The 144,179-nt window shown below is 44.8% G+C and overlaps 1 protein-coding gene across 1 annotated transcript; it reads left to right on the forward strand.

Annotated features, from left to right (window-relative positions):
- Positions 1-1,882: 1,882 nt before the first annotated feature.
- On the forward strand, positions 1,883-91,656 carry LOC119402322 (zinc finger protein 211-like). Its single transcript, XM_049418330.1, has 6 exons — positions 1,883-2,009; positions 9,698-9,808; positions 62,867-63,253; positions 84,922-85,140; positions 90,695-90,773; positions 91,626-91,656. The coding sequence occupies exons 3-6, from the start codon at positions 62,974-62,976 to the stop codon at positions 91,654-91,656; spliced, it is 609 nt and encodes a 202-aa protein (XP_049274287.1). The 5' UTR covers positions 1,883-2,009; positions 9,698-9,808; positions 62,867-62,973.
- The last annotated feature ends 52,523 nt before the right edge of the window (positions 91,657-144,179 follow it).

Here is a 144,179-nt window from a genome sequence, read left to right on the forward strand (position 1 = left end):
AAAAGGAGCCCTCTTCCTGTGTGTCCCTTCCTCAAACTCCGAAGAAGGAGCGTATGGTTTCTGAAACGTCGGGACAAGGCTCACTCAAACTTTAAAGATAAGAAGGCGTCGGCGGCATCCGATTCATCCGGCAAGCTTTGACGCACGTGTTTTCTATTTCCTCGGGGCTGTTGGTGAATGGTACCGTCCGTGAGTGGCTGCAACAGAGTGGTCGCGCATTTTTTTCTGAACCTCGTTGACAGCGGACGAACGAGACGTGTTAGTGCGGTGAGAAGATAGCGGCTCGTTCATCAAAGCCACCGCGAACCCACCGAGGCTTGGAGCAACTAGTATGTGCGTCGCAGTGTCGCACGCACACAGTGACCCCAAGCATATGCCATGCGGAGTCCATACGCTGCGAAGATGGGAGGAGCGAGAAGCCGTGGCAGAATGAGTAAATGTTTTTAATGACGTCTAGACGGCAAGAAAAAAAAAAAAAACCTTGGGAAAGTGTGGAAGGTCTGTTGGGTGGGGACGTTTCCTTTTCTTTTTTTCAGTAAACGATCGCCCTCTCTTTTTACCACTTCTTTTTTTGCATGTACATCGGACGGAAACTACGAAGTTTGATGTGCACACAAGCGCACGTTCAGTTTGCTTGCTAGAACTTGTTGCTGTGTTTGCTGCGTGAATCTGCGTCGACAATGACCTACCTCGCCGAAACCCTGTTGCTGAAGCGCCAGTCGAACACGACCCAAGAAAGATTTCGTGTTCATATTCAAGCGACGCAGCAACAGCACCGGAATGCCCGATTACGGCCATAGAGAAACCGGCGAGTCGGCAGATATTGTCGTCTCATACGTCCATTGACCAGTCAATTTTTACTAAGGACGGTTCAGTCGCCGAGTGACCTGAGAATGTACGCTGGAAAGGTCAGTAAGTGTATCCGTCAGCTGAGAACTGTACTGTACGTGTGCTGCATTGAACTGTACATACTGCTTATAATCCATACTATGTAATTGTGTTTTAAAATTTATAGTTTGGCGAGACTCAAAGGAAGCATAGAAAATTATAAGCTGCAGAGTTTTTGAAGAGCTAAAGTTGCCATGCAAGCGGACTTGTTCATACGGCATTTTCTTGTTCATCATCATCATCATCGGCCTGTCTACGCCCACTGCAGGGCAAAGGCCTCTCCCATGTTTCGCCAATCAACCCGGTCCTGTGCTTTCTGCTGCCACGTATTTGCCAGTAGTGCAAATACACGGGACACAAGAAACGCACACGAAAACACACACACGACGCTAGGTGTCTTCGCGTGCCTTTCTTGCGTCCCGTTTCTATGTTCTACCATAGTAATAAAATTTTTAACATCATTGCGGGACAGGGGCGTAGCCAGAAATTTTTTTAGGGGGTGGGGGGAGCACCTTTTTGATCTGAAGTGGGGGTCGGGCAGGCAGATGTGATCGAGTGTCATGTTGTGCTGTCTATGCCATGGCAAAAAAAAAAAAAGCGTTAAAGTGGAGAACATACGTTACGATATTAGATTCACGATTAGACATGTCGCGACGAGTGAATCAAAGCTTCTCCGAAAGGATGCTTTGGAATGAATGAAATTCGCAGGTTCGAACATGGCGCCAATCGTGCCAAAGCAAGCGAGGCGGCTGCCACAGCGATGCAGCGGCATTGGACAACTTCACCTCTAAACAATTTTATGAAAAATTCTAACGTAAAAATAATCAGTACACTTGGGTATGATTATTGAATACAAAGAAAATTATTTTTTGTGCATAATATTATTGTTACACAAATTGCTTTTAGCGATGAGTCTGTTTAGTAACGCCCTCAACACCGTATCGGTTGTATTACGCAACGCAACAACCACGCGCGCGCTCTTCAAGGGATCGCGCACGCTGCTTTGACTGCTCCTGCTTTTCCCTGCTTGGCGGTTTCGTGCGCGTGTATCGTGGGCCAACTTTTCTCGTGCGTTCTGACAGCTTTTGCTGCAACGCAGGATGGAGTCCACCTCAGCTTTCGTAAGTGTTTGTGTCGTTGTTTCGAGGTTGCAAACATTGCTTTCGATTGAAGGCTTTGTTGTGCAGTTAATGCGCAGCAACGCTGTGCCAAGGTTTCCTTTGCGTCGCGTAATTTCTGTGCATAGACGGCGAAGCAATTTGTTTTATGCGTATATACATGTGCCCATGGGCTGAGGCTTCGTTGCAAATTTTTTAATGGATGCGAGACGATCTTGGGCTGTTTGTATGCACACCGTCAGTTGAAGGGGCCGACAAGCAATTGTTGTGGTACCTGTTTTCTTTAGTGCAACGGAACGCTTTCCCGTCAGAGTGTCTAATCCAGGAATGGTGACGCGGAAAAATGCTGTGCGACATTTATAATCAAAATGATGCACACAACACGCGCTGTAAACAGTAGGAGGTGAGCGCGACACCGATTCGTGTTTGTGCGCTGCGGTTTGCTGCGCATGCGCGCACACCGCGCGCATGCGTCGCGGCTGGACATGTCCCACTACTTTCTTTGAAGCAGCACATGCTTCCCACGTCAAATCATTTGACCTTTTATGTAGCACAGATCAGAACAGGGATGAATTAATGTACATACTCCAATTTTGAGCACTAATTGTGGTGCGCATAAAAGCATGAGACAACAAATGAAACGACTTCATAGTGCAACTTCAAGACTCTTCCGCTAGGTTTCGTGACTTACCCTTCTTTTGTGACTTTTAAACACAATTTCAAAAGTATAACCCTCCTTGAATCACGAAAAGGATGCCTGAATCTGTCACTATAATTCAGTCTCTCATATCCACCAGGATTTAATCACGCATTTTGGTCACTTGTCGATACCTTTAATGCGCAGCAAAGCTGCTGCGCCAAGGTTTCCTTTTTGTTGCGAAGTTTCGGCGTATAACTGGCAAAACAATTTGTTTCGTGTATATATGTATGTGCCCATTTAGGACTGCGGGTTTCATTGCAAATTTCTAAATGTATGTCGGATGATCTCATGCTGCGTGAATACACGCCACCAGTTAACGCTGAGATGTGAGTGATGACAGTTTGCCAATTGTTCCCAAATTTTGAACTTGGAGCCACGGTTCAATCCGTAATCGAGCCCGGGTCTTTTGTGTGGGCTCTACTAGAGAGCCACGTCAGTGCTTGAAACTAGTTAGGAAAAAAAAATATCCTGCAGATCTCACATACTGTGGGAATCGACATAATGTGAAGCAGTCAGAGGGGTGCTGCTTACAATCCACTGTTTGGCTTTTAGACAAGTCGAGGCATTCATGTTGTGTCATGTGGTTCACTATTGTTTGTTTGTCATGCCTGCATGTGTGTGTATTCTGGTACATACCAAGCCGATGAAACATGTGTGCTGGTAAATACCATGTATGTCCTGTCATTTATTTGTCATACTATGCCATGCCAATTTTGGTATATATCAAGTTAATGAAAGGGCCTTGAGAGCACTAAGATTAAATCGTGACTTGCATGACATGATTTTCATGTTACGACCTGCTGTTTATGTTCCTTATACACTCATGTGATGGCAAGCCAATATTGGTGCATGTCAAGTTCATGAAGCGGCAGAGAGAGCACTGAACCGAGTCGTGTAAATCATGAGGTACATGACATGCATGTCAGTGTCTTCATGTTACGACCTGTGATATATGTTCGTCATACACCCATGTCATGCCATACCAACTTCGCATATATATTAGGTTAATTAAACAGCTGTGAGAGCACTGGGACTGTGTCATAGATATCATGATGTACATGACGTGCATGTCATGATTAACTTACTGCAACCTGTCCTTTATGTTCTTTATGCACTCCTGTCATGCCATACCAATTTCGGTATATATCATGTTAATGGAACGGTCATCAAAGCACCAAAGCCGTGTCATGTAAAGCATGATGTATCATAATAGGTCAGCAAACTCGCTCGTAAGTCTACTTACTCAGACTCAGATTGGGCCGTGAGTCAGGGTGATTAATACTTTGGTCAGTTTGAGTCCCAGTGAGTCCGGTTGAGGAAGAGTTTTGTGAGTCTGAGTCCACTTAAGGAGAACATTGGTGAGTCTTAGACCGAGTGAGCCCTAAGCACAAAATATATTTCTTGAGTGAGTCGGAGTGAGCTCCACCTTTTATTGCAGACCTGGTCGTATCTACTCATCTTCAGCAGTGCTATCAGCTTTATATTGGCTTACGTTTATACTCGCATCTACCTACGCATATCTCAATGCATTAGCGTTCATGCGCCACCTCAATATTCATTGATCAGAGGCGTGAGTTGGGGGGGGGGGGGCAGTGCCGTGGCCTCCCCCCGCAAACTCTTTCTCGGGAAGTTAAGACTTTCAAAAGGCTCCAACCAAAAAATGGGTTTAATTCCTGACGTTTCGGAATCAACTCGATTCCTTCCTCAGGGGGAGTGACACAGGCGGTGTCGAGGTGCAACTCTTAACTTCTCTTTTGAACCAGCTGGGGAGAAGGAGGGAAGGCGCGTCTTCTTTAGTGGTGAGAGGGTTGAGGGGGTCGTGGCTGCCGCGGTTGCTGCGGTTGTGTGGGATTGATGGGCGGGGGCCGGCCGGGGACGTATGCGCTCACTCGCGACTTTGTTTGCATTGGTTTTCTTGCTGTGGTTAGACCGTGAATGTATACTGACGGCAGGTTCCCCTTGCATCGGTTCAAGTTGCCTTCGGTGTTCTGGATGAACCACGATTCCAGTAATAGCCGCTTTTGTTGGTTAGTTTCTGTTGCTAGAATTTCGGTTTTTTCAAAGTCAATCTTATGGTCGGCATCTTCTGAGTGTTCTGCAAGGGGGTTCCGTTGTCTTGAGAACGTCCTGACGTCGTTTTTGTGCTGTTTAATTCTTTTGGTCAAGTTTTTTGTTTCGCCAATATATGCGGCCTGGCAGTCGGAACACTTGATTTTGTAGACGACGCCTTGTGCTCTCTCTCTTGGTGGAAGTCCCTGGGTTTCGGTAGAAGAAGACAGGCAAATCTTTCAAAATGTTCAGCTTTAAATTTCACGGGAAGTGCTTGATAAAAATATCTCATGTGAGTCACGTATTTCGTAAAAATGTATTTACTGGATTGAAACCACTGAGAACTTGCATTTGAAGGTACGAGATCAAAAGGCATATTGTAGAGCAATATTGGTGTTAAAGAGCATTGACACCATGATCAAAAAAGTCAATTTTACATTAAAGAACTCATGAGCTGACTCACTCAGACTCATGTCAAGCCGCGAGTTTGAATTGGAGTGAGTCCGGTGGAGGAAAATTTTGGTGAGTCTGAGTCCGAGTGAGCCTTCAGAGCAATATCTATTTCTTGAGTGAGTCTGAGTGAGCTCCAGTTTTTTTGCCGACCTTTGTGATGTATTAGACATGCATGTCATGATTTTCATCTTACGGCCTCTCATCTATGCTCGTGATACACTCATGTAGTCCATACCAATTCTGGTATGTATCAAGTAAATAAGATGGCTACGAGAGCACCAAGACCGTCTCATGTAAATCGTGATGTACCTGTCATGCATGCCATGATTGTTATGTTACGAAATGTCATTTATTTTCGTCATACACTCTTGTCATGCTGTACCACTTCAGGTTATATTTAGTTATTGAGAGAGGACCAAGACCATCTCATGTAAATTGACGTGAATGTCGTGATTGTCATGCTACGACCTGTCATTTATGTTTGTCATACACTCATGTCATGCCATACCAATTTCTGTATATATCAGGTTAACGAAAAGGTCTGGAGAATACGAAGTTGTAGGCGGCTAGGTAGATAAACGAACGTATGGACAGACAGATAAGCTCAAAGGAGCTGAAGTTTGCTATGGAATGCTTTACATTTAAAAATCCCTCTACCAGTGTCATGAACTGCAAGGAATCGCATTAACAAGTGCAATATTGAGTGTAAGAATATTAGAATTGCACCAGGCATCACACCATGTGAATGGCGTAATGAGTGAGTGGCTTCAATTTCCCCACCTATCACAAAGGGCTCAGCTATATGCCATCATCACCAGCAGCAGCCACAGCATCAATCAAGTATGCAGCTATGTAGGTGTGCGTATTGCCTTAAAGGCCAACTCTGGCGATTTTTTGGCCATGTCAAAGTAATGGTGCTTTTATGTTCCTGAGACGCTCCTGTTACGGGCCAGATAGCAGAAATACTCGGCAAATTGGAGAATAATTTTAAATAAGCAAAAAAGCGCAACACCGAAACCGAAACCCAACCGAGTGTACTGTCTACGTATGACGTAGACGTTACGAACGAACCGGAAGTCGTGCAAGGCATGCCGGTGACGCCGGCGCGGAGTATGAAAACTGTGACAGCCGGGACTACGAGCGAAGCGCCGGCCAAACCAACGCTGTCTGTCGCCTTGTGCACAGCAGACGCTCGCTGTAGCGGCCGAAGCGCCGAAGTTAGCGGTGCCCTCGGCTGCGTCACTTCCGCCGCCTTACCAATACTGATGTCACAGACGCAATGTTGCCAATAATTGTGGGAAGCCAGGAGGGCGTTTGCAGACAATCTTTAAAATTCATTTGCAAACAATCTGCGCATGTCTCAAGCCTGTAATTTGGCATAAATGATGGAAACGTGCAAAGGAACGTACCCAGCGAATTTCATTGAGATCCATCGACCTCGAAAAAGCACCGGAGTTGGCCTTTAAAGCATAGTACAAAAAATCACAGCATATCCACGTGGTGAATGATGATGAGTGGGGCAAAGCGAACTCGCGCTGCAGCACGGCGATAGCATTGGCGTGAGCGTGGTCCTTCTTGATGGAAGATATTGTGACTAGATTGTTTGAGAACCACAATCTGTTGCACACACCGCAAGTATGGCTGAAACTGTTATCAAGGAAGTCCCACTGGAAGCGCGCGTCGGCGCCTTCGGGCACAGCCCGCCTGATGCGTTTTGCAGCCACTTCACGTGCTCGCACAGCCTCGGTCTCTGCCTGCCGGTATGCGCGCTCTCTCGCCGCTTCGCGGTCCTTCACATTTTGAAGATCCGATTCGTGCTGCAGCCGTGCAGCTTCGGCCTCGCAGGCTTGAACGGCGGGGTCTTCGCGCGGCAGCCGTGCAGCTTGTCGAGCAACTTCGGCCTCGTGGGCTCGAACAGCGGAATCTGCTTCGCGGCGTCGACGTGCAGCTTCGGCCTCGCGGGCTCTCACCTCAGGATTGTCTGCGAGCGCATGCTGCCGCCGCCTTTCGTGCCCTCCGTTCCACAGCCTTGTCTTCCATCTGGCGACTCCGAGCTAAAGAGAAAGCGTGCCAAGAGGGAGCCTCATGGCGCGTTACTTCTGAAACGTCATCTTCTTCTTCTACTGCATACCAGAACGCGTGCAGTGAAGAAGAAAGAATGCCACACAGGTGAACACGCACGAGAGTGTCACTCGTCAACGTCGTCTTCTTCTACTGCATACCAGAACGCGCGCTTCTCACGAGCTAGAGGTGGCTACTACAACGCTACAAACAGGGGATGGACAGACCCACGGCATAAGGAGCTTCGCCCCTAAAACGGCAGGAAGGGGAAGATGGAAGCTTGCAATGAAAAAAATCCCTAAACAGGGGGTGGGTGCTCGAGCCGACGTTTCAATAAGTGGACTTGCCTTCTTCAAGGGCGGAACTGAAGCATAGTGATTTCTTGGCTATTTTGCAAAATGATGATTTATCGTGTAGTGGGCACCTTGCAGCTATACTTGCAGTAGGTGCCCTAAGAGAGTTTACAATGCGCTGTATGAAGGCCATTCCACCTGCCGTAGTGGTCTAGTGGTTATGGTGCCCGAATGCTGACCCGAAGGTCGTGGGATTGTATTCCGGTCGTGGTGGCTGCATTTAGATGAAGGCAAATTGTTAGTGGCCCGTGTGCTTAGATCTAGGTGCACGTTAAAGGACCCCAGGTAGTCGAAATTTCTGGAGCCCTCCACTATGGCGTACCTCATAATCATGTCGGGGTTTTGGGACGTAATACCTCAACAAATATTGTTATGAATGGTACTTCTCCAGCTTAGGTTGTGACTGTGCTACATGCTCTATGGAGGCCTGGCATTCTTTTTGTGCTTTGGGTATGCCAATGTTCATAGAGGGACAGTAAAATTAGTCATCTGAGTCAACATACATGTATTCTTTGTGCATGCAAAGCATGCATTCTGTGAATACATCCATTACACAATTTACAGAAATATTTACAACAAAAGCATCAATATTTAAAATTTTTTATCGAACTTCTACGAACCTTGCACGAGTTCTTGTACTTTCAGTATGGCTTTTATTCTTTTGTTTGTTTTATTTTTTTCTTCTGCTTAATTATCACAGTTGAAGCAGGTGTGTAGCCAGGGGCTGTGTGTCAGTGTCAAAACACAGTCTGAAATTTTCTGAGTGCTGCATATCCCCCTCTCCATCATCAAACGGCCTTTTTATCTTGTTCAAGCAGTGGCCGTTTTTCTTTAATTCAAGAATGTTTTCGTATATTTGCATTCTCTTTCGTGCAATCGTCTATTTTTTCTTTTTGTGAGAAAATAAACATTCTTTATAAATTGAGCCCTCTCAGGTCCTTTGTGGGCTCGTGGTTTTTATGTGGATATTTTAGTGAATGAAACAGCTAACCCTTCTGCTTTATGAAAGAGACAGACAAGTGCTGAGTACACCAATTGCAATAACCCCACTAATGGAAAGATTTTCTATTGTATTGGCTAAAGTGAGCCCTGTTTTTCTCACTAGAAGTTTATGTTTTCATTTCTTCACTTAAAGTTGCAAAAAATGACTTTTGTCGCCCTACGCGGCAAACACACGAAGGTGCATAAGAGGCTGTTCATATGACTCTATTGGTGTACTTAGCAGTATTGAAATACAGTACACTTTTTTTTGGTTTTAATCTTTTCTGACTTAAAATGTGCAAATGCACCTTCATTTGTAGTGAGTAGCAAAGTGCGCCGCCTCCTCTTGAGTTATGGTCCGATGCTCATGAGCGGCAGCATCAGAGCTGTTAGCTGGGGAACTAGTGGCACCTGTTGATGAGTTGGAGAAGTAGGAGGAGCGCCTGGCTCGCGAAGCTGTGAAGGAGCTTCACGTGACAATGAGCATTCGGAAAGCTAATTCTACTGGGTTTTTATATTAAAAAGTGGTTGAAAGCGTCAAATGAAGGTGGTTAACAACAGTTTCACACACTCCTGTGAAAGCAGAACGTTGAGTGCAATCATGTTTTCAGGGAGATCTATCAGCATCGCTATCACTTCTCAGCACTTCTCAGCATCGCTGTAGGAGGGACTCATAACTTTTTCAGGGGTTTCTCAGATTGATAAATTCTGCTTACAAAATATCCACATGCTTTTGGAATCGAGTGTTGCAGGTGTAACCACTACCGTGGGGGAGCTTTTCATTGCGCTGCAAAAAGCTGGGTCCAGAAAAATTGGTTGTCAGTCCATTTAAAGCAGAAAAATGACTCGGGTATTGCTTTTACCAGTGGTTTATAACAACCCCCCAAAAATATCCATAAATGGGGGCTGCATGTTGTACACGCCGCCGCCCTATAGATGAGAAAATAAGCTAAGCACATTGTTCGCTAGATGATCATAAATAAGAGGTTAGTCAAAACATGAGACCATAAGTGGGCTAGCAAAATTATTTGTTCTTGCTTATCGTTCATAAAAGTGGTGCTTACATTGTCTGATTGACTCTATTTATATTTCAGAAGACATCACAACCAACTCAGCATTCACAAATGCAACTTCTCATGCAATCAAAAGCCAAGGCAGTGTGGCTGAAGAACTGCACCTTGAGAGCACAGTCTGCAGCTAAAGAAGTAAGTGGCGCACATAGCATTATTGAAGACGTCATCATGCAACCTGTAAAGCGCACTATTTCTGTATTTGCAACTTCAGGAACCCAGGCCTCGTTTTGACAAAAATTTACTGGCTACATGTAGAAAACAGTTGCAGTTCACAAGAAAATGTTGTCTCGAAGTTTTATACCATAACATGCCCTGTTTTCTAAAGGAGCTTCCACAGGAAGGCAGCTGCACTTAACCACTGAAATCAAAGCAAATAGTCTTGGATGAAAGTGTGTGACCACCTTTACTCGTGAAATAAGGCAAGCACGTAATTAGTGTACCTTAACCCGTATATGCCCAGTGTCCTACATGCAGGACGCTCCTCTGATGTGGTCTAAAATCGCTAATTCTTTGGCTGAAGACTAGTGCCACCTACAGCGAATCGAGCAGGTCTCTGCCTAAGCATGTGCTAGCCTAGACATTGGAACTGCTTCATTCGGGTGAATGCATACATTGTATGACAGACACCATGTAGTGGAACAAAATTGAAGTAATGACCCTTTGTTTGTCATCAAATCATTGTGATACTTTTTCATCCAGGTCATACGAGGTGAGAGATAAACCGGGAACAGTTGTGTTGTTCAAATGTCAGGTGGTCATAAGTTGCAATGTGGTAAGCGCAGCCATCCTATATTATCATGTGGTTGTGACTGTGAACAAGGCGGCAGCAAGACTGGGAAATACGAAACTTTTTATTTCGGTAAACTTGTGCCCGAAAAATAAGAACTCAAAATAGCAGCAATACACGTTTGCACTGATAGCGGTGAGAATAGTCGTCGGCCGTCAAGTAATCTGATCTGTAGTAAGGCGTGTTGGCATTTATACATGCGGCATCGAACATGGGAGCCTTATCGCTGGTGGCCGCGTGAGTTCCAGAATAAACTCAACTGTTTATGTTTGTGCGCTCAAGCTTATTGGAAAATTTCAAAATAACCTGGAGGGTTCCCTTACATTTGGGCGTTGTTTGCGCAAGGCAGGGGTTATACGTGTTACAGACGGGTTACATGAAAGTAGCAAAAGAAGTGCGCGAGGCATTGCCCCCCTCTGAATATGCGGCGTCCCGATGCTAGTAACAGAACATACATGGAAGGGAAAAAAAAAGTGCATACACAAAGAAAGTACAGTGATAACGCAAAAAGTAGAGTCCTTAGGTTCACTAATGCGTATAAAATAGCTTAAGGCACACGACATGGACGACTTCAGAGTGTTGTAGAGTTCATAATGCTGTCCAGGATAACCTCATATTCTAGAAAGCCGAGATGTCGAAGCACCTTGTTTGGCCCGAATATCGCTGAAGAAGTTTTTCACTAAGTCTATTTCGGTGTATCATTGTCCAGAGCCAAACACAGTCGCCGGGCTGATATTCCACGTGGCAATGTTGAAGGTTGTAGCGATGGTTGTCGATTTTTTGCTGGCTCTTGATGCACAGACGGGCAAGTTCTCTGGCCTATTCATTGCGCTGAAGGTAGACGATGACATTGAGGTTTCCTTCGACGGTGACTTTGGGTAGCATGGCGTTGAGCGTCATTGCCAGGCTCCTTCCGTTGACCAACTTTGTAGGGGTTCTTATATGAAACATGAACACAACAAGCCGCTCGTGCGAACCTGTCTTTTGTTTGGATCGCTCTGCGCGCTATCGGAGTGTCAGTCACTCTCGCTAGTACTACGTAGCAGCCCTAACAGTCAGAGCTGTGACCCCCTATCCTGCATTTCGCGTTGAGTCGTGACCGCAGCGGGTTTCAGGCCAGTGGTGACAGAGACAAGTCTTTCACCTGAAGGTGTTTATTCACCTCAGATACATATCTGCCAATTGCAACAAATAGAGTAGCACATCAAGTTAACACCTCAGCGGCGGAGTGTTCCGCACTACTGGGGGAAACAACCGTTGACATATAGCAAGCACACAGCGAGGTAATGACAACTGTTCATCTCACCTCGCGTGGCTTTTGCACTCTGGTCCGGGGCGGTAATTTGCACTCCATGGCCGGAGCACTGCAGGGGTTGATGGCAGCTGCGGTGCTCACGGCTTGGGTCCGATGTGGTCTGTCACACCTCCCAAGACTGATGACCCCGAGGCCCCTGAGAAAGCGACGCGCGTTCCCCGGGTTGAGAGGAGGAATCTTCCCGCAAAAGGGGAAAGAGGGAATGGGGCGTCTTGGCTGCAGAATGAGTGCAGTGCGCGAAGGGCAGCGGGGGTGGCAAAATGCCCCCATCCAACGTAACCCCTCTCACTGCTGCGTGCGTAAACATATCACGAGCCGAGGCGCCACGTTGAAGACACTGGGTTGCGTATGCAACCCCCACATCCCCCCCTCCTTAATTTAACCCTGTAGCCACAAAAGAGGATTGGCATTGTCAGGGACTTTCTGAGAGGGGGGGGGGGGGGGGGGGCTAGCGACTCCACCAGGAACACGGCGACGTCTGTGTTGATGGGGGAGCCACACGGAGACGCAGATGACAGCGCCGTCATCGCTGAGTGATGGCACTGGGGAGACATGACAGTTAATGGGGGCGTGACAGGAAACCACGCAGCTCGGACCGTGTGCGCTTTTGCTTGCCTCTGGCGTTGATCGCTTGCTCGGACTTCGCGGGCTCATGCTGTTGAAAGGGGGCACCTGGCTTTGAGCTTGATTCTGTTGGCCATCCCAATGTTAGAGGTTGGCTTGTGGTAGAATGGTCCTTCCTTTTTTTTTTTTGAAGTTGTCTCCATGTCGCGATATAAGGGTTATTGCAGCAAACAGATCCGCGCGTGCAAAACTGTCCCGTCTTTGGGATCACACCACACACTAGAGGAGTGTAGTTACTCGCTACTAGCGCTATGCAGCAGCCCTAACAGTCAGAGCTGGACCCCTAACTCATGGTTCACGTTGAGTCGCGACCATGGCGGGTTTCAGGCCAGTGGGAACAGAGATGAGTTCTTTGCCTTTTTTTATTAGTTTATTGTGCCAAAGCGCCACCAACGCAACAAAATGTAAGGTAGGAACGAAGCGGCGGAGAAGTTCCGCATGAAAACGTTAAAACAACACCAAAATGGGAAGCACACGAGGTGGAGGGCGATAAGGCTCGTACTAACCTCTCGTGGCTTTGCAGTCCGGCCCTGAGGCGGTAAATCACCCACAAAAGGCCGGGCAGTGCACAGGGGCTGATGGCGGCTGGGTGGCTCCCAACTCGATTGAGCTGTGGTCACTGCTCCCAGAGTCGAAAGACGAAGAGGTCCCCCAGAAAGCGATGCGCGATCTTTGGGGTCTGGAGAGGAGTCTCTCCAGAAAAGTGCAAGGAGGGAGAACGGGGCATCTCGACTTCGGCCAGGGAGCAGGGTGCGAAGGGCTGCGGGAGCGGCACAGTGCCCTCTTCCACGCAACCCCTCTCGCCGCTGCGCATACAAATGTAGCACGAAGCCGAGGTTCTGCCGCGTTGAAGACAGTGGGTTGTGTGTGCAACCCCACAACTTGTTTGGCTTCATCTGTGTCGTTTCTTGCACAGTCATGTTGTATGCGTAGGTCACGTACAGAAGGGTGACATCCCACGTCTTGTTTACGACGTTGACGTACATGGCCAGCATGTTGGCGATGGTTTTATTGAGATGCTCGGTGAGGCCATTAGTCTGTGGATGGTAGGCTGTGGTCCGGTGGTGGCTTGTCTGGCTTTATCTCAAGATCGCCTGACTTAGGTCAGCAGTAAAGGCCGTACCTCTGTCACTGATGAGGACCTCCGGGGTGCTATGACACAGAACAATGTCCTCAATGAAGAATTTGACTACCTCAGCAGCACTGCCTTTGGGCAGGGCCCCTGTCTCGGCGTTACGGGTGAGGTAGCCCATAGCTACGACCATCTATTTATTTCCAGAAATCGATGGCGGGAATGGCTCCAGTAAGTCCATTCCGTTTTGCTCGAATTGTCGGCTAGGTGGTTTGATGGGCTGCAGAAGTTCGGGTGGCCTAGTCGGCAGTGTCTTCCATCGCTGACAATCTCGGCCAGTCCTTATATAATGGGTGACGTCGGCAGTAAGGCGCGGCCAGGAGTAGTTTTCTTGTATCCTCGCGAGCATGTGGAAAATTCTAAGGTCTAGGGCCGTGGAGTTCTCGTGTAAAGCTTGCAGAATCTCTAGATTCATTGCTCACGACAAAGTACTCACAGATTGAAATAGGACAATTCAGGGCTAAGTAACGCACACACCTTCGTTTCCACCGACCACCTAGCATAACTGATAACCCTTTCTAGTCAGTCGGTCTTCTGCACAAGGACGGTGCCGAGCCCTACGCTGCTTGCGTTGGTGTGGATTTCCATGTCGGCGTATTCGTTGAAATGCGCAAGTATCGGAGGCGTCTGCAAGCATCGTTTCGGTTCTTGAAATGCTTCGACCTGCGCCATTTCCCATTTGAATTCCACATTGGTCTTCGTGGTCTTCCTGAGGTAAGTTAGTGGCTCGGCAATGTGTGAGAATTCCTTGACGAAAAGTCTGTAATAGAAGCACAAGCCAAGAAATCGACCTACGGCCTTTTTGTCGATGGGTGGTGGGAAGGCAGTGATGGCAGCTGTTTTCCACAGGTCTGGGCGAACTCCAGGCTTCGTAATGACGTGGCCCAAGAACAACAGCTCCTCGGACGCGAAGCGGCACTTTCCTGGCTTCAGGGTGAGCCTGGAGGTCTTGTAGCCTGGAGGTCTTGTATTGCTTGTAGTACAGCTGCAAGACGCCGAAGGTGTCCCTTCGAAGTTTGAGGCAAACACAATGACTTCATCCAAGTACACGAGGCAAGTCTGTCACTTCAAGCCTGCCAGTACTGTATCCATAATGCGTTGGAAAGTCGCAGGTGCCGAGCAAAGACCAAAGGCGAGACACCCACAGACTCTTGGAAGGTTGGATGGTGTCGTCGCGTAGCATTTCTTCGACTTGTTTCTTTACGGCCTCGCATTCTTGCGTTGAAACTTGGTACAGGCTCTGACGGATTGGTCCTGCGCTTCCTTCCGTTATGATGCGGTGCTTGGCAAGTCGCGTTTGTTGAAGCCTCGATGACGACAAAATGGAGTCCTTGTACTGCTGCAGAAGCCATCGAAGCTGTTGCTGTTGGCGAGCGAGAAGACTTGGGTTGACGTCAGAGGTTGGTTGAGGCAGTGGGGTCGTCATAGCTTCGTCAGAATCTGAAAAGGTAAACGCATCTCTGATGGTCACGATTTCTTCTATGTATGCCATCATCGTGCCTGTGCTGAGGTGTCTGTGTTCTTGGCTGAAGTCCGTTATCATCATGCTTCCCTTTGCTTCATGCAACTGAGTAATACCTCGTGCGACACAAATGTCACTGTGCAGCAGCAAGCTGATTGCTCTTGATGCCACCTTCAATATCTTCAGAGTTTGTGGTGCCAACAGGAATTGTGACACTGGAGCGAGGTGGAATGGTGACTTGATCTTCGGCTGGATGGATGATTTAAGGCTGGATGACATGGGTTCGTACCCGGTAGTGTCCAGTGATAGAGTAATCGACTTTGTTCTTAAGTCACTGATGGCATCGTGGTGGTTTAAGAAGTCCATGCCAAGTATGACATCCCTGGAGCAATGTTCTATGATTACAAAGCTCGCAGGATAAGTCCGATAGTTCATGGTGCTATGAGCGCTACCAATGAGGACGCGTCACTGTGACGCTGCTGCATGCGCTTGCTTTAAAGTGGGCCAGTGCTGTGAGGCGGTGCCGGTGTTGCCTTGAGCCACAAAGGAACAAATCTGACAGACGTGTGATAAAGGAGAGGGATGGTACATCTCCGTGGGAACAACAGCGTCGCGCACTCAGATGCACACGTGACGCAAGCAGTCATATTCCTTAGGTGGCATCGCACCACAACTCCCTGATCTAAGGCGGACCAGCGGTTCCCATTGAGGCGCGAACATTTGCACTGGCATTAAAAAAAAAATACACAAGGTACTGTCCCCAGTAACCTCCTAAGAAGGGTCCGAGTGAGACCTAAAATGTCGGGTCATTTCGTTTTGTAAAATAAAAAAGTTTTAAATGCAAAGCATTTCTCAGTGAGCCAAAGTCACTTTGAGCGTTTCTGTCTGTCTGTCTGTCTGTCTGTCTGTCTGTCTGTCTGTCTGTCTGTCTGTCTGTCTGTCCATCCATCCGTCCGTCCGTCCGTCCGTCCGTCCGTCCGTCCATCCATTTGCCTGCCCCTCGCTCTCTCTCTATCGATCTATATATCTAGCCGCCTATGTCTGGGTGCTCTCATGGTTGCCTCCTTTACTTGATATAGACCAAAATAAGCATAGGAGGGCATGAGGGTATGATGAACACAATTGTCTGGTCATGACATAAATCACCTGAAAATCCTGTCCTGTACGTCATGAAACCCTTTCTTCCAGTCAGGTGTGGCACATACCCGTATACCATGGGCTGCGGCATGTGGTTATGAGCTGCATGTAGAATGGAATGGAAAAACATTGGGGGACCCTTAAGGGGAGACGTGGGTCTTAAAAAATGGTTTTTTAGAAGTTGGGTGAATGACATGAAATTTAATACACTTATTCAGCTTTTTCTGCAGATTCAAAATCTCTAAGTAGATTTTGAATAGCTGCATTAGAACAAAAGATATGCAATTTCTAACACATATTTAACCATATTTCTTACGGGGATTTTTGGTAACTTTGCTTTGTCAAACACAAAAACAATGTATGTGGCAAGATTGCCAGGAAGCTGGTCTAGCCGGTATTAATAACAAGACCCTAGATTTATTTTTCAATTTACACAAAGACATCGATCCACCTCGTAACTCTTGGCTCAAAGCGAAATTTTTGTTGACCGCGTCACGTAAAATCGATTCACGCAATGCGTGGGGTTAGGCTTTGCTTTGTTAAAACATGCGCCACACAGGAGACAGTAGGCTAACGCTATCACGGGAAGCTGTAATTATATGCCAGTGAGTTCAATTCAAGATGGCCGAAAGTAGTTCCGAGATGGTAGCAAATACCATTTGCTGCCACTACACCTTGTGTGAAGCTGCGGTTATGAATCTGGACGAGTAATGGAGTTGCTCACTGGTGGCCGAACTTGTAGTAAAATCCTTTACTGATAAATCAAAACTGCGTGCAATCTTTTCTCGCACTTTTATAAGCAGGCATGTCGAAGGGTACCAATATGTAGGCAACCAAGAAATTACTCGTTTTTTTATTGGCGAGTAAGTTTGTGCGAAAGCGTTCACTGACTGACTGTGTCGGGATTGCTTTGTATTCTCAGTATCATTTTTGTGTTCTCAAAACCATTCACTACAAGGTTCAAGACAATTAGAGCGCAGGTCTTAGGCGTCCGTTCCTGCGTTGAGCGGCATCGCCGTTGGCTTCGGTGGTGTAACCGATAGCGCGAACGAGGACGAAAGAGAGCGAACGCAGAGTCTGTCGATATTGCCACGCCCACTTCTTGTCTTGTTTTGATGTATTTGGGTTTGACCGGCAGGGACGGTTATCAACGCTCGACGCTGTCCGCGAAGCATTGTTCGAGAAGCTTCACGTCTATAGTAGATCGTTCTGTTAAGATTGCGCCCCGCACGCGAATGTTCCAGCTTTGTCTAGAGATAACGCCGCCACCAGCGATATTGCTGGAAAGTTCGATACCGCCTGTATAAAAGCCGACGCGATTGACCGCTTGTCAGTTGATCGACGGACGACGCCCTGTTCGCCGCTATCATTGTACAGCGTGTATTGCTGTAGCTCTAGTTCTCATTTTCCGGCCACAAGTTCGGCCAAATAAACAGTTTCATCCTGCAAACGCCGACTGCTGTCTTCGTCGACGTCACGACCACGTGACGTCGACGAAGACAGCGAATATCACGAGATACTGGCCTCTAACCTCGCTTTCTTCCTCTGTCGCGCGCGCTGGCCCCTCGGTCGGAACTCGTGCGCATGCAGGGCTGGCACGTGCACTGCGGCTGGCTTCGCTTGTCATAACGGGGCTGTGGGCGTTTCACTTGGTTCGCGACAGCTGCAATGCACAGAGTATATAGTGTGCGTAGCACTCGAGCGCTGGCAGTTTCTGTGGCAATATGTACCGAATGTTACATTGGTACAACTGCGGATAGTCAAAACTTCAAACACAGCTGGCGTTGCCCGAACACGAGGCTGCGCTCAGCGAATTAGGTAGTATCGTAATCGCCGGTGAATTTTTTAATTTGTCATAGCTTAAGTCGTTGCTTCAGTTGTTCATCAGCACATAATCTGCACGTAAAAATCCGTTTGAGGGGCATTTTTTCATTGAATGTTTGACTTGTCACGGGCCCATGTGCCGAACTTTATTTTAAATGGCTGAAACGAAAAAGAAGTGGGCATAAACAGCCTCCTGTGAAATAGCTGCCAGACAGGACAACCCGGGGACCTAAGCCAAGCTCTTAAAAAATACCCTGGGCCGGCGCCAGGGGGGGCTCTGCCCCCCATGAGGCAGTCCGGGGTGGGCCCAAGCCCCCCAGCCCCCCCGTACTCTCCGCCTATGCGACCAACCCACATCGAACTTTGAAGCCACTGTCAGCTAACGTGTGCATTCCAGCTTGCGGAATTGCTTTTCAGTCATGGAGGCCCAAGGACTGGTTGGAGTGGGCATCACACGTTTGTAATCCGAAGTGGGGATATTGCGCTTCATACCCAGTTTTTGCTAAGAATGCTGCTTTTGCACAGTGACGAGCTGTGAAACGCGTAATAAACATGAACGAGTCTGGTGCCACATGCGAAGCATTGCACTGGTGATTGCATCCCTGAAGTTGAACTTCTTCATCTTAAAGGGCCCCTAAACCACTCAGAGTTCAAGAATGTGGTTTCTTTCTTGCCTTCGCTACCCTTCCTACAGGAGCTACCCTCTGAAGCCTTGGTCGCCAACAATGCAATTGGGGGAAGATTGTGGATGGCGACCAAGCCTTTCTGAAGGCCCGGCCATTACGGTTGTTTGCAAATGCTGTTTTCACTCAGTTGCGGCACTTGCGCTTGGTGCGCATCAAGGATTGTGCACAATAACTGGGCTGTGGCCAAATATGACTGAATTAACGAGAGTTTGATGCCATTAAACAATACATGTGCTTGCCAGGACCAGAGAATACGCCCAAATTATCCAAATTTCTGAATTCACGGGACTCAAATAACAAGCTTTTACTGTATTATTGACAGTTTTTGTAAGGTGATGTATTTGTGTTTTCTATGTTCACTTGTTTCTTTGAGCTCTGTGTTGATTAAATTCATTTGCTTCATATGTGCTTAGCGAAAATGAATTATTTGCACGTTGGTTCGGTAAAGAACCCCACGTGGTTGAAATTTCCGGAGCCCTCCAAAGCTGCGTCTCTCGTATTCATATCTTGGTTTTGGGATGTAAATCCCCGACAATCATATATATTAATATTATTTCACTTGGATGCTTTGTGTTTTTGAGCATTAAGTATTATTAACACAACTCATAAAAGAACCAATTTTACTGCAAGAAATGGCTTTCATTCTGCTAGGTGTCCTTTTTGTCATTTTGCCTTTTATAGTGTCCTTTTCAGGTGCAGCTTTTGGTTCATTCTGCATCAATGCTGACACAGTAATTGTGGATTGGAGACAGTGTGTGTTGGAGACAGTTACGAAGGGCAAGGGCATGCACAGCAAACGAACGAGGGCGGGAAAGGAAGAAGAAAAAAGGCAGCGCTGCGCGGGCTCGCCGAGTGGGGAAGGATGGTGGTTGTCAAGGCGACGGAGAAGCCTTTGCGCCGGCAAGGCTCCGGCCGCTTGCTGGCCGCACGCTCCGCATGGAACGTGCGATCGCATCCTCATCAAGTGCGCTTTAAGTTTCCCATCGGGAAAAGCATCGTCGTTATCACGCTTGCTACAGATATCGCGTTTGCTACCTCGTCCGCAAATTCAAAAGTTTTACGGCTTCATGACGCGAGCTTTCGCCTTTTCTGCCAGTGCGTGGATTTAAACGAGCTTGGCGGGCTTTTGTCGTCGTTGATCTCCCGACCGGAAACGCAAACTTCGTATCACGCGCGCTGTTCTTGGGTTAGTGCTTGAATGCGATCTTCTTGACACCCAATCTTCATGTGTGTTGTCTTGGACACACTTCCCACAACAACATGCTGAACCGCAGGCTAGGCCTAATCAGCGTTGGTTGCTTTTCGGTAGCAGTCGCAGGTGATAAAAATTGCGGTTTGGTGCGGAATCAACGAAACTCTGCGATGGCTGCACTTGAAGGGAAGGGAATCATTTCGTTAATGAAAACGAGGGCATTGGTTGGCAGTTGGCACATGCAACTCTCGAATGGTGGTTTCCGATTTGATTGCAATGTCTTGGACATCAGGTGTGCGCCCGTGAAATTGAACGATCGGTACCGTTCAACACGCGAAACTTCGGTCGCGATTCGACATAGTTTCTGTGTAATTCGCATACCTCGAGGTGGCCTGAAACGTAATCGGCGAATTTCCACCATGGCGCTTAGTTTTGTTTGCTTTTTTCCCCCATGTTCATTTCGTTTGCAATGTGGGTCTTTGGCGGTTAGTTTTTAAACATTCGGAAATTTAAGTGCTTGTAAGTGCCCCAAATCGCATGTGTCGATTATCGGACACGCGGGGCTACATGCTCAACACGTTTTTCGCAAGTGCAGCCTTTAAAGAACGTTTTTTGGTTATAGTGCGGTACCGCTTATAGCAGATATTCGCGACTCCGGCGACTTACTTTATAAGCGGGCTATGCTCTACATTAATACCATGGGCCCTCTTTCCGAATGTGTCCTGAGGACTTATTCAGAGAAGGAAATGTTTATTAATAGCATTCGTGTCTGTTATTTGATGTATTTAGCATTTCATTGTTATGGCAACCATAGCTGCATCTTCATAGGGGTTAAAACAAAGCTGCTTATGTAAGGTCATGTGCGAAGGTTTAGCGACCAACTGGTTTTACAAATATTTTTTTCTCTGCAGCCTGAGCACGTTGGTTCAAGTTGAGTGGTGCAGCCTAGGTGCGCATGTTTTGCCAGTGCAATGCATCAAAGCAGCCATATTGCTCGGACCTGTGCTAGGAGAAATCTTTAATTTTTGATGATGCGGTGGTCCCGAAACTTTTGCATTCGACTGTACTTAAATTTTGGAAAAACATGACCAAGTGCTTAAAGGGACACTAAAGGCAAGTATTAAGTCGACGTTGATTGTTGCAGTAGCGTTGCAGAAACCTCGTAGTGCTTGTTTCGTGCCAAGGAAATGCTTATTTTGAAAGAAAATCACATTTTAGTGGTCCGCACAGTGTTAGCGCACTTCATATCACCCGCCTGAACGGACCTTCTGACGTAGCAGTTGGCGTGCCCAACGTTGCCCGCCTTTACTGCCTGGCTGCCGAAGCTACGGTTTCTTGCGCAACAGTGGCCATCAACCGTGCCAAGACGCAGCCATGGGCCACTCCGAAACTGTGTAGTTCACTGTAACGGGGCTTATTTTGTTCAGCAGCAGCAGAAGTAGAGTATCGACAAGGCGAAAATAGCAAGAACCAAGCACACGCAGCAGTACGCGATACCGCAACTACCACTGACACATGCAGCTCGGCGAAAACGGAACTTTTGAACCACTTGCGCCGTTCCCCATGGTAGCGCCAGGAGGTCTTTTTTTCCATGAATCAAACAGAAACGAACAAGCAGCATTTTATTACGTCTCGTGATGCACAGAAGGTTCTTTTTTTATTGCAACTAGTTTGATTAGTAGTGGTTAATTGTACTCGGGACTCTTTGACGTCATTGTGATCATTTCCAAAATGTCCCACTTGTGACGCACATAGTGTCCTACATTTACCTTAATTTCTCGATTACTAGAGCACTGCTGTTGATACTGTTGACGTTTTAGGCGTTCTCACACATTGACCTTTCACTCTGACATAAATTCTTATTTCCCTTTAGTGTCCCTTTAAGAATTTACTTTGAGGTCTCCACTGTGGCACCTTTTATAATCGTGGGTGTGTCATAACCCATAATATAATATTACAATGTCGTAGTTTTTTTTTTGTCTATGAAAAGCAGCGCTTGGGTGACCAGTCTTGTTTTCTTTGTGCAGAACTGGGCTCTTCCAGCCATCCAGCCACTAAGGACGTTGTGAAGCCGCGTCAGGGACGTCGCCACCGCTGTAACTTCTGTGGCTATGAGACTGGCAACTTCTCCAGTCTGACAGCGTACATTAGGGTTCATACAGGCGAGCAGCCATTTCAGTGCCATTTGTGTCCACAGAGGTTCTCGCAAAGATCCGCTCTGGTAGTCCACCTGCGCCTTCACAGTGGTGAACGGCCACACGAATGCCCATCGCGCTTTCAAACGTTTGCTCGGAAAAGCAACCTCAACAGACACATGCACCGGCGTGAACGCAAGTGAACATTTCGATACAAGTACTGCTAACCATGTTCTTTCAATTACTGTTAATACAGCCAAAGGATTCCAACGGACACTTAGGCCAAGGAAAGCATAGGGGACATTAAAAACGTGTGACATATCCATAGTTAAAAAGAGCAAAAGTTAACACGGATGATATGCCCACAGCACTACTCCTGTGTGCATCTTGTCCATACTTAGTTGCACTGTTTTTAACTATGAGCCATTAATTGTTGTCTTTTAGCGGTAGTGTAGTGATTATGATGCAGATTGAAATGAATTTAGCTTAATGAAAAATCACCCCTTCCGTCGATGAGATATGAACCCACAACCTTTGAATTAGAGACCCCACCAATGGATAGGGTGCTTTTTCGTCCACTTTAATTCATTTTTATTTGTCAGAATTACTACACTGCAGTTAAAAGACAACAATTAATGTCCTTTATGCTTTCCTTGGCCTAATTGCCTGTTCTATTCATTTTGTGGGGTCTAACGAAGAAACAAAGCCTAAAAGAATTCCGCTTATTTTGTTCTTTTATAATGGCACATTAGACTTGTTCTTCCAGCATACTCTGACTCAACTAATTTCTGGGAGAAAACTTCAAAGGAATAGCTTTACCGGTGACAGCGTTATTAATCATTGCCAACACAGTGTTTTTGAGCAGGCAGTAAAACGAAGTGGCTGTGTTTGATCACAGTTTTTAGTACTCCCTTGCAGTGTTCTTATCTAAACAGTTGAATACACCGTATGTTACATGCTCAAGGAAACGGTTGTTTGTGCAGGTGTGTGGGCACAGCTGTGTACTCTGAACTCGCAGTATCTTGTACATGCCACTCACTGCAACTAGTCAGACACTGGCCACGTCTTAAGTGGAAATCTGTATGTGCGCAATATGTGCCTTAGCATTCTGGTTTTGATTGTTCTGTGTGTTTATGAGCTATTCTGGTGTTCTCCGAAAATATTGCTACCTATTTTGGACGTTGCTTTGCATTAACTCTTTCGTTACCATGCCTATTCAAATCGATCACGGTGATCGATGCTTTGAATCGTCGATTTTGGCATGTCGAAATTGTTTATCGTGCACCTAGCACCTCCTACTAGTTAGTCTAGCCACTGAACTTTCAGAATCAGTTTGAATTTGCCCGTTTTGGCAACACAGTGATTTTTGACTGACCATTGCGCGAAGCAATGTGCGTGTGTTATTGGGAAAATGCTCATGGCTGACGAACTTGGGTTATGCTTCAGTAACATCAAAGTTCTGTAATCAAAATAATTTTTGCAAGTCAAATATCAAATTATGGTGTCATCTTCACAACCTGACAGTGTTGAGCGGTAATAATGGCCTGAAATTTATGCCAGCTATTCACTAGATGGCTGTTGTTTGGAGTCGAGGAAGATTTATTTTACCAAAAATTATTTCCAAGGGTCCGCCTCAGGTATGACATGTGGACGTGGCCTTTTCGGCCAGTTTCCAGCAGCTTCCGTTTTGCTTCTATTGTTGTATCAAACACAAGGCCGCTTCCCGTGTCGCTAGTCGCTCCTATGGCGGCGGCGCTGCGCGCGCCGCTCGAAACTATCTTGCCACCACATCTGAATTTAGTGATGACGAGCTTGAGTCCAAAGATGACAGCACCTCAGCTTCAAGCTCTGATGACAATGATATTTTGTGTCAGCCTGGGACATCCGCTGCCGTTCAGGGGTTGGTTTCGTTTACGACCTCAAGGGGTCTCCTCTGCCATGCGTGCGTAGCTGCTGACCTTTGTGCACAATCTTAGAGCTACTCTGGTTATGTGCGAGGTCTAGGGGTGTGCGAATACTCGAATATACGAATACGAATCGAATTCCAACTTGTCGAATAGTTCGATTCGCGAATCGAATATGAAGTATTCGGTTACTCGAATATTCGATATATTCTGCGAGTCTGTTTGGTTGGCGGGTGAAACACATACAATACTTTGAGACTGCACAGTCTATCCAAAATTACACAAAGTTTGAATGTCACGAACCTGAGAGCACGCAGATTAAATTGTGGTCGTGACACAGCCGAGCCGCGAAACTCAACTAAGACAGCCCTTTGTTTGCGCCGCTCGCACAGGCTGCACTATGTCTCACTTCCTACACATGCAACAGTTGCAGATACACTTGGGAGGAATAGCATACTGCAATTCGCGAGCACAAAACGAAAGCGTGCCACTGCGAACCGCAAAACCACGCACCACGGCCACCACAGAGAACATTACTGGCGTGCAGCACTGGTTGCGTCGCGTCGCTGCGCGGCCGATGATGATTATGATGTAGTAGTGGCCTGCCCCTTTGCAAAGGGGGAACACGCTCAGTGTCGTGGCCTCAAAAAAGAAAAAGGAAAAAAAAAACGGAATCAATAAAACCCGCACGCGACAAAGGCAGGAGATAGGTCCCGGCGTACAGTTGTCCACCACTCAGCTGGCTGGGCGGCACTCGCGCCACCTCTCGGCGGCAGAGCCACCCAATTTCTCTTCTACTTTTGCAAACGGGATAGAGGTGGCGCTTGTTTAACTTCTCCGTTGACTCGTCGAAGCTTTTCTCGTGAACATATTCATAGTCAGTGGTGGTTAGTTAATGCGTCTGTAACCACGCTTGCGTGCGCTTTTTAACTTTTTTATTTTTAAATTTAATTTCATTGTTTAGTCCTCTACGCCAGGGCATCGGTTGATGCCCGCCTGTTACAAACATAGAGTTAATATACTGACTCTAGAGGAAAAGCTGGGCCGCGAGACCTATAACCACAAGAACGCTGACATCTTGGAACGTTGTCATTCTTGCCATCACATATCAATCCTAAAGAAGCATCTGCACAATTAAAAACTTGCGGATATTGTTTTGTGTTTATTTTGAATACTTCCACGAAAGAATACGACGGCTATTTATGCAATTTACTGCGCGCGGAAAGGAGCGTTTGCAGACTGGTTAACTAGATGGCACCACCATATCAACACTCGCGAATACGCGAGTGTGTGGTTGCGGCCGATTGCGCCGGTTTGCGCGTCGTGTTAAAGCCCCTGAAACTTAGTTCACGACGTGTATCTCGTAGTTGTCATAGTGTGCCGTTGTGTGCGTTTTCTGTCGCCGCATACCACTCGACTTCATGTGACAGCCCTTTTTTTTTTTTCGAGCTGGAAACTTCAGTGCATCAGTGCAAACCAGGACGGACGGCAAAGAAGAGATGAGACAAGCCCTGAAAGTTATGTACGAACTAGTCGCAACCGATTTTTTTTTAGACTTTTTAACGGCGATAAAGCTTCATGGGCCGTGTAACTTTAGTTTCGATTGAAGCTTTCGGGAGATGTCTCACTCACATTCGCCGCTGCATGCTGCAATCGACATTTTTCTGCTTTACGGCTCTCTGCGCTGAGGTACGGCAGCAATGAGCTGAAAAAGAACGTGGATACAGGTGTCTCGCCATTGCAAGTCGAATCAGCGTGCGACCACGGCCTACGGACTTTGCTTTGAGCTGCGAATCTGTCGAGTGACCTTTGTGCCAGCGAACGGAGAAACTTTGGTAGGGAATGCCTAGTAAAAACCATGCACAAACAGGTTTAAATTTTAACTGTTATCAACCGGACCAGCTGCACAGACAACCGTACACTAACACACGGCTTCACGCATCAAAACACAGCTGATGTTCTCTGCGCGTAGCTGGCTTAGGTTGGTAGATTAAAACTGATTACTATCGTCAAATATAGCGAGCGTCTCAGGGTCTGGCAACGCCGGCAGCGATCGTTTTGTTCCATCATGGCGGAACCCATGTGGTTATAGGTTTCAATGCATGGGCCCTATGGGGAGCTTTTCCTCTAGGTTACAAAGGGTGGGGCCACAAATCCAATCCAATCCAACCGCTGGCTCCGCGCCGTTTGGCCGTTTGCGTCATTTCTCCGGGCATTCCGAAACCACGAAGTCCCTCGCAATCGGAAACCACGCCGAGGTGTCCTGCTACCGAAATGTATCCGCGCGAGCTGCCGGAAGACGTCGTCCAACGGTCCTGCTGGTCAGGTGCGACATGAGTGAACGAACGAAAAGTGCCATTTGGAAACATTTCGTAAAGAACTCGGCCCAAGAGGCAACGTGCAAAAGCTGTGACATGAAACTTCGCACACCATCGAGTACGACGACGCCACTTGCAAATCATCTCAAGAACAAGCATTTTTCTTTGCACAGTGTGTTCATGAGAGACAGCGGTAAGCGAGGACGACCAGACGAAGCACAGCCGCTCATCAAAAATGCGTTGAAGTCGGGCAAGGACCTGTCGCAGCGCGAGAGAACGGCGATAACCACGAGGATTGCCCGAATGCTGGCGCTCGACCTCCAGCCTTACAGCTGTGTCGAAAATCGGGGTTTCAAAGAGCTGATGAACCACATGGAGCCTTTGTACAAGATACCCAGCCGCACTACATTTTCAAGGACAATCATCCCGGAGTTGTACGAAGACACATTCGTGGCTGTGAAGGAGAGAATGCACGCGGACTTCCAGGAAGGCGTAGAGTCGATCTCGTTGACAAGTGACATGTGGACGTCGAGGTCTAACCAGAGTTATATCAGCCTCACCTGCCACTATTAACGTCCAACTTCGAGATGAGAAGCTTTGCGTTGGAGAACCGGAGCGTGACCGAGAGCCACACTGCTTGCAACATCCTGGAGCACCTGCAAGCAATGATGGATAACTGGGAGCTGCCACTGCAGAAAGTGCCAGTCTATGTGGTGACGGACAATGCACGAAATTTTCGCGCGGCCCTTAGGGGTATTTCTTGCGTCCCAATGCAGTGTATGGGCCATACACTGCAACTAGCTATAAAAGATGCCAAGGAAGAAACAGCAGGAGTGCCTGCCATTCTCAAGAAGTGTCGCGCAATTGTTGGCCATTACAAACACAGCGCCCAAGCTGCGGCAAGACTGAAGGACTGCCAGCGACGAATGGAGCTCTCAGTTCTGGAACATTCAAGACGTGGAAACAAGGTGGAATAGTGAGCATGACATGCTCTCGCGTCTTGTGCAGCTGAAGGAAGCCATCTGTTTGGAGCTGGTCACCTCTGAGACAACTGTGCCCAACCTGGCAACACAGGAGTGGAAAGCTGTGGCTGGACTAGTCAAAGGTCTTGAACCAATCGCATCGGCGACCAAAGATCTTAGTGGCCACAAATATGCAACTTTGTCATAAGTGGTACCGTTTTTGTATGGAACACAGATGGTTCTGAAAGACTGTATTGCAGCCGATGATGACACCTCAGAGTTTGCTAGAAATTTGCTGAAAAGCATGAGGACAAGGTTTCCAGGGCAGGACGAGCAAAAGGAGTATGTGCTGGCAACCGCCTGTGACCCAAGGTTTAAGAACCTCTTCTGCACTGAAACATTCCAGGAAACAAGGCTCTTGGAGCTTGCAAGAACTGAGTTACAGCTTCCTCCAGAAGAAGAATCAAGTGACTGTGTCGAAGCGTCGACATCTACAGCACACAAGGAGCGTGTCAGCAGCATCTGGAACAGCATTGAGAAGTTGGCGGCGTCATCAGAAAGAAGACACTGCACTGAAACAGCCAACATCAAGGAGTTTAAGCGGTACCTTCGAGAGCCCACTTGCAGCAAGGACCAAGACCCTCTAGCATGGTGGAAAGAAACAGGCAAGCAGCACTTCCCAGGATTGTGCAAGATGGCCATGAAATACATGGGCATTCCCGCAACAAGTGTACCAAGTGAAAAGTTGTTTTCAACGGCAGGTAACATTGTCACGGCCCGGAGGGAGAAGTTGACCTCAGATCACGTACAACAGCTGCTTTTTTTTGCATGAGAATTTGTAAACATTTGTGCTTCTTTTAAATAAACTTGATATTCGATATTCGATTCGATATTCGGCTTTTTTTTCTTAATTCGATTCGGTATTCGATTCGAGACTTACTATTCGGTATTCGCACACCCCTAGCGAGGTCCACACGTCACTGAGGCGCGGTGAGCTGGCGCCGGCTGGAAAGCCTCTTCTCATGACATGAAGGCCGCCGGAGCATATCTCGGCCCCGCACTACAGAGCGGTGCGAGACGTTTTAGGACTGCGCGTGATTTCGTTCTTAGTTTTTTTTTTTTCAATACTATCTGCAAAAATACGAATAAATGTGATTGGATGCATATTTTGGAACACCAACATATGCAGAGAGGTGGCTCATGGAAAGAGGTGACGACAGACGAAGTGGTGAAGTTCATTGCACATATGATTTATATAGGTGTTGTTCACATCACGGGCATCCATCAGGCTATTCTCGCAAAAAAAAAAATGCAAAAAGTGCACGAGTCCACGTGTGTCTCACGAAAACCAGGAAATGCTTCACTGCATTGCACGAGCAGCGAAGCAGTACCTCTGTTCAGATTCTTTTGTATATTTTAATAGAAACATTGTGTAAAGCATTAATTATTTTTTATACTATTCCTGGGTCATTTATCTTCAAAATGTATGTTGTGAATTTTCTTTGTTCTTAGTTTTTTTGCATATATAGTGTTTTTTTATTGCTCTGTTATTGGCTGGCAACAAAAAGTTATGCACTGTCAAATTTTTATACATTCCACAATACTTTTGGTGCTTTATAAGTTATATCTTTTGGAAAGACCATTTCATTATGCATAATTTGGTATGCTGCAATGCATGCTGGAGTGCTTTTCAAACTGGCAAAAACTTTCTTCCCGAGACATATGAAAAATAGCCATTTTCTCGCGGTAATGAAAGAGTTAAGAGATGCCAGTGTGTGCATAAGAAAAGCTAATTATGTGTTGTTTTTCATAGGAGTGCTGTGCTGTATTGAAGTAAAGTGCTGTGTGGCTGAAGGTATGCAGTGTTTTCAAATTTTTAAGAACATAAGCAGTGCGCAAACATAAATGCAGGTATCTCTTGCATTATACAATATTGGCATCTTTTCTTTCTGCCTTAGCTATTGGTGTTAAAATAATTTTGAATTTGAATAAATCCATAGTACAAATTTGTCTCATGAGTCGTCTCTTCATGAGAGCATGTTGGAAACTTTCATGATACCTGTTCATTTAGAATTTTCCTGACAGGGTCTCTGCAACAATCTTTGTGCATGGTCAAAAAATGCTGCTGATAGGTAGTAGAGCCTCCTTGCGAACACGCGTGCCAAACTATATAGCGCAGCTCGCAGTAGGAAACTTACAGCTTTTTAAAATCTTACAATTGTTATTACAAATCAAAACTTACAGAAACTTATAGGTGTTTAAATATTTATTTTTTGCAGCAGTGACAGCGGTGTACACGCGTCGTTTACAAGCATCTACTGCATTTTCCAGGTCTTGACACCAGTGGATATCGAGAACTTCTAAACACTGCTAAACAGCTGCGTGCAGAAAGCACTATTTTATCGACGCCTACAAGCAAGCACGACAACTGACCGCAAGCGACAACTGGCTTACGAGGCATAAAATAGCTACGGCCACTTGTCCTTATATATCTGGCACCGCACCACGGATCAGTATTTTGGCAGCAGTGAAAGTGGTGTATGCACATCTTTTACAAGGATAAACTGCATTTTCCAGAGCTTGACACCGATGGATATCGAGAACTTCTGAACAGTGCTTAACAGCTGCGTTCGGAAACCACCGTCTTATGGACGCCTGCGAACGAGCGCGGTGACTAGCTGCAAGCAACGACCGGCGTATGAGGCTTCAACCAGCCATCACCACTGGTCCTTATGTATCCTGCACAGTCCCATGTGCCGGCATTTTGGCAGCAGTGACAGCGGTGTACACACGTCATTTAGAAGTATCTACAGTAAAAGCTCGTTAATTCAACCCTAGTTAATTCGGAAAATTGGATCATTCGGACACTTTTTCTGGTCCCAGCGAGCATATTTGTTTCAAGGGGTACTGACACGAAAATTTTCATTTGTGGACTTTTTGCATCAAATGAAAGGCCAAGCCCTCGAAGCCTAGAAAATGTAGTGCTAAGCGCGAGTGCTTCCTGAAAAAGTAATTACAGTATGTCTTTAAAAGCAAGTTTCGGTGTCGACAGTGCTTAACAGCTGCCATACAAATTTCCTGTATGCAGAGACGGTGCTTAACAGCTGAACAGTGCTTAACAGCTGTGTTCGGAAACCACCGTCTTATGGACGCCTGCGAACGAGCGCGGTGACTAGCTGCAAGCAACAACCGGCGTATGAGGCTTCAACCAGCCATCACCACTGGTCCTTATGTATCCTGCACCGTCCCATGTGCCGGCATTTTGGCAGCAGTGACAGCGGCAGCAGTCACCGCGCTCGTTCGCACCCTGACGTCGCAACACGGTATGAGCTTCTCGTCATGTGCTCGCACAATATATAGTCGCGTTTCCACGGCCGCTCTGCACCGTGGTTCTGTTGGTGACGCACAGGTGGCCATTTTGAATGTTTTGGTCATGCACAAGTGGCCATCTTGGAAGTTTTGGTAGCTGACGTCATCACAACTAGCCAGACTGCTGCGTGAAGTTGCCATAATTAGTATCGTAGCCTGACGTCAAACTAGTGTCAATGTCGGTAGGTGTGCCATGGAAAAATTTACTTTAATATCAGAATAAAATATCTTACCAGCATTTCCTGAGCTTCACACTTGCTCAGACCCGTCTCTGCGTACAGGAAATCTGTATGGCAGAGTAAACACTCCTTCAAAAAAAGGTGTCAGTACTCTTTAATGGCATCAAACTCGTTAATTTGGTCAATTTTGCCGCAACCCGGTTAATCCGGGTGATCCTCGTAGCACACCTAATACGGAGCACCGCAAATGTGCGACGCCAAGGAGTGAAAACGGCGTTCGTGAACAACCGAAAAGGCCGCGGGCCTTCAGAAAGTCGTGGTCGCCAAAAGCGAGGTTGCCGTAATCACGTTGTTGGCGACCAAGGCTTCAGCGGCTACGGCAAACTAGTTTCGTTTTCGATTGTACTCAGTGCACGCGAACTGTGTGGGCATTACTATGATTGTATCGATAGCGACTGGGGTCAAAACTTCAAAACTGTGACAAGCAGTAGTTGCATTCTCGCCACATGCCTTCAGAACTGCGTAGTCACTCTCCATGATTGCACATTAGCAAGCCATGTTTAATCAGCCGCACATGTGGTGCTCGGCAGTTTCGTTTCGACTCTAGACGTAGGCCACGCGCATGCCTTCAGAACTGCGTGGATGCTGTGATCTTGTCTTCAGCGACCACGGTTTCGTGCACAGCGGATGCGGCTCTCAGCTTCTTCGTTTAGACTTCGGGCAATGCGCATGCAGTGCTACAAAACTCAAACATGGTGGAAGTTGTTGAAGATCAAGAGCTACAGCTGCGGTCCGCAAGCAGGCATAAAACTCGCTTTCTACATTGTGTTGGACGACCAATGAGTTGCCAGCCATTTTTCCGACTAAAAGATTATCACGTACGCGTGGTGGTGGTGGTGGCGGTACTTAGTAAGGGATGTGTTCAGAGCACATTTCTGCTTAAGACACAGGGGTTTTGAGCCGTGGTCACATTGTGAACGAAGTCGCGAATGACGAAAATGGTGCATTTCACAGGGCTGTTATGCAAAATAAGTATTGGATTTACATATTCATCCAGGAAATTAAAATGCATTGATGTAATAGAAAATTGTTTATTGTTTTCTTGATACTTTCGATAATTCGGTTAATTTGGCCATTTTTTCTGGTCCCGTGAAATCTGAATTAACGAGCTTTTACTGTACTGCATTTTCCAGGTTGGTGCAGAGGTTTTTGTGTTGATCCAGCATAGTTCGTACAATATTTTAGCTGCTGTCACTGCTGCCCCGTGCTTTGTTTTCCTGTGTGTTTGCTGTGAGTTTGCTGTACTTATCATGTCAAAAGAGATTGCCAAGCTGTTACGAGGTTTTAAAGAAGAAATGAGAGCCAAGTGGAAAATAAGAAAAGGTGCGTTTGGACGAGGCATATGCGCAAAATGCGTGCGGAATTTGAAGAAATAAAATCCAGCCTAAGTTACATTAGCAACAGTCTCGATGATGCGAATCGTTGACTTTCTTCTGAACGAGAACAAAGAAATGAAGAAAAATAACGCTCTCAAACTCGCTATCCTCATTCGAAAAAGTTCTTGCCACCTGTCAAAGGAACATGCTAAAATCAGAGCAAAACTCGTGCAATTGAAACATTGAAATCAAGGGACTCGTTAAAGCAGATGATAACTTTGAACAGCTGCTGATGAAAATTGGACAAGCTATCGGAGAACCCATATCGGCCTGTGACATTAATGTGTGCCATCAGGTGCAGAGTAAAGATAAAGATAAGCCGAAGATTATTGTCCAGTTTCAACGCCGCGAGAAGCGTGACATTGTTCGCAATGTTACTTGAAGAAAGAAGGTAACGAACACTATTGGTTCGCAAAACGACACTCCCCATCTACGTCAATAAGCACTTGTGTCCGGAAATGAAAAGAATACGAGGGAAATGGCAATTTAACGAAAGTGCAAACATGGCTGGAAGTTCGTTTGCACAAGATATGCGCGCGCCTTTGCCCGTCGTGTCGAGACGTCACCTATCATGGCAATGTGTCGAGAAAGTGATGTGGAAAAAAATAGCAGCGCTTGTGAAGTTCTTGAATGTATTAGATGATAGCTCTTTTGTAGCATGATGTCGGCTAGTTATATCACTCCTGAAGACATTAACCACATTGTTAAATTGAGAAAGAATGGCAGTGGGCTGTTCAAAGTGACGCATTTAAACGCACAATCGCTTCAACCAAAAGAGGATATCACTTCACTGTTGAAACCGTGTGGCATAAACTTTGACCTTTTTATGTTCACAGAAACTTGGTATATAGCGATGAGCCGCAACATTTCATGCCACCAGGGTTCACTCACTTCTTTTGAAACCGCATGGAGAGTAGAGGGGGTGGTGTTGCCATTCTAACATTTGAGCCGCGTGAAGTAATACAGTGAAATCTCGGTATAACGAACTTCAGGGGACCGCGGAAAAATGTTCGTTATTCTGAAAGGTCGTTATAGTGAAAGCCCAAAAATTTACCATAACAATAGAATTTCAGTAACGCAAACGTCCTACCTTTGCAACGGTACGTCCTTGAACTCGTTTCTCACAACAATGCACACGTGAACGTCAGACAAGGCACGTTTATTTGAAACAGTCCGTGATCATTTTTTGATGGGTGCAGCACAAACTCTGCGTCACGAACGATTCTAGACCGTCCGCATCTTTATCCGCCGCTTCGGTCGCTGTTCCGCTTTTTTCTATGAATATGCGGAGTTTCCTCAAGCAGTCCAACGCATCTGTGGCCGACACGGACTCGTCGCGATCTTCGGGTGCTACCGTGACATCGTCGTCCATGTCATCGCTGCAATCCTTTAAGGCCCAACTGCATGCACGCGAGTTTTGAGCGACGGCCGACAGGATTTGCTGTCGCGGAGGGCCATCCATCGCCGTCGCTTGTCGCAGGGGTGCAATCGCGAAACGATGCTATTTCCGATTCCACACGGCTGGCTGATCGCGCTGATAACGCGAGCGGACCGTCGTTCTGACCACTGGCCAAGCGCGAAAAGCACGAAAGGCATCCCAGGTTTCTGGAAAGCCAGAAAACATCGCTTGTCGCCCGGAAGTGAGCATGACGATATCCAACAACATGGCAGCATCTCTGACCCTTGCTTCGGTTGCAATTTGCTCGTGATGCTTCCAATCGGCGCGTACTTCAAGGAATGCAAGTTATAGACTACCTTCTTTACAGCCCCATCTCACGCGGAGAGCGAGGCAGCGGCCGTATTTTGTCGTTATTTATGATCGACGGTTCGTTTTGATGTTTCGGTGGTAGCTTGCTGCATTGGTGGTAGCTTGCTGCAATGTCAACATCGTCGTCGTGCGAGGTAGCCCTTCTCCCTGCGAAGCAACGATGTGAGGCGCTGCGGCTTTTCTTAAACGTTCTATGACAGCAAGAGGAAACGTTGTCGAGATGCGCCTCGTGGACTAACCCCAACATAACGCAGTTTGCAAAGTGCGACGTAGCGTAGGCGTACGCTTCCGGGCGCCCCATGGGATCACAGCAGATACTACTGCCGCGGTTAAACATAAGATTGCGAAAAAAAGGAAGTCCCGAAACGCTTTTATGGCATCTTTATCTCAAACAAGACACTAATAAATTTGGCATGTTGTCATTCATCTACTCTGTAATTCTTTTTCGTAATTTGCCTGCGTGCGCGCAATAGTTTTCAATCGAGCAGCGCGACGGAGCCCGTTTGTCGCAGCCGCCTTCGCTCGTAAGCCGCGTGCTATGCATGCAGTTGGGGCTTTACAAAACCTGATGCGTTGTCGCCCTCCGCAACCATTCCGCAACGAAGGGGAAAAAAAAAAAGTTCTCCGCCCGCGTCTTTCTCCTCCCGTGCCATCTCAGGTTTTAGCGGGAGGGCATCCGCTCTTCGCGCTGCGTCGTCTGCTACCTTACAGCTCCGACTGCCATGACCGATACACTGAAATCGAAGAATCCTCGCATTTCGGGATATAAGTTCGTAGTACTGAAGTGTTGTTAAGATTACACGGGAATTAAATAACGGTCGTTATTCTGAAATGTTCGTTATTCTGAAGTTCGTAGTAGTGAAATATTTTTACATTGAAACTATGAGCAGTCGGCACGGGATTTCTTAAAAGTTCGTTAATTTGAAATGTTCGTTAATGTGGTGTTCGTTGTAACGAGATTTGACTGTAGAAGAATATAGTCTTGTCACAAAAAACTACGAAGCCTTATGCATAAAAAAGGGCGCAAATGTATTTGCTGTTCTGTATCGCCCTCCTAGCGGTTCTATGGCTGATTTCCTAACATTTCTTGATCGTCTTTTGTCACGTGCAAGTGCTTTGAATTATATGCTTACTGTTGGTGGTGATTTTAATGTAGATGTCTTGAAGAACTTAGTGACAAGTAATGAACCTTTATCCATGCTTTAGTACAACACATTTAAAAAATGTCATTAATATGCCAACAAGGGTTACTCAATCTACAATCTCATTGCTGGACATGTTTGTTACCAATTCTACAACAGAAGACACAATTTCAGGGGTGATCAGTTCTGACATAAGCAATCACTTGCCTATATATTTATTTTATCAGAAATGCATACCAATCTGGTGTACGTGAAACCGGAAAAATTCACGTACCGCTCAATAACACCAAAAGTTCGGAGTACAGTAGAACCTCGTTAATTTAAAGCCACTGGGACTGTGAAAAATCTTGTAATTAAGCGGGTTTTCGAATTAATCAAACATAAAAAAGGCGGGATGCAAGGAACTTTGAATTACGGGAGGAAGTAATCAGAGGTGGCCATTTGCTGTGCCTGCTAGTTTGTGGCTCCAAGGGTTATGTTTTCGTGCAATACCCGGTCCCAATTTTTGCCGCTAAACCGGGGAAACGGCGGGCCTCGCTGCTGCCAGCGCAAGAAAAAAAAAAGGGGGGAAAAAGAAAAAAACGGTCTTGTGGTCGAAATGTGCACCTGCGGAAAAGAAGACGTGCTTCACTGCAACATAGTGGTGACACGCGGGCAGCTTGTCACCTGCTTTTCGCAGCATCAGCGCGTCATGATACGACCATTCGCCCATTCTTTCTGGTAAAATAAAGAATTTAATAATGACCAGTGTGATGGAATTGGTGATGTGTTCTGGGTGGAAATGATGATCATTGAAATTTTCGAACAGAGTTCTCGAAGTAGGCACTGCAGGCAAGTACTCCGCCAGCAGTGCAAGTGCGCAAATTGCCGGAGCAACCGCCAGTTGGACGTTCGCATACATCCCGAATTCCGTCAAACCGTCGTTTATTATTTTCTCTATCTTTGCAGAAAGAATGGGCAAATCATGATGTGATGGCGTTGCGAGAAGCATGCGTCATGCTGCCAGCGTGTCACCGCTGTGTTGCAGTGAAGCACGTCTCCTTTTCCGCAGGCCTACATTTCAGCTGACCACGAGATCGCTTTTTTTTTTTTTGCGCTGGCAGCAGCAAGGCTGGAATCCTCACTTGTCACTCCTTAGCATCGCTACATTGCATTGCCTTGTGGCTCCTAAGGACCATCATTTCTGCGGATTTGCGGCTAAATTGGGAATTGGCACATGGCACCCAAAGTTTTCGAATTAACCGGGCTGGTACTGACCGCTGCTTGAAATCATCCACTCAAATTTACATTGCAAAATACGGGGCCGCAGAAATCCTTTGAATTACGTGGGATTTCCAAATAACCGAGTTCAAATTATGAGGTTTTACTGTACTTTAGGCGGCGCATCATGCCATAGGTGGAGAGTACTGGGGGGGCTCTGGCCCCCCTGGACGGTTTCACTGGGGGGCAGAGACCCCCCCCCCCCCCCGGCACTGGCCTGAGAAATTTGTCAAGGCCTTGGCGTAGGTCCCGGTCCATTGACATCGAATTGTTGACCATCCTGTCTGGTAGCTATTTCACAGGGGGCTGTTCATGACCACTTCTTTTTCATTTCGTGCTTTTAAAATTCGGATCATGCACCGGTAATCAGTGAAACTGAATATTCAGTTGAAAATGCCCCTTAAACAGATTTGTACGTGCAGAATATGTTGAGTCTTGAATCGCTTAGTGACTGGTTTTCAGAAAACAAAAATGCTACTGAGAATACAAAGCAATCCCGACGCACTCAGTTGGGGAATGTTTTCGCACAGGCTTGCTCTCCAATAAAAAAAAACGTAATTTTCTGGTTGTCTACAAATAGGTACACTTCAACATGCCTGCCCATAAAAGATGCCGAGAAAAGATGGTATGCATTTTTTATTTTTCAGCAAAGGGTTTTACTACCAGTTCGGTGAGCTAAAAGCAACTCAAATACTCGCCCAGAAAACAACCTTCGATGGAAAAATTCATAACCTAGCTTCGCACAAGGCCTAGTGGTAGCAAATGGCATTTTCTACCATCTGATAATTATTTTTGGCCTTCTTAAATTGTATATTCACAGGCATAATTAAAGCTTCCTGTGCCAGCATTAGCCCATTCTCTCCTGCCTGGTGCATGTTTTAACAAACTAAGTAAAGCATGTCAATAAAAAAATTCGGCAGATCCCACGCGTCGTCAGAATCGATTTCATGCGATGCAGTGAGCGAGTAGCAGCCTATATGACCTTTTTCGCTTTGAGCCAGGCATTGCGAAGTGGATCGATTTTTTTGTGTAAATTGAAAAATTAGATAAATCTAGAGTCTCCCACTAGATAGCTTAATAATTATATAGCGGTGTCGGTGCCTAAAAGACTCAAGCTGTATTAAATTCTTTAATTTGAAAGTCGGGCTCTGCCCCGCCGCGGTGGTCCAGTGGTTAAAAATGTTTGATGCCTGTGTGCTTAGATTTAGGTGCACGTTAAAGAACCCCGTGCCGTCGAAATTTTTGGAGCCCTCCACTACGGCGTCTCATAATCATATCGTGGTTTTGGGACGTTACACCCCACATAGTAATATTATTAATATTATTGTAAAGGCGTTTATTGACGGCGGGATCGATGGCGACGATGCGCAGCGACGACAGTAACGACAGAGCGCAGACTCGCAGACTCTCATGAGCAAGCGCACGAGGGGCGTGCTCTCCGAGAAGAGGCGAAGAGGGCGACCCACTAGAAGGCGCTCAATAGGATGGCCCATTACAGCGTTCTAATGCTTCTGTACAATTACCCCGGGTACGCAAAGGGAGCCGCCCGGCGACCTAACAGCTGGTCACTATGAGCGGGTCATGGTAGTGCTTGAGGCGCTCCACGTTCACAATGTCGCGCCCTCAACGGCGCATGTCCGAAGATGGCTCAATGGGTTCAATCAAGTAGTTGACCGGGGACGTGCGTTCGACGACACGGTAGGGGCCTTCGTATTTGGGCAGTAGTTTCGAAGAGAGGCCAGTTGCAGCGGTCGGGACCGAGAGCCACACGAGCGCTCCAGGGAGGAACGTGCACTCAGAAGTGGTGGTGCCACCGCGAATGTTCTTCTGCCGCTCTTGTTCGTGCGTTGTAAAGCGACATTCTTCAGCAAGCCTGGCTGTGTCCGAAATAGGCGCACATTCAGATCGATCCGGCCTGTAGGGAAGGATGGTGTCGATGGTGTGCGACGGGTGCCTGCCGTACAATAAGAAAAATGGCGAGAAACCAGTAGTGCTCTGAGAGGCGGTATTGTAGGCGTACGTGACGAAGGGCAGAATGGCATCCCAATTTGTGTGGTCGGCTGCGACGTACATTGAGAGCATGTCGCCGAGCGTGCGGTTAAAGCGTTCGGTGAGGCCATTCGTCTGCGGGTGGTAAGCAGTAGTTTTGTGGTGAACGACGTTGCACTCCTTGAGAATGGCTTCGACGACTTCCGACAAGAAGACACGGCCTCGATCACTGAGCAGCTCCTGGGGCGGACCGTGACGCAGCATGAATCGGTGGAGCAGGAAGGAGGCCACATCGCGCGCTGTAGCCGCTGGGAGGGCGGCGGTTTCGGCGTATCGCGTTAGATGGTCAACAGCGACGATGGCCCAGCGGTTACCAGCCGAAGTCAGAGGAAGTGGTCCATACAAATCGATGCCCACGCGCCCAAACGGACGGTTAGGGCAAGGTAATGGTTGTAGACCTGCTGGCGACACGTGCGTTGCGGGTTTTCGGCGTTGGCAATCGAGGCAGGAGCGAACAAACTTCTGCACGTAGCGGTACATCCCTCGCCAGAAGTATCGTTGTCGAATGCGGTGGTAAGTTTTGGTTACCCCAGAGTGCGCGCATTGCGGGTCAGAGTGGAAGGCCTCGCATATTTCAGAACGCAGACTGCGGGGTATCACTAGTAGCCACTGGCGGCCGTCGGCGTTGTAATTGCGTCTGTGCAGTAGGTCGTCACGAATGGCGAAATGGTGGGCTTGACGACGCAACGCGCGAGTGGATGGTGTTGCCGACGGATCCGCCAGCAAGTCGATCAGCGAGGTGATCCATTTATCCTTGCGCTGTTCGGTAGCGATGGTGTGAACGTCGATTGAAGCAACAGCTATGTGAGATACTGAGCAGGGCGCATTGTCGTCAGGCAAGGGAGAGCGCGAGAGGGCGTCGGCGTCAGCATGCTGGCGTCCGTTGCGGTACAGCACGCGGATGTCGTAGTCTTGCAGGCGAAGAGCCCAGCGGGCGAGACGCCCTGAGGGATCCTTCAATGACGACAGCCAGCATAGTGCATGATGGTCGGTGACGACATCAAATGGGCGACCATACAAATAAGGTCGAAACTTTGTAAGGGCCCAGATGATCGCCAGGCACTCTTTTTCCATGACTGTGTAATTGGTCTCGGCTCTGGTAAGCGTACGGCTTGCGTATGCCACGACATATTCGGGGAACCCTGGTTTGCGCTGCGCAAGGACAGCACCGAGGCCTACACCGCTGGCGTCCGTGTGTACCTCTGTTGGGGCCGTAGGATCGTAGTGGCGTAGTATGGGAGGCGACGTCAACAAACGACGGAGCTTTGCGAAAGCGTCGTCGCACTCTGACGACCACGAATGGAGGGGCCCATTACTTCCGAGGAGCTTCGTCAGTGGCGATATGATAGTCGCGAAATTTCGAATGAAGCGCCGAAAGTAGGAACACAGTCCTACGAAACTGCGCAGTTCTTTGACGGACGTAGGTTTGGGGAACTCGGTCACGGCCTGAAGCTTGGCTGGATCGGGAAGAATTCCGTCCTTCGACACGACGTAGCCGAGGATTGTCAGCTGTCGTGCTGCGAATCGGCACTTCTTTAGGTTGAGTTGGAGACCGGCGTCGCTCAAACGCGTCAAAACATGCCGTAGGCGTTGAAGATGCGTGGAGAAGTCCGGAGCAAACACGACGACGTCGTCAAGGTAGCACAAGCACGTGTGCCATTTCAGGTTGCGCAGAACGGTATCCATCATGCGCTCAAAGGTGGCGGGCGCATTACACAGCCCAAACGGCATGACGTTGAATTCGTACAGGCCGTCGGGCGTGACAAAGGCGGTCTTCGGTCGAGCGTCATCAGCCATAGGTACTTGCCAGTAGCCTGAGCGCAAATCGAGAGATGAAAAGAATTCGGCGCCTTGCAGGCTGTCAATCGCGTCGTCTATTCGTGGCAGTGGATACACGTCCTTACGAGTGATCTTGTTGAGTCGTCTGTAGTCCACACAGAACCGCACAGAACCATCCTTCTTCGCAACAAGAACGACAGGAGACGCCCAGGGGCTGTTAGAGGGTCGAATGACATCGCGTCGAAGCATGTCGTCGACTTGCTCGGTGATTACACGGCGTTCTGCGGGAGATACGCGATATGGACGTTGCCGCAGTGGCAGGTGGTCGCCAGTGTCGATGCCATGCGTAACGGCCGACGTGCGGCCGAGAGAAGTTTGAGCGACATCGAAAGACGGGCGAAATTCTTCCAACAGGTCCAGAAGCTGAGAACGCTGGACCTGCGTAAGGCTGTCAGCTATGGAGGAACCAAATACGTCAGCGGGTGATGAACCAGACGTCGAAACAGCACTGAGCGTACTGGAACTTCGGCCGTGCGAGTCATCGGGCTCGTCTATAACTTGTGCGTCTTCGAGGGGTTCCACGCTGCCGAGACATTCCCCTCGCACCAAGGTAACACTGTACGAAGAGGGGTTGATTACAAAAATAGAGGTGCTGCCCTGAGTGATTTGAACGGTCGCGAAAGGCACCAGCAAGCCTTTCCTCGTGCAAACACGGTCATATGGCGACAGGAGTGCAACGGTGTCGGATAGACTGGCGCAGTAGACTGACACCGCCGTTGACGAGTTTGCAGGCACTTTGACGTCGTCTTTGACGAGTACCTTGCTCGCAGCCGATGGACTGTCTGCCGGCGTCAAATTAGAGAGTGGTGATAGCTCTATTTCGGCGGGTGCGCAATGAATTACGGCGTCGTGGCGGGAAAGAAAATCCCATCCGAGGATGACGTCGTGAGAGCATGCAGGAATTATGATGAATTCGACGGCGTACAGAGCGTCCTGAATGATGACACGAGCTGTGCATACCGCCGTCGGGTGAATACATTGGGCGCTGGCTGTACGGAGGGAAAGACCGGAAAGTGGCGTCGTCACTTTTCGTAGCAGGCGGCTTAGTTTAGCGTCCATAACGGATACGGCGGCTCCAGTGTCGATAAGGGCAGATGCGCGAACCCCGTCCACAAAAACGTCTATCACGTTCGATGGGCTTCGCTGAGGGCTTTCGCAGTTCGATAGCGTCGCAGCCCTTGCCTCGTGGACTGCGACGGCTAGTTTTCCTGGTCGCGTGCGACCGGACGTGGGCGCATTGGCGACAGGGAGCGACGTCGGGGAGACGGAGAGCGCCGAGTAGATGGAGCTTGGCGTGACGTCGGTGACAGAGGCGTAGGTGGGGCGTAAAATGTGCGGTTCGACTGGCTGGTGGCGGGCGACACGACTTGAGGCGGCTGGACGCGATTGCAATAACGCGCCACGTGGCCGGCGTAACCGCATGCGAAGCATGTGGGGCGGTTGTCAGGTGTGCGCCATCGGTTTGCTGGAGCAAGGCCCGCCCATGGCGCAGGACGTGATTGACGGGGCAGCGACTGATATGACTGCATCGTGGGCTGCGGTCGTGGCCTCTGCATTATGTCGGCGTAGGTGGCCGGCACAGCCGCTTCGAAGGACTGATGCCTAGCGGCGGCTTCGGCGTAACTGTGTGGGGCTGCCGTCGGTATTACTGGGGACGTCCTTGCGACAACTTGGGCGTAACTCAGTGGTGCAGGAGCCGGATGGTGCTGGTGGTACTCAGGCATCACCTCCGCGATTTCCTGCTCAATCGCTCGACGGAGGGGAGGGAGAAGGGTGGTTGACGGCTGGTGAACGTACTGAGGTTGAGCAAAGTCCAGCAGTGAGAACTGGCGCGCGATTTCCTCGCACACGAATGACTTCACCTCTGCGAGCAAGGCGGAGTGGTCGGATATGGTCGACAAGTCAGCGAGCTCGGCGTCGCGGGATGGAGAGCGACGGGTCATCGACCGCTGCCGGCGCAGCTCCTCGTAGCTCTGGCAGAGCGTGATGACCTCGGCCACTGTGCTGGGGTTTTTGGCGAGCAGCATCGTGAAGGCATCGTCGTCGATGCCTTTCATAATGTGCCTCATCTTGTCAGATTCCGACATAGTGGCCTCGGCTTTCTTACACAAATCGAGGACGTCTTCAATGTAGCTGGTAAAGGTTTCGCCGGCTTGCTGAGCTCGTTCTCGCAAACGCTGTTCGGCCTGCAGCTTACGAACGGCAGGGCGGCCAAACACGTCGACAATGGCGGTCTTGAAAGCGGACCACGTCGGGAAATCGGATGCATGGTTGTTGTACCACATGCCTGCCACACCCGCGAGGTAGAAAACCAAGTTGCTCAGCTTGCCGGCTTCGTCCCATTTATTGGGGACACTCAGCCGTTCGTAAATCGTGAGCCAGTCCTCCACGTCGGTGCCATTCGCGCCGGTGAAGACAGGAGGGTCGCGGATACGGGGGACACCGGGACAAGCGGTCGGAGCTGGAGGCGGCGTTTGCTGAGCGGCGTCTTGCGGCATGGTAGTTGGCACGGTACGGGATCGAAGCTCCAGGGGCATCAGATGGAGACCGAAGTTGTGGGGACGGTACAGCACTCTCCACCACTTTGTAAAGGCGTTTATTGACGGCGGGATCGATGGCGACGATGCGCAGCGACGACAGTAACGACAGAGCGCAGACTCGCAGACTCTCACGAGCAAGCGCACGAGGGGCGTGCTCTCCGAGAAGAGGCGAAGAGGGCGACCCACTAGAAGGCGCTCAAGAGGGCGGCCCATTACAGCGTTCTAATGCTTCTGTACATTATTATTATTATTATTATTATTATTATTATTATTATTGTTATTGTTATTATTGAAGTCGGGCTCTCTCTCTCTCTCTATATATATATATATATATATATATATATATATATATTTATGACTGACAGTCGGTGGCGACGCGTTGACCATGAGAATGGGTGGGCGATGCGTTCTCACACTGCTAGGACACCTGCATCCATCCCAGAAACGGACTCCCCGGGACGGGAAGCGACCAACAATTCGAAGAATCTTGAACGAAATTCGTTGAGCAGGGGAGATACAGTGACCTAGCAGAGGGACGTCAAAGTTGGTGACGTTTTCATAATGGGCCACCTGGACTTGGTTTGGTGTGCTGCCATGACGACCTGTCCTGTATGTTTTGACAGGAGTCAATAAGTGGCCGCAGACTTTGCGATGTTACTTTTTGATACTGGCTGTGCCATTATTAAATTTCCAGCACCAGTGTTGCCGGCACCTTCAGTAGTGTTGTTTGGTGCAGTGTAAAATGGGATCATTTTCTTGCTTGGCTCATAATTTTGCTTTCTCTGGGACTTGTACATGTGCGTATGTCTTTTAACTTCTTAATTATGCATATTTGTTCTAGGTGCTATGCAAGCTTGTTGCGCACAGTTTACGAGTTCTTCATTTCAGCAATCAAGCGTTTCACAATTTTTTTGCAAGATAATTTGTTTAAGCATGCTGAGTGCACTAAACAAAATACTATGTTTTGTGAACGTGCATTGGTAATTCTTGATATTTTAATATTTACCATGTGTCAACTCAGTTGCATTCTTTCTGTTTATTATCTGATGGAAGCTTAGGGGTGGCTTTTTTTGGGGAGCTCATTTATGATTGCCATTTAAAGCAATCACTATGAGAAATTTTTTTCATTAATTTTATTTATGCTAGATTTACTGTGATGAGTCTGCTTTTCAAATTCCACATTAAACCATTTATTGTTTTGGCAGTACTGCCATCTTGGCATTCATTTGAAACTTAGCAGACTTTTCTTCTGATTGCTTATACTTGCCGAAGTTATCTGCCCTCTTAAAGAATCAGAAATATTACTATAATGGTAAATCAAGCAAAAGTTTTACCAGGAAACTAGCTTATGGTGGTTTCAAGTGCATAAGCAAGCAGATATGCTACACTGCAAATGAACGATTATAGAACATGTGTGAATTCGGGATTTTACTTGGGGAAAATGATCATTCAATTCTGAAGGATGCGTCTGTGAAGAACTCCGGAGTAAATTTCACTGACTGGTGTTGTTAGAATGCATGAAAATTTTAAAAAATATTTTCAGTAACCGGTGTTCCTATGATGCCAGAAAATTTAAAGAAATACTTTGGCTCGAGAAACAGCAATAACTTTTGGTTTCAGAAGATGCATCCTTATTGGAAAAGGTTAATGAACATGCCTTACCATAATCATGATACCAAATCAACTTGCCCACCAGTTCGTTTTTATTCCTTAGTCATTATAGTATTATAAGCCCATTAAATTGCTGTGAAATTGCGTATGAAATATAAAAAGCATAGATGACTAATGCTACTGGAGCGCCTGATAATCGGTTCTAGCTCTGTGTTAAAAATTTGTGGTTGTGATATACACCATGTACAGTCGGCATCAAAACTTTAGAGACCACTAGGCCTCGGAAAACTTTATATTTCTCAGCAATTTGTGACTATTCAGTTGAACTGCACAGTACATGCTGCTAGCGCGTTTTTGTACAGGTTGGAAATCTGCGTTGAAGGCTGCCTTTCAAAGTAGCAGGGTTATTCAGCTTTTTCTTATGTGTCATGGTCCCTAAACTTTTGACGCTGACTGTACATTCGAATCTGCTTGGAGCAAATCACTCTGTAAGTGGTGCAATGTCTGGCCGTATATGATACGTGCAGTAATTTCATTGTTCTCTGTTTTAGTGTTTATAACTAACTCAGAAAATGTTCAACCACATGAAAGCAAAATTTTTAGAAACAGCTTGCTTGAACATTACTGGAGAATTTCAAAACTGCATTGCATATAGCAATGTTTTTGGGGCTGTTAAGTGCTTGTGTTTTAGATTGTTGTTTGTAATACATTGTTATTTTTATTTCTTTAGGTGTCTGTCACGAAATGTGCAAGGAATCTGAGGGCACTGTTGGATGGACAATATTGTATTGCAAGTGCCATATGGACCTTATCTTGAATCTGTGATGTCTGTTTTTGTTAATGGCCATGTTTTGTAAATTTTCTGCATTTTGGTTACTTGTCTTTATTGATAGTTTGCGTTTTGTATGGAATTCCATTTGGCTGATGTGTTTTAGTAAGGTCATTTATTTTGTTTCTATTTCCATGCTTTAGTAGCTTTGCTCTTTTCTTTGAGCTAGATTATGACAATTCATTTGCTTTAGGTTTGCTTCGAGAAGATGAAGTAAATCTAGATGGACTTTGCTTTGTTACGAGCATTAAGTTTTAATAACTCAACTGCTTGAAAGGAGCAACCTTGGTGTAAATGAGATTTTGATTTTGCTTGGCATTTCTTTGTGATTTTCGTACATTCCTTGCTTTTCGTTTTATTCGGTTTCTTTATCGGGTGCATCCCCTGGTTCGTTCAGCCTCAGTGTAACTGTGGACTACAGGCTGTTTTTATTCTCCATTATATTGTACAATGTTGCCTGCATTTGGGTGTACCCTTATTTTTAATCTAACATGTTTCTTTAATAGATGAAAAAACTAACAACCAGCTTACGGATGCTTACACAAGAAGAGAAGACGACAGACACTCACTGGTGTCTGTCCACATGGTGTCTGTCGTCTTCTCTTCTTGAGTACGTAAGCTGGTTTTTCGTTTCTTCAAGTATGTACCAACAGGCCCAGCAACAGATTCTCCTGCTTTAATAGATGTTCAATGTATTAAGATGTTCGTGTGAGAAAGCAGGGAAAGAAATGAGATGAAAAATATTTACTGCAACTATAATTGCTGTATTCCAGATATATGTTAACTAGAGTATAATTACTGTAATGTGGAATCTTGACATGATACTGCATGGTCTTCATTTGGTCACCGAGGTCAAAGTTGAACAGTTCCATGCTTTTACTGGAGACAGTATTGGCTGTAAAACTTGGCTTAAGAAGCAGCTCATGCTAAGAATATGCATAATGTTCCTACAATTATTGATTTGTTTTCTCTTGCACGAAACCTTTTTTCGTGAAAATGTGTTTGCATTTCATAAACTTACTATTAACCTTTAACCCTTTAGCAGTCAAGTAGAAATGCGGTAGTAAAATGTAATCGGTTAACATCATGTGCTTTCTTTCTGAAAGTGCCCTTAAAATGTATTCAGTGGTGGCTTATTGTTCGCAGTAGTGTTCGTCTTGGTTTCTTTTGGTATTTCAGCATTTTTTTAGCAACAATAGCTGCATTTTTATCGTGTGTTCTTATACTTCTTGTGTGATAAAAAAAACACAGGGGGCCAGAGTTAATTTGCAGGCCTCCATTAGTGTATGCCTCGTAATCGTAGAATGATTTTTGTAATAACCCTCAGTTTAATTTCATCATTATCCATTTTCTTTTTCTCTGTGAAGAGCAACACTCCAGTGACCCGTCTTGTCTTTACGCAGCGTCAGGGTCTGTTACGTCATCAAAGTGGGCGTAGCCACGACAGGGGGCTACGCCTACCCCTCTTGGCTGCCGAGAAGGGTTGGAAGGCCGAGCGAGAAACTAAAACCATCCAAAGTAGTTTGTTCTATAACCTGTAACCTCCTTATTACTGCACTTATTCGTAAAATTCTTGCGGCACCATGTTGAGTGCACAATTGCGCATTTATAGCTTCCTAACACATTTTGGACCACAGGGTTGTCTGCTGACCCTTTGAGTGTCTTCTAACCTAATGAGTTTTTATGTTCTACAAATCCTTGTAAGTTTTCATCTGTGTAGATTTCACTATGTTCCAACCCTTAGCAATCTTATACTGGTGCACTGGGCAAATCTTCAGGCTTGGCGTGCTGTGCTCCATTTCTGAAAATTGTCCTAACCGCGTACACCCGTGTCGTACAGGCACATCTTGAAGGGCCATCTCGTCGATGGCCTTCGAAATGCCACAACTCTATTGACACAGTGGAGTTGTGGTGCTGCTACGTGGCAATTTTGAAGGGCTGTTGAGTGGTTCAGGCGTTTCTCGCAAAAATTGTGTGCTGCTAAAGGTCTCTATATTTCTTTTCATGCCACGAAAAGTTGTCATATAAATTTTTTGTTTTTTCAGTTTTAATGAAGAATTTTAATAAATAGTTTATATGTGAGTATGCACATGTTTAGTTTTTATGTTGAGCAGCGAAACTGTGGCAACATTGGGGCGTCACAGTGCGGTTGCCACTTACTCGAAAACGCAGACACGTCACTGTTGTCGAAAGTATGTGCAGTTTGCACGTTTCAAGCGGGAAAAATACTTTAGTAAACAATTCATATAACTTGCGCATACTATTATGAGATACACTGGTTTCATTATCTTTTCTTTGTAACCATGAGTCGACCAAGCACACTATGAACGATAGGGCACGTTTGTGCCGTTTACGCTTCCATCGCTCAATGGTTATTGTGGTTTCGATAGAGTTGCAAAGTGCTTCGTCGACTTGACCATTAACTCGGCAGCTTTTGAAAGCACCTGTGTGGTAGCTCGCACTTGACCATTGAATCGATGGACTATCGGTTAGAGAAGGCCTTCCAAATGCCCGCGTGACACGGGCATTATTCAGTGAAGAAAAAGTTTCGTCTTACGTCTTAGCGCTAGTGCCTGTTCATTAATTTCTTTGACATTTCAATATTATGGCCACCACAGCTGCATTTTGATAAGGGTGACAGCGAAAATCCTTGTATACTTAGGTTTTGTTTTGTGATAAAAAAATAACTCAAATGGTCGAAGATAATTTTCAACGCTCCACTATAGTGTGCCTCCTAATCTTGATCATGTAATTTTTGTTTACAGAAAGGGATACGAAATTTATCTGTGTTATTTTCTTTGTGCAGCACTGGGATGGTCCAGCCATCCAGCAACTGAGGACAGTGAGAAGTCACAGCATGGACACCGCCACCGCTGTAACTCCTGTGACTATGAGACTGGGTTCTTGTCCAATATGAAAAAGCACATCAGGGTTCATACAGGCGAGCGGCCATTTCAGTGTCACCTCTGTCCTCAGAGCTTTTCACAAAAACCCCATTTGGTAGTTCACCTGCGCGGCCACACACATGAACGGCCACACAAGTGCCACCTGTGTTCCCAGGGCTTCGCTCAAAGGTCCACATTGAGAGATCACCTGAACACACACTTGGGCAACCAGCCGCATAAGTGCCCCTTATGTCTTCAGACGTTTGCGTGGAAAAACAGCTTAAACAGGCACTTGCGCACACATAAACGCAAGTGAACATTTCAGTGGGACTTCTGCTAATTCCCGTTTTTAGAGGCACATTCGCCTAAATTCCCTGAAAAATAACTGCTGAAGTGGTGCCAGTTATGTCACTGTTGTAGAGGCATGTCCTCTCAAGTGCACTTTGCAGATTTTAAATGAAGTCGGTTAAGGTGCGAAGCTCGCGAATCATAGCTCTTGGCTGGAAGTGGGGCTTGTGCAATTTTTCCACTAGAGCGCACGAGGGTGCTGGGTTTCCAAGCGGCTCAGTGAGAAAGGTCTGCAAAATAAAATGGAAAGAATAACGATAAGTACAACAATGCGATGTATACAGAAGCATGTGGCGTATTTTCGTGGTATCCAAAAGTAAAAATGTACGGGACGTAATCAAAGAGTACACGAAAGTGCTCGCTCCTGATGGCATGGCCACTGCAAACTCGACGGCGCTAAGAAATCACTAGCTTTGAACAATTGCGTTAGACTATACTTCCAAGTGTGATAGTCTAGCTTTTTAGCAGGTTGTGCAAGCGCCATATTGCTTGTCTGTGTCTGGGTTGGTTGCTGGATCATTGCACGGTGTGTGGTCTGTTTGTACGGTGGTTCGGCATGCTTCGATGCGCCGACTTGCTATGCCAGCGATAGCAAAAACAGATACAACAGCAGAAAGAAGCTTTCTAACACGAAAGTGTTTTATGCCGGGGTCCACCTAGACTTCAGTGATGTATTTCCGTCACGGAAATGACATTGAAAAAATTTTCACGATCAGATGGCAAAGAAAAAAAGCTCCGACAATGGGCATCGAACCCACGACCGCTCGGTCCGCAACAACAGATGCCGGGCATGCTATCCACTGCGCCATGGTCACAAACTCTAGAGTCTTTACAAACGCGTCTTTTATATCTACCACTCACCCGGTCGGCGGGGTGGTGTTACCCTCTGGGAGCGGTAAAGTAAAGTAATTCATCATTACTATGGCCTCCACGATTAGCACCTGCAACGCTTTACACGTCCGTCCCATTCGGCGCGTTTTCAATAGAAGTTCAATTTTGTCAATGCATTAACACACCGCGAGGTGGCAATCTTAGACCAAGCGTCGTAAAAGCGTCGGCCTCGCTCATAGCATCACGCAAATCCAAACCAAAAATAGCTCTGCGACGCGCGCCTGCCTCACCTGGCTGTAACACCGCGTTCCCCGCTGACGTGCTCGCCCCGAGAAAAATCGCGGCCGGGCTGCCGGGGCGGCACGACGCGCTTTGCGTTTCCCTCTAGTCCAGCCGTGGTGTTCAATCACATTTTAACATGCCGCAGGATGGCGACCAAGTTCTGCGTCCAATATGCCATGCTCTTCTGGCTATCGCACCTAGTTCTCTGATTACGCCTTCACCGTTAACTACTACAGCTACCACAGGGGTTTGTTAAATCATTTAACATGGGCGTTAGTCATCGGGAGAGAGATGTACCACCAATCATAAAAGTGGCTGCATCCACGTTAAACGGTGCTATAATAATAATAATAATATCTGGGGTTTAATGTCCCAAAACCACGATGTGATTATGAGAGACCCCGTAGTTGAGGGCTCCGGAAATTTCGACCACCTGGGGTTCTTTAACGTGCACCTAAAGCTAAGTACACGGTAAACGGTGCTTTAGCTGCCAGACATCAATATACATTGTGCAAACTCTCTTATATTAATTCAGGTACTTCTGTAAACATTCAATTACTTCTGTAGGGGCGCGCTTTGCTTTCGTGTTATTCCGATTCCTATAACGGAGGGATCAACCATCTTTTTTTTCACTACTGCGAGAAAAATCTGTAGTTTCCTGGTGGACACCCTAGAGGCACTGCTGCAGGTGCTAGGCGAGGAAGCAGAGGCGAATGGGACGCAGTTGGCGCTACTTTATACTTTTCGGGGACTTCACATCTGACTGGTCTTTTACAGCACTCTGACAGTGCTAAGTTTGGTATGAAAACTTAAAGCATAACTCTATTAGTGACAGCGCAGCTTCATCATTGCCTCTAGAGCATTGTGATACATAGCATAAAATACATCAACTACAGTTAATTACTTTTTGCTGGGCTCCTTTACAGTACAGTAGAACCCCGCTGTTACGTTCCTCACTGCTGCGTTTTCCCGGCTGTTACGTCGTTTTCCGCCGGTCCCGGCATAGCTCCCATAGGATACAATGTATTGGGAACCCCGCTGTTACGTCGTAACTGTCGGACCGTTCCCGTATGATACGTCGCGAAGTGCGCTCGGAGCCGACCGAGTGACTACCAAAGAGAGCCGCCATGGTGCATTGTCACGCAGCTTGGCCTCGTTTGACCGTAATATTAGCGGCTTGAGAGGCGCAAGCAACAGAATCTTTCAATTGATGCAAACAAAAGCATGGCCTTCGAGATTCATATTGCAAAGATGGCATCTATGACGTAACTGCTCGCAAAAGCAAGGCCTTCGAGATTGGCATTTACTATTGACAAAAGCATAGCCTTTGAGATTTGTATTGCACAAACATGGCGTGTATGACGTAATTGCTTGCGAAAGCAAGGCCTTCGAGATTGGCATTCACTTCTGCCATCGCGTTGGCGTAGACTCATCATCATCGTTATTTGCCGGAGAGCGGGAGGAGTTCGAGCTGGTTGGAGCTCGCATGGTCGTGCGTGCGGTTCGCGGTCGGACTCGCCGCGCCGGTCGTGATTACGTGTGCTTAGTTCTTTCATGCCTACAGCTGTTGGTGTTAAAAAAAATCACATACGTTGATTACATTTCTGTGGATGAGGCCGTCCTAAGCTCCGCGTTTCTATCCATCGACTTGATCGCGGCTGAGCGCGCCAATTTTCGTGCTGCTCGTAAGAATTGAACTAAAATTCTGTACCACTAAATATTTTGCCGTTTTTCCTGTTTTTCGGCTCTTACGTTTCCCGTCTCTTACGTTTATTTCCTACGGTCCTTTCAAAAACGTATCAGCGGGGTTCTACTGTATACTTATGTAACCGGTTGAAGATGCCGTATGTTGCATTTTGAAGAAAGAAGTGTCCATTGTAATGAGCGGACACACCTCTGCGTTGCCAATTCCATACTTTCCAAGTCTCCCGTATTTTCGGGAGACTCCTGGATTTTGAACGTTTCTCCCGGTTGTACGGGTCATAGGAAAATCTCCCGGAAATCCAGTTTTGCCCCGCGCGTCCAGTGCTTTGTCTGGCCACATGAGCAAAGTTGTCTGGCCACGTAGTAGAAAGGATTCTTCTTTTCTTTTAACGATGGTAGAAAGGTTCACCTCAGTTTCATTGCGCATGAAGTAGCTGTGCACTTTTGCGCCTCAGTGCTGCCAACGCAAACATGTCGTAGTGCTGCAGCCGCGTCTTGCCAACACAAGCTCGCGATGCAGGTGGCTGTTGTTTTATGTCGTGACGCGAGGTGGGACGTTTTGCGTACAGATGCGCTACACTCAATTTAAAAATTGATCCTAAATGTGTTATAGGTTATATCAGCCGTTAATATTGCGTAGATGATGCGTTTGTGTACACACAAATCGATCCCACAAGTTATCTCGCCTTCAAAATATTGTGTCACTACTGCTTTAAGTGGAGAGCCCAGCACTTAAAAGGGTAGCCGTTGCCGATGTCTGTCGAGATAGCACGTGCGCCAGCGCTCGCGACCGTCCCCGTCTCAACGGCGCCCCTTATGGTCCCTTGCCCGGCGAAATAACTGGTAAGCAAGCGACGACAGGCCTCGCACGCGGAGCGATGTTATCACATGTGCCCTTCGCGCGACGAATCTCTGATTCAACCGCGTTCGACCCTAGCGCTAGCGCGCTTTTACTCGCACGAGAAGCAGACGATGCGTAAGCGATGTTATCGGTTGGGACTCTGTACAGATCAGCGGCGACCGCGAAATCCCGCTGACAGTGTCCATATAATTGCTATCGCAGTACCCCCTCTCCCGCGGTCGGCATTAAGAGATGTTAGTGGGAGCATAAGAAAAGCTTATTATGTGTTTTTCTAATGTGTTAGCTTAGTAAACTAGAGGAAGGTCCTTTATGGGTGAAGTGGAAGGGATATTTTAAGACCTTGCCTTATGGGACCTAAGCAGCACTGAAATTTTTGAAAGACAACCAGTGTCACTCTGCTAAGCTAGAAGGCGTGGGTTCAATTGCCGGCCGCGGCAGCCACATTTCGAGAGAGGCTAAATAGAAGAACATGAGTGCACTTAAATTTAGCTGCGTGTTAAAAAAAAAACCAGGTGGTGAAATTTAATGCGGAGTCCCCTACTAAATGTGCCTCACAATCATATTGCAGATATCTAAATATTATTATTAAGAACATAAACAATGTGGATCCGCAAATGCAAGCATCTGTTTCATTATGTCACTGGGATTTTTTTCTTCTCGCTGGACTGTTTCTTTCAATATAATTTTCTAGCTCAGCAGATGCCTCCTGTCCTTTATATCATTTTGTCATTTACTTAAGGTTTTTCTCAAGCAACACATCAAAGCACTTACATAGCACTTGTTCACCAAAGATTTCTCTTATGTCTTCTTATGGAACAAAAGTATTCTTCTATTCAAACTTGCGCTGCACTATTCTATTGAGGATCAAACCGAATTAAAAGCTAAATACATTTGGAGTTCTCATTATCAGAAACTGCACCATGTTTGTGTGAATGCTTTTTCCATGTTTTGTAAGGTTGCATATCGTGGTTTTGGGACATTAAACCCTAACAATTATTATACTATTGTGTTTGCTAACGCATCTCCCATCATTTCACACGGCCTATTTTTTAATAGTAGGCTTGTGTTACCTTGAGAAGTTAAAGGGACACTAAAGAGAAACAATGAATTGGTTTAGATTGATAAAGTGTGCTCATAGAACTCTTCTGCAGTTTATTTCACCACCATAGGTTTATTATTAGCGGAGAAAACCAAGTTCAAAGTTTCATTTTTAAATTTCGCGCCGAACTTTGTAATTCGTGACGTAAAAGATTTTAAAGAGCATTTAACGTATTTTGGCGCCACTGGCGCGACGAAATTTCTACAAACTCGTTATGTCGAGTCCCCGGCCCCCTCAGAGGACAGCGTACTTCGATTTAACCGATTAGGGACTACGTAGGCCCAAGCACGCGCCCTCAACAATACGTGACGTCGCGGCAAATGGTGCGGAAATTCCAAGGTGACGTCGCCACCTGTATTTTTCTTTTTGCGCGTTTTCTCGCTTATTATGCGTCTTCTCGCAGCAAGCGTGGTGTTTTTGGTATCGTGGAAGACTACTTTACTAACGCGTGAAAAATCGTTTTGCTCTTTAGTGTCCCTTTAAAGTGCCATTTTTTGCACTCTATATGAGGTTCTAGACTCATTCGTTCCAGCTCATTCATTGACAAATATTCTGAAACACCTTTGTGGCGTTGACTGATCTATAGCTTTGGATTACACCTGTTCACTTATATGTCCTTGCGAGCTCTCCATGTTTGTGTGCTTATTTTCGGAGGAACGTATGGTGACACTGTGGTTGTATGTAAACATTTGCATAAAATTGTTTGCAGTAACAGAATGTTTCAAGGTGCAACCGTTGTGAAAAAAATGATGGCATTAGAAAAATGAGTGTTTGCGAGTTCTGAACATTTGTAGTGACCAAAAAGCTGTGGTTTTTGGCACATACTGTTTGTTCCTGTTTTGTATGTTTGGCGACGCAAATGCTGTGAAATTCCAACGGCACTTTTCATATTTACCTGCCAGCATTCATGTAGTGCATTTTTCAATTGACACAACTTGCAAGATGTGTATAGGTCATTGAAATCTTTGAATACCCTTGAATTGTAAATTTTTAGACTGGTCTCTTACTGTTTGTTTTCTGCTGTGCTTCAGTTACATTTTGTGCTCCGGTATTGCTGGCATCGTCAGGCGTGCTGTTTAGTGCACGTCAATGGGGCCTTTTAAAGCTTTTCAAGCCAATAGTTTCTATTTATGGATTGTGTTAACTGGAGGATGGACACCTAAATGCATTAAAAATTGCACCGATAGGGGCATGTAGTCCAGAGTTATTGAGCATTGAAAGATCAGTATGAAAGAGAAGAAATGAATGCCCTTAACTCGAAGATTGTGCACTCGTACGTACTCACTTCTGTTGCCCACTATGTAAAATGGCACCCTTAAAGGGACTGTCTACCGTCCTTCATCGCTTTTCCGTTTTGTACCACAATAGAGAGCGTACCGTCTGAAGTGTCCAACCTTGCACCGGTTTCTCTGAAAAGTGAGTAGAAATTTTTAAAACGGAATTTTTCGATCTGCGTTCGGTTTTCTTCCATTGGCGTGAAACATGGCCACAACACTGGTTGGTGGACCCAATGACCATTGTAGTGCTGGTAAAAATTAAAACCGAAAGCACACGTGATTTCTGTAGGATTATTTTATTTTCGCAGAACACTTTTGTAATAAATGTAACAGTCGTTTTCAGTGCGCTAGCGGTTAAATGAAGCCTTATTATATCATTACAGAACACTTGTTTTGCTGTAATCGTCTGTGCGTTTATTTTAGCACTACTGCCGCAATCCAAGCCAAGTCGATTCATCGAAAAGAGACAATAAATGCACGCCTTCACAGCACAGCACGAGCAGTGCGGAGAGCCACATGGCATAGCGCATAAATTGAAGCAGACGAAATCGAACATGGCGCCGCAAGCAGTGCTTTTTTGGATGCGTGAGAAAAAAAAAAGCAAAAAATTACTTTCCGACGGAACCGAAGGCTGCCTCAAGGGCGTAAAATACAATTTCAAGTTATACGTTTGTTTTTAAGCAAAATGTGTCTACCTGCGAGGTATTCTTGTCCTACCAGTAGATTGACCACATCACTGTTGGGTGGCGCTAGCGGTCATTCTTTCACGATTTTCATATCAAATTAAAAATATAATTCATTTTTTATGGGGTAAAAGCATGGTCGTTGCCGGCGATGTGACTAATGATCTTCTCATTTTCACCACAACCGGAAAATTTTTTCCAAGCGGTAGACAGTGCCTTTAATCGCAGAGGCTGAAACACCTGCATAGTGGAACATGGTTGCTTGTTCCGCCCATTGTGCCAATACCGTTGCCGTAGTAACAAGCACTGTGGCTCTGCAACTCAAGGAAAAGGGTGAGAGGAAAGCAATTAGCTATGGTGAGAAACATTCACCTCCCTAATTTAATTCACGAATGTAGAGTACGTATAAAATGAGGTTGTTCAGGAGGGTAGACGTGAAAGGAGAAGCTTTCGCACTGAGAGAAACCTCGTGTGCAGATTAGTTTATGCACCGAAGCTACAAGTTAAGAAAGCGCCCCTTCTCTGTCTTGTAGTTGCAGAGCTTCATCTTCTTTTTTTTTTTTTTTTGTGACCGCATGTGTATGCATCAATATAAAAAATAGAAACAAAACAAATGTCGAGCAAGGTTTTGTGGCAGCAAAGTCATTATTCGCAATTTTCATTCTTGACCAATTATGGATGTCCATGTGGTGATGTTGGATGTACCAAAAGTGCTTCTTTCGAGCAATGTAACACGCTTAGGTGGTCGGCAGCTGTATGATTTTTTGAGTGTGTAAAATATTAAATATTTTCGCAGTGATGTTTTTACCTATAGTTAAGATTGGGTGATGGAGGTGATCCCGATGATTTGGAAGATTGCGGCAACAGATTGAAAGATTGGACAGGCCCGATTGCTCCGTTCCTGGCAAACTTTCGTTTATTTACGCACACTGACACTTGCTTACAAACAAAGGCCGGCGCGGCTACTAAACAGACCTCGCACCGACAACAACTGGGCTGGATCCGCACTAGACGTTTCCTTCCAAACCCTTAAAAGTTTTCGCTCTACGTAAATCAACCCTAGCTTCTCACTGTGCTTTCTGATCCCTGGATCGGAGTCTGCGCCAAGCACGACCTCTGTCCACTCTTCCACATCTCTCCCTCGAGCACCAAGCCCCTCTCCTCTCCTATTTTCTCATTTAAATATCTCCTGTCTCGTCTGAGACCACCTTGCGGGACCAACCCCTTTCTGTGCTCCACCAATGAAGCAAGGACCTTTCACCCTCGGAGAGACTTGTCTCCGCCTCCACATTCTCACATTTGCTGCCGTTATCATGCAGGAAATCAGCGAAAGAAGCAGTCAGTTATTCTGTCAAGGTACGACTGAAATATACCGCAGTAGGACCAACATGCCTATTCTAAAGAGCCGGTCGCCTGTCTCAAGTTTTGTCTGAGACAAGGTGCCGCCGCCTGTTTACAATTACTGTAGAATTATAACACACTTCTACATCATCCTGTTGGGAGGGGCATCGCGGCAGGGGTAAGTTGTTTGTCAGTCTGCCTCTCTGTGAGACCGCTTGGCGATTCACCAGCGAAATGAGTGGTGAACAAAAGTTCGTGGGGTTCGGCAACAAAGGCACGTGCTGGGCAAAATGGCTTAATGGCCCATCTGAACCCCGGCTTTTCATAACGCCATAGCCTTTCCGTCGGGCACCATCTGCCAATCAGCCATGGTTCACCAGTGCCGGAGAATCTGCTCCCGAACATGACTCCTACGCTAAAGGCATTTCCCTATGTCATCTGCATTACTTGCAAATAAATCTCGGGCTTGAAAAGTGTTAGAGGGCCCCTTGAGAATGTACTGCTTTCTTGTGAGATCTGATATTTTGCTATGTCCCTGTTCTGTAATGTTTGTACTTCTTTTAGCTTTTAATTATGTTACCTTCCAGTACATTTTAATATAAGTGCTTGTTAGCTGCAATCAGTTGTTTAACAATGTTACCAAATAACTTGTGTAAGTGTTTTTAGTTCCCTAAATAAAATTCCATTTTGTGATCATGCATTGCTGATTCTTGATATTTAAATATGTGCAGTGATAGTGTGCCCAAACCCATTTGCATTTTATTGCATTGAATGCTCCAAGGGAAGCTGAGTGATGGCTTTAGTGCGCTCTTTTATCGTTGCCATTGAATGCTATTGTTATGAGAAACTTTAGTCAGATTGCTGAAAATAATGTGCCCTTGCGACTCCTACATTTGTCTATGGTTTGGCAGTAATGCCGATAGGGTGCGTATTGCTAAATGCAGCGGCCTTTTCACTTGATGGTGTACAGGCCATTCTGCTTTAAAGGAGTCAAAAGTATGTGTTGAATGATAACTATGGAGAAAGCTTTATCAAGGAACTTGCTTACCTATATCAAATAACACAAACGAGTTTTTCTGCTGCATGGCAAATGAACAACGAGATGTACATCGTGTTTAATTATGGGTGCTTACTTCTAAAAATGTTAATTTTATTGTGACGAAACTACTGTGGACAACTTGGGATTTATTTTCGCAACCTGAGGTTCTTGTATTGCACACAAATCTATATTCTAGATGACCATTTTTACGCCTCGTGCTTGGGTTGAACAGTTGAAATGCAGCTGTTGTGTGCATGAGAAAACATGTCACCTTAAAGGGACACCTAAGAGAAAAAAACATTTTTCGCGTATTAGTAAATTACAATTTCACAGTACTGAAAACAAAACTGTTACCACGAGAAGATGCTTGGTAGGCAAGAAAACACGCAAAAAGAAAATGTGGTTGGGGACGCCACCTTGAAATTCTTGCACCAAACGCCATGTTATCCCAGATTTTGACGGCGTCTACTATGTCATAGGTAGCTCCTAATCGGTGAAAATAAAGTAAATCGTTCTCTGAGGGGGCCAGAGACTTACCATACCAAGTTTCAGTAAATTTTCTTTGGCCAATGCTGCCAAAATACAAAAATTACACTTTGAAATTCGTGAGGAAACTTGCGGAGCTTTCGGCGCGAAATTTAAAAGTAAGACTCTGACCTTGATTTTCTCCTCTTATATAGACGTATGATGGTGAAATTAACGACATTAGAGTTCTCACAGTAAATTTATCAATCTATAAACCAATTAATTGTTTCACTTTAGTGTCCTTTTAGGCTAAGTCGCAAAGCTTCATAAGATCGCAATCACTATGGTAACCAGCAGGTGAAATGTGCTGCTAGGCTGAAAGATGCGGGTTCAATACCCAGCCATGACTGTCACATTTCGGTGGGGGTGACATGCAACAACATGCAAACACTTTGCTTTTCGTCCACGATAAAGTATTCAAGGTGGTCAAGATTAGCCTGGAAACATCATCAACCATTGTTATTTTTCTTATAGGCAATGCACTACTGCAAAGATTAAGGTGTTCAAAGGGAAAACACAAACACTCGCTCCAGGCATTTTAACTATTATGCTCACACAAGATGGATATCAGTTTGTGCTATTGTCTATTCTCACACATTCGAGTTTCAAATGTCTTTTGCTTGACACTATGCATCGAGTGAACAGTGGTGTCCTTTCCTGGTAATTGTATAATGGCGATAGTTACATACTATGGCAGATCTTCACTTCAAGTTGACTAAAGGCACTGACTGTAGCCACGTGCCTTGCAAGAAAACGTATATTATTTAGCTCCTGTCAGATCATGGTATCATCTCTTTCGCTTTACATTTTTATCACTGTATTTGATGAAGTCATTAACAACATGTCTGGTGATAAAAGGGGATTAGTGTGTTCTACTGAGCAAGTTCAATGTAAATGTACGTAAACAATGCGATTGACACACATGACCATTGATTTCATAAAGGTTTTCCTAAAGGTTGATTTTTCCTGTGTGTTCTAGGTTTTTCTGGCATGTTGTACCATGTAAATTATAAACTGCTTCCAGGAAATGATGCTATAAATTTAAATAATTATTTGGTAGAATGTTTGCTTGAAGCAGTAATTTTATTTTACTCAGTTTTGATCATTAATTGGCTGATAGCACAATGAACCACAATCAGAACACAATATAGATGCAAGACTACAGCTTGCTCAAACTTAAGTTGCGTATCAAAAGTGCATTGCATGTAGGAATGCTCTTATGGCTGATAACTGCTTCTCTTTTAGCTCATTGCTAATAATAATTTGTTGTTTTTCTCTCTTTAGGTTCAAGTTGCGAAACATTTACGGAATCTGATGCCACTGTTGGATGGCAAAGATTCTACTTGAGCTCGTGCTGCTTTCCTTAATTTCATTGTGTCATTCTCTCCGCATTCGTGCGACTGGTTCTTTCAGTGGTGTCTGCATTTTGTGGGAGGGTTGATTTGATTGAGTGGTTTTTTTATTACGCTCTTGTGTTTGTTGTTTTTCTTGGTTCTAGTAGACTCGCATGTTTGTGTAAGCAGTTTTCATGTTTATTCATTTGCTAAGGGCTTGCTCACCGTGGTTGAAATACTAACACTTGCATATGCTTTAATTACAAACATTATGTATTATTAATGCAACTAAATAAAGAAGATCTACTTAGTAGGATTCATAGATACTGGGAAGCATTTACTTTTTAAATTTTGTGTTTTATTCTTTGCGTCATGCCATGTTTTTTAGTGCCTCTATCAGACGGATCCTTTGTTTCATTCGACCTCATTGCTTACTCTGCATAAGGGGATTAAAGGCATTTTTTATTGTACTTCCTTTGTACACAGTAATGTACAGGAGTGGTCAAAAGTTCCCTGGCCGCAGAACCCTGCCGAGGAGCGGCAGCTCGCTGCTGTCGCGGCACTGTTATCGCAATCACGCCTTGGTGCACGCTGGCGTCGAGCGTGTGCTTTGGGGGGGGGGGGGGGGGTGCATCCCTCTCCCTTTCTTGCTCTCCTTGATAAGAAAGCGAGGTATAAACTTCGTGCGTCATGTTCCCTCACTGTTCGCTCTTTGAAGTTTACTATAGTGTGCAGCGTGTAGCGAGGCGGCAGCGTTCAGGAAAGTGACGCATCATGCTTGCGGCCGGATATGCTAGACACTGTATATATTACCATTGTTTTCGGCTTCCTGGAGAGCAATCTCGTGCGCTTAACTGTCCATTGGCACTGCGAGAGCTCTTTCAGGCGTCTGCGCAGGCCAGTTGGCTGCATACGAACATGGTCAGAGCACGGAAATGCATTCAGAAGAACTTGTGTTGGGGCTAGATGGAACATCTTAGTTGAATAAGCTGCTCTGCACAGTAGTAAAATTCGAAGAGCGAACATTACGCACCATGTTTATACCTCCGTTTTGTATGAAAGAGAGCAAGAAAAAGAGGGATGCACACCCCCCCTCGACGCACACGCTCGACGCCAGCGTGTGCCAAGGCGTGATTGCGATAACAGCGCCCCGATAGCAGCGAGCTGCTGCTCCTCGGTCGGATGTTGTCGCCTGGGAACTTTTCACCACCCCTGTACATATGGGAGTTCTGGTATATTCAGTTGAGCATGCTTATGTAAAGAAATGTTGAGCATATTAATGGGACATTGAAGGGAAATAATAAATTAGTTTTGACTGATTAGGTATACTGTAAGAACTGTAGTCTCGTTAACTTCACTACCATAACTTCATTAGTAGATGAGCAATAAATGTGAAAAATTTCACGTCTGAGTTTCCTGTGGAAATATCCTGTTTTAACGTCACAGATTTTCTTTGTGCGTGTTTTGTCGCTTATTAAGTGTCTTCTCATGGCAAGCATGATTTTGGTTTCATGAAAGAGTAATTTATTAATATGAGAAAAATCGTTTTTCAGTGTCCCTTTGAGATAGTGTATTGAGAAACCAGGCAAAGACATGACATGGAATATATTTATTGTAATTATGTGTAATTGTCTGTTATAAGCCACAGTGTTTTAAAAATCTGCACTCCAGATGTGAAACAGGCTCGTCTTCGTTTGGTTACTGAGGTCACAATTTAAATGTGCTATGATATTATTACTTAAGGTATGGGGTTACAATCTAGGCTCTAGAAGCCAGCGACTTTATGGCTTTTAAACTAATAAGATTTTATATTTTGCAATGCTTTCTAAGTTTTAAGAAGTGTAGATTTCGCTACATTATAAACCTTAGCAATCACATACTTGTGCGCTAGACAAATCCTAAAGCTTGATGTGGTGTCTCTATTTCTGAAAATTGCCTTCAAAACTTCATCCGTGAAGAAAAGGTTTCTTATTAGCATTATAGTATCTGTTTCTTGATTTCTCTGGCATTTCAGTATCATGGACACCACATCTGCGTTGGGATGAGGATGAAAGCAAAAATCCTTGTATACATAGATTTTGGTGTGTGATAACACAAATAGTCAAAGATAATTTTGAGGCTCCCATTACAGCATGCGTCGTAAACAAGGCATTCTTCGTTCTGGTAATAATCAGTAATGTAATTTTATCATTGTTATATTTCTTCCTTAAAAAAATGTTAAAGCTCTTTCAATGCCTGTGCAATATGAGTAAACAGCAGAGCTGGCAAGCAAGCACCACCATCTGATGAATCCAGATTGAATTCTTGTATCTGTACTCATCTTGTTCTTTCTTTCATCTTTATTTCTCTCTCTATCTTTTCCTGCATCTTCCTCTTTCTCCTTTTCCTCTTTCTTTCCTTATCTCTTTCTATATGCCCTCTCTCCTTCTTTCCCTCTTCCTAACCCTCACTTCTCTATTCCATCTCTTGCTATGCTATACTGTACAGCCGTCAGCACGGTTAACTCAAACGCTCGACCGTGTGGCCTCGACTGGCTTTGAGTGATGCCAGTGCCGCCAAACGAGGGACACTGTATCTTTGCAGCAGCTAACGATAGTTGGAGCACGAGTCTATTTTCCTGGTAAATTTTGGCTTCTCTTCTGTGTGATCGGTGGGTCGAATACCTTCATTTTTAAGGTCCGTTCTCTCTTTGTTTTGCTTGTGGCTGCGTTCTCACGGGCACCCATGAATTTCGTTGCCGTATGCTTATCTCAGCAGAGAACCATTGCGTGCGACAGGACACGCACCTTTCGAATTAGAAATAACAACTGGCACTCGAAAAAAATTATATATTGGAAAAGCAGAACATATCATGAACCTGCCTTTGCTCTGCTTTTTCCTATATATCATTTCTTTCAAGCGCCAGCTGTGATTTCAATCTCTAAAGGTGCGCGAGCTGTTGCATGTAATGGTTCATTGCCGAGATAAGCATATGGCAACGAATTTCATGGGCACGTGTGAGAATGCAGCAACAAGCTGAACGTTGTGAAAACGGACCTACCAAGTGAAGGTATTCGAGCCGTTGGTCAGGCAGAAGAGAAACCAAAATTTACCAGGGATATCGGCCCACATTCCATGTACCGTTAGCTGCTGCAAACATACCGTGTCCAACGCTCAGCGGCTCTGGTGTCAATTGAAGCTGGCCGAGGCCATGCGGCGGAGAGTTCAAGTTAGCCATGCTGACGGCTGCGCATGGTTATGCTATGGTGTACCCTCTCACCTCCTCCTTTCCCTCCTCCTCAACTTAACATTAGTCCTCACTTTTGCGTCTCTTTCCTATCACCTTGCTAAACTATAATATCCATGGCTATGCTATGCTAGAAGCTGCTTTACATGTACCCGCTATCTGTGGAGCTGGTCATGCAAACTGGCATAACGAAAAATTTGAAGCAGCTCCGCTGTTAAAAGTGATGCAAAAGTGATGTTATTTTCTTTGTGCAGCACTGGGGTGGTCCAGCCATCCAGCAAATAAGGATGGTGAGAAGTCACAGCATCGACACCGCCACCGCTGTAACTCCTGTGACTATGAGACTTTGTTCTTGTCCAATATGAAAAAGCACATCAGGGTTCATACAGGCGAGCGGCCATTTCAGTGTCACCTGTGTCCTCAGAGCTTTTCACAGAGATCCAATTTGATACGTCACCTGCGTGCCCACAGATGTGAGCGGCCACACAAGTGCCACCTGTGTTCCCAGAGCTTCTCTCGAAGGTCCACATTGAAAGATCACCTGAACACGCACATAGGCGACCAGCTGCATAAGTGCCCCTTATGTCCTAAGACGTTTGTGTTGCAAAACACTTTCTATAAGCACTTTCGCAAGCACAATTGCAAGTGAACATTTAAATGTGTGTTGCACTAACTCTTCTTTTTGTATAAAGGCACAACTGACTGGGTGTTTTATAGCACTCTGACAGTGCTCAGTTTTGTATGAAAACTTAAGGCATGACTGTATTAGTGACACTGCGGGACCGAATTCTGGCTGCGGCAGCTGCATGACATGGGGGGCTAAATAGAGCATTGTCAGCGTACTTAAATTCAGATCAGATTTAAAACATTTTCCGTGGCGAAATCTAATGCACAGTCGCCATTAGGTGGCCTCGTAATCACATCATTATTTGTGCATGTAAAACCCCAGCAGTTAAGTAAATATTGTTATGAAGAACATAAATAGTGTGGAACTGCAAATGCAGGCACATATTTCAATATGTCATTGGGATTGGTTTGTTCTTACTTGACTATTCTGTTTGAAATCATTTTCTCGTGCAGTAGGTGTTTCTTGTCCTTTTATTCCTTTTAACACGAAAGTGTTTTATGCCGGGGTCCACCACGGCTCCACTGACGTATTTCCGTCACGGATATGACATTGGAAAATATAAAGACTAACAGTTGGCAAAGAAAAAACTAGAAGAAAACGTTCAGTCGCCGGGAGTTGAACTTACGACCCCTCGCTCCGCAGCGCGCAGAGCAAAACGATTCGGCCACAGATGGCACATTCTTTGCCATGTTTGCGGCGAGCTATTTATATACACCATTTGCCGGTGTTGGTACTCAGAGATCGGTGGTACATAAGCGTGTTTTCGTTATCACTAGCGAGATGGCACAAAGGGCTTGAAGAGCGCACTTTAAACGTCGTCGCACCACTCGGATGAACGTGCGCCTCTACAGGGTGTAGTCACTCATGCGCGCACTTAACTCGTGATGGCGGTGGTGTGTCCTTCATGTGCTCTCACCACAAGTTTGCGTTGAGAGCACGGAGGTCACTTTACTCACTGCAGCAGCCTCTTTTGAGAAAGGAGCGCGCTGCTCACACAGAAATAAGTTACAACTGTGACGGTTAGTTCGTGCTCATCCTGTGTAGAAACAGGAAGACAAAGGAGAAGACGAAGAAGAATTAGAAGAAAAAGAAGACATATCATCATCATGTTATTCACGTTCTAATCGTCAAAATAAACGGTTCTAACCGTTGTGGCTCTTCGGTCTGTTCGTTCACAACATGGTGCCGTGACCACCCTCCCATCGTGGACAAGCCCGGGACGACAGAGCCCCAGTTGAAGAATACGAGGCGGCAGACGTGCCACCGGGAGCGGCAGCCGTGGAGCCGAGAGCTACCGCCAAAGGAAGAGGCCATCTTTCCAGCGTGAATGTAAGCCTGCATCTTGTTCACCATGAATCGAAACATCGTTTCGCAGAAGAGGAAAACTTTGAGGATGCAGATAACGAATCTCATCACAGAGGCGGAAAGGAAGATGAATGACGGAGAAGGCGTAGACTCTCTAAGCATAAGCCTTAGCCAAATCAAGGGCATAACGGAGAGTTTGAAAGCGGCAAATACGCAAATGGAGTCATTTATAACAGAGGAAACAGCAGCAGATGAATTCGAGAGAGTAGTGGAATATGATATGAAGATAATTACAGCAGTTTCAAGATTAGAGTCCAGCATCAAGAAGTTAAGCGTCATCGTGCATGATGGACAACCGTCCATGGAAGTAACAAGAACTGAACCGACATTGTCAGAAAATCAGATTACTGATTGTTACGTGAAACTGCCAAAACTAGACATGTTCAGGTTTGACGGCAACAAGCTGACATGGCAAAGATTTTGGACGCAGTTTGAAAGCGCGATTCATCTTCGACAGAATTTACCAGAGAGTCAAAAGTTCCATTACCTGATCTCTGTCCTTGACGGAAAGGCAGCTGCTCTTATTGAAGGACTACAATACTCCGATAAGAATTACCAGACAGCTGTTAAGCTTTTAAAAGAGGAATTTGGCAATGAAGAGCAGTTGAAAGAAACTCACATGAATGCATTGATCAAGTTAGAACCAGTCAAGAATCCGAAAGATGTCAAAGGTTTACGCGAACTTTGCCAGACAGTGAAAGTGCACACGAACGCACTGGAAGCGCTTGGAGTTGCAGTGCATTCGTACGCTCCGATGCTTATGCCGATCTTAAAGCGTTGCACACCGCAAGAATTGTTCATTGAATACCAAATTTACGAGAAGAGAAGGCAAGGTACGCAAGAGAGAATAGGAACTTCGGAAGGAGAAAGCAACAACGGTACCAGTGCAGATACACTGAAAGGGTTGATAACATTTTTGCAAGAACAAGTGAGGTGCAGAGAGTCGCTAGAAAGTTTTGAAGACGGTGAAGACAGACATCGCAGAAAATGGACTAACAGATCAAGCTTAATGAGCAAGACTTCAGCATTTCAGAGCTCCGTCACAAAACGATGTTGCTTCTGTAATCTAACCAATCACAGCACCGAAGACTGTCGGAGGTCAATAAAATACGACGACAAAAAGGAAAAGCTTCGAGAAGAAAACAGGTGCTTTAGGTGCACGAGACCGAATCACAACGCAAGAGTTTGTAAAGCCACGGTAGTTTGTAAACGTTGCAAAGCAAGACACGCAACTTCCATGTGCAGGACAAAGGGCAGTGAAGGCAGCAAGCCTAATGACAAAAGTGAGGAACGAAACGACGATATGGCTGTCAAAAAATCGTGCAACCTGCTAGCGTCTTCTAAACTGCAAGAAGAACGCCAGCGTGTTCTATTGCAGACAGCCATAGCATGGACAGAGGGTGAAAGTAAAGGAGCGTACGCAAGAATTTTATTCGACAGCGGAAGCCAAAGATCATTCATACAAACCAGTTTGTCACGAAGAATTGGTTGCAAGGTACTCCGAAGAGAAAGGCTGACAGTGGGATCATTTGGAGGAAAAGAAAATGAAAGTGTTATGAACGTTGTTGAAGTTGCACTGAAAGAAAATCCAGATGGGGAACCACTAGTAATGGAGGCTATTGAAGTAGACATGATATCAAGAACGCGACTACCTCGCCCAAACGACAATTCAAAGTCCTATATGAAGAAGATGGGAATGAAAATCGCTGATGACAACGATGAAAAAAGTGCAACGCAGGAAACAAGCTTACTCCTAGGATCTGATTTCTACTGGGAGGCGATCACAGGACGTGTGAAAAGGCTAAATCAACACACGATGCTAGTAGAAAGCATTCTGGGATGGATTGTACATGGACCATGTGGTGTAGAATCATACCTACGAGAGACAAAATCAGTCATGGTTCTTCACGCTACAGAAAGAACAGACGAGATAACAGATGCCATCCAAAAATTTTGGGAGCTCGAAAACACTGGAATAACGGAAACAAAGAACAGGATGCATAGAGTTGAGCACCTTTTTACATCATTTGAAAAAACGATTGAGAGGGATGGAGAGAGATACAAAGTAAGACTACCATGGAAAGAAACAGTAAACATGGAAGATAACAAGCAAGTAGCAATCAGAAGATTGATGCAAGTATCTCGAAGACTTCAGAAAGACTCGGCGCTAAAAGAAAAGTACAACAGTGCTATGAAAGAATACTTTACATCGGGAGTGGCAGAGCTAGCGACGTCGGATGAATCCGAGCACGCTACATACTACATGCCGCATCAAGCAGTCATTAGAGAAGATCGACTGACAACGAAAGTAAGGATAGTGTTTGACGCTTCGTCGTCAACGACACCAGGAATGTCGTTGAATGAAAACCTAGAAGCTGGAGAAAACTTGAATCCAGACATACTTGCACTGATAATGAACTTTCGCAAACATTCAGTTGCAATGACGGCAGACGTGGAAAAGGCATTCTTGCAGATCAGTATTCACGAAGAAGATAGAGACGCACTTCGTTTTTTGTGGTGGAAGAACGAACAATGCGACTTAACTAAAGAGAACATCGTTGCATGGAGGATGACTAGGGTGACATTTGGTACAACGCCAAGCAGTTTCTTACTAGCAGCCACAATACAGCATCACCTGAATAAAGAACAGCAAAACTTTCCCGAAACGGTGGAGAAACTTAGAAATTCAATTTACGTCGATGACGTCATGCTTGGAGCAGCGCACGAGAATCAAGCGAAAGGTTTATACCAGGACGCAAAGGAAATTTTTCGCCGAGCCGGAATGAACCTAAGGAAATGGACATCGAACAGTGAAGAGATGATGAAAACTTTTTCCGAGAATCAGGATGCCGTTCCTACATCATCAAGTGAAACCAACGTTCTAGGAATGACATGGAACACGGATGACGATACTTTGGGCTATCCTGTGAAAAAATGGATGACAGCAGAAGTGAGTGAAAGACTGACCAAGCGAGCAGTGCTTCAAGAAAGTGCAAAGGTATTCGATCCGTTGGGATTTCTAACACCGGTCACAGTAAAAGCAAAAATAGCTATACAAAGGCTCTGGAAGACTGGAATTTCTTGGGACGATCCTTTAACAGATCAAGAGGAGAAGATATGGAGAAAATGGTTGGAGGAAATAAAATCAATCGAAAATATAAAAGTACCACGGCAGTACGTCGCAAAGAAGAAACATCATTTGAACACTGAATTGCACATTTTTTCCGATGCAAGCCCTGCGGCGTATGGAAGTGCAGCCTACATGGTAATTTCCTACGAGAACGGAGACAAAGATACAGTACTGATTCTTGCCAAAAGTAAAGTGTCTCCAATGAAGGAAATCAGTCTAGCAAAATTAGAACTTCTTGGAGCAACACTATCTGCCAGAATGTGGAATTACATCAAAAGTAATCTGAAACAAGAAATTAACCTGGTGAAGTTTTGGACAGATGCTACAATCGTGTTAAACTGGATAAGGAAAGAAAGAAGGCGTGAAGCATTCGTTGAACACCGACTAAAAGAAATAAGAAATTTATCAGCGGAAAGTCAATGGGGATACGTGAGCAGTGATGAAAATCCGGCGGATTTTCTAACCAGAGGCGTCACTGTTGAACAACTTTCGTCAGCAGAAATTTGGTGGAAGGGACCGGAGTGGTTACAGAGCCAAGGCTCTCCAAGTTACAAAGAGCCAGGAGGTAATGAAGAAGCAAGGGAAGTTGAAATAATGGTTGAATATACGACGGAACAAGTCGCAAAACGAGGTATCGAAATTGAAAAGTTTGGCAATTACTCAAAGATGCTGAGAGTAACAGCTTGGATGTTTCGCTTTTACAGCAATGTTCAACGAGACAAAGTATACGGTCCTCTAAATGCTGAAGAGATCGAGGCCGCGGAGACCCGTATTATTTGGCAAGAACAAAATGTGGAACTTGCCAAAGAACTGAAGAAAATCGGCGCACATGAGACAATAAGGGGATGTGAGGTGTTCACAGACGAACAAGGCATACTGAGACTCAAAGGACGACTTCAAGAGACAAGTATGACATTTAACGAAAAGCATCCGATAGTACTACCTGGAAAAAATCATTTAACAAAGCTACTGATTAGACATGTGCATGGAGAGACGTTTCACGGCGGAGTGCGAGACACACTAGCCCGTTTAAGAACCAAGTTTTGGGTAATAAGAGGACGACAGGAAGTAAAAGATGTCATCAGAACATGCATTATATGCAGAAGGTATAATTCCAGACCACTGCGACAAGAGATACCTCCTCTGCCTGCCGAACGAGTAACGAGGACTGCACCTTTTGAAATAGTTGGAATAGACTTCACAGGTCCTCTGCAAGCAACTAAAACAAAGGGAGAGATAATGAAGGTTTACATAATAATCTTTACATGCGCAGTTACAAGAGCTGTGCACTTGGAAACGGCTAAAGACAATTCAGCTGAAAGTTTTATGCAAGCTTTTCGACGCTTCATTGCAAGAAGAGGGATGTGCTCAGTCATCTACAGCGACAATGCGAAGGTTTTCAAGAAAGCTAACAAAGAATTGAACCTAGTCACGACGCTACAAAGTGAGACAACGAGGAGTTTCATTGCCAATCACCTTATCAAGTGGAAATTCATTCCAGAAAATGCACCATGGTGGGGTGGCTTTTATGAACGGCTAATACGCAGCTTCAAGTCGTCTCTACGAAAAGTGATTGGTCGGCGTTTACTACATATCGATGAGATGCATACCCTAGTCTGTGAAGTTGAAGGCATCATGAACAACCGACCACTTACGTACGTTTACGAGGAACCTGACGAGCCCACTCCTTTGACACCATCAGATCTGATTGGCGGAAAGCGAAAAATTGGAGCAGACATAAATGAAGGATGGGACCACGACCTTCAACAAGTGTGGAGACTTCGCGAAGAAGTTACTAAATTATGGTGGCAACGATGGAACTCTGAGTATATGAAAGAAATAAGGAGTGCACTAATGAAACCCGCAATGAGAAATAATCATGAGAAACTTAAAAAAGGTGACATTGTTTTACTAGAAGAAAGAAATCCAAAAGCCTTTTGGAAAATATGTTTGGTAAAGGACATTTTCCCAGGCCGAGACCAACTCTCAAGAGTCTGCGTTTTGAGGACTCCTGACAATAAGGTTCTCCGAAGACCAACAAGGTTGGTTTATCCATTAGAAGGATGCTTATAAGTGCGGACATTTGAGGCCCCGGGAAGATGTAGAAACAGGAAGACAAAGGAGAAGACGAAGAAGAATTAGAAGAAAAAGAAGACATATCATCATCATGTTATTCACGTTCTAATCGTCAAAATAAACGGTTCTAACCGTTGTGGCTCTTCGGTCTGTTCGTTCACAACATCCTGTATAAGTTCGTTCCGTATGTCCTTTCTGCTCGAGCAGCGCGTTGCAAGTTTCGAGCTGCTTGCTGTTCTTCGTGTGACATTACAATTTGTTGCTGTGGCATTCATTCCTTCGCGCTTGGGGCGAAAGAATGCACAACAAACGCTGATCTACGTCTGTGAAGACATGTTTCAATTTCCTGTTATACCAATTCCTATGACAGAGGGATCAGCCATGTTTTTATATTATTTTGTCGTTGACAAAAGATTTTTCTCAAGGGACACATCAAAGCACTTACATAGCACTTGTTCAACAAACATTTTTCTCGTCTCCTTATTGAACAAAAGTATTGTTATCTTCAAAATTTCACTTCACCATTCTATTGAGGATCAAACCGAATACTAAAAGGTAAATAAATTTGGAGTTCTTATTATCAGAACCACATTGCGCCATGTTTGTGTGAGTGCTTTTTGCATGTTTCATATGTTTGTTAAGCCATACTCACACCAGTTTCACGGCCTAGCATGTGTTAGTAGACTTGTGTTGTCTTGAGAACTTTGTGTCATCTTTTTGCACTTAGTACAAGGTTGTAGACTGATCCCAGCTCCTGTGTACTTCCTGCAGCTCTAGCTCATTCATTGACAAATATTCTGAAACACCTTTGTGGTGTTGACTGATCTATAGCTTGAGATTATATATTAGTTCTCTTACATGTCCTTGCAAGCTGTCTATGTTGGTGTTCATATTTTCAGGGGAACATATGGCAACACTGTGGTTGTATGTAAACATTTGCATAAAATTGTTTGCATGTTACAGAATGTTTCAACGTGCAGCCTTTGTAGAAAGAAATTATGGCATCAGAAGAATGAGTGTTTCCGAGTTCTGAAAATTGTAGTTACTGGAAAGCTGTGAGTTTTGGGACAGTACTGTTTGTTCTTTTCTTGTATGTTGAACATTACAAATGCTGCAATATTCCAACGGCACTTTTTGTATTCACTTGCCACTATTCAGGTAGTGCATTTTTCTGTTGCACACTACTTGCAGGATGCGTACAGGCCACCGAAAGCCTTGAATACTCCGTGAATGTAAAATTTTTTTAACAGTGTGATCTTACTGTTTCTTTCCGCCTAAGCCTCTGTTACGCTTTGTGCAATGGTATTGGCGGCACCTTCGGTACTGTTGTTTGGTTCACTTTAAGAGAGCTCTGTGTTTTGTTTATGAATTGTGTCGACTCGACTAAAAGGCAAGAGAAGTAAATACATAAAAAACAGCGATAGGGACACATAGTCTAAAGTTATTGAACGTTGAAATATCAATATTCAAGAAAAGATATGACTGCCCTCAATTCAGTGATAGTGCGCTCACGTGTCCTCAATTCTCACACCCACTACGTAATACGGCATTCTTGATGGCAGAGCTTGAAACGCCTGCATAGCGGAGGATGGTTGCTCGTTCCATCCAGTGTGCCAGTCATGCCGTTGCCGTAGTAACAAGCGCTGTGCCTATGCGCGAGGGAAAGGGTGAGAAGAAAGCAATTAGCCAAGGAGAGAAACATTCACCTCATTAATTAAGCTCGAGAATGTAGAGCACGTGTAAAATGAGGTTGTTCATGAGCATAGACAAGTCAGAAGAGAGCAGGGATACAAGCCTCTTGTTGCCATTTCTCTATCTGCCGAAGCCACTGGCTGAAAAGCAGGCAGCACCCCTACCATGTTTTGTAGTTGCAGAGCTTGTTTTTTGCACGACTATCTTTATGCGTTGAGGAAAGAAGTGGATCTTAAAAAAATGTTTTTTAATGGTTTGGTGAACTGAATGAAATTTAATATGCTCAGTTAGCTGTTTTCTGCTGACTCCAAATCTTTAATAGACTTTTGATAGCAGCATTAGAAGATAAGAATGTAATTTTTGAAAGTGAGTTTAGCATATCTCTCGTAAGAGGCTTTTCGACAACTTCGCTTTCTCAAACACAAAAACAAAGTATGCCCCAATATTGGCAGAGAGCCTAGCTGGCAGTGCTATTGATTTTCTTATTATGTTGTTCTCCAAATTATAATTCTTCATAATATGTAGTAGGCAGCAATGATTAAATTGTTTGCTCATGCTTGCATCTGTTTATTTTGCATTCGAAGTTTGTTCAAAACAAACATACTATGATGACCAGTTAGACCAACTATCTGGCGATCTTGTCGAAAAATGCCGCAGTTTCGCCGCAACGGCGAAGCAATAAATGCGATAGCAACAAATTGGAATGTAACGCGAACAACGGAAAGCAGCTCGAAATTTCCAGCGCGTCGCTCAAGCGCAAAGACGCACGAAAAGAACACACAAAGGACAAGCACGAACTATAGAATGTTACAGCTCGACATTTAAAAGTGCGCTGCTCAAACGTAAAGAAGGATGCATGAAGCGAATGCACAGGTATAGATGGCTTACACGTGACGTCCGGGACGCAGCTTCTGAAAGGAACTAGGACTCCACGATGGCTTTGATGACAAACAAGTTGCGTCTATGTGAATACAACGCAGCAGGAACGTCTCTGTGAATACTGAAGTAACGTGCACGTGATGTTTTGATAACATTAATGTTATCGGAAACATTGCGTCCTCACATGCTGGTGCTTTAACATGCCGCTTTCGGTGACATCCATGCAAGCCATCTATACACAGGACAAGCACGAACTAACAACTGTCACAGTTGTTACTTCTTTGTTTGAACAGCGCGCTCCTTTCGCAGACGCGGCCGCTGCAGTGAGCAAAGTGACCTTCGTACGATCTGTAACTACAGCGCGGACGTCGCGGTGAAAGCATAAGACACACACACCACCCCCCTCATCAGATAAGCGAGCACGCAGGCGACCACGCCCTGTAGGGCAAAGTGCGCCTGGGGAGGCAGCAAGAGCATGCGCATCGCAGCGAGAGGGGCGACGACCTTTAAAGCGCACCCCTCGCGCCATTCACGCCATCTCGTTGGTGACCCAGAAAACACATTAATTAATGGTGTATATAAATAACTCGCCGTTAGCATGGTGAAAGACATACGTCTCATGGCTTAGCCGTCTGACGCCGTGCGCTGTTGAACGAGAGGTTGCCCATTCGATTCTATTTCTGAGTTACTTTTCTTTGTGGCATATATATATATATATATATATATACATATATATATATATATATATATATATATATATATATATATACGTGTATATATATATAGACACACACACACACACACATATACGGGACATGACTGTGACGGACAATGGCGACGGCAAAAACCAGCCAGAAGTGTCCATATAATTGCTATCGCAATAACACTTTGTTTTTGTGTTGGCCAAAGTGAAGTTGTCGAATAGCCCTGTAAGAAATGTGCTACCATAAAATGCCGAGCAAGCGCCCCCACCTGAGCAAGCACCCCCTTCCCTTTTTCGGGAGATCTGAAATAAGCGCCAATGACTGAGCAAGCGCCCCCCTTCCTCCCCCTCCTCCCCTGCGGCCACTTTTTCTTCAGGACGAGCATCGCTTGTGTAAAAAGAACCACGAGAATGAGTACACTGAATGCGTATGTAATGTTTATGAAATTTCTTTGTCATGTGGCCGGTCGTATATTGGTCAAACCGGTCGCTGCTTCACTGGTTTGACACTGAGGAGGGGGAATAAAAACAGTAAATAACGCATTTTATTAGAAACATGGATGGCCATTCCTTATTTTTAGCGGCTCTCCCGTCGCCATTTTGAATTTTGGTCCGGGACCGAGCAAGCGCCCCCCTCCAAATCTGGTCAGATTATCCTTCACCGTAACGGGGGCGCTTGCTCGGCATTTTATGGTAAATAGTACAAAGTATAGAAAGTACAGATTTTTTGTTCTAATGCAGCTATTGAAAATCTACCTAGATATTTGGAATCTGCAGACAAAAAACTAAATAACTGTGTTAAATTTCGTTCAGTTCACCCCAGCGGCGTAAATCATGGGGGTCCTGACCCCCTTTTGTGGTCGGGCTGGGGGGCACACCCCTTGCAAGTAAGTGTTCCCCCTCGAGATGTAGCTTTTGAACGTCACATTTTAATTACTTGACTGTTCAATACAGCACCACAGGCTATTCCTAAAAGGTATACACGTACGACTGTGAATAGAGCTGAAGTTAAACAAAAGCTGTACTTTAATGTTTTAGCATTTGCACTTATTGCTTAACCCGAGTGACATATTTGCTAGAAATACGCCAGAGCCCATTTATGAGTTAAACTTTGAAACTTCACTTCACCAAGGTACGCTTCTACTAGTGGCTACTCATTGCTGTTAGATTAAGCGGCCCTGCGCCAAGGCCCATGCTCGCTTAATTTAATTTATTTCAAGGCGTGACTTTAATTTTTACATAAGTAATACTAAAGGCTATCTTTCTAAAAAAACAAAATGGCCGCCATGGCAGGATGTATGTCCCCCCTTGTGATTTTTCTGGATTTACGCCACTGGTTCACCCAACTAATAAATATTTTTTTGAAGACCCACTTGTCCCCATAATATAAAATGTAGAGCAAACAGAAGGTATGTCGAGGAAGGTTTTGCAGCAGTAAAGTGATTATCGGCAACTTTCATTCTTAACCACTTACGGATGAGTACATTGTGATGTTGCATCCGCCAGAAATGCTTTTTGTGAGCACTGCTACGCACTTAGGTGGTCGACAGTGGTGTGATTTTTTGAGTAAATATTATACTCAATATTTTGATCTTGATGTTTTTACCTGTGCTAAAGGCATTTCCCGCATTCATTTTGCATTGCCCATAAAAAAAAAATGTCAGGCTTGAATAGCATGAAAGGGCCCCTTTGAAATGGGCTGTTTTCTTGTAAGATCTGATGTTCTTCGTGCATCTGGCCTGTAATGCATGTATTTCTTGTAGCTTTTTGATTATGTAAGGTCCTAGTATTCTTGCAGTATTTTTTAATGTAAGTGCTTGTTTACTGCGATAAATTGTTCAACCATGTTGTTAAAAACTAAGGTGTATGCGTGTTTTTAGTTGCTTGATTAAAATACTGTTTTGTGACCATGCATTGGTAATTCTTGATATTTCAAATGTGCAGTGGTAGCGTGTGAACCCATTTGCATTTTATTGCATTGAATGCTCCAAGGGAAGCTGAGTGATGGCTTTTGCATGCTCATTCAGTGTTCCCATTGAATGCTATTGTTATGAGAAACCTCAGTCAGATAGCTGAGAATGATGTGCTTTTCTGATTGCCACAGTTGTCTGACTATGGTTTTGGGAGCTTTGCTGACGTGGTGTGTATGCTAAATGTAGCTGGCTTTTCACTTAGATGGTGGCTTCTGCTTTAAAAGAGTAAAAAATATTTTTACAATGATAATTCTGGAGAAAGCTTTATCAAGAAACTTGTTTATATCAGATAATACTACACTCAGCGACAACTTTTCTTGGTAGTAGTGTGCAAGCCACAGACACGAAATGCATGCCTGCTACTGCGTCAAAAAATAGTACTTGGGTTTACTGATAATTTTCTCATTTGCCTTGCTGAAATAAATACTGCTTTATTTATTATGAGATTCAAACAGTTGCAGGAAGTCGTAGGTAAAATGCAGCTGTTGTTCACGTTGCAAAAATGCCTTCGTTTTCTTTCCATTTCCTAGACAGCACCACCATTTCAGCATGCCCGTTTTCCAAAGTACACATAGTGTCCGTAACGTGAGGGGGTCAGTGTTCAGATGCAAATGCGTTGTTAGTTCTCCAAGAAAATTAAACTCGTAATATAACACTACAATGTACACTGAACAATGGAAAGGTCTCTCCCACTCACACTTTTTATGTATGCGGTTTTCTAAACGCATTAACGATCTGAGCGAACAAAACCGAAATCAGCCGCGAGGTGCCGTACTACTTGTGGACCAACACGAATGTGCGGAAGCGCCATGTCCATAGCCTTTGCTCCACGGCCAAGATAAGTTGTCGCCGAGTATAACGCGCTTTTTTTCTGCATGGAAAATGAACGATCAGATGTAGATTGAGTTTATTTATAGGTGCTTACTTGTAAAAATGTTAATTTTGTCCTGATGAAGCCACTGTGGGCAACTCAGGATTCATTTTTGCAACCCGAGGCCCTTGCAATGCACACAAATCTAAATTCTAGATGTGCATTATTACTCCTCATGCCCCTGTTTAAATGCAACTGTTGTGGCCATGAGGGGACATGTAGCCTGAAAGGGGCAGTAAAGAGAAAAAGAGGAAAATGATTTTTCGCGCATTAGTAAATTACAATTTCACAATACCGAAAACACCACCCTTACTATGAGATGATGCTTGGTAAACTGACAGTGATGGAAGTGCTGCTCCAATTGCTCCAAACTGCTCCAAAAGAGAAATGCTGCTCCAGACTGTCCAAACTGTAATTTTTGTTAGAAACTGCTCCGGACCTGCTCTGAAATGGCACTGATAAACTGAAAACAATGAACTTTAAGCACATGATCATCCAGCGAGCCTAAACGTAACAAAAAACAAGCTGTCTTCTTTCATTCTATATTTTGCCGGACATTTTTCTTAGCAATGAAGAGAAGGCTGCAGAGCCAAACTATGCGTGTGCTACTGCTGAAGAAAAACAAGGCCCACAAGTGCGTCGTTGTTTAATGCGTGAGAATTAAACAAAACAACGTTGCTGTATTTTATATCTATGGGACACTGTTTGAAAAGAGGCGCAGCACGCACCAAGGAGATATAAAATTTATATTCGTTTTACTATATGCAGTGTCTTTTCACGTTTTTGCACGTGTGAAAACGTCGCAGCTTTTACGTGCTCCTCACAGTCAAAGTGGTGCCTTCCGTCTTCAGGTGAGCGCTCGTCACCCTCCAGCTTTCCCGATGACTCGCCGAAGGAACTTGTGACGAATGTCACTAACAAATGGCTGTCTAAGCAGACGAAGCAAGTGGTAGGCAATGTTATTCGAACATGGCGGCTCGAATAATCCAACAGCCGTCACAAGAGATACGGAAGGTTCACAAACTGAAACTAAATTCGAAATGCACTCCAAGCCGGACCACTTCGCGGATCAGTGATGTGCAGTAGCTCTGCCCCCGTAGCCTTTTCTTCATTGCCAAGAAAAGTTGTCCGCGAGTACAGTATGTAATAAAGTATGCTAGTATGGAGTTTCTATTCTAGCTTCGTGCTAGCATATTGACAATGCCACAAGTATTGGCATTGTTGATATGTCTCTGATTTAGCTGTATGTAGCTGTACATGACAGGCAGATTATTTTGGTAAAATGTGTGTGAGATTAGTTCAATATCTTACTGATTACTAACTGCTGGTGGGAGGACTGTGATGTGTGACTGATCACATTTATCACTTTGTCATTTCCGACCTCATTTTTGCCACAAGAAATGGCAAGGCTGTTTTTTCAACCTCTCCAAACTTGCTTTCTTGTCTTTTCTTTCTTTTTTTTGAAATTTCAAATGCAGGCTATTTTGGTGAAATATGAAAATAACAGATTTCTTTGCTCTGTTACCGATTATAAACTGCTCCATGTGATTCTAGTTTCCTTTATAATTTGGGGCTCAGCTTCATCAGGTTTTATATCATTTTTGTTTCAAGTACCCGATATTTTAAATATATAGCTCATCTTACTTAGTGTTCGGTGACCACCCATCTGCTTAATTATTTGTTTGTTGCAATTTGCAGTGAAAATTTTATGTGCAATATCTTTAATAATAAGTAATAATACTTATGAGATGCTTAAATAATGCTTTAAACTCCAGGAGTCGTTTGGAGTATTTTGCCATCTGCTCCGAAAATGTCAATAACTGCTCCAAACTAGCATTTTTTATGCTCCAGGGTGTGCTCCCAAACGTAAAATGTCGCTTCCATCACTGAAACAAGGAAATGCACAAAAAGAAAACGTGAATGATGATGCTACCTTAAATTCTCGCACCAAACGCCATGAGATCATAGATTTTGACAGTGTCTACTAGGTCATACATAGTTCCTAACTGGTGAAAATGAAGTAAATCGTTCTTTGAGGAGGCCACAGACTTACCATACCAAGTTTCAGGAAATTTCGTTTAGCCAATGCTGTCAAAATACGAAAAATACACTGAAATTTGGGACGAAACTTGCGGAGATTAAAACGAGAAATTTAACAGTGAAACACTGACCTTAGAATTTCTCCTCTCAGTAATACAAGTATGATGGTAAAATTAACGACCATTAGAGTTATCAGAATAAGTTTATCCATCTATAATCAATTCATTGTTTCACTTTGTGTCCCTTTAAGCTCAGCTGCAAAGCTTCATAAGCATCGCAGTTGCCATGGTAACCAGCAGGTGAAATGTGCTGCTAATCTAAAAGATACGGGATCAAGACCCAGCCACGACTGTCACATTTTGGTGGGGGTGACAGGCAACATAATGTGGGCACTTTGCTTTTCGTGCACGGTAAAGTATTCAAGGGGGTCAAGGTTAATCTGGAATCGCCTACTTAGGCATGCCTCACAACCATTTCACGATGTTGGCATGTAAAACACCAACAACCATTGTTATTTTTCTTATAGGCACTGCACTACTTCAAAGATTAAGATTTTCGACAGGCAAAACACGAACACTCGTTCTAAGCATGTTTACTATTATGCTGTCACGCGATGGATATCAGTTTGTGCTAGTGTCAATTCTCACACATTCAAGCTGGAGATGTCTTTTGCTTGACATTATGCATCGAGTGAACAGTCGTGTCCTTTCTTGGTAAATATGTAATGGCAGTAGTGACGTACTATGGCAGATCTTCACTTGAAGTCTCTAGAGTTCACTAAACGTAGTGAGTGTAGCCACGTACCTTGCTAGGCAGAATATATTATTTAGCTCCTGTCAGAATCTGGCATCATCCTTTTCACATTACATTTATATCGCGGCATTTGATGAAGTCATTAACAAGATGTGTGGTGATAAAAGGGGATTAGAGTGTTCCAGTTTGATGTATGGAATTGTACGTGAACACTGTGATCGACACATGCGAACGTTTATTTCATGAAGGTTTTCATAGAGGTTGATTTTTCCTGTGTGTTCTAGGTTTTTCTGGCATGTACCATGTACATCAGAATCTGCATCCAGAAAACCATGCTATAAATTTAAATAATTATTTGGTAGAATGCAAAAAAGTGTAATTTTAATAAGACGAAAGTATTTAATGCCGGGGTCCACCACGGCTCCACTAACATATTTCCGTCACGGATATGACGTTGTAAAATATAAATACTAACAGATGGAAAAGAAAAACTAGAAGAAAATTTCCATCACCAGGAGTCGGACTTACGACCCGTCGCTCCACAGCGCGCGGAGCAAGACGACTGGGCTACAGACGGCACGTTCTTCACCATACTAACGGCTAGCTATTTATATACACCATTTGCCGGTGGCGGTACTCGCAGATCGGTGGTACATCAACTTGTTTCGTTATCACTAGCGAGATGGCATGCAGGGTTCGAAGGGCACACATTAAGGGCCTCTCACCAGGTGACATAACGAGACTAAAGTTGTTGCGCGTCCAATAAAGAGCTATATGCCACAAGAATTTTTCTAATCAGTCCATTAGAAGGTGTTAAAAGCAATGTTCTGAGGCGGCGCGGAACCATGATACGAGGAGGCGAGCTTGAAACCTTTGCCGCTTGCCTCGTGTAGCCTTCGCTTGCCTCGTGTAGCCCTGCCCTGTTCGGCACGCGAGCGGGAGGATCACATGACGCATATACGCATGAACTCGTTATGCACACACAATGTCACGAGAGCATGACGTGCCTGAACCAGCCCGTGCCACCGAGACGCGATTGGTGTTGTGGCAGCATTCATTGCGCGTCATTTCTTCAAGTTACGCCGAATGCGCCCTCGCCGATCACTTGGCTTTCAACCTATTACTGAGCATGAAAGCAGCGACATTTGTATGGACGCGAGACTAGCGGTGTGACACATGAACATCTGGTTAGACGCGGGAGGATAAACGAGTGTAAACTAATTTTCTGATAATACTAATAACTAATAAAAAAATTAGTTTCGTTGTATGGGGCGGTGTCTGCACGACGCGCAAAGCGCGAGAACACGAACGCATGCGAAATGGAAGTACACTCAAACCTCATTATAACAAAGTCACATCTGCCACGAAAATAACTTCGTTATATCCAAAAATTCGTTATAAACGTTTATTGGTAACGCTGTATCTATGACAAGACTATTCTTCATTTACTTCGTTATAACCGATAATTCGTTATATCCGTGTTCGTTACATCGAGGTTTGAGTGTAGATTAGTCTCGCATCTCGCTGCGATGTACAGTAAAAATTTAAAAAAGAAAACGCACTCATTCCGTTTGTTTTAATATTGCTCTCAAGTTTTATTAATCTATTCAAGCAACAAATTGCACAAACTACACGTCGTGTCAAATAATTATCGCAGTGTCACGTGCTTTTGTTCGGGACGTCAGAGCACAGTCGTCTATGTGGAGGACCGACATCACAGCACTGCCGTGTACATAGAGACATTCCGTCGTGTACGTCATCCCCTCAATCTCTGGGCTCATGCCCACGAAAAGGGCAAGCAGCGTTCAGCTTGAAATTTGATCCATTTCCGCGGCCTGTAGCATGGCAAATTTTGGCAGACGTGATCTTGAACGCCCAGTGTATGCATTGCGCTCGTCAGCTCGAAATTGTCAAACCTTGTGAGGGGTCCTTTGAAGGTCATCACTCCACACGGTGCGATGAGCGTGCGCCTCTACAGGACGTGGTCGCTCGTGCACGCGCGCTTATCTCGTGATGGCAGTGGTTTGTACATCTTGTGCTCTCTCCGCAAGTTTGCATTGAAGTTGCAGAGAGCACGAAGGTCACTTCGCTCACTGCAGCGGCCTGCTTTTGAGAAAGGAGCGCGCTGCTCACTAACAAATAAGTTACAACTGTGACAATTAGTTCGCACTCATCCTGTGCATACTTGTGCGTTTGTTTCGTGCGTCCTCCTTTGTGTTTGAGCAGTGCGCTTTAACTATCGAGCTGTGACAGTTGTTAGTTTGCGCACATCCTGTGTATGTTCGTTCCTTGCGTCCTTTCTACTTGAGCAATGTGTTGCAAGTTTTGAGCTGCTTCAGTTCTTCACGTGACATTACAATTTGTTGCTATAGCATTCATTCCTTTGCTCTTGGGGTGAATCAATGCACAACAAACGCTCAATTACGTCTGTGAAGACACCTTTCACTTTCGTATTATAGCGATTCCTATGACAGAGGGATCAGCCTTGCTTTTTTACTCAGTTTTGATCAATTATTGCCCGATAGCACAATGAACAACAATTAAAACACAATATAGATGCAATACAGCTTGCTGAAACTTAAACTGCGTATCGAAAGTGCATTGCATGTGGGAATGCTCTTGTTTCTGATAACTGTTTTTCTTTTAGCTCATTGATAATAATTATTTCTTGTTTTTCTCTCTTTATGTTCAAGTTGCGAAACACCAGCGGAATCTGATGTCACTGTTGGATGGGAAAGATTCTACTTGAGCTCGTGCTGCATTCCTTATTTTCACTCGTGTGATTCTCTCCGCATTCTGGCGACTGGTTCTTTCAGTAATGTCTGCATTTTGTGTGAAGTTTGATTTTATTGATTGTTTTTTTATTACGCTGTCGTGTTTGTTATTTTCCTTGGTTCTAGTAGACTCGCATGGATCTGTACGCTGTTTTGATGAGTATTCATTTGCTATGGGCTTGCTTACCGTGGTTGAAATACTAACACTTGCATATGCTTTAATTACAAGCATTAAGTATTATTATTGTGACTGAATAAAAAAGATCTACTTAATAGGGTTCTTTGATACTGTGAAGCATTTACTTTTTAAATTGTCTTTCATTCATTGCTTCATGCCGTGCTTTTTAATGTCTTTATCAGATGAATCTTTTGTTTCATTCAGCCTCATCGCTTTCTCTGCACAAGGGGATTAAGGGCATTTTTTATTCTACATTCCTTTGTGCATAGTAACATAGATGTGGGACTTCTGGTATATTTAGTCGAGCATGTTTACGTAAAGAAATGTCGCACATAATAAAGGGACCCTGAAGGGAAACAATAAATTAGTTTTGACTGATTAAGTGTGCTCTAAAAACTCTAGTGTCGTTAATTGCACTACCATAAGTTATGAATAGATGATTAAGTCGATTTCAAAACTTTCACGCTTACATTTGCCACTGAAATTTGTGTGACATCGCGGATTTCAAAGTGACACTTGGTACATTAAGTCTTTGGCTCCCTCTGAACACAATGTACTTCATATTTACTAATAAAGAACTACATACACCCTAGTAGACCCTGTCAAAATCTGTAACATCACGGCAACTGGTGCGGGAACTTCAATGTCGCGTTACCACCTACGCTTTCTTTTTGGGTGTTTTCTTGCTTACTAAGTGTCTTCTCAGAAAGCGTGGTTGTTTTGGTATCATGGAAGAGTAATTTACTAATACGTCAAAAATCTAATTTCTCTTTAGTGTCCCTTTAAGAGAGCGTAGTGAAAAACCAGGCAAACACTTGACATGGAATATATTTATTGTAATTATGTGTAATTGTCTAATATAACACAGTGTTGTATGAATCTGTACTCCAGATGTGAAACTGGCTCGACTTCATTTGGTTGCTGAAGTCATGGCTAAAATATGCTATAATATTACATAAAGGGGCCCTGCAGTGCCTTTTCAGCATGGTCGGGAAACGCTGCCGATTAGTAGCAGACTCTTAAGAAACATTGTGATGCAGTAAGCGACCTCGAATTTGTAATTAATTCTCAAAGTCAGCTAAAAATTGCTTACTCTTCTCTCAACAAATCATGCCATAAACCCAAATGATCGCGCCCTAAACCCAAAGTCCTCGTCCATTGGCTGACTTGAGCATCGTGAGCTGCATAGTTACCTCTACCGCCTCGAGATGGCGTGGTGTGCCAGCGCGCTGGCCCGAGATCACACTGAAAGTAAGGTGCCGTTCGAAAAAAAAAAGGAAGTGCTCAAGGTCATGACGCGCGCTAACGGAACAGACTTGCCCTCTTATCCCCCGTGCATAGCTTTCAGCGCACTCGCTGGTACGAAAGGAAAGCGCCTAAAGCGTGCGTCAGAAACCGTCAAGCACTCCGCTAGTGCTTGATGGATTCTGAAAATTTTTGCTGCGGTCACTTTGTGAGGCAATAAACTCCTAGAATGAAGCCAGTCGATGATTACTTGGAAAAGCGTTGCAGGACCCCATTGATGGTAAAGCCACCCTTAATGGCTTCCGACCTAATAAGATTTTGTATTCTGCAAAACCTTGCAAGTTTTAATCTGTGCAGATTTTACTACGTTCTGACCCCTTAGCAATCGCATATACTTGTGCGCTGGACAAATCTTAAAGCTTGATGTGCTGTGCTGTATTTCCGAAAATTGCCCTCAAAACTTGTTCAGTGAAACAACATTAATAAGTATCTTAGTTTCTTGATTCCTCTGGCATTTCAATATTATGGACACCGTAGCTGCTCTTTAATAGTGGTGAAAGCAAAAATCCTTGTATGCATAGATTTTGGTGTGTGAGAAAAGAACACAAATAGTCGAAGATAATTTTTAGGCTCCCATTACAGCATGCATCCTAAACAAAGCATTCTTCTTGCTTGTTATAATTGAGTAATGTAATTTTATCATTGTTATATTTCTTCCGTAAAAAATGTTAAAGCTGGTTCTATGCCTGTGCAATATGAGTAAATAGCAGAGCTGGCAAGCAAGTGCCACCATCTGATGAATCCAGATTGAATTCTTTTATCTGTACTCATCTTGTTCTTTCTTTCATGCTTATTTCTCTCTTAATCTTTTTCTACATCTTCCGTTTTATCCTTTTTCTCTTTCATCTTTCTCTCTTTCCTTTTCTCTTTCTATATTGCCCTCTCTCCTTCTTTCCCTCTTCCTACCCCTCACTTCTCTTTCCCACCCCTTGCTATATACTGTTCAGCCGTCAGCACGGCTAACTCAAAACACTCGACCGCGTGGCCTCGACTGGCTTTGACTGATGCCAGCGCCACCAAGCGTGGGACACGGTAACTTTGCAGCAGCTAACGATAGATGGAGCACAAGTCGATTTGCCTGGTAAATTTCGGTTTCTCTTCTGCCTGACCGGTGGGTCGAATACCTTCACTTGGCAGATCCATTTTTCTTTCGCTTGTGGCTGCATTCTCACGGGCGCCCATGAATTTCGTTGCCGTATGCTTATCTCTGCAGTGAACAATTGCGTGCAACAGGACACGCACTTTTCGAGTTTGAAATAACAACTGGCACTCGAAAAAAATTATATATTAGAAAAGGAGAGCAAATGTCATGAACCTGCGCTTGCTCTGCTTTTCCTATATATAATTTCTCTCAAGTGCCAGTTGTGTGATTTTAAACTCTAAAGGTGCATGAGCTGTCACATGCAATGGTTCGTTGCCGAGATAAGCATATGGCAACAAATCTCTTGTGCATGTGTGAGAATGCAGCAACAAGCTAAACGTGGTGAAAACGGACCGGCCAAATGAAGGTATTTGTCCCGCTGGTCAGGCAGAAGAGAACCCAAAGAGAACCAGAGAAATCGACCCGCACTCCATGTACCGTTAACTGCTGCAAACATATCGTGTCCAATGCTTGGTGGCGCTGGTGTCAGTTGAAGCCGGTCGAGGCCATGCGGCAGGGTGTTCAAGTTAGCCGTGCTGACGGCTGCACATGGTTATGCTATGGTGTACCCTCTCACCTCCTCCTTTCCCTCCTCCTCAACTTAACATTAGTCCTCACTTTTGCTTCTCTTTCCTATCACCTTGCTAAACTATATTATCCATGGCTATGCTATGCTAGAAGCTGCTTGGCACGTACCCGCTATCTGTGGAGCTTGTCACGCAAACTGGCGTAACGAAAATTTTAAACAGCTCCGCTGTTAAAAGTGATGCAAAATTTACCTGTGTTATTTTCTTTCTGCAGCACTGGGGTGGTCGAGCCATCCAGCGACTAAGGATGGTGAGGAGTCACAGCATGGACACCGCCACCGCTGTAACTCCTGTGACTATGAGACTGGGTACCTGTCCCATATGAAAGCACACGTCAGAATTCATACAGGCGAGCGGCCATTTCAGTGTCACCTGTGTCCTCAGAGCTTCTCACGTAAAGACAATTTGATAGTTCACCTACGTGCCCACAGATGTGAGCGCCCATATAAGTGCCACCTCTGTTCCCAGAGCTTCTCTCGGAAGTCTCTTTTGAGAGATCATCTGCACATGCACATAGGCGATCAACCACATAAGTGCCCCTTATGTCGTCAGACGTTTGTGTGGAAAAGCAGCTTCAATAGGCACCTGCGCATGCACAAACGCAAGTGAGCATTTCAGTGCGAATTGGCTAACTCTTCTTTTTTTATAAAGGCACATCCGACTAGGTGTTTTACAGCACTCTGAAAGTGCTAATTTTTGTTTTAAAACCTTACGCATAACTCTATTGGTGACACTGCAGGACCAAATACAGTGAAACCTCGTTAATACGTACCTGCCGGGAACGCGGCATAACTACGCACTAAACGGTAGTACGCATTAAACACTCAAGTACAAATTTGCATTTCCTAGCGTACGCCATCACCGCCAGCAAATAAATAGAGTGCCACAGCAAATATTGCCTAAAGTACCCACCTCAAAGCCTTTTCCTTCTTTTTGCGAAAGTGGAGAAAAGATCCTGGCACACTCGCACGACCGCCCGATAGCGCGTAGTGGCGACGCCGAAGAGCATTTCGAAACTATTGCAGGGTCCGGGATACGCGGTCAACGCAGTGACCGACGTAGCGACAGAACGGACAGTGCCTGCTTTCTGCGGTATATGTGCGTGCGTCTAACTGCGATCTGCTACTAAACGAAAACTGACACAGTTCCAGTGAAACGCGGTACGGCCGCGTGGAGCCGATCGCCTCCCGGCTAGTTGCGTGCAGCGCGTCGCCTACCCGGCTCACGCCGTCACTACCGGGCCGCTTGCTGTGCGACACGCGCGCATTTATCGTGGGAATGTTGTTCGTACCCACTTCGCGCACAGATGCGGCGAGTAGCTTGTTCGGTTAACGCAGCGATGACGAGGTTCATGCAAGCGATGCGCACTCCGCGATGCTCTAGCGGTCCTGGCAGCGGACGGAGGCGCGTTGGGTGGTCGCCTAATAAAAGCGTGCAGTATGGTTACAACCGCGCTACGCTTGCTGTATTGTACACGTGCGTTTAGTGTGATAGCGTCAATGCAGCGAGGTTTCTCGGCGCCCGCGACCCGCAACGCTAACTACGCAACAGCGATCTCCTTTCGCTTCTACAAAGCGGTGCGCGCCTGATGACGGCTTAGTAGCGTTTGCTGTCGGGCTAGTTGGTACATGGCTGAAGTTCTTCGTCCCTGCCCGAGCATTTGTGCCATTAATTCAACTTCAGCCTTGAAGACGGCCGCGCACAACGAACCGGCAGCGATCGGCGGCTCAGCGCGTTCAGGTTGTCGCCTAATAAAAGCGTGCAGTAGGCTTAAAAAGTAGCGCTGCCCGAGCAGATAGCTGAAGATACTTATTGCGATAAGGTTGCCGCGGCGATAGGTCGGTGGCCGCCACCTCGCCTTCGTTCTTTCCCGATGCTTACCCGCAAATACGTCGCCGCAATCGCGTGGAAGTCGGAATCGGGGATCGACTGATCTGCGCACTTATAAAAAAGGCGGCACATTCTGGCGTCGGGAAGTTGAGCGGCGCAGTAAAATTTTATGGCACAAAAAGTTATCGCGGTACGCAGGGTACGCACTAACCGGTAGGCATAGGGCGAACCACTACGGCTTAAGCGGTCAGCGAATGCATTGGGCTCTATGGGACTCGGTCGGGGATTCGTCGCAACTACGTTTTAACCGTTAGTACGTTTAAAGCGGGTACGTATTAACGAGGTTTGACTGTACTGGCTTTGGCAGCCGCATTACAGGGGGGGGGGCTAAATGGAGCATTGTCAATGTACTTAGATTTAGATCAGATTTAAAAAACCCTATGTGGCGAAATCTAATGTACAGTCCCCCATTGAGGCGGCCTCGCAATCAGATCATTGTTTGAGCATGTAACCCAGCAGTTAAATATTGTTATGGAGAACATAAATAGTCTGGAACAACAAATGCAGGCACCTATTTCATTGTGGTATTGTGATTGTTTTCTTGTTACTGGACTCTTCTCTCTGAAATAATTTTCCGGCGCAGTAGGTGTTTTCTGTCCTTTTATTCCTTTTATACTATTTTGTCGTTTACAAAAGATTTTTGTCGAGGGGAACATCAAGGCACTTGCATAGCTTCTGACCATTCTACTGAGGATCAAACCAAATTAAAAGCTAAATAAATTCGGACTTCTCAATATCAGAACCACATTGTACCATATTTGTGTGATTGCTTTTTCCATGTTTCATATCTTTGCCTACCCATACTCACACCAGTTCACACGGCCAATTTCTTTATAGTAGGCTTGTGTTGTCTTGAGAATTTCAAGTGTAATTTTTTTGCACTTAGTACGAGGTTGTAGACTGATCCCAGGCTCCCGTGAACTTCCTCCAGCTCTAGCTCATTCATTGACAAATAGTATTCTGAAACACCTTTGTAGCATTGACCGATCTATAGCTTGAGATTATAGTAGTCTCCTTAGGGGGTGTCCTTGCAAGCTGTCCATGTTTGTGTTCTTATATTCATGGGAACGCACGGTGACACTGTGGTTGTATTTAAATGTTTCGGTAAAAGTGTTTGCAGTTACAGAACATTTTGATGTGCAGCCTTTCTCGAATGAGGTGATGCCATCAGAAGTATGTGTGTTTTGGAGTTCCGAAGAAATTGTAGTTTCTGGAAAGCTGTGACCTTTGGGGGAGTGCTGTTTGTTTTTGTCGTGTATGTTGAACAATCCAAATGCTGTAAAATTCCAACGGCACTCTTTGTATTCATCTGCCAGCATTCACATAGTGTACTTTTCACTTGGCACAACTTGCAAGGCGCGTACAGCTCCTTGAGACCCTTGAACACCCGTGAATGGAAAATTTTTCTACTATGTGATCTTGCTGTTTGTTTCTCCCTAAGCCTCTGTTACATTTTGTGCACCGGTATTGCTGGGACCATCAGTAGTGGTGTTTGGTGCACATTAAGGGAGCCCTCTAACACTTTCCCAACCCCTGTGTTTTATTTTCAGATTGCATCGGCTGAAAGACAGGGATGTTAGTGCATAAAGAACCTCAATGTTAAGGGTGCTTAGCCCAGGGTGATTGAGCGTTGAAAATTCAGAATAGAAGAATTTACTGCCCTGAATTCAATGATAGTGTGCTCACATGTCCTCAATTTTCTCACCCGCTACGTAATACGGCATTCTTGATGGCAGAGCTTGAAACAACTGCATAGTGGGGCATAGTTGCTCGTTCCATCCAGTGTGCCAATCATGCGCTTGGCATAGTAACAAAGCACTGTGGCTATGCACCATGAGGAAAATGGGTAGAGGAAAGCAATTAGCCCAGTTGCAAAACATTCACGTGTTTAATTAAACGCACGATTGTACAGTACACATAAGGCAAATCTGTTCATGAAGGTACACAGGTGAGAAAAGAAGCTTTCGCATAGAGACAAACCTCGTGTGTGGATTGATTTATGTGCCGAAGCCACAGGTTAAAAAGCAGGCAGTGCCCCTTCCATATCTTGTGGCTGCAGAGATTCTTTCTTTTTTTGCTACCATATCTGTATGTGTCAATATGAAGATAGAGCAAACAAAACAAATGTTGGCAAGGTTTGGCGACAGTGGAGTGATTATCTGCAACTTTCTTTCTTGACCAATTACGGATGAGCGCACGGTGACGTTGTGTCCCCCAGAAACGCTTCTTGCAAGTACTGCCACACGCTTAGGCGATCGGCAGTGCTGTAATTTTTTTAATGATTAAAACACTAAATATTTTGGTGTTGATGTGTTTACCTATGCTAAAGGCATCTGCCCCTGTCAGTCTGCATTACTTGCAAATAAGTGTCGGGCTTGAAATGTAAGCCCCTTTAAAATGTGATGTAGTTGCTGTGCTGCGTCTATTTTCTTTAATGTTTGTATTTTTTTAGCTTTTTACCTCTGTTACCTTCCAGTATTTTTTAATATACGTGCTCGTTTGGTGCGATCAATTGTTTCACCACGATGTTTCAAAATAAGTTGTGTAAGTGTTACTGGTGCCCTAAATAAAATAATGTTTTGTGATCGTGCATTGGTAATCCTTGATAGTTCATTACGTGCAGTGATAGTGTGTGAACCCATTAACATTTTATTGCATTAAATGCTCCAAGGTAACATGAGTGATGGCTTTCGTACACTCGTTAATTGTTGCGATTGCATGCGATTTTATGGGCAACTTTAGTCAGATTGCTGAGAATGTGCTTTTCTGATCCCTACATTTGTCTAACTATGGTTCTCACAGAACTGCAGTTGTGGTGTGTATTGCTAAATGTAGCTAGCTTTTCACTCGATCAATTGTAATACTTGTGGACGTACAATTCTGCTTAAAAAAGTGATAAAATATTGGTGCAATTGCAAATTTGGAGAAAGCTTTATGAAGAAACTTGCTTAAGCCTGAAGCACACGTACACATTACAACGCGTCAGCACGTGTCGTGTAGACTCGGCGCTGCACCCTCTCCCTATGGTGGGAGAGGGTGCATGGCTACGCGGAGCTGCGTGCCCTCTCTCTTCCTAGGGAGAGGGCACGGCACAGTCTACACAACATGCACTGACGCGTTGTAACGTGTACATGTGCTTAGGGCTTTAGATCAAATTCAAAGCCCACCAGACTGATTGGTCGAACTTGTTGAGTGAAACTCTGTAAATCTAAACAAAAATGACCCTTTGCAACACGCTTTACGGTCAACTGTCAATAAATGCGTGAAATTTATATAATTTGATGGCAAGGTTCTGTAGACCAAATGTAAGGCAAGTGGAAGTGTTAGAATATATTAGAGTGTATTTTACAGAAATTCATTGTAATTACAACGTAAATAATTACCTAATGACTTTGCAGTCAGTCATGCTATATTTATTCAAAAAGTGATTTCAACAGCCCACTCAAATTACATGCAATAGTTAACTGCTGGCAGCAAACATTCCTCAAAAGGTGGAAAATTATTTGGAAATTCCTGCTGAATCACGTCATGTCCACCGTCTCGTTAAACTCTCTACTACCTTCACCATAGCGATTGTGTCTAGCAAAACGTTTCAACCAGAAGTGAGTAAAGAAACTTTAGGCAACAAGAATGCTTAATTCACCATTAGATCAGTGTTTGCGGTCTTTTCCTTGTCAATAGTACGCAGAAATGGAAAAAGTCGCATCTCCAAATGAGGATGCCACGTTGCAAAGGCTTTATTATAGGCAGTGTGCGAAGATGTTGACAGGCAAAGTGCGAGCATGCATTCCAAGCATGGTTACTGTGGATATCAAAACTGTGCTAGTGCCTATTCTCATACATTCCTACTCGAAATTTTTTTGCTGACATAATGCATAGGCTGAACAGTGGTGTCCTTTCTCAGTAATGCATACTTCCACTGTTTCATATGACCTTTTTTGCTCGGGAAACGGCAATAAATTCAGTTGTAAACACATCTGACCTTATTGGAACAGTTGCAAAAGCATTGATTACTCATTATGGAGCTGGATGCCCAGGAGATTCCTGCTAAATTGCATGCTGTATGACTAAATGCTTTCATTTCCTTGTTTGTGCAGTTAAGAAGGCAGACTTGAATCTCTTGTGCCATTTATCGGCAAGTACCGAAACCTCGGAAGTTTTGCTGTGCTCTGTGAGGTGGGAGTGCACATCCCATTGCATAGCGAAGCCAGGAGCGAGTGATAAAAGTTCAAGCCTTTGTAGCCTCTGTGCCCCTTTCGATATCTTGGATATCGAAATGGAATGTTCAAGCGTATTTGTAGGATCACAATTCAAGAAATAATCTGCATCTGCACTCAATAATCACTGTGTTCTAATTCTAATTAGGTTCACGGTGGATTACCAGGCAGACGCCTCACACACAACTGAGTGTATTGTTCACAGGGACTGTTGTATTTGTGTGCGTGCATGCATGTGCTATGGTCATTGAAGTACTATAGTGGACCTTCAGTCGAATTCTCCAGAGCTCGCTAAACGCAGTGACTGTAGTGATGTTTTGCAAGTCAACATATATTATTTAGCTCCTTTCAGAAGGTGTCATCATCTTCTTCATTTTACATTTTTATCAGTGCATTTGATTAAGTCATTAACAACATGTGTGGTGAAAAAAAAGCTTAGTGTATTCCACTGAGTCCGTTCAACATATGTGAATGTGCGTGAGCATTGCGATTTCCACATGCCACCATTGATTCTTCAGGGTTTGTTGAAGCTTTGTGGCATGTTGTACAATGTACAATGGAATCAGCTTCCTGAAAATCACTATGAATGTGCAATGTTCTAGCCAGAATGAAACGGGAATTTCATATTACTTAATCGTAATGATTAAACGGCTGATAGAACAATTAATCACAATTATAACAGGATATAGATGCTAAGTCAAACTTAAATTGCATGTCAAAACTGCACTGAATGTAGCAATTCTCCTCGGGTGGATAACTGCTTCCCTTTTTGTTCATTGTTAGTAATGCATTGTTGCTCTTCTCTTTTTAGGTGCAAGTTGCCAAACATCAACGGAATCTGATGTCACTGTTGAATGGGAAAGATTATACTAGGAACTCCCGCTGCATTCCTTATTTCTGTTGTGTCATTCTCTCTGCATTCTTGTGACTGTTCCTTTGAGCCTCTGCATTTTGTATGAAGTTTGATTTGACTGATCTTTTATTAAGCTGACATGTTTGTTCTTTTCCTAGGTTCTAGTAGATTCACATGGATTCTGAAGCAATTTCGATTGATATTCATTTGCTATAGGCATGTTTAGCGTGGTTCTAATACTAACACATGCACATGCCTTGATTATAAGCATTACGTATTGTTAGTGCAGCTATGAAACTAAAGTTTACTAAATAAGGTTCTTTTATACTGGTAGGCATTTGCTTTTTTAATTTTGTCTTTTATTCTTGGCTTCAATTGGTGTTTTCTGGTGTCTATCAGGCAGATCCTGGTTCATTTAGCCTGATTGTTTAGAATGCAATTGAGAATTGAAGACGGTTTTTATTGTACTTTCTTTTGTACACACCATGAGCAAAAGAAAAGCTTTGGGTGTTCTGGTATTTTTAGTCAAGCATGTTTGTGTAAAGAAATGTCACATATATTAAGATCTTGCAGTGAGGAACCAGGGAAAGACAGGACATGAAATAATTTTATTGTAATAATTATATGTAATTCTCTATCATAACACGCAATGTATTGAGAATGCGTGCTCCACTTATGAAACTGGCTCAACTTCATTTGGTTACTGAGGTCAGAGTGTGCCATGACATTGATTGACCAACTTGGCTACAGGAGCCGCTCATGACACAGCCACCCTTAATGTCTTTTAACGTAATCAATCTTTATATTCTACGAAACCTTGTAACATTTAATACGCGTAGATTTCACTGCGTTCTAACCCTTAGCCATCACATACTTTTGCACTGGACAAATCTTCAAACTTGAGGAGCACAGCACTAAGGCCCCTAAATCACCTCTGATAATTTTTTAACATTTCAAGTAAATGTGCCCGTCGAGTTCAGGATGCTGTCACAATCAACAATGCCAACTGTGGCAGCGCTACGGGCCGCAGGCACGCCACAAAAATAAAAAAAAATAAACGATCCCTTGTCCTCTCTGGGCCATTCAGTATCGCCAGCGTTGGCCGTGACATCACTCGCGTCTGGTCATCTCAGTAACAAAAAAACCTGTTTGTTTGCTCGCAGGAGGCCCGTAGCCAGGGCGGGTGCCCTAGGCTTCTGGGCCCCGAAATTTTGATGGAGGGGGGTGTTTAACGAAAATTAATAATAAAAATATGTTTTTTCTCGAATCGTGTAGGCCTTCAGCAAGTGTCCCCCCCTCTCCCCCCCCCCCCCCCCACACACACACACAAAATTTCTGGCTACAGGCCTGGCTCGCAGGTACGCGCACTCGCCACTCTTCCTGCTCGCTCGGTGAGGAGGAGCACTCGGCCAGCAGGAGAGACAAGCCGAGGAACGGAGCGTAGTGAAGGAAAGAGTGAAGCGAGCGATGGCCTTTTTTTGATCATCAAACGCGTGTAACTCTGCTATTATGGCACCGTTTCAAAAATTCTCACGGCAAATGTTTGTTGAAGTCTCGTTCACAACTGCAACACTACAACTAAATTTCGACCTCTGGGTGGTAGGGGCCCTTTTATCAGTGAAGAAAAGGTATCTTATTAGCACTAGTATCTGGTAATTAATTTCTCTTGTATTTTAATAATATGGCCATTACAGCTGCATATTGACAAGCGTGAAAAGAGAAATCCTTGTATAATTAGGTTATGGTGTGTGATAAAGACAGAAAACTCAAGCAATCGAAGATAATTTTGAAGCTTCCACTATGGCATGCCTCCTAATCGGACTACTGTTCTTGCGTGTAGTAATGCATGATGTAATTTGATTATTCTTATCTTTCTTCCATAAAAAGTGATGCAAAATTTAGCCGTGTTATTTCTTTTGTGCAGCACTGGGGTGGTCCAGCAAAGCAGCAACCAAGGACGGTGAGAAGTCGCATCATGGACGCCGCCACCGCTGTAACTTCTGTGACTACGAAACTGAGAAATCGTCCAATATGAAAGGGCACATGAGGGTTCACACAGGCGAGCAGCCATTTCAGTGTCACCTGTGTCCTCAGAGCTTCTCACGCAAAGACAATTTGGTAGTTCACCTGCGTGCCCACAGACGTGAGCGCCCATTTAAGTGCCACATCTGTTCCCAGAGCTTCTCTCGAAAGTCTGTATTGAGAGATCACCTGCACATGCACACAGGCGAACAACCGCATAAGTGCCCCTTATGTTCTCAGACGTTTGGTTGGAAGAGCAACTTAAACAGGCACTTGCGCACGCACAAACACAAGTGAACTTTTCAGTGGGACTTCTGTTAACTCTTCCTTTTTTTAGAAACATTCAACTGGGTCTGTTACAGCACTCTGACAGTGCCAAGTTTTGTGGGAAAGCTTAAGGCATAACTCTGTTAGTGACAGTGCGACTTCATCATTGCCACTTGAGCTTTGTTATACAGAGTTTAAAATTTACCAACTACATTTGACTGCAGTCCACCTCGGTGGTGCAGTGGTTGCGGTGCTCAGCTGCTGACCCAAAAGTCACGGGTTCGATAGTGGCCATGGTGGTCGCCTTTCAATGGAGGTGAAATGCTAAAAGCCTGCGTGCTGTGCGATGTGAGTGCACATTAAAAAACACCAGATGGTCGAAATTTTCAGAGCCCTCCATTACGGTGTGCCTCCTAATCATATGTGTGTTTAGGCACTTAAATCCCCGGATAACATGATTACATTTGATTACGTTTTTCTGTACTTCTTTACAGCGTTTTTATGTAATCAGTTTAATATGCCATATGTCAGACTCTGAAGAATGATGTGTGTTCATTGCAATGCGCGAACACACCTCTGCGTTGCCAACTCCAAATCTGTTGTGCTGGCCACTTACGCGAGGCAACATGAAGACGCCGTACCTTTACACTACCAAGCAGGTCATCGGCCATGTTTGAATTGAAGGTCTGCTTGCACGCGCAGTGTGTTGTGTTGCATTCTGGTTCTAAATATTGTCATGATGTGTAAACTGCAAGAGGAAACCGAGAGAAGGGGGTAAAGGGGGAGAGCACGACGGTGCTGCTCCTGCAATCACTATGGTCTTTCGTGCCTCCTTGCTCAATAAATACGCCCTCAAATCTCTTCTGTGCGCATCACAATATATTCATTTATGTGTAGGTTATGTGAGTGTTCTCTATTAATGCTTCTCCTTGTTTAAACATTGCTTTGCATGAAGAGCTGTCAGTGGGAGCGTAAGAAATGCTTACCATGTGTTGTTTTTCTAATGTGTTAGTTTGCTGAACGATCAGAAAGTTCTCCATGGCTGAAGTAGAAGGGATATTTTTGAACTTTGCCTTGTGTGATTTAAGCAGCATTGACATGCTTGAAGGACAACCAGTGTTGGTCAGGAAAGCTAGAGGGCACAGGTTTGATTGCCGACCACAGCAACCACATTTCGAGATGTGCTAAATGCAAGAACTTGAGTGTACTTAGATTTAGATGCATGTTAAGAAAAAGCCAGGTGGTAAAATTTAATGCGGAGTCCCTACTAAGGTGTGCCTCATAATCATATCATTGTTTCAGCACGTAAAACCCGCACAGTTCATTAAATATTATTACTATTAAGAACATAAACATTGTGGGACCACCAATGCAAGCACCTGTTTCAATATGTCATTGAGATTTTTGTCTTTTTGCTGGACTCTTCTCTTAGAATTATTTTCTAGTGCAGTACATGCCTCCTGCCATTTTATATAATTTTGTCATTTACGTACAGTTTTCCTCAAGCAACACATCGAAGCACTTACACAGCCAAACCACACAACCACACAACAAAGCACTTACACAACCAAAGGTTTCTCCTATGTCTCCTTAAGGAACAAGAGCAATTAAAGGGACAGACAACTGGTCACAGCGTGTGATTAGATGCTGGTAAAAATGAAAAGACAGTGAAATATAGTGACAGATTCCAGCATCCTTTTCGCGCTGTCAGTAGGATTTATATTTTTAAGGGGGGACATGGTGTGTGGAGATATTTTCTGTATCTTATGTCCAAACCTGATGAAATTAAATAGACTTGTTTGGTTTTTCATGCTGATTTCAAATATACAATAATTTTTCTTGTAAGCAAACTGGTTTACGAGATACACAAAGCTGGCTCTCTGTTGTTTCCGGAGACAATAGGAGAAAAGCCGTTCAGCAGAAAGTGAATATTATCAGATAGCTAGATACTACTATATGCAATAAGTGCAACGCTGCAAACAGTTTTCAGATCGGATCATAACTAGTCATTCTGCAGATGATCGAAATTAAATGTATGTACCATGACTACCGTAAAGAAAAAACAAAATAAATTTTAAAAAATCTATGAGCAGAAAATTAGAATTGTGCTCTCAGCACTTTGTGATACACAGCTTGGGCTTTAATTACAGCTCTAGCTGTTCTAAATCATGATGCATCACTCCGATAAGCTAAATAAATGACCCAAAAACATTTAACGTTCAGCTCGTACTCGTTGCACAGATCTAAACTGCAGGTGAAATACTGATCTTATAAGACTTCTCTTAGGCTTTACATGCAAAATAATAGCTGTAGATGTCAATAATATAATTTAAAAAACACTTTTTTCTTTGATGATTTTTTTTGACTCCACAAGCCATGTCCCCCCTTAAATCGTATTTAAAAGTAATAAAAACCGGTATGTCATGTAGCCTAGCGGAGGAGCCTTGAAGGTGTATTATGGAGTCGATCACTTTTTGTTGTACGTAGTCCTGTAGTCTCATGCGCGCCATAATAAATCCTGAAAATTGGAGTATACGTGTTACTATCTATCCCTGCTCTATTTTGTGCTGCTTACGAGGTAAAAGGAGTTGCACGGTCAGGTGCGGCGCTGCCTTCACGGTAACCAGTGGACATGTCGAGGTGCGGCACATGCGAATGGAGTGCACGCACGTGTAGCAAACTGCCGCGCTCGAAAACTAAGCGCTCTCACGCTCACTGTTTGCAGCATGGGTTGTCACTTGTGTTTACGACTTCCTATTCGCCGCAGATTTAAAAATCCCGATTGCATATGTTTCACGGCGTTTGTCACGTTACCGTTCCATGATTAGACATTCTCACCGGTAAGCTTTTCGTTGCGCTGAAGGAAATGGGCACCATAAAAATTGGTTGTCGGTCCCTTTAATGCTCTGTCTAAAGTTGGACTACCCTCTTCTAATAAGGATCGAATGCAGTTGAAAGCTAAATTAAATTGTTCTCATTGTCAGAACAATACTGCACCTTAATTGTATAAATGCTTTTTCCATGCTTAAGTTTCTTGGTAACACTCACACCAGTTTATTTGGTCTATTTTTTGAGAGTAAGCTTGTGTTGTCTAAAGAAGTCAAGTCTCATTTCTTGCACTTAGTATGAGGTTCTAGACTGATCCCAGGCTCCTGTGAACTTCCTGCGGCTCTAGCTCATTCATTGACAAATATTCTGAAACACCTTTGTGGTGTTGACTGATCCATGCTTGAGATTACACCGCTTCACTTACATTTCCTTGCATGCTGTTCATGTTTATGTTCTTATTTTCAAGGGAGCATATGGCAACACTGTGGCTGTATGTAAACATTACAGTAATATTGTTTGCAACTACAAAATGTTTCGATGTGTGGCCTTTGTCGAAAGAAATGATTCCGTCAGTAGAATGAGTGTCTCGGAGCTATGAGAAATTGTCTGTTTTGGGGCGCACTGTTTTTTCTTGTCTTGTATGTTGAGCAATTTATATGCTGCAAAATTCAAACGACAATTCTTGTATTCTTCTGTTATTATTCACGCAGTGCATTTTTCAGGTGTGTAAAGGTAATTGGGACCCTCGAATACCTTTGAATTGATTGTTTTCTGGCCTTCGTGATCTTACCGTTTGTATTTCATTGTTCCTCTGTTACATATCGTCGACCGGTATTGGTAGCACCATCAGTAGTCTTGTTTGGTGCACGTTAATGGAAGTCCTGTAACACTTTTCAAACTGATAGTTTCTTATTCATGAAATGTGTTGACCGAATGGTGAACCTTATCTCTGTGTATTAACATAAAAAGTAAAGGAAACAAAACAAGTGTCGGCCATGGTTTTGCGGCAGTAAAGTGCTTATCTGCAACCTTTGTTCTTGACGAATTACGGATGAGCACATGGTGACGTTACATCCGCCAGAAATGCTTCTTGTGAGCACTGCTACGCAGTTAGGCGGTTCGCAGTGTTGTGATATTGTGAGTGATTAAAAGATGTTTTTATGTTGATGTTTTTATCTATGCTATAGGCATCTCCTCCTGTCAGTCTGAATTAACTGCAAATAAATGTTGGGCTTGAAAATGGTTAAAGGGCCCCTTAAAATGTGCTGTTTTCTTGTGAGATCTGATGTTTTTTGCGCCATCTGGATTCTGTAATTCATGTATTTCTTATAGCTTTTTAATTACCTTACGTCCTAGTATTCTTACAATGTTCTTTAATATAAGGATCAATTGTTTTAACGATATTATTACAAAAAAAGTTGTGCAAGTGTTTTTAGTGCCCTAAATAAAATTCCATTTTGTGTTTGTGCATTGGTAACTCGTGATATTCCAATAACTGCAGTGATAATGTGTGAATTGATTTCCATTGCGTTTAATGCTCCAAGGGAAGCTGAGTGATGGCTTTAGTCCACTGCTTTTGTTGTTGTCATTCAATGCAGTTGTTATGACAAACTTCATTATTCGTATTGCTGAGAATAATGTGCTTTTCTGATCCCTACATTTGTCCACTATGGTTTGGAGAGTACTGCAGTTGTGGTGTGTATAGCGTATGGTTGTGAGCTTTTTACTTGATCAACTGTAGTACTTGTGGAGAGACAATTCTGCTTTAAAAGAGTGAAAAGATTTGTACTGTGATAAGTCTGGAGAAAGCTTTATCCAGAAACTAGCTTGCATCATAACACAAGTGAGCTGCTCTGCTGCATGGGAAATGAATGGCGAGTTGTGGGCCAACACTAATCATAGGTGCTCATTTCTAAAGATCTTATTGCTGTGACGAAGCCACTCTGGGCATCTGCGGATTCATTTTCATGACCTGATGTCCGTGTAATGAGCACAAGTCTAAATACATGAGCATCTTTACGCCTCGTGCCCCTGTCGAAATGCAGCTGCTGTGGTCATGAGCAAACAGCGAGCCTAAGCTCAGCATCAAAGCTTCCTAAGCATTGCACCCGCTTTGGCAACCAGCAGTTAAAACGACGCTCTGCTAAGTCGAAGGTGCGAGTTCAATGCCCAGCCACAACTGACACACTTCAGTGAGGGTGAAATGCTGTAAAATCTAGTCACCTAGCTTTTGGTGCACGATAAAGTATCCAAGGTGGTCAAAATGTCGAGTCTATCACTGGGGCATGCCTCCTAATCTTATCGCAGTGCGAGCAGCTGAAGCCTCAGCAACTGTTGTTATTTTCATTATAAGCACTGCACTACTGCAGAGGCCAAGACATTGACAGGCAAAGTGTGAGCATTCATTCCGTGTGTGTTTACTAATATGACGTGTGATCCATATCAGAGTGTGCTGGTGTATTATCACACAATGCAGCTTGAAATGTCTTTTGCTGGCATAATTCATCGACTGAACAGTGGTGTCCTTTCTCAGTGATACATACTTTCCACTGTTTTATATGACTGTCATCTTTTTGCTCCAGAAACGACGATAATTTCTATTTTCAAGACGTCTCTTGTGATTGGAACAGTGGAACAAGCACTGATGAGGCGTTGCCAAAATAGAAGCCTGAAGATTGCTTTAAATTGCATGCAGTAGTGCTAAATGCTTTCATTTTCTCGTTAGTGCAGTTAACAAGGTGGCCGTGAATTTCTTGTGGCATTTATCGACAAGTTCCAGAAACCTCTGCGCTTGGCCGTCTTCTAGGAAGTGGGAGTGCACATAAAGTCATCAACGGCCTGTGTGGTGATAAAAGCGTGTTTCACTCAGTCAGGGCCAGCAATAATTTTTCCAATTTGTTCAAGGTTTGTGGCATGTTGTACCGTATACATAGAATCTGCATCCAGGAAATCACTCTATTATTGGTGCAATGTCTGGGCGAATATGCTTGAAATAGGAAATTAGTTTATCTCACTTTTGTATCATTAATTGGCTCACAGAACAATGAACCACAATTGAAACAGAATGTAGCTGGCTCAAACTTCAAATGTTTATCAAAACTGTATTGCAGGTGGCAGTGTTCTTGGGGCTGATAACTGCTTCTCTGTTCATTGTTAATAATTATTTTTTTATTTTTCATTCTTTAGGTGCAAGTTGCAAAATGTCAACGGAATCTAATGTCACTGTTGGATGGTAAAGTTTATACTTAAGCACGCGCTGCATTCCTTATTTTGATTGCGTCATTTCCTCCACAGCTTTGTGGCGGCTTTTTTCAGGAGTCTCCGCATTTTGAATGAAGTTTGATTTGATTGACATTTCTTTTATAGGCCCATGTGTTTGTTCTCTTCCTAGGTTCTAGTAGATTCACATGCATGTTCGAGCTAGTTTCATGTATATTCGTTTGCCGTAGGCACGCTTAGTGTGATTGAAACACTAACACTTGCGTAGGCTTTGATTAAAATGATTAAGTATTTTTAATTCTGCTAATTGAAAAAGAAATTCATAGAATAAGGTTCTTTGATACTTGTACCTGGTTACTTTTTAATTTTGTCCTTTATTTATTGCATCAGTTTGTGTTTTCAGCGTCCTCATCTGGCAGATACTTTGGTTCGTTCAGCCTCGTTGCTTACACTGATGTTATGATATTATCATTTTTTTTCTCCTTCTTTTCTGTCGTCCTCCTCCTAGGGTCTTTCTGTCCTCACTCCCCTCCCCTATACAGAGTAGCATGTAGGCATCTTTAGGTACGCCGGCAGAATTCTCTGTTTTTCATTAAAGAGCTTTCTCTCTCTCTCTCTCTCTTTCTCTCTGATGTTATGATGTGTGTGACGTTGTGCCTAACCCAGTGTAGAGTAGCATAAAAGTCCTTCTAGACTGGTTAACATTCCTGCCGTTCCTTTCTCTCCTGTTCCTTGTCCATGTCCTTGGGGATCAAAGGCAGTTTTTATTGTACTTTCCTTTGTACACAGTAACATATATTTTTGTTGTGTTCGAGTATGTTCATTTGAGCATTTTTGTGTAAAGAAATGTCATATATTAAGATTTTGCAGTGAGAAACCAGGCTAAGATATATCATGGAATAGGTTTAGTGTAAATATATCCAATTGTCTCTCACAACACATGTTTGTGAGAATCTGCACTCCAAATATGAGACTGGCTCAACTTCGATTGGTTTCTGAGGTCTGAGTTAAAATATGCTAGGATACTTAAGGTATGAACTGAGAAATACAGCTTCAAAAGAAATCCTCGTGGTATAGCCACATTTAATGTCTTCTCACTTGAAGAGTTTTTATAATTATAAATCCTTCTAAGCCATAATATGTGTACATTTGACTACATTCTAACCCTAGCAATCACATAATTGTGTTCTGGGCTGTGGCCTTCGCGAATGGCACCGGCAGCTTTGAACTTTGATTCTATGGGTGCGGTCGCGATCGCTGGCGCGCGCGCTATCTCAGGAGCCATCAGCTGGCCGCTCTCATACCCCTTCTACTTGCTGCGCTCTCAACGCGAAGTGACTATGTGAAAGGAGCAACTCTTCCTGGATCGACCGTATTCTCTTACGCCGGCATTTTGTAGTTACGTGAGATCGGATACAAGAGTTAGCTGCCTGCCTCACTTCGTATAACACTACAATTTGTTGCTATCGCAGTCATTGCTTCGCCCGTGCAGTGAAACTACGATTTTTTCTTAACTCGTTAACATACTGCAAGATGGCGCCCTTAGCTCAAGTTCTGCGTCCAATCCGCAATGCTCTTGTGGCTGTCACACCGCGTTCTCTGATTACGTTCTCCTTGCGTGATTAAAGGGACACTAAAGGCAAATATTACGTCGACGTTGATTGTTTAAATAGCGCTCCAGAAACCTCATAGTGCTACTTTTATGCCAAGGAAGTGCTTATTTTGAAATAAAATTACTATTTTGTGGTCCAAATCGTGTTAGCGCACTCAAATCACCCGCCTGAAAGCGGTATTTCGCACGTCACTGTTGCCGTACCCAACGTTGCCCGCCTTTACTGCGCGGCGGCGTGCACCATTCGGACATCCGGCAACATCACATGCATGCGGTATTTTGTCGAACTTTCTGTCAGAGTGACTTTCACGAGCGTGCAAAACAGACGCGGCAGTACGCGATACCGAAACTACCACTGAGACGCGACCGCTGAGCGAAGCAGGTCGCCGGGCGAAGCGCAGTTCGGCGAAAACGGAACTTTTGAACCACGCGCGCCGTTCCCCATGGCAACGCCAAAGAGGTTCCTTTTTTATTGCAGCTAGTTTGATTACTAGTGATTAATTGTATTCAGACGTCATCGGGATCACTTCCAAAATGTCCCACTCGTGGCGCTCATCGTGTGATACAACTGTTTGAAGCAAGGTCGGGCTGCCTTAGAACGCGAAGTTATAAAGCGAGATTCAGTAACGAAGACGAACACTGTACATGCTGCGGGGGAACTAAGGAAACGATGGAACATGTACTGATTGAATGTGGCGATATTCACCCAGGTATACTTGTGGGCACGAGTCTACAGGAAGCCTTGGGTTTTAGGGACAACAATGGAAAGCTGAACACGTCCGCGATAGAAATAAGTAAGAGACGGTTAGAGTATTGGTGGCAGAAGAGTAGAGATAAAGTACAAAAATAAATAATGGGGGGGGGGGGGGAAATAAGGTCATTCTGCCTTAAGAGGCAGAGAGATAGACCGTACGTGAATTTATAAATTTTTTTGGTATAATAAGATAGATTTAATCAATGTAGACAAGGTATTAGGCCAGCATGAAACAAGGAAGTTTTTTTTTTTCTTTTTCGAGCATGGTGGCAGACATGTCACCGCCCCGTTATAAAGGGGACGCTCATAGCATCCATCCATCCATCAATTTAGCTTAATTTCTCGGTAAGCAGGGCACTGCTGTTGATAACACTGCCGTTTTAGACGTTGTCATACATCGAGCTTTCACTCTTACATAAATTGTTATTTGCCTTTAGTGTCCCTTAAAATGGCCTGAGCTGGAGCTAATCATGGAGGCCACAGCTGGGCAGATCTTCAAGCTTGACGTGATGTCTATTTCTGAAAATTGCCGTAAAGACTTATTCAGTGAAGAAAAGGTTTCTATTAGCATTAGTATCTGCTCCTTAATTTTGTTGGAATTTCAATATTACGTACGGCCTCCACAGCTACATTTTGATAAGAGTGAAAATCAGGAATGCTTGTATGCTTAGTTCATGTGTGATAAAAAAAATAGCTTTAGTGATCGAAAATAACTTCGAGGCCCTGGTATGGCATGCCTCGAAGTTATGGCCCGCCTACCTTCGGGGCTAATCACAAGAGGTGATTAGGCCCGAAGGTAGGCGGGCCACAACTGAACTGCCGCATGATTTCTCTGCCGGCTCTGCAAGCAGAGTCCCACTTCGATCAGCACTATCGACAAGTGGCTGCATCAGCGTCGTTGTGCACGCAGTCATCAACGCTTTCCTTGGTCGCTGCATTGGCCCGGTGTGTGGCACACACACGGAGTCCAGCTTCCTAGCTCGACAACCATTATCGTGCTGTTGAACTGGATGCAACTGAATGTTAAACATTTGGTCGACTTGGTTGCCCGGTTTTTTCTCAGGCGAATGCGGTAGCTTCCGGCCTTTATTGCGCCTGAGGACCGAGATGATTCAACGGTCGTAGCAGACACTGATGCCAGTGTTAGTGGCACCACGATTCGTACCGATCTTGCGTGCCTATTGATACCAAAGGCAAGCCAGACATGGCTGTATTGCCGTCCCCACACTTCCAGCCTATCTTGCCGAGCTTGCTGCCATATGACAGAGTAGGCAGGCCGCCAGGCTGTTTCTAATTGTTCAGGCTGCTTCGTATTCCAGGCACATCATTCGTTCTTACTTAATGCAACCTATTCACGACATACCTAGTGTACATCTGACCACATCACTCTCGGATAACATTGACCGCTTGCCTCTGCAACTGTAGAGAGTTCATTGGGCACGTCGAGTGGCCTTGTCCGACCTTGTCAAACCAGGTTTGGTAACCCATACGCAAATATACTGTACTCCCCTTTCGCATTTTTCTGAAGATGCCCATGGACAGATGCGCTAGGAAGAAAACCTGCAGCGCACAACCGGAGCGCTTATACCTCGTTGTGGGTCAGATCTGCGTGGTTGTTTAAATGGACACTGAAGGCTAACTACAGGTTGTTGTAGTGAACGTTAAATGCTCAAGAATGTCTAAAACGCCAATATTAGGCGCAGCAGCGCTTTACTAATCGAGAAATTAAAATAATTGTAGGACACGATTTGCGCCACAAGTGGAACCCCGTGGAAGAAGTGTCCGATCACGTAGGACGTCCCCAGTACACTTATTCACTAGTGCTCAAACATCCCATGAAAAAAAAGGGAACATTGCAGTGCATTACATGATGGAATAAGATGAAACTTGTTCGATTCACGAAAAAAAGCGCTTCTTGGTCTTACCAAGGAGAGCGACGCGATTTGCCCGGGAGTGAGTTTCGTGTTCACTGGCCTGAGCTCCGCTGGGGCAGTGTGTCTCAGGAGTGGTGGTTTCGTTATCGCGCAAGAAGCCGCTGCACCGGCTCTCGGGCAGTAAAAGGTGGGCAAGGCAAACGCGACGTCAGAGGGCCTTTCCGAGATGGGCGGTTTTAAGTGTCCTAAAGGTGTCTGGAACTCTAAAACGTGCCATTATTTCATACTATGTATTTTTTGGCACGAAACGTGCACTGCAAGGTTTCTGGAACGCTTTTCCAGCTGTTCACGTCAACTTAATATTTGCCGTTAGTGTCCCTTTAAGCAACCGAGAGGAGGTTGCGGAAGCTTTGTGTTGGGGTTATGCTTGCCACTGCCATGGCCACAATAGAACCACAGGCCCTATGGTACATGTGCCGATTTCGTAACGCTAATCCGGAATGCAACACAGTCTCACCCGTACAGTGGGCATGCTCAGGTCTGCATTTAAGCAGTCTTCGCAACTGGGCATCAGGCTTCAGGCATGGCCACCCATGCGACCTTGAGCGTTGATTCCACAACTCACTCTTGGACTTTCTGCACGAAGTGAATTTGCTTGTTTATCTTTGACAATTAACCTATTCTACTATGACTGAGGGAAAGCTTTTGAAAAATTACTCCAGTATTTTGATTTATTACGAGAATTAAATATTAATAACACAACTCGCTAAAAGAAGCAACTAGACTTTCATTCTGGAAGGTGTCTTATAATTTTGCTTTGTACTGTTTCCTTCGTGTCGTCTTTTTGGTATCCTTATCAGATGCATCCCCGTGTTCTCCGAGCCTCAAAGTTTAGACATTAGTTTTGGATCGAATTTTGTTTTATTATGCTTTGCGTTGTACACTGCAGCATACGTATCAACATACGTTGTACATTGTGACACAAGTGACGTGCATTTGCGCGCTCTGATACTTTTAATCAGTCATGTTACTCTAAAGAGATGTTAAATATATCAAAATATTGCCATGAGAACACAGGGAAGGACATGAGAGGGAATATGTACTTACTGCAACAGTATGTAATCGTGTGCCACTACACACAATATCGTGAATCTGCACATGATACTGCCTCGTTTTCATTTGGCCACTGGGGAAACTATCCTACGATTATTATACTACTGAATTTATGGGCTCTAAAACTTGGTTTCAGAAGCAGTTCATGCTAAAGCAACCCTTTAGGTAGCCACCACCTTCAAAAACGCATTTTTGAAAAAAACATTAATTTTTTTAGATGTAATGTTTTCAAGCTCCCTATCTTTTCAATATTATTTACAAAAAGAATTATGTAGTTATCTCGAGCCGTTCGAAAGTTATGACCATTTTTCCAACGCCTCCTAGACGCATTCGAAAGTGAAGGTTTCCGATGCCGCAACACGTGCCGCCTTATCATAATGTTTTTTTTCGTATATATATTACGTAATGCTAAGTTGTCTAAGTATGTTCTAAAGCTTGTGAAACATGTTTTCGATTTATTTTGAAATTTACACCACACGGCTGCGGCACTGGGATGTTTAATTTGCGCACGTTTTTGCTCGGCTATCTGTGCTTTTTTGTATACCATTTCGAGCTCTTGGACTTAGTTCTGGATATTCAAGGAGAAAGTTATAGTGCTTGATGAAGTATGGTGAAGTGTAAGACGAAAAAGAAGGGTCAACGCAAGTGAGGGCAATCAATATACCAAGCGTAGACCCACTATCCAAGGAGCATCATCATCATCACCCACTGTGGAGCACGGGAATGAGAGCCTGCTGGAGACGCAGAACGAGCAAGCAAAAAAATACGTTCTTCGGATCGCTCAAAAGGAGATTGTGCCGCTTCAAAAGAGGTCCCAAGCTATGAGCCTGGTTAATTTCAAGCATATTGAATGTTTCTTTGTTACATGCACACACGGTTCAAGTCTTTAAAGCCGTTTTTCTCACGTGATTTTTTGCATCCTAAAGTTACGCGAACAGTGATAACTTTCCTTGTAATGAAGGTTTTCACGTAAAATTTTTATTGCTGTTTTTTTATAGGCGGAACTGTGCATTGAAGCAGAATTATTGAAAACTAGCGATAACTTTTTGTGCTATGGCCAATTGTGTGCAAAACAAACCTATATCAACTTTATCACTAATATTATGATAACGCATCTTAGCTGTGAGATATGGTGATCATGGAGGTTAGATGCACAGAATATTCTCCTCACTACGTACCTGCTGAGTCGCGTTTGAATTGCACCAATATTGGTTTACTTATGACTGTTGGCACAACACGCATATTTTGGCACATTTTGATTTTTATAAATTTTGTTTTTTACATTTTTCGGCAATTTCATCACTTTAAAGTTTAAATTTACCTAAGCGCTACAAGCCAAAACCATAATTATAGGTTTTGGGCTAAAACTAAAATTTTTTATCGAAGGTGGTGACCTACCTTAATGTCCTCCCACTTATTGAGTCTTCATATTCCAGGAAAACCTTTCAGGGATATGTTTGGATTTTAGGTAGTCACGGAGAAGCGTACTGGGAAATCTTATGCATTGACCTGCTGTGCTTCGCTTCTGCAATCGGCTTCGTGATTCATTTAGTGAAGGAAAATGTTAGTTCATTTTGGTATTTGATGTCTTTGACATTCCGTTAGCAATTAGGAAACTCAGGGGGTCAAAATTATTGAGCCAACCCACACTACGGCATGCCTCTTACTCAGAGCAATATTCGTGCCTGTATAATAAACCATATTTTCGTTTTATAACTGTCTCGTTTTTCTTTCTTTGAAAGGCAACACTTGTATGACCTGTCCTGTTTTCTTTGTGCAGTTCCCGGGTCGTCCAGTTTGCCAGCCACTAAGGATGGTGAGGAGTTGCATCAGAAACGCCGCTACCACTGTAACTTATGTGACTACGAGACTGATAAATCGACCCATCTAAAAGAACACGTAAGGGTTCATACAGGCGAGCGGCCGTTTAAGTGCCATTTGTGCCCTCACAGAAGCAAACAAAGGGGTGCATTGAATATGCACCTGCGAACCCACACGGACGAAAGGCCACATAAATGCCACCTGTGCCCTAAGAACTTCAATAAAAAGTGGAGACTTTTGCGACATCTGAGAACCCACTCAAGAGAGCAGCCGTATGAGTGCCATTTCTGCCCTCAGAGGTTCCCAACTTTGTCAATCTTGACGTATCACTTGTAAACTCACTCAGGCGAGCGGCCATATCAATGTCCACCATGTCCTCAAACCTTTGCGCGGGAAGCCGACCTCCACGGTCACATGCTCCAGCATGAACACAAGTGAACATTTCAGTGCGAGTTCTGCTCGACCAGTTTTTCTTTTTTATCAAACCACATTGAACTGATTCGTGCGGAGTACTCTGGCAGCACTAAGTTGTGTAAAGAAACGTCAATGGCACGTGTGTTTTAGTGATAGCTAGGCTTCATCATTGCCTCTAAAACAGTGTTATGGATTCAGTAAAACGTGGTGACTCTGTTAGATTACTTTGTATAGCTCCCTTGCAGCATTGCTATGTACCGATTTATTGTGCCATATGATGCACACTCGTATAAAGTTCTCGTATTCATACTGACTATTCGTACGTTTGCATTGAGAAGTCGAAGTCTTTTGTAAAAGCTATTCGCCTAAACGCTCATGAAGATGCCGTACCGCCACAACAAGGAACAGGCTGTGTCTGAATTTGTAGGCGTTATGCTTGTGGAATATGTTCTGAGCAATTCTAATTCAAAATGTTCAATATATCTCTAGGTCATTTTTGTGTTGCCCAGTAATAGTGTTACCTATTCGAAAGAGCTGAGCAGAGATAATAAAAAAGTATTCCGGAATACAGGTATCGAAATGCACATGATGAAAGCCTTATATACAGATAATCGTATTCATTTCTTTTTGACGTAACGGGATGTTTCCGAAATACTATTGCAAAAAGACGAGAAATGTATCCAGAAATACATTTACAGGAATACAGGTACAATAACAGAAATACTGGAACACTTCTTTCTTTCGGGGGTGCTGATGTTCCGCTAAGAGATTTATTTGGTGCAGGATAATATTGCGATAAGTGTTCCAGTGCGCTGAAATTTCCATGTCAAGCATATCGCTCGAATCACTAACGGACACCAACGAATTGAGAAAAAATGCACACTTTTTCTAGACACAAGATCTCTTTCGCTGAGAAGGTTTTTACGTTGATTGCACGCAGGCAATAGGAGCTACTCAAATAGGCTGTAATTTAGACAACGTTGGTTCGACCTCAACACGAAACTCGGGAAATGGCTTGCCACCCGAAAAACAGTTAGGTGTGCGGCACCTGCCTCGAGAGACAGCGACCTTAGTCCGCAGAGGATCACAATACTGCTTCAAGTTTCTTCCTCCTCCGCGATTCTGCCGTCAGCGGCGTCGGGCGCTTTACCACATAGGCCATTCTGTGCGTGTGAAGAACCCTTCGCCGCCCTTCATGTGTCCCCGACACGCGGCATACCTTTGCTTAGATTAGGACAAAAAAGAATTTCTTCCCCCTTGGAAACACGTGAGCTCAGTTCCGACAATTCAGGAACGTCATACCCTTGTCCTGCAGTGTATGGCGCTATAATGGATAGATCTTAAAAGTATTTCACTACTGAGATACAAACACATTTTGGGAATAGATCTCGATACAAAAATACAGATACTCAAGATATCTCTAAGATACTCTCGCTATACTCTTGCATCGCAGTACTGCCCAGCGCTGCTATTTCAACATCAAGAAATATCAGTATGACCACCGGAACAGCTTAATGCCTGTTGTTTGTCTCAGGTGTCAGTGTGCTAAATCGCAGGAAATTTTCATGTGGCAGAACTAGAATAAGGATTTTTCATTCCTTGCTAAGCAGTATTTCCAAGCTTTCAAAGCGATTAACAGTGTTCATACATAAATGCAGGCGCCTATTTGATTGTGTGTCGTGGCATCTGCCTTGGCCAATCACTGTAAATATAGTTGAATGTGTAATAAATGCATCCACCTGCCTTCTGTTACCTTATCATTTATGAATGGCCTCTGCACTATAAGAATTACGTGATACTTGTTCATTTCACATTTCTTTTTGTCTCCTTATAAAAAGCTAAGAAAGACAGTACTGGTGTTCCTTTCTGAAACTTTGAACAATGAAAATGCGGCGGAATTTTGAAGCAAATATTGTTCTGCCGTCTTTCTAAAATAATAAAAATTGGCGCAGCTTGCACTAGTTGCGCAAAGCTGGAACCAATAGCGGAGCTAGGCGGCCTTCCTTCTGAAGTGTTTAGCGCAGATTTATCAAGACGGGACAAGAAGGGATAACACGTACACAGGCGCTAACTTTCAACAAATGATTTATTTGAACCGGATCACACATATTTATACACTGAAGAACCAAAACTCACGCATACGCAGGTACAGAGCTGTCGGGGAAAACCAGTTCTTTGTTTGTCAAAGATAGTGACGGGGTACTAACCCAATCTTTGCCAAGCCTATGAATATCTACTGATTCGATGAATAAACGAGTAGTTTTGTCAAGGTGCCTACGGACAGTGAAACACTTATCAAGTGTTTCATTCCTTCCTTGTTTCGCTTTATGTTTTACAACGTTGGTCGGGAAACCTTGCGGCCACAGAAATTGGGCGAATCCCACTATACTAACCATTGGTCCACTGGAAATAAGAATTGAAGGCACGGACGTCCAACACCAGTTAAGATTTCGGGGCAGATGCAACCAATAATTGAGAAAGACTTTAATGTAAAGTCGGCATTACTCCAGTGACCAACACCGGAGCCGCACGTTTCTGCTCCGCTGGTTAGCCATCTGTACTGAGTGCTTGATCGGTTATCACTTAAAGACAACATAATAACAGCGTGAATACAAGGTCGATGAAAGGAACAAGGTACACTTGCTGAAAATGGTCGCGGAGCCAATCACGGTTCACCACAGTCACCACAAAGCGATCATCACCACCAATACTCTAATGTAATGATAAAATTTATCCCCCCCTCCCTTCAGCATGTGGGGTCTGTGCAGGGTTGCCACTGACTTTCGAGTAAATGTCGCCAAACGACGAGCAAAAAGTCGCCATTCTTTTTTCAAATTTCGCTAAAAAGTCGCCATTCTAGATATGTGCGTCATACCTAGTAATAAAGATTTCCTCTCACGTATAGCCCCGTAGAATACAGTACCATCCAAGACCATTAAATTATATTGACGTTTCTCAATGCCAGTCGTACCGCCCGCTTCACCATGGGAGTGCATGGTGCTGCTTCTCCGAATAGCCGCAAGATGTGCGTGGTGGCGCAAGGGTGAATGAATGAAACGCTCATGATATCCTTCCATCCTTGTCCGCTCGTTTCAAAGGTAAAAGTGTGGCAAACCTTGGGCGAAAACCGTGAAAGCGTTGTTTGTAGACAGCTTTACGTACCCTTATATGAATTAAAAGGATTAAAAGATTTATTGAAGGTAACACGACAGAAGTCTTACAGGAACCGATCATTAGTGAGTCTTACACCGTTTCAGTGTCAAGTAATGTGATACCGGACGCTACCGACCCTTTCTTATAGTCACTTATATCGACACGCGTCAATCCGATGCGTTATTAATGAACAAGTAGGCAATGTAAAATGTTATATAGCAATTGTTTTCATTGCACACGCTCACCGAGAACAGTGGAAAATGCCTCAGTAAATATTTTTTTATTACACAAATAGCCGCGTATCCGCCTCTCTTCGCTATTCCAAAACAGTCTTTACCAGCTGAATTGGGGGTACTGCAACAGTGAATAAGTCACCAAGCTATTCAGAACAGTTGTTGCTTTGGCGGAACAAATGGTCGGAACACGCGGCCAACACGTCGTCAGCCCCTTCAGAAGCGAAACTTTAGAGAAGCTTAAAGCGCCGAAAGCTATAACCTTTTAGTCAAACACTGCCCCCTCGTGGTTTACATTTTGCTAGAATGTCTCTGGGGGACGTTGCCGTACCTCCTGCCTCTAGATGAATTGAGGACATACATACGAGTTATAGGACGGACATACGAAATGACGCGTAATGTGCACATTCTACTCTTGGGTCTAAAACCAAGAAAAATACAGAGAATGTTGCCGCTCATTCGTTGGGAAGACACTGAGCTTAGGATGTGTAACTCAGTGGAGATCTAAGTCGAAATCGCCGAAAATTCGCCATGTCGCCATTCACAATTTTAGGTCGCTACGGGCCCCTCAAATTTGCCAATTTGGCGAAAAGTAGCCACCATTGGTAACCCTGGGTCTGTGATACAGCTTCGCTGGACATTCCGTTCGCAGGGCCGGATGGCGGCAATTTTTTTTCTTTCTTTCTTCCTCCATTTCTTTCTCTTTCTGTCTTTACCTACTCCTTTTTTGTCTCTCTTGCTTTGCCATTTCTTGCTTTCTCTCTGTATCTATTTCTTTCTTGTTCTTTCTATCTTGTTCCTCTTTCTTCCCTTTTTTGCTTTCTCTTTCTCTCTCTATTTCTCGCCTCCTCTTTCTGTTTGTCTCTATTTCTTCTTTGTCAATCATTGTTTCTCTCTATTTCCGTCTTGATTATTTTTATATCTCTTTTTCGTGCCTACCTCTTTGTATATCTTCTCTCTCTGTCTATTTCTTCCTCCGTCTGTCTATCTTTTATCTCTTCCTTCCCTTTCTTTCTTTCTCTTTCTTTCTTTCTTTCTTTCTCTTTCTTCCTTTCTTTCTTTCTTTCTTCCTTTCTTTCTATTTATTTCTCTCTCTATGCACTCGTTATCTTGGCCATCAGGATTACTGCATTCTACTCCTGAAAGATCGGCGCACGTGTTTGGGAGCGAAGCAGAAGAGGAAGGCGGTGAAGAAGTAGTTGAGGAGAGCGCGTGCCCGTTCGGTAATTTTAGGGTAGTTTTCTATTTACTGCAATGTTCTATCTACAACACATGGCGCGCCTCTACCACAACAGCTGTGCTGTAAAACTCCTATATTGCGTATTTGCTACAGAAATTGTGCAAATCACACACTCGCCACACTGGTCCACTAAATATTAATAACGCAACATACGGGCGACAAACATCGATTAAGATCTCCATACAGACGTAAACAAAAGACACAGGATCCCTTATGCAATCTAAGACGAGTCGATACCGAAAGCCTTTTTTTCTTCTCTGTCGATGTATTGATACGGACCCGCCAACCACGGAAAACTTTCCGCACGGAAGGGGGTATTCGCTGCCTCCAGGATCGGTCCACCTTTGACCAAGCGGTGATGTCATGTGACGTCACGTGACGTGACGTAACAGTGACGTCATGACAACTTCACAAATTTCGCCGATTTGTCACGTCGTGCTGACGTCATCACGTGATGCTTTTTTGCATTGCTCGTGTTGACGCCGTCGACGCGGGACGCCGGTCAATTTTCGCTTTTGATGCGGCCTTTAAGGATTTCGCCTTAAAATTAAGGAAGACTTACAGGAAGCATCTGGATTAAACCAGTGATAAGCACCGGGGCCGCACGCTCCAGCTTGTCTTGTTAACCATCCGTACAGAATGCTTGGGCTGTGAGTGAGTGCGTGCCGGTTCATGATAATGATAATTTTCTATCTACGACGCATGGCAAACCTCGACCATAACATCTCTGCTGTAATAACCTTCTTTTTCAAACTCCGTGCAGTAACAAATGCGACTGAATTCTGGCACGAAAACGTTCTTTTAACAGGGAAGCTTCTTAGGCTAGCCGTAATTCGTGCGGTCTGCGGCTATGTGCCGTGCTGCCTACGGGAAAGCTATCATAACCATAAATGGGTATGTGCCACAGAAACTGGGTAAATACTACTACTTACCACTGGTGTAATAAAAAAAGAAAACTATCGTCATCAAATGGGTATGTGCCACTGTGCGGCTTATCAGAAAACGATCATTCTCATAAACGGGTATAAAAATAATGAGAACTGACAGACAATAATGCCAAGGAAAGTATAGGGGATTTTATTTGTAATAATTTTGATATAAATGCGAAGCAAGTAAAGTGGACGAAAAGATTGGTCAGCTGCCAGTTCGTAAAACAATCACGTGCTTCGTGACGCCCAAAGGCAGAAAAAGGGTGTTCCACACTCGCCGCCATGGCTGCGATCGGTGCTGACTAACACTCCCAGGTTTAAATGCACATATATACCCTATAAAGTGGACGGCGGGATGACCGCCGCCGTAGCTCAGTGGTAGAGCATCGGACGCGTTATTTGAAGGTCGCAGATCGGTCCCTACTGGGAGCAAGTTATCTTTTCCTCCACTTTACTTTGTTCACATATATATCCAAATTATTACAAATAACATCCCCTATACTTTTCTTGGCAGTATTGTCTGTCAGTTCTCATTAATATTGTGTGTAACAAAAAAAAACGAGCCCTTAAAAGTCCTCTTCTTTCCTTCATATACGGGTATGTGCCACAGAAATTGGTAGGTGGTACCACCAGAATAAGCACCTAGGCGTAGACTCGGCCGAACCTATCTAATACCAAATTCAACCTAGCTCCACGAATTTGAACCTCGATATAGCTAAGTTCAACCTAGCTCCTACCTAGGTCAACCTCGATATAGCCAAGCTAAACCTAGCTGCAGCAAGCTTGACCTCGATATAACCAAGTTATACCAAGTTCAACCTAGCTACAACCAAGTTCTGCCTAGCTACAACTAGAATAAGCAGCCCGCAGATCTATGAGAGGTGTGAACGCTTGGTATCAGCGCGAGGTTCTCTCTCTGGAGTTTGGACATGCGGGTCGTGTCTGTGATTTTCTGTGGTTTAACTCGAATCTGTATGCGCTGAAAATCAACGTAGAAATAATCTAGCATCTCCTAGCTAAAGCCTAGCAACATTCTATAGGCAACCTAGAAACAACCTGCATAACCCAGCTGATGCCTATAAACAACCTAGAAGCAACCAGATTAGTCTTCAGATTTCGTTCAGTTTCACTGTTTCAAGCCTTGCGCGGCTTAGTGCAAGCTTCGCAAATTTTTTATGACACTTTCGTTGTCCTTTTATGGGCCAGAATTGTCATTGATTGTACTTATAATCCTGCGTTTGGAACCTGAATATGTGCCACATTTTATAGTGTGATGTTACTTCTTGTTATTGGCTGTGCCATTATTATATTTAGTAAGAACAATGGCATACTATTCTAAACTTGCAGTTGCATTCACCAGTATTGATTGAGTGCAATGAGTGCAGTGAGCTTATCCAGCTCTTGCAATGCTACACAATATAAAAGCGGCATCATCTTTTTCTTATGTTTACAGCTTTTATCAATGAATTTTTAATGTTATTGACAACATGTATTGTGATAAAAAACGCTAAGTTGGTACCACTGAATGAGCTCCAGCTGTGGATATCTATACATGAACAGTGAGACGGTGGCATCTGAGCGTTGGTTTTCTGTGTGCAAGGTTTGAGACACGGATATGTATCACATACATCTGACTTGTCCTCTAACAAATTACTCTATAACTGACACAATCTTGTATCAAATATGCTGCACAAAATATTTATTTTGCTCAGCTATATAGTCAGGTTTCTCACACAAGAAATACGCACAGTAAAAATAAAATTGAGTTGTAATAAGAGAGCTTGCTCAAACTTCAAGTGCATTGCATGTGGCACTATTTTTTACGCCAATAACTGCTTGTGATTTAGTTCGTTGTTCATCGTACGTTGTTCTCTTTCTATTAGGTACGTGTCACAAAATATGAAATGAATCTGTTGTCAATCTTGGATGTGCATTATATTTGAACCTCCACTATATGCATTGTTTCGAAAGTGTGATGCCACTATTGTAGCGTTATCTACACTGGCCTAGCCGAGCCAGTTTTGCGTGGCGCCTCAAGAGCCGTGCTGTGCATGCGCGAGGATCAGTGATGTCCACAGCTGGCGCAGCGGAGCCAGCCCCTCCCGCGCACTCCGCCGCCGCCGGTCTGCGCTTTCCGGAGGAGTGACGTCGTAGCCCTGGCAGACGTGCTGGCGCCGGCGCGCTCGCAGCTATTCGCCTTCGCTGTGCAGTCGCCGTTCGACAATGCGCTGAAGCCTCTTGATAGCGCCTGTAATTAAGGTTTGCCACTGTGGTATAGCCATGGAGAAGGAAAGCGCAAATGCTGCTCAACGGCGCAGAAGCGCGGAGAAGCTTAACTCATCGGATCCCGAAGTAGTTGCCTGGCAAAATAAATATACATATGCCACATAATACGTATACCGTGTGTGTGTCATTGGAGAAGCAGTAAGCATGATAATCAAGCTCATCCCAGACAATCAGGAAAGCTAAGAATAATCAGCTGAACCTTTGCTAACCCTACGTTATCCTGGCATAGCCGAGCTAAGCCACTGCAACATTTTTGTCAAGTCCTATGGTTTATAACTATCGTACATTTTAGTGACGGTTTTTTACAGCGAAAGCTGTTATGAGATCATTTCACCGGCCGTTTTTGGCGCCGTAGTTGTCCGCCGCCGCCGCCGCCGGTGTCCGTAACCAGTATCGATCGAAATAAGAAAAAAAACGAAACAAGAAAAAAATTCCAGGATGGAACGAGGCTCAAACCTGGGCCCTCTGCGTGGGAGCCCAGTATTCAACCTCTGAGCCATGCCGGTGCTTGAAACTGCTTTGGAAAAAGGTCCTATACAGGCTTCATGTCGGGAAGGAACCACATTAGCATATGCAATATAGCGTGGTAGAAGAGTAAAATAAGCACCAAGCGTCGCACAACGCGAATTCTGTAACGAGGCGTCACACAATGCGAATTGCGCAACGAGTAGGTTGTGAAATGCTTTCAACCCATTAGAAAGATCTCTGCCATAATTCTTCATCGTCTCAGGCACAGCATCAACAAAGTGCGCATAATGACTTACATGCGTTTAGCAGGTACCACGGATCTCCGTAAAATGACGAAAAATGGCACAGTGCCTGCTGCCCTACATCTCAAAAATTAGAATGATCTAGAGCGTAGTGGGTTCCTCGCAAGTGCACTTGTATTGGTTGCCAAGGAAGCCTATAAGCGCAGATTCATTTCCTCGGGGTCTCAGTAAAATTACAATGCTTTATAGCGTAGTGGGTTCCTCGCAAGTGCACTTGGATTGGTTGGCAAGGAAGCCCATGAGCGCATGATACATTTCCTCGGGGTCTCAGTAAAGTTATTCGCCCCCCCCCCCCCCGTCTCTTACCCACGTCAACGTATGTTATACAGCATGACGGGAGAGGGAAATAGCGAGCGGGCGTCACCCAATGCAAATTACATAACTGGTGGGCCGTTTAAAGCTTCCAACCCATTACAAATGGCTGAGCCATAATTCTTCATCGTCATCAGTCGTCGCGTCAACAAAGTGCACATAATGCCTTACAGACGTGTAGTTGGTGCCTCGCTTCTCCGCAGAATGACGAATAATGGCTTAGTAGGTGCTCCTAACTTCACAAAAATTGTGATTTATGGCGTAGTGGGTACCTTTCTAGTCTAGTTGTATTGTAGCCCCAAGAGAGCTTACAACGGGCTCTAGAAACGCCGCTCTTCCAGCTTTCGCTGTGACTGTGCTGCGGTGTCAGCGCAGGCCTGGCGTTTTTTTTTTCAGCTGTTTGCGTGTTTTGCATGAAACTTTATTTGTGAGCTATTTTTTAAAGTCATGTACAAGTCCTTTTCAAGTTTTAGCCTGCTACTTCAAACAATTTTATGATTCTTCATATGTTTTAGGACTGCTTGGAGAAGCTGAAATAATTACGCTCGAATTTTGATTTATTGCAACAGTATTATTGCTTTATTGCAAGCCTGAGACGCGTGCTAAAATGAAACATTAAAAGAAATCCGACTAATAAGTTATTTCTTCAGAACTATGCACTCCTTAATTGCACAGTATGATGATCAAAGTTTTAAATCGGATCTATCCTTTCATCTGCACATGGATGTCCGCGTTATTTTATGGACTTCGTATTGTTTTTTGTATATATGTTTTACTCATATTAGCTCAACAAAGTTTACTGAAACTTGATACATTTATTCATTTATTCATTTATTCATTTATCATCTCTGGCAGTCTAAAAAGCCAGTGTAATTCGTTTTTAGCGATTAAAAGCTATGTAGGCCGTAGTAAAGAGCATCAAATGCTATGACGTCACAGCGAGTTGCTGTGGAGACTTCAATGTGGCGGGAACATCAAAAATACACGTAACAACTCTGCTAAGCGTATTTTTGTAATTACGCCTTTTATTCTTTTTTTTTCATTTATTTTTTGGTGACCTCACCGCATGCATCCCCCTGTTCTAGCCTCAATGGTGAGATGTAGTTTCGGATGAAAACTGTTTTAATTCTACTTTTCACTGAAAATATGAGTGTTCAAGCAGTTTTATTTAGGGATGTTTCAGTAAATGTATGTTAACCCTGTATAGCACGAATTTCGAAAAAGTCATTTGAAAAATTATTTTCTCAACTTTCATCATAAGATAGACGAAGAAGAACACATGCAAAAACCTTCAGATTTATTGTGACTGCAATAATGAAGATACAGGTTTGTGCCGAATGTGGCAAACCATGCAGATTGGCGGGCGATATTGCTGACATGGCGGAAAAGCAAAATATCACTGATTGAGGTTTTGTTAGGTGATGTGTGGAATGAAGCAAAGCATTTGCTTCCCGTGTTGAGGCATAATTGGACATTTCACTTAGTGCATCTGACCGCGGAGATCTATATACAAGATGGCCACTTACACGTTTGTCTGTTCGCATGTTGCCGCCTTGCTATAGTTTCCTGCTCGAATTACCAACCACTGATTTGTGGTTGGGAGCTCAGGTGCTGGCGAAATTGAAAAAACTAAATATCGACTGGAACTGGTCGGAGTTCACATAATTTTTTCATGTACCCACGCCAATATTCTAACAAAAAATTGCCAGGTACGGTTGCTGGCACCTCAGACTTTTATGAAGCTAAAACCTGCCACCACAACCTAAATCCTGCACAACAGAGCTGTGCTGCGTGATGTCAGAGCTTGTGCTTTATTTATATTTATTTTGTGCAGCACAACATCGATTGCAAAATATTGCGCATTTCGTTACTAAAATGCATACTGTGCCAAAGATGGCACATACCGAGTTCCGGCTCTATGCCGTAGTGGCAAGAGAAATGGAGAAAAGTAATAAAGAGCATGAATTTTTAAGGTCACGAGATATCCGAGAATAATTTTTTCATGCTGATGCCACTAAAAAAAGGTTGCGATAAAAAATCGCAATTGCTGTTGTTCGCTCGCCGACCTTGCACGTGCACTGCGAAATCTATTTCACGTCTGTTTTTCTTACTGCTCCATGGATGGCAGTAATTTTTTTATGTTAAGTGCTCATAACTGTGAATTGCTGTGGCAGTGTCACATTCTCAACTGAGTCTCTTGCGCCCTCAGTAAAAAATGTTAATCTGTATGTGCCAAATATGGGACGCTATGCAATAGAGGGTTCAGTATATTAAAATATTTTAGTGCAAAAACAAGGAATGTATTTACTGTGAGTGTATGCGTGCCACATCACACAATATCGCAAATCTGAACTCTAGATACAACACTGTCTTGTGTTCATTTAGATAAGAGTTAAGCTATCCAACTGCTACACTACAGAATTTATTGGGTGTTTAAATTGGCTTCAGAAGCAGCTTATTCTAAGGCTACACTTCAGTGCTTTATTTTGAACAAAAGGCTGGATTTTTTTTATTTACAAATACTGCAGGCCCTCCTCGGGCTCATACAGGAGTGAAATGCAAACAATACAATCAGACAATAAATAGTTATACACTGGATAGCTTGGCATAATTGAAAGAATACCTAAATAACAAGCACACACCTGGAAAGTCCTATCAATGTTCAGTGCATATAAATTTTTGTTACACAACAGAACTGCACTCAACTAAAAACATTTTAAATATAAGTAAGCCAGTTGAATTGCTCTCAAATCAAGGTATTTTCAATATACATCACTTACGTCAGAAAAACTACTACTTTCAATGTGTTTCGTAAATGAAGCCGTCGAGGCAGCATTCACTGCTTCCGCATATGACGCATTCCAATGAAAAATTGCACGAGGAAAGAGAGCGAACTTGTGGACATTAATGTGGCTAGGTGGCTGCCTCAAAGTTTTATTGTGATTCGTTCTGGCTGAATGTTTTGAAGGTTGCTGAAGATAACGTTCCCGTCATAACATGAAGTCCCCATGATGAAGTTGGTAGATGAATTTTAATCTGGATACTATCCTGCGCTGCTCAAGTTTTTGTAAGCTTGCCCTGTTACGTAGATTCCTTACAGCGGAATATATAAAGCGCAAAGCTAAATTTTGGTCTCTTTCGAGTTTTTTGATCAAGTATTGTTGCCAAGGGCTCCAAATAATGTCGGCATACTCCAATTTTGGTCGAAATAGTTCTTTATATGCTTTCAGTTTTACCGTGGGAGGAGTATTACGCAGTTTTGTCTTCAAAAAGGTAAATTTCTTCAGTGCACCCATACATGCATTTTCAACATGCACTTCCGAGCTGAGGTTACCGGTGAGTGTGACTTCTAGGTACTTAACGCGATCAGTTCTCGTGATGGTAGCATTTCCTAAAGAATATGTAAAGTTGAGGGGCATCGTTTTGTTGGTAAACGTAATGAAATTTTTCAAGGATTTGTTTTTAGTCCCCACCTTGCACACCATTTATTAATTGAGCTTAAGGCATCATTAAGTTTAATTTGGTCTTCTTGAATATTTATGGTTGTGTATACTACGCAGTCGTCCACAAATAGTTTAATTTGGATCGGTGGCTCGACGCAAAGATGAATATCATTATTATAAACTAAAAAAAGAAGAGGCCCGAGGACTGCGCCTTGCGGAACACCGGAGTACACTGCCAACTCCTCCGAGAGACAGCCATTTATGGAAACACGCTGTCTTCTGTTTCTCAGGTAGCACGCGATCCATGCTACAACCTTCCTTTCAATGCCTATAGATAATAACTTTGTTTGTTAAATTCTGATGGGGAACTACATCAATTGCCTTAGAGAAATTTAAGAAAATGTCATCGGGCTGACTTTTCATAATGAGCGTGTTAATTAATTCATAAGTTATTTCAGCCAGTTGGGTAACTGTAAATAAATAAAGGCTTTATTTCTTCTGTAACATTACAGAAATCAGATCTAAATCCATGCTGATGGGCATAAAGTAGTTTGTTATTCTCTAAGTAAGTGATGATGGCCTTAAATATAATATGCTCAAATAATTTACAGCAAGCACCAGTTAACGAAACGGTCCTAATTGTTAACTTCCAGAGCGGAGCCTGATTTATGTACCGTGATTTTTTTCCCGAGCGCCAATCATCCGGAATAACTGCAGCGTCTAACGACAAAGTGTAAATGCGATGTAAATATTTTGCCACCCAAACAGCATATCTACTAAAAAAGTATTTGATATTTCGTCAGGACCAAGTGATTTCTTTACGTCTAGTTTGTGCAAAAGGCTAACACCATTCTCAGTTATTTCTACTTCTGGCATAAGGCAATCGTAGTCGTATGATCACAACTGAGCATGCGTGGCTGTCCGTGTGAAAACGGACTGGAAATGTTGGCAGTGACAGTCCCGTCAGCAATGCTTTCTCCCGCTACTCTAATCTCTGAAATGCGTCGTTTATCTTTTGACAGATAGCGCCAGAGTTTTTGGGGTTCTTTCGTCATGAATGACGGTAGAGGAACAGAAAAAAAATCACAGTTTCGCCGCAAGGGCGAAGCAATGAATGCGATAGCAAGAAACTAATGCTATACGAAGTGAGGCTCGCCAATGGATACTCTCAGCTTGAACAGCGCTCCTGTTGCAAAGGCGGCCGAAGCAGCGAAGGAAACTAGCGTGCTTCAAGTGTCGAGCTGTGACACTTGATAGTTCGCGCTCATCTTCTGTTTGTTCGTTTAGCGGCGTCGTTTAGCGGTGCTCCGTAACATGAGCGCGGACATCACGGTGAAAGCTTGAAACATCCCTCTTGCCCTCACCACGAGAAAACCGCGGAGCAGACAGCGGAAGGCCAAGGTTCTCCTTGCGCAAATATAAGAAGCAGCGAGCGAGCTCGCCGACGACTTTTAAATGCGCCCGTCGCGCTCCTAGCGCCATCTCGCTGGTAATGAAGAAACGCTTATAAGCGCCGGCCATCTCTGAGTCCGTCCAGCGGTAAAGGGTGTGTATATAACGCTCGCCGTTAGCTACGTAGAGGATCTGCGTTCCGTGGCGTAGTGGTTAGCGCCACCCGCTGCGGAGCAAGAAGTCCCTGGTTCGATTCCGGGCTTCGGAAGCATTTTTCTGAATTATTTTTTTTGGGGGCTTTTATATATATATACATACTTATACATATACGATGCATGACGGCGACGGCAAAATCTAGCCGAGACTGTCCATATAATTGCTATCTAAATAAAAGCTTCCTTTTGCCGATCGCGTTAGTTCTCGCAGCTTAGAAGTAAGGCTTGAAAAATAACTCGTGTTCTGACGCTTGCGCCGACGCTTAATTTTTCGTTTCCAATGAATCATTTCTCGCGTGAACCACGGATATTCTCTATTAATACGTTTCTGTTTTAAGGGCACATATTTTTGCTCGCAAAAGAGAACTATCTCTGTAAAATTTCACCGCATTTCATTAACGTCATAAACTTGGCTAAAACAAAGCACGATTCGAAATAGTCTAAAACAGCGTTATCATCCGCATGAGTGTAATCTCTTACGAAAGTATCCCACGGCCTAGTAAAAGCACGTGTGCCTGAAACAGGACATCACAGAGCAAGCAACTTGTAATCGGATATCCCCTCTTCTACGCTGGCGGAACAACCTTGAAGTGAGCTGCTAACGAGTGCCAAATCAAGGAGAGAGGATGATGAACTCTCAACCCTGGTAGCCTGAGAAACTAGTTGTTGTAAGCAGAAGTTGAACGCGGTCGTGATCAGTATTTCTAGACTTCGGGATTCTTTGACATCATAAGAAAAGTCAGCCCAGTTTATACCCGGTAGATTGAGATCTCCTGTTGTTATAATCCGGGATCGAGAATTCGTATTATCTGCAAGATAGTCCTGAATGGCTTCTAAGTATTCGGGCGAAGAACTCGGTGGTCGATACACGCCCACTAAAAGTATACTTTTACCAAGAAATTTAATCCTGCACCACACGCTTTAATGGTTATTAATGCCATCCAAGAGAGTAAATGCGACGTTGTTTTTAATGGCGATAGCCACTCCTCCCCTAGTGACTCCCTATCTTTACGGATAATCTTCTAAGAAGAGGGTACGACCTCCGAATCTTGCACATCTGCATGTAGCCATGTCTCAGTGATTACTAAGACGTGTGGATGATACCAGGAGATTACGTCTTCAAGGGAACTGGCTTTATTAACAACACTGCGCGCATTCAGTGAAACAACTCTGAGAACCTCGCTTACAGGCTGTCATTTTTTACTGCTGATTCTCGCGTTCTCTCGGGTAGTTGCAGAATGACGAGAATCCTGCCGGGCCTGCGCATCACGTCGTGTAACTTCCAGCCGTTGGTTTCAAGGCTTGTCCCAGATATAAACCTTATCGTCTACTTTCAGTTTATCCAACAAGAGTGAAAGCTTTGCTCCATCGGCCTTTTCCACTGTTGTCGAATGCCGCGATCTACGGCGTAAGTCGCGAACGCTGTCGGAAAAATCTTCAGATATGGTAATCTGTGTTCCCTTTAGCTTAAAGCAAGCTGACATTATCGTAGCTTTCTCAGAAAAATCAGAGCCTTAACGTAATTGCTCGCTGTTTCCCAGCGCGTTTAAAACCAACTCTGTGGATGCGCTCGATCGAATTCACTTGGCGCCGAGTAAGTCCTTAAATACTTGTTGTTGAACTCTGTCTTGCAGAGATTTGTTATCCTCTTTTGATTCTTCACTTGAGCCATAAATCGTCAAGTTGTTCCTTCAAGTTCGGTTTTCAAGGTCATCAACCTTACTCGAAAGCACATTCACTAGTTCCCTCGTCTCTATTGAAATTGAAATTTATTCCGCAACAAGAACACGTTACGAGGAGGGCAGGTAAAAGCTGTGAGAACAGCTTGAGTAGACCTGACCTCCTAGTACACAGGGTAGCACAGACAACGTGCGGCTAAGTACAACCAAACTAAAGAAAACTATGTTTCACAATGCGCTTTAAAAAAACCAAAACAAAATAAAAGATTACAATGCAGGCATAAAAAAGGTAGTAGCCACATCACATTATCGCAGTTGTTTTGGTGATATCCTGGATATGTCAATGTTGTCTTCATTAATTATGCGGTTTGGAAGTGTAGGCAGTTGAAACTTTAAAGGGGTACTGACACGAATATTTTGAGTTGTCGTTTTTTTGCGTCAAATGAAAGGTCAAGCCCTCAAGAGCCTAGAAAAGGTAGTGCTAAGCGCGAGTGCGCCCTAAAAAACGTAATTACAGTATGTTTTTAAAAGCTAGTTTCGGTTCCTACTGTACCCTGACGTCACAACACGGTATGGGCTTCTCGTCACGTGCTTGCACAATATATAGTGACGTTTCCACGCACAAGCGGCCATTTTGGAAGTTTTGATGACTTACAAGCGGCCATCTTGGAAGTTTCGGTACCTAACGTCATCACAACAAGCCAGACTGCTGCGTGAAGTCACCAGAATTTGTACTGTAGCCTGACGTCAAGCTAATGTCGATGTCAGTAGGTGCGCCATGGAAAAATTGACTTTCATATCAAATTAAAGTATCTTATCAGCATTTGCTGAGCTTCACACTTGCTCAGAGCCGTCTCTGCATACAGGAGATATGTATGGCAGAGTAAACTCGCCTTGGAAAAAAGGTGTCAGTACCCCTTTAACATTTGATTTCCGTATTTTGTTCTACATTTCGACATGTACCACACTTCAGGTTGACGTACATTATAAGCAGGGACATTTTTCTCTAACCTTGCTATTCTTGCAATTGTATCATTATTTTTCAATAATCCGAACTTATATAGACGACTTAGTTTGTAATCATGTATTGATGCAACCTGAATGATGCAATATTTTTGAAATAATTCTGCTGTGTGAGAGCTATGTGGTACTTTACAGGCTAGACGCAAAGCTTTCTTTTGCACGACTGTAAGTATGCTTATGTTTACAGTTGTCGTTGTGGACCATACAAGAAAGGCATAATTCAATAAAGAAGAAAACAACGAGTTATATATGAGCATGTTGACAGAAACACGTTGCTTCGTGCTCGACCAGCTTTTCCTCACATTTTTGTAACCGACCAAGCTCTTTTTCCATTGACGCTATCCTTTCTTGCACACCACCTATAGTTATTTCCACTTGTTTCAGGTTGGCGGAAAGCATGGTTAGCGTCTTATTGGTTTTTGTTTGCTCTAGGATTTTTTTTGAGAAGCTGGCTGTTTACAGTAGCCTCGGATTCTGATTCCGAGGACGGACCGGGGTTAAGCTTCAAGTCCCTCGATGCTAACAAGAGCAATCTAATAACATGCAAACAATCACACAGCGAAACAAACAAACTTTGTGGGCTTGGCAGCACTATCAAAGTAACAGAATCGTTGTGAATAGAGTAGACAGGATATTTGTCACCAACCTGGACGAAAAAATTGGCCGCGTATCTGCGTGCTTCGCTGCAAATGTCGTCTAAAGACGATAGAAGAGGCGCTGCGTGAGATATGGACGCCATCCGGCAATACTTCGGGAAACATGAGTGCTGTGTTGCGGGCTAGTAGTCCCGGCGCAGCGGCAGGCGAAGACCGGCGGTGACCAACGCGACCGGTGGGGACGCGGGCCAGCCCGAACACGCTGTTTGGCGCGATGCGCCGAAGGAGAAGAAACGTCCGCACTCAACGAGTACTCTCCACAAACTCTCTTACTTACACGTTGCCTGGGTAAAACAGGAATGCCAGAGCGGCACCCCATGGCATTCATACAGTGCAATACGGAACCGAAACCGAAACACAACAATGAGCTCGTGCAGAGGGCACGGAGGAAGACAAGTTTCAGCGCAGTCGCATTTTCAGCGCACCTTAAGAAACTAGGGTTGTAACATTGTAGGGCGAGTAGGCCAGAAGGACCGTCACGACGAAAACCTGCCTCCTCAGCATAGGTCGGCAAACTCACACATGAGTCGACTCACTCAGACTCACTCAGACTCATATCGAGACGTGAGTCTGAGTCTGAGTGAGTCCGGGTGAGTAAAGTATTTGTGAGTATGAGTCCGAGTGAGTTCTGTTGGGAAAAAATTTGGTGAGCCTGAGTCCGAGTGAGTCCGGTTGAGGAAATTTTTGGTGAGTCTGAGTCCGAGTGAGCCCTAAGGGCAAAATATATTTCTTGAGTGAGTCTGAGTGAGCTCCATATTTTTTGCCGACCTATTGTCCTATCTACTCAACTTCAGCATTACTATCAGCCTTATGTCGGCTCACGTTTATACTCACGTATAGTCCAGCATACTTCAACGCGCTACCGTTCATACGTCAGCTCAATATTTATTGATCAGAGGGGTGAGTTGAGAAGGGGGAGGGGGAGGAGGTGCCTTGACCTCCCCCCCGTAAACTTTTCCACGGGAAGTTACTGATAAAAATGTCTCGTGTGAGTCATCTCTTTCAATAGAAAGGTCCTTATTGAACTGCAAACTCAGACAACTCGTATTTGAAGGTACGAAATGAAAAGGTGCTAAGTAGCGCACCAATTATGCGAGATATTGGCGTTAAAGAGCATTGACATTATGGTAGAAAAAGGCTAATTATAGGATAACGGACTCATGAGTCGACTCACTCAGACTCACTCAGACTCAGATCGAGCCGTGAGTCTGAGTCTGGGTGAGTTCGAGTGAATTATATTTTGGTGAGTCTGAGTCCGAGTGAGTCCGGTTGAGAAAAATTATAGTGAGTCTGAGTCCGAGTGAGTCCGGATGAGGAAAAGTTTGGTGAGTCTGAGTCCGAGTGAGCCCTAAGGGTAAGATATGTTTCGTGAGTGAGTCTGTGTGAGCTCCACATTTTTTGCCGACCTATGCTCCTCAGTCGTATTCGCCTGGAACGTTGGTGTGGCTTCGCGTTCCCTCCTCCGCTCCTGGCCTTTCCACAAAACTACTGCCTAAGTACGAAGGCTCCTACCTCGTCCTACGTCAAGCATCCCCAGTTAACTATATGATTGAGCCTGTTCAATCATCTACGGACCGCCGTCGTCGCCGCCGCGAGACTGTTCACGTCGATCGACTGAAGCCGCATTATGACCCACCAGTTGTACCTGTTCCTTAGGTCGCCAGGATGGCTCCTTTTCCGCGGGGGAGTGATTTGTAACATGGTAGGGCGCAGACAAGAACGCCTGCGAAAGAAGAAGACGAAGACGGTTGTTGTTGGCGCTCGCGCTTGCTCGGCTTGGACCGCTGATCGCTTCAGCTGTGGCAATCTTTAATTAAACGCGTTACTGTCTCAACGTTAAACGCATACCATCAAGGTCTTTAAAATTGCGTATCTATGTATTTTCTATTAAAGGAACACACCACCTAATACTTACCTAATGATGTTACGCCTCAGATATGCGTAATATTTACTTTTTGATCGACAACGTTCACAAGTATGAGCAGCCGTACCAGTTCAAGATGGGTGGGCGGTAAGCAAGTGGTTCAACTTTGGCCGGTTGGCTGAATCGGGTGACGTGCCGACAAACAGAAAGACAGACCAAAATTTCTGCGTTTAAGTTCCCCAAGAAAGACTATCGTCTTTAAAAGCAGAAATACATGAGCGTCCGTCCGAACAAGGTGCTGCCAAACCCACTGAAAGGGCGCTGAAGATGAACCTTCTGGTAAGTGTCCGTTGACGTCACACGGCGAACTTGATGGCGTCGACACAACACCTGAGGCGTAGCTTTCCATGACGGTGTTCCATCGAGACGTTGTACCTGCGCATGCGCGATGTTACTGGCTTGGGGTGAAGGAATCGCTGCAAATCCCACGGCGACATCCGCCCGCAACAGGGCAATCTGGACGAAAAAGCACAAATGCATGAGCGTCCGTCCGAACAAGGTGCTGCCAAACCCGCTACCGCCGCGCGCTGGCAAGGGCAAAAGGTAGATGTTCTGTCCTTTACGGGGACCCCAGCACCCGAATGTTCACGTTCAGAGGACTTAATGTCCACTGAAAAAGAAACTGAACAAAATGTTTGCCGCCGCTATTTTCAGTGAAACTCGACGATCGTGTGGTGAAATCGGTAGATACAACCTTCATTTCATACATAAACTAACGAAAAATGATGAAACTGATGCGCAATTCCCAAACTGTCGCGTCTAGCGACCGCACCGTCAACTATAGTCGGCTACAACTTTAGAAGGCAGCGGCATTTTCCCCTCAAAGGCGGATGCACACGAGCCTCCACCAATAGGCACGCTCTTCAGGTGACGTCATGAGCCGGACGGCCGGTGACTCCGCCGATGGAGAACATGCCTAACATGGCCGCCCTTTTTAGATGCAAAGCAGCCTTTGTTCGGGGTTGTGTCCGTCCATTGGCGACCGTCCGCTTTCTACCACCTAGCATAGTTATCTGTAACATATTGAGCGCGCGCTCGCGCCAAGGAGGTCTTCCTCTAGTTCTTCGACCGCCTTGATGATGATACGTGCAGAGCACTTTAGGGGCGCGGGCTGCCGTATGCCGTCATAGCTTGGCGTAATGCAGGCAAAACCATGTGTGCTGGCACGCACTAACGCGTTCGGGCCTGTGTAAGGGGCTGGGTAAGACGCTGTGACCTCTCTCCCTTACACTCTCTAAGCAATCACGTGATGGCGTCGGGGAGCGAGATTCTAGTTAGAAAATCGTTGGCGCAAAACAAGAACGAAGACGTAACACGGACAAGCGCACACTCGCAACTGATTTTTATTAAACCGACGCTCATCTTCTGGAACACTCAGGCATGCGTACAACACACAAAAACAACAACAAAGTATATACATATATATGCACAAAGACCTATCTCCACAACCTCTCAGATAGGAAGGCAAACTCACTTTCAAAAAGCGGCAAGGACGGCACGCTGATGCATTGGTCTCCGAATTGCTTAATGTACATCGCCTCCGCTGAATACATGAATACAGTGAATACAGTGAAATACATGAATACATGAAATACATGTATACATGAAATACATGAATACAGTGAAACCTCGCTGATACGAATCTCACGTGACCACCAAAAATATTCGTATCATCAGAAATTCGTATCACCAGAAAGCATGGAAAATTAGCACGGGACAAAGAAAGCTGGCGTACATTTTCATTTATTGTTTTTCAGGGCCGCAGCAACGTCAAGAAGAACCCTGAATGATTGTCAGTTACGTTTTTAGATCTCGGAAATCATACCAGCACTCGTAAATATCCGGCCCGTACGCGCGTATTTAATTAATGAACCAGGTGCGTTGTGACCCGCGACAGCAGTAACCCCTTCCAAATTTTAGTATGCTTTTTTGCGTGACCCTAGAGTACTGCAGCGAAAGTAACTAAAGAAGTTCTTTGACGCGCTGGATCAAGAGCACAAAATTACAGAACCACGGTCCTGTGTTACAGTTTTGTTATCGCGGAGATGTTGGGGATGTTTTTTGGGAGATTTGCGGCCGTGCCCGCACAAGTGCGACCTCAACGGTCGCGCATATTGACGTTGTGAGGCCTTACTCCTTCGCCAAGACCATCCTCATCTTCTTTCGGTCCTCGTCCACCTTTCATGCGATGTCTGATGTGCGAGGCAGGTACGTGTAAACACAGTAACAACGACAGCAGCCCGCGTCGATGCGTTAGAAAAAGAAAGCATGGCGCTAATGTCCTCTGTAATGTAAACACGAAGGCACACGGAGGCACATAAGAGCCTCAAAGATTCGCGCACACAATCTCGGAGGCCGTGACGCATCTCTGAAGGTTTATTCTGATCGTAAGAAACGTGTTTTTCTTACACCGTGATTCTGACGATTTGGCGGTGCAGCGCGCATGCCCACGCTTGCGTTGCCGCGCTCGCACGTGCTTGGCGCGTCTTCCGCGACAGCGTGGACAGCATTCCTTCGTACCTGGGCGGTAGCGTACGTTCGTATCAAACGTCGCTGTGTGAAAATCGGTTCGCAACAATCGTACTCCATTACATTGCAGGCCAATGGGCCTTGGCCGGGACCAACGAAAAATTCGTATGAGCCGTGATCATATCACTGAGGTTTCACTGTACATGATATGTTTTTTTCTTGTTAACAGTTATCGCATACTGAGGAAGACGTTAAAAGAAATACAGTCATGATACATAAGTTGTACAACCAAGGACAATTACATGATGTATCCCACCCCTTAGGTAACACCCCTATAAACGGAGCCTTTAAGGTAAATAAACTGAACTGAACTGAACAATTACCCGTACAGCTGGGAAGAAAAACTGCGATCTAGACAGCCCGATAATTGAGGGGAGGACATGTTGAAACTTATTATTATGGCTTCTGCATGTAGTCCATGGCCAGCGCCGCCAGAATCATTAACAAGATGTGGCGAAATCTTCGTGATGATTCTGTCATGGCTCCCACTCGGTATCTGATCGAATGCTGGCAAGCAAGACAGCCACCTACATAAGTAGTAAACTGCACAGATGGTAATAATCCCAAAGCCAAGAAAAGAGTTGCAACTAGATAACCTCGGGCCCATTTCATTAACATCATGCACAGGCAAGCCTATTTATCATGTAATTCTCACATGACCAAGTACAATAAAGTCACATCAATGTTAATTTATTGACATGCTGAAATGGTCATACCAAGCCAGAAGCTACATATGTACCTTGACGTGGCATTGATGATCTAGATCTTTTCCTGCATACTGTGATCAGGTTCAGGCCAAAACTGTCCGCACACAACGTTATGCTACAAATTGAACCCTAAATAATAGACGTGTGATTGCAGATATTGCATACCAAAGCAATCGTTATTATGAGTCTCATGAAGACCTTTGACAACATCACACACGATGCTGTTAAAGAGAAGCTACAAAAGCTAAACATACCTACATGAATGTAAGGACACCCATGTGTACCACGTGATGGTAATCGTAACAGGTGACACCAGGTGATGGTAATCGTAACAGGACATCGGATCAGGTGACACAGAATTCAAGAGCTAGCGAACACCTCGGAGATTGGTTCTGTCTCCCTTTCTGCTTAATGTATATGCTTAGTGGAAGAAATGAATAGCATAAAAGCATTACAGCATGACCTCTAAGCTAATGGCATCATGCTGTGGGTGGGTGACAGCAATGGTCAGATAGAAAAAAAAACTGTGCAATACACCATACACAGGCTAAACCATATGATAAAATAATGACGTGGCTTAATTATCTAAAGGATATCCAGTTGTCATTCTGCCATGAAAGAGGCCAACTTGGTACGCCTAGTGCAGGCCTTCATTATCATGCGCTGTATGCAACACCCTACCAAACTCCAAATGTCAGGGAGGGATCATTAAAGATAGTGCAATATTACGACTCACACAGAGTCCTATGGGCACACACATCAATCAGTCAATCATGTTTGTTATTTTCGTCCTTCGTTTACACGATAAAACGAAAAAAGGTGGCAAGGGAAAAAGCTGCTTCGTCGCAGCTTGACAGAGCTCCAGAACATGACTCAATGAACTTGACATAATAAACTACACAGACGAAGGCAAATATTCCCCATAATGTACGCAGATATCTTTAATTACTCCCCCTAAGTAGAAAGATTCACCCCAAATCACACAAGAAAAATACAGGAATGATGCGACAATGTACGTAGCTCTTTGTAACGTGCCCGTTGTAACAGATGGCAATCCCAAAGTGGGAGGCTCAATGTGAGCTGAAAACGCCTAGGGAGCCTAGGAATTGCCCATTGTATTGGAAATGGCTTACACGTGAGCCAAATATGTAATCAATGAAAGAAGGGATTTTTGAGGGCTCAGTTTTTTTGTTTGACACAACCTTAACGAAAACCAGCAGATAATGAATCCAAGGGTATAGGGGACGTTAATTGTACCGTTTTAGGTGCATCATTGTACTAATTGTGATATAGATGTCAAGAAAGTAAAGTAGACAAAATGGCAACTCTCCGTCGTCAGGGACTGAACCTGCAACCTTCGATAACGTGTCCGATGCTCTACCGTAGCTCAATTGGTAGAGAATTCGGCGCGTTATCCAAAGGATTGCAGATTTGGTCCCTGATGGCGGCAAGTTGTAATTCTGTCTACTTTACTTTCTTCACATCTATGTCACAATTAGTACAATGATAGACTTAAAATGGTACAATTAACGTCCCCTATACCCTTGGCTTCATTATCTGACAGTTTTCATTAAGGTTGTGACAAATATGTAATCAGCAGCTCCAAAACCTCACTCTGCAACTTCACCAACGGTGCATCTCGCTGAAAGAACAGCAAATTATGTCTCAATGATTGGGCACCTGTACACTATACCTTCCCAGAAATGAGGCGGCTCGTATGGCTTGCACAATTACCTAACGAGCCACCAAGGTGCACCCTCTAAGGTCAAGAAGGAACTGCATAGTTAGCTACAGGGAGATCTTAAGTCGTTACAGACTGGAAAGAGCCCAGTATACCCCTATGCATCCGACAATTGCTGTGCACCAAGCGGTGACCTGGTGTCTCCTCTAAATCGATAACGCTTGAACCTGGTGGCTTATTATCACTGCCACCCAGGCCATTATTTGGAAAAATGTGAACAATGTAAGAAACAAGTAGACCAACCACGCATTCTATGGCTTGCCCTGGGTTGATTCGACAGGGCCACATACTAAGTAATGATGCACAGTGAAAGTCCGTGCTGCTCATATCAGCCAAGAAAGAGCAACACTGGGCCATCCCACCGGCTAAAGACGGCCCCGGGCCCAAGGGTTACTAGTCACCATTTAGGTGCCCATTTATTGCCAGAAACTGCTGGACACAAAATAACGTATCTCTTTCTTTGTTCTCTTCCTGACATCTTTCTCTCTATATATAAAACCACACAGTGAAGCTGCAGCACAAAACAATAACCTTGTGGAAATTTAATTCTTGCAACTTGTAAAATTTCTGAACACGATAGTTCTACTCTACCAGAAACACTAAATGTGTCCAGCCATGCCTGAAGTTCTTGTGCATAAAAATGTTCCACATACCTAAGTGGTGAGCTTGATGGAGCATTTAAGTGAAAGTAGTGCACGCATGAAATTTCTTGACTTGTCTAATGATTGTTATACATAGCTGCTTGTCAGACGTTTTCAAGAATAGAGTACGTACATAAAAGCGAATATTTATATTGATGACAACATAAAACGTTTGCAGGGAACACAATATTCACATTTCTTGTTCCTGGTCTAAATGGTTTCTGCTGTCCCTTCAATATACTTAGCCATATGTCACACAACAATTAAACCATGCATAGTACATTATCAAAGTGCACAATAAATAAGCAGTGCCATGACATGTGTGATCCTGCTCTCAGCAATGATGAAATTCGAGAATGATTGACTAATGACTGTGGTAGCTGTTAGCAGCGCCCATGTGTGTGTTCTCATTTGATCACTTTCACTACAAAGATTTCCTTCTGTATGGCAACCAATGTTCACTGATTTATATATAGCAAGCTCTACCTAAGCTACGGGCACACCCGAATATGTCATATAGGTAGCAACAACATGGATAGTTAATATAAAGCCATGCATTTATAAAATGAAAAGAGCATGGCCTGGATAACATAAATATGTGAGTTTTACCTGCACTTCAACTGAAAGCCCACTCAAATCAAGCAACTCAGCTTTGTACTGAGTACAGGGCAAAGCTGAGTACAGTCGGATAAGTGTAGGCTCATATGATGCAGGACAAGAAGAAAGACAGAACATTAAGCTGTACCAGCGGTCACACCAGACTCAGATCATAGTACTGTATAGATGCAGTGAATGCATAGTCATTGCATGTATGCATCTTGTATGCTTGTATTAGTCTCTACTTATAGAGTGCAATGTCTGCATAATCAACATTGCTTCATTTAAAATCCTTGTAATCACTAAACGTGGTGTTAATTCTTTAATTATCACCTAGGCCAAGGTAGGCGGATAAATTGAGAAAACATTTCTTGCAATTCGTCAATTTCATAACAAAACAACCCGTACTTTCTCGAGTGACACCTTGAGACTAATGCTCTATATGTTCTGTTTGAACCTGGAAGCTGGGCCTCTTTTATAATTACCTAGTCGCTACATAACTACCTGATGAAATGAGGATACCCCCTTGGGCACTGCGAGAGTAAGCAAAGAAATACGTGCAGAACCTAAAATTGTTTAAAAAAAAAACATGCATAAAGGCAAATTTGGTATTCTTTCACAACACCACTTGAATCGCACAGCATGCGTGATCTCTCGTTTGTCCCTATATTATTTAATATAGCACACACCTTATTGTAGAACTGTGTTTGAATAAAATAACCCGATGATTATTACAGCCAACCACAATTATGATGTCCAACAACTCTTAACGCATATGAGCAGTAACACATTGAAATTCACACATTAAAAAACTAATATCATAATTAGATTCTTTTTACAACTGTACATATTCTTTAAATTGTACTGCATTATATCATGTTTTCACCAAGCATACAACTACGATGCCATTTTCTTTGTTGTGTATGAATATGATGCTATATGTAGTAATGCTGTTTTTGAACAAGTTTATATTTATTATTTGTCTTCTGCTTGTCTATTTGCCTTATAAAGTAATTATTTCCCCTTTTGCATGTATAATTATTTGCTTTTGCTATTACATATGCCCTATAATTGCTCCTACAGTGGGCGGTGTGCCTAAGTAAACGTTTACTCCATCTCCCACTTTTCACCATTTTGATTGATTTGGTGAAAAATAAACACTGACTGATTGCCTGATTTATGCGTGGGTGTCAGACCAATTTGCAACTCACTATGACACATTAACCATGAAATCGTGGAATTATATGATCAGGTTACGTCACCAGTATAACTATTCTTTTTCTTTCCACCCATCTATGAGATACTCAAAGTAACTTAACCTCTGTGTTTTGACACAGCAAAAAAGAGAAGAAAACAACATTATTGAAATAAAGACTGCTTGATCACTGCGGGTGGAGCCCCTTTTCTATGGCCCCACTGGCTATTGCAGCTCAACGGGCCTGTTCGAGGGTCGCCAATTCAATTCCAATTACAGATTGCAAAGCCACACCTTCCCCGACCAAATGTAGGGTCGGTTGTTAAGTGTTGATAAGACTGCATTTGCTGGACACTGTGTGCACTGGTAGTGGGAACAGCTGTCCGCATTATGGGAGGATGAGACCGTATCAGTAAAGTAGATGCTTGCATCCTGCTGCCTTCTGCTCGGGCTTTTTGCTGTTTTATTACAGCGAAAGCTGCTATGAGATCACAACAAGGGCCGTTTTTGGCGCCGTAGTTGTCCGCCGCCGCCGGTGTCCGTAACCATTCCCGCTCGAAATAAGGGGAAAAAAAACGAAATAAGAAAAAATTTCCAGGCGGGAGCGAGGTTCGAACCTGGGCCCTCTGCGTGTGAGCCCAGTATTCAACCTCACAGCCATACCCGTGCTTGAGACTGCTTTGCAAAATGACCCTCTACAGGCTTCATGTCGGGAAGGAACCACATTAACATATGTAATGTAGCGTGGTAGAAGAGTAAAATAACAACGAAGTGTCACACAACGCGAATTCTGTAAGCAGGCGTCGCACAATGCGAATTGCGCAACGAGTGGGTTGTTGAATGCTTCCAACCTATTACAAAGGGCTCTGCCATAATTATTCATCGTCATCAGCCACACCATCAACAAAGTGGACATAATGCCTTACAGGTGTTTAGCAGGTACCACGGTTCTGCGTAGAATGAAGAAAAATTGCTTAGTGGCTGCTTCCGTACTTCACAAAAATTATGATGTATAAGGGGGTTTATTCACAAAACCAAAGGCCTGGGTTCAGCGGCTGAAAAACTGTCACGCGCGCTCTCAATCGGCTCTTCGTCTTGGTCTTCTTCCACTCCTACTCGATGCTGTCTCGCTGTCTCTCTTCCCCACTACACTTGCCCCGGTGTCGAAGAGGAGCCATCCTGGCGACTCAAGGCGAAGCAAGCACAAGCGGATCGTAATAGGGCTTTAAGCGGCTGACGTGCACTGTTTCACGACCACGACATCGTCTGTCGGTGGGAGGTGTCACTGGTTCGACGACGTAGTTGACCGGCGACGTGCATTGAACGATGCGGTACGGACCAGTGTACTTGGGTGCGAACTTTCGGGAGAGGCCAGGAGACTGGAACGGAATAGAAAGCCACACGAACGAGCCGACGGGGAAGGTGTGGACAGGCTTGTCCTGGTCAAGTCGTTCTTTTTGAATACCTTGTGCGACGGATGTAAATGACCGTGCTAATTGGCGGCACTCTTCGGCACATTGAGCGAGTTCGGAGGCCGGGCGGTATTCAGAAGCATCCGGCCGGTATGTAAGGATTGTGTCAAGCATCGAAGAGGGCTCACGTCCGTATAGTAGAAAGAAAGGCGAAAACCCAGTAGTGGCTTGTGTGGCCGTGTTATACGCGTACGTCACGAACGGAAGCACGAAGTCCCAGTTGGAATGGTCGGATGATATGTACATGGAGAACATATCACCGAGAGTGCGGTTAAAGCGCTCCGTCAAACCGTTCGTCTGCGGGTGATAGGTCGTAGTGGAGCGATGAATAATATTGCACTCAGTGAGAAGCTCCTGGACGACTTGCGAAAGAAAGACACGTCCTTGATCACTAAGCAGCTCACGTGGCGCGCCATGGCGAAGGACGAAGCTGCGCAAGATGAACAAGGCAACATCACGAGCTGCAGCGGCTGGCAGAGCGGCGGTTTCGGCATAACGGGTAAGGTGGTCAACGGCCACAATAATCCATCAATTGCCAGCAGGTGTGCAAGGAAGGGGGCCGTAGAGGTCTATACCAATTCTATCAAACGGGCGAGCTGGACACGGCAAAGGTTGCAATTCGCCAGACGCATGGCAAGTTGTTTTCCGCCGCTGACACTCAGTGCAGGAACGTATGTACTTGCGAACGTATGTGTACATTCCACGCCAGAAGAATCGCTGGCGAAGTCGGTCGTAAGTTTTCAAAACGCCAGCGTGGGCGCTTTGTGGGTCTGCGTGGAAGTACGTGCACAGGTCGGAGCGCAAATGGCGAGGTATAACAAGAAGCCACTTTCTACCATCTGGCTGATAGTTGCGGCGATACAACATGACATCCCGTATCGCATAATGAGGGGCTTGTCGGCGTAGTGCACGAGGTAGCCGTTGGCATGGTGTCGCCGAAGACGTGGAGAGAACGTCTATGAGCGACGCTCTCCAAGGGTCTTTGCGCTGTTCCGAAGGCATGTCAGCGAGATCAATGTTGGCGATAGTAGCGTCGGCAATGGAAACGGGTGCAACGGAAGGCAGGGGCGAACGAGAAAGTGCGTCGGCGTCGGTATGCTTGCGTCCTGAGCGGTAAATGACGCGAATATCAAATTCCTGTAAACGTAGCGCCCAACGCCCAAGCCGGCCCGAAGGATCCTTCAATGAAGCAAGCCAACAAAGGGAATGATGATCGGTAACGACATCAAACTGATGGCCGTAAACGTACGGGCGAAATTTTTGTAATGCCTAAACAATGGCCAAACATTCCTTTTCGGTAACCGAGTATTTGCACTCTGTCTGGGTGAGGGCGCGACTAGCATATGCAACGACATACTCTGAGAAGCCTGGCTTGCGTTGAGCAAGGACAGCGCCAAGGCCTATGCCACTGGCATCCGTGTGCACTTCGGTTGGAGCAGTAAGGTCGAAGTGGCGTAAAATGGGTGGCGAAGTCAGGAGATGGCGTAATGTTGCGAAAGCTTCATCGCATGCTGGCGACCAATCAGAGAGGTGTCCATCACAGGTGAGCAGCTTTGTGAGCGGTGCGATTACAGAAGCGAAGTTCTTCACAAAGCGGCGAAAGTATGAGCAGAGACCGACGAAGCTGCGAAGCGCTTTCACGTTCGTAGGCTTCGGGAACTCAGCAACTGCCCGAAGCTTCTCCGGGTCAGGGAGGACGCCCTCCTTTGAGACAACGTGGCCCAGTATTGTAAGCTTGCGAGCTCCAAAGCGGCACTTCTTGATGTTGAGCTGAAGGCCTGCACGCGTGAGGCAGCTCAAGACTTCTTTGAGACGACGCAGGTGACTGTCGAAATCGGGGGAGAAGACAACGACATCATCCAAGTAACAAAGGCATGTCTTCCATTTTAACCCACGCAAGACGCTATCCATCATCCTTTCGAATGTTGCTGGCGCATTACAAAGGACGAAGGGCATAACACTGAATTCGTATAGGCCATCAGTTGTCACAAAAGCAGTTTTCGGGCGATCTGAGGGTGCCATGGGGACCTGCCAATAGCCGGACCGTAAGTCTAGTGATGAGAAGAATTCGGCGCCTTGCAAGCAGTCCAGGGCGTCATCGATGCGTGGCAAAGGGTACACATCTTTGCGCGTAACTTTGTTTAAACGGCGGTAATCGACGCAGAAGCGAATCGAGCCGTCTTTCTTCTTCACGAGGACAACAGGTGACGACCAGGGACTGCTGGACGGCCGAATGACGCCGCGTTGAAGCATGTCGTCTACTTGGTCGGTGATCACACGTCGCTCAGCAGGAGACACGCGGTAGGGACGCTGTCGCAGAGGCACTTGTGAGCCGGTGTTAATGTGATGAACAACTGTGTGTGTTCGACCTAACGACGTCTGCTGGCAGTCAAACGAGCCGCGAAACTGGTGCAGAAGTTCGAGGAGTTGCTCTCGGTGTTCCCCTTCAAGGTCGCCATCAATTGAGGGTCCGAACGCATTAATAGTCGGGCGATCAGGCGTACAGGCAGATGGTGTCAGTGCATTAAGGAGCAAATCACTCGCGCCGCCAAGGCCGAAGATGGAGGAAGCGTCCAACTCTTGATATGTGCCAATGCATTCTCCGCGGAGTAAGGTTGATGTAGACGGCAAGGGATTCGTGACAAATAGGTTCGTAACGCCGGTGGCTACGTCGAGAATAGCGAATGGCAACGCGAGGCTCCTGCGACGTTGGAAGGTTTGGGAGGGAGTAAACAAAACTGGAGACTCGGACACATCGGCACAGGACACGGGAACAAAGGCTGCGCTATTGGGTGGTATGTCGATATCGTCGGCGACAAAGAGCTTGTTCAACGCAGCTTCAGGCGACGAGGAACACAACGCAGAGAAGGCAACTTCGGCGCGAGCACAGTCGATAGCCGCATGATTACGAGAGAGAAAATCCCAGCCGAGGATCACATCATGCGAACACGCAGGGAGCACAAGAAATTCGACAGTATACAAAACACCTTGGATTAGAACGCGGGCTGTGCAGGCGGCTGATGGCTGAATATGGTGAGCACTGGCGGTATGGAGCGACAATCCCTCTGACGTCGTGGTGACCTTCCGAAGCAATCGGCAAAGTTTTAAATCTATCACTGAAACGGCAGCACCAGTGTCCACAAGCGCAAGGGTACGAAAGCCATCCACAAAAACTTCGATGAGGTTTGCCGGAGAAATGCGAGGACTTGATTCTTTCGACGACGACGCAGTTCGTGCCTCGGGAACTGCGGCATCTAGTTTTCCGTGTCTGAAGGGTAGGGTCGACGGCGCATAGGTGACAAGGAGCGACGTCGGGGCGATGGAGATCGGCGGCTAACTGAGGGGAGGCGGTCGGGTGAAGAAGATTCTTGTGGCCTTGATGTGCCGCTAAACCGTCGAGGGTCGTGCAACGATCGTGGCATGGTATCTGTGTGGACGAGAGGGCGGCGGCGGCAGAAACGTGCCACATGTCCGGCATAGCCGCAAGAATAGCAGATAGGGCGGTTGTCTGCGGTGCGCCACGGGTTAGGAAACGTAGCGACTGGTCGTCCGAACGGAACTGGTGACGACTGAACAGGCACCGGCGAGGGAGAATAAGTTGGCTGACGGGGCGCTCTGGCTGCGACGACCTGTGCGTACGTCAAGGGTGCAGCCTCCAGAGGTGGTGAACGAGGGAAAGGCAAAGCGCCAGTTACCTCTTCTTGGATAGCTTGTCGTATGGCTGGGGTCAGATGATGTGTCTGTGCTGGTTCGGGAGTGCTTGATAATATGGAGAGCTGCCGAGCGACCTCCTCACGCACAAACTGTTTTATCTGAACCAACATGGAATTCTGGTCTCCAAGAGTCAAAGCTGGGATCGAGTCACGCTGTTCCAGAGAGCGTCGTGTCTGGGCGCGTTGCTTGCGCAACTCGTCGAAACTATGGCACAAACTGACCAGTTCGGCTACGGTTTGTGGGTCCTTGGCTAACAACATCTGAAATGCGTCATCGGCTATTCCCTTGAGTATCTGCTTGATCTTGTCTGCTTCGAGCATCGATGGGTTCACCCGCTTGCACAAGTCAACAACGTCTTCGATGTAGCTGGTGAAGTCCTCTCCTGGCTGTTGAGCACGCTCACGAAGTCGCTGTTCTGCGCGGAGCTTTCGTACAGCGGGGCGTTCGAAGACTTCTGAAAAGGCTGTCTTGAACGAAGCCCAGTTGGTAATATCAGCTTCGTGATTCCGTAACCAGAGCCTAGCGACGCCGGCCAAGTAAAAGCTGACATAAGTCAGCTTAGCCGCATCGTCCCACTTGTTCGCTGCGCTCACCTTGTGGTATGTAGCCAACCACTCCTCAACGTCTTGGTTGTCAGTGCCGCTGAAGATCGGCGGGTGACGCAGTGGCAACACGCCAGGACATGCAGTGGCGGGAATCTGGGAGGTACATTGGTTGGCGGATTCTTCCGGCATTGCTGACACTGGAGGTAAGGTGCGGCTTCGTAGATCCAGCTTCGAAGACTACCCAGCGACTCAACCAAATTATAAGGGGGTTTATTCACAAAACCAAAGGCCTGGGTTCAGCGGCTGAAAAACTGTCACGCGCGCTCTCAATCGGCTCTTCGTCTTGGTCTTCTTCCACTCCTACTCGATGCTGTCTCGCTGTCTCTCTTCCCCACTACAGATGATTTATAGCGTAGTGGGTTCCTTGCAAGTGTACTTCTATTGCTTGCGAAGGAAGCCCATACCGCTCCCATGATCCATTTTCTCAGAGTCTCAATAAGGTTAATTCCCTCTCTCCATCTCTTTCTCACGTTAGCGTATGTTATAAAGCGTGGTGGGAGAGTGAAATAACAACCGGGCATCACACAATGCGAATTACGTAACTAGTGGGTCCTTTAAAGCGTCCAACCCATTACAAAGGGATCAGCCATAATTCTTCATCGTCATCAACCGTCCCATCAAGAAACTGCTCATAATGACTTACAGATGGTACTTCGCTTCTCCGCAGAATGACGAGTAATGTCGTGGTGAGTGCTTCCCAACTTCACAAAAATTATGATTTGTGGCGTAGTGGGTACGTTCCTAGTGTACTTGTATCAGTAGCCAAAAGAGAGTGTATAACGGGCTCTAGAAATGCCGATCTTGGAGCTTTCGCTGTGACTGTGCTGCGCTTTCCGCGCAGGCCTGGTGTTTTTTTGCAAATATGGGTTCATGTGACATGGCATTAGGTATACATGGATTCTTGCTCCTACATCAAGTGGCATAAGTGTGGTTCCATTTCCACATACCTGAGGCATTGAAGGGTAACGTAGTCATATTAGATTTAGTAAAAAAATTCCAGTGACTCTAAGTCTTATCAACACAGAGTGCCCCTGGTGTGTTGCATTGAGTCCTTTGTGCTGAGCTGTAAGCGTGGCCCCAGCAGGTTTCTCAAATGTGTTGATTATGCCCAGTTCAATAAGGCTGTCTGTGCTCATGTTTTGGGCAGACCAAGTGGCACCTTGCAGGCAATAAAAATTATTTAATTTGGTTGGTAGATTTCGGTTTGTCGTGCGGCTTCGAATAGGAGAGCTTAAGTTATTCTGCTCATGATGAAGGCGTGCACTACCTTCATAGTGTCCACCTCCATCTCCAGTATAATTCCTTCACGTGCCGAACATAACTACCTCGGGAAGCATGTCACCAATCAGGTGTAATTTTTGGCACTGTTCGAAGTATTGTCGCAGAAGCTTCTCGCTAAGTCCTCGTCGGCGTATTGACGCCCAGACCCAAACATTGTCACCGGGTTTGTATTCTGTATGGCGTCGTCGAAGATTGTAGTGACGCCTGTCGTACTTTTGCTTGTTCGTGATGCGCAGACAGACGAGTTGTCTGGGTGTTTCGGTGCGCTGAAGGTAGACGGTGACGTCAAAGTTTTCTTCGTCGGTGATGCTCGTTTCCGGGTTCCTTCCGTAGACTAATTTGGAGGGAGTCATCTGCGTTGTTTCTTTAACGGTCGTGTTGTATGCAAAATTTACGTACGGAAAGATGGCATCCCACGTCTTGCGTTGGACGTCGACGTACACCCGTGAGCAAAAGTATACGGACCAGTGCCGCCCGTATATCTTTGCCATCTGCGCCGTCTAGTGGCGAGCCGTCTGCTGTCGAGAGCATTTCTCTGAGAAATTCCGTCAGAGTAATGCTCTCGACAGCATACAGCTCGCGACTAGACGGCGTAGGCTGATTTCAGCTCGCGCTTCCATTGTTCTTATACTTTTGCTCACGGGTGTACGTGACCAGCATGTCGGCGATGGTCTTATATAGACGCTCGGTGAGGCCATTAGTCTGTGGGTTGGAGGCGGTGATCCGGCGGTGGTTTGTCTGGCTGTATCCCAAGATCTCCCGAGTTAGGTTAGCAGTAAAGGCCGTACATCTGTCGGTGATGAGGACCTCTGGGGTTCCATGACGAACGAGGATGTTCTCGACGAAAAACTCGGTTACCTCGGCGGCACTGCATTTCGGCAGGACACTTGCTTCTGCGTAATGGGTGAGGTAGTCTGTGGCTACGATGATCTATTTATTTCCGCAAGCCGACGTTGGAAACATACGTAGCGAGCGACGTCGAATGCAAAGCGTGGCCAGTAGTATTAGTCTTGTATGCTTGCGAGCGTGCGGGAAACACCGAGGTGTCCAGCCGTCGGGTGGTCCTGTAGGTTCTGGAGGACTTCTGGTTTCAATGCTGAAGGTATCCCGAGAAGGTACTTGGCTCGAAGTTCTTGTTTTGGAGAACGCTGTTACGCAAGGGAAACGACGCCAGTGCTCACTTGGATACCTTCGGAACAACGGCGGTACTGCCCTCGAGGTATTCCACAAGGCTCCTAAGTTGCGGGTCTGTGCGCTGTCGTTCAGCGAAGTCACCGGCCCTTATGGTTCCCAAGAAGCAGTAGTCATCCTGGTCGTCCTGCGGCGGTGAGTCTACGGGGCCACGAGACAGGCAGTTGGCGTCGGAGTGTTTTCTTCCGTACTTGTAAACGACGGTATTATCGAATTCATGAAGTCTCAGGTTCCACCTTGCGAGGCGACCTCAAGGATACTTCAAGTTAGGTAGCCAACACAGGACGCGGTGGTCGCTCACAACTTTGCAGGGCCTGTCGTAGAAGTAGAGGCGAAACTTGGATGTAGCGCAGGTTATGGAAAAACACTCCTTTTCTATTGTGGAATAGTTGGCTTCCGCCTTGGATAGCGACCGATTAGCATAACTTATCGATTAGCATCGTTTCAGTTCTTGAAATACTTCGGCTTGCGCCGTATCCTTCTTGAATTGCACGTCGGTCTTCGTGAGGTAAAGTAATCGCTCGGTGATCCGAGAAAATTCCTTGACAAAGCGTCTGCAATAGGCGTACAAGCCGAGAAATCAGCGTACGGCCTTGTTATCGATGGGCGGCGGGAAGGCAGCGATGGCAGCTGTTTTGATAACCGGTTAGCATAACTGATAACCCTTTCCAGGCCATTAGTCCTCTGCAGAAGTACGGCGCCGAGTCGTATGCTGCTTGCGTCGGTGTGGATATCCGTATCGGCGCAAGTATCGACATGCGCAAGTATCGGAGGCGTCTGCAGGCAGGCGTCGTTTCAGTTCTTGAAATGCTTCGGCTTGCGCCGTATCCTTCTTGAATTGCACGTCGGTCTTCGTGAGGTAAAGTAATCGCTCGGCGATCCGAGAAAATTCTTTGACAAAGCGTCTGCAATAGGCGTACAAGCCGAGAAATCAGCGTACGGCCTTGTCATCGATGGGCGGTGGGAAGGCAGCGATGGCAGCTGTTTTCCGCAGGAACGGCGAACTACAGACTGGCTAATGACGTAGCCCAAAAACAAGAGCTCCTCCTACGCGAAGCGGCCCTTTTCGGGCTTCAGGGTGAGTCCGGCGGTCCTAATTGCTTGAAGTACAGCTTGTAGGCGCCGGGGGTGTTCGTCGAATTTTGAGGCAAACACAACGACGTCGTCCAAGTACACGAGGCACGCCTGCCACTTCATGCCAGCCAGTACTGTATCCATAACGCGTTGAGAAGTCGGCGGTGCCGAGTAAAGACCAAAGGGCATGACCTTGAACTCGAACAGGCCGTATGGTGTTATAAAGGCAATCTTTTCTCGGTCTCTATCGTCGACTTCGATTTGCCAGTAGTCATTCTTGAGATCCATCAACAAAAAATAATTCGCTTTGTGCAGTAGATCCAGGGCGTGAACTATCCGTGGGAAAGGGTAAACATCCTTCTTCGTGATTTTGTTTAGGCGACGATAATCGACGCAGAAACGTAGGGTCCCATTCTTCGTCTCTAACACCACGGGAGACGCCCACGGGCTCTTGGACGGCTGGATGATGTCGTCGCGTAGCATTTCTTCGACTTGGTTCTTAACGACTTCACATCCTCGCGTCGAAGCTTGGTACGGCCTCTGACGGAGTGGACGGGCATAATCTTCGTTTATAATGCGGCGTTT

The sequence above is a fragment of the Rhipicephalus sanguineus genome, chromosome 8 (genome assembly GCF_013339695.2).
Source record: "Rhipicephalus sanguineus isolate Rsan-2018 chromosome 8, BIME_Rsan_1.4, whole genome shotgun sequence".
In the NCBI taxonomy this organism is placed as follows: domain Eukaryota; kingdom Metazoa; phylum Arthropoda; class Arachnida; order Ixodida; family Ixodidae; genus Rhipicephalus; species Rhipicephalus sanguineus.

Coding starts and splice junctions, on each gene's coding strand:
- LOC119402322 (XM_049418330.1), top strand. CDS start 62,974: ATGAAAAAGCACATCAGGGTTCATACAGGCGAGCGGCCATTTCAGTGT. Junction 85,141..90,694: donor TCACCTACGTGCCCACAGAT/GTGAGCGCCCAT, acceptor TTGTTTGTGCAG/TTAAGAAGGCAGACTTGAAT. Junction 90,774..91,625: donor GTTTTGCTGTGCTCTGTGAG/GTGGGAGTGCAC, acceptor TTCTCTTTTTAG/GTGCAAGTTGCCAAACATCA.